Source organism: Urocitellus parryii, chromosome X (assembly GCF_045843805.1).
Source record: "Urocitellus parryii isolate mUroPar1 chromosome X, mUroPar1.hap1, whole genome shotgun sequence".
NCBI lineage: Eukaryota > Metazoa > Chordata > Mammalia > Rodentia > Sciuridae > Urocitellus > Urocitellus parryii.
In genome coordinates this window covers 475,750-619,928 of record NC_135547.1, presented here as the reverse complement: position 1 = coordinate 619,928, position 144,179 = coordinate 475,750, and the positions used below count along the sequence as shown (strand labels likewise).

At 38.6% G+C, this 144,179-nt stretch overlaps 4 protein-coding genes and 1 long non-coding RNA gene across 6 annotated transcripts; 2 read left to right on the top strand and 3 right to left on the bottom strand.

Moving 5' to 3' along the window:
* Positions 1-23,259: 23,259 nt before the first annotated feature.
* LOC113178449 (40-kDa huntingtin-associated protein) lies at positions 23,260-24,830 on the bottom strand. Its single transcript, XM_026382759.2, has 2 exons — positions 23,561-24,830; positions 23,260-23,452 (listed from the first exon to the last, which is right to left on the bottom strand). The coding sequence occupies exon 1, from the start codon at positions 24,741-24,743 to the stop codon at positions 23,592-23,594; it is 1,152 nt and encodes a 383-aa protein (XP_026238544.1). The 5' UTR covers positions 24,744-24,830; the 3' UTR covers positions 23,260-23,452; positions 23,561-23,591.
* A 1,430-nt stretch (positions 24,831-26,260) lies between these two features.
* H2ab2 (H2A.B variant histone 2) lies at positions 26,261-33,058 on the bottom strand. Its single transcript, XM_077794000.1, has 2 exons — positions 33,000-33,058; positions 26,261-26,558 (listed from the first exon to the last, which is right to left on the bottom strand). Exons 1-2 carry the CDS (start codon positions 33,056-33,058, stop codon positions 26,261-26,263), a joined length of 357 nt encoding a protein of 118 aa, XP_077650126.1.
* On the top strand, positions 30,705-92,344 carry Clic2 (chloride intracellular channel 2). Of its 2 annotated transcripts, XM_077793821.1 has the most exons (7): positions 30,705-30,727; positions 33,022-33,097; positions 67,177-67,286; positions 67,409-67,534; positions 89,092-89,198; positions 89,815-89,996; positions 91,032-92,344. In XM_077793821.1, exons 3-7 carry the CDS (start codon positions 67,231-67,233, stop codon positions 91,191-91,193), a joined length of 633 nt encoding a protein of 210 aa, XP_077649947.1. In that variant the 5' UTR covers positions 30,705-30,727; positions 33,022-33,097; positions 67,177-67,230; the 3' UTR covers positions 91,194-92,344. The 2 variants fall into 2 exon arrangements, with proteins under 2 accessions (XP_077649947.1, XP_026270841.1); XM_026415056.2 differs by lacking the exons at positions 30,705-30,727; positions 33,022-33,097 and adding an exon at positions 57,324-57,599.
* Positions 43,151-45,091, bottom strand: LOC144250767 (uncharacterized). Its single transcript, XR_013342545.1, has 2 exons — positions 44,957-45,091; positions 43,151-43,934 (listed from the first exon to the last, which is right to left on the bottom strand). It is a non-coding gene; the product is annotated as an uncharacterized LOC144250767 (long non-coding RNA).
* A 21,806-nt stretch (positions 92,345-114,150) lies between the features above and the next one.
* Positions 114,151-117,267, top strand: Rab39b (RAB39B, member RAS oncogene family). Its single transcript, XM_026415069.2, has 2 exons — positions 114,151-114,365; positions 116,841-117,267. Exons 1-2 carry the CDS (start codon positions 114,151-114,153, stop codon positions 117,265-117,267), a joined length of 642 nt encoding a protein of 213 aa, XP_026270854.1.
* Positions 117,268-144,179: the final 26,912 nt, after the last annotated feature.

The following is a 144,179-nucleotide window of genomic DNA, read 5'->3' as shown; positions in this document are numbered from 1 at the left end:
ACAATTAAAAAAATATATATAATGATAGTAAATATTATGGCAAAAATATTATTGCATGTAATTACCAAAACCAAACAATTCTTGACATAGAAAAGTCTCAGATAAATCCCAATTTGATAACTCAATACACCTATCTCACCAATATACAGGTCATCCAGACATATAATCAATAAAGGAAATTTAGGCCTAAAAAATAATATAAACCAAGTGGAATTAAGAGACATCCAATAACAACTGAATATACCTTCTTCTCAGCTACTCATGGAAATGTCTCCAAAATGGAACAAATTTTAGTTCACAAAGTAACTCTTAGCACATAAAAAAAAAAAAAGTAAGCCAGGCGCAGTGGCACATGCCTGTAATCCTAGTGGCTGGGGAGGCTGAGACTGGAGGATCATGAGGTCAAAACCAGCCTCAGCAAAAAGCAAGGTGCTAAGCAACTCAGAGACCCTGTCTCTAAATAAAATACAAAATAGGCTGGGGATGTGTCTCAGTGGTCAAGTGCCCCTGAGTTTAATCCCTGGTACCAAAAAAAAAAAAAAAAAGGCGATATAATTCCTTGCATCATATCAGATCATAATGCAATTTTTATAATCAAATGAGACTAGTGATACAGTGTATAAAAATCTCAGAAAAAATATGAAGGAGATTTTAAGAGGAAAGTTTATAGCTATGAGTTCCTACATTTAAAAAGAAAAAAAAAAAAAGAAGGATCCCAAATAAACAACCCAATTATATATCTTAAGGTCTTAGAGAAAATAAGAATAAAACAATTCCAGAAACAGTAGAAGAAAGAAGTTGTTAATATCAGAGATGAAATTAATGAAACAAAAGAAATCGATATGAAGGATCAAGTTAACAAAGAGTTGGTTCTTTGAAAACATAAGGAATATTGATGTTATAGTTTAGATGTTAGGGTTATGAGACCCTTAACTCAATCAGTGAATTTCTCCCCTGATAGAGATTGAGAGGGGTAACTATAGGCATATGGGTTTGGGCTAGAGGAGGTGGGTCATAGGGGATGTGCCTTTGAGGTTTATAATTTGTATTATTGAGTAGGACTCTGCTTCTTGGGTGCCATGCACCCAGCTGCTTTACTCCACCACACACTTCTGCCATGATGTTCTGCCCTACCTGGAGTGAACTGAGACCTCTGAAACTGTGAGTCTCCAAATAAACTTTTCATCTCTAATTCTTTTTGCCAAGTCCTTTGATCACAGCTACAAAAAAACTGAGTAAGACAATTGATAAACCCTTAGCCAAAGTAACTAAAAGAGAGAAGACCCAGATTAATAAAATTAGAGATGAAAAAGGAGAAATCATGATACATTCCAGAAAGCCAGAGGATCATTAGGACTACTTTGAAAACATATATTTTTGATAAATTGGAAAACCTAGAAGAAATGGCCAAAATTTAATCAAGAGGACATAAAAAACCTAAACAGATCAATATTTAGCTATGAGATAGAAGCAGTCATAAAAAGCCTCCCAAGAAAGAAAAGCCCAGAACCAGACGGATTATTAGTTGAATTCTTCCAGACCTTTAAAGAAGAATTATTGCCAATGCTCCTTAAATTATTCCTGAAGTTGAAATGGAGGAAACACTCCCAAATACATTCTATGAAGCCAGTATCACAAGCCAGTATCACCCTATACCAAAACCAAATAAGGACACTCAAGGAAAGAAACCTACTGATCAATATCCCTGATGAACTTACACAAAAATCCTTAATAAAATATTGGAAAATAGTATTCAACAACATATTAAGAAGACTGTACATCATGACCAAGATGGCTTTATACTAGGGATGCAAGGATGGTTTAACATACACATATCAATAAGTGTTTTTCATCACATAAGTAGAACTAAGGACAAAATTCACATAATCATCTCAACAGATGCATAAAAAAAAAAACCTTGTTGGGGATCACATATCAAGTCAAGATGGCGCCTGGCAGTTTGCCAAGAGGAGTGGTTTGGGAGGCAACACCACAGAGCCATTAAGATGGTGGAGATTCCTTATTGGCTGATTGCTGTATCTGGATGATGCTAATTGAGTCAAGCTGTGTGTAATCAGTTAGGTATATATACCGCTGTTGTTCTGTAATAAAGCAGTTTCTGTTTCAACCTTCAAGTTACTTGTCACCTCCCGGTGATTTGCCCAGCCGGACTGTGGCAAAACCTTACTCAAAATCCAGTACCAATTCTGATAAAAACGCTGAAGAAACTAGGATAGAAGGAACTTACATCAACATCATAAAGGTTACATATGACAAGGCCAAAGTCAACATCAATACCAAATTGAGAAAAACTGAAAGCATTTCCTCTAAAATCAGGAACAATACAAGAATGTCTACTCTCTACTCCTATTCAATATAATATTGAAATTTTATTCAGAAAACTTTGGCAAGAGAAGGAACAAAAGGCATACAAATAAGAAGGCAAGAGGTCAAATAATCACTGTTTTCAGATAATAAGATCCTATATTTAGAAGATCTCCAAAACTCCAGAAGAGCACTTTTAGAGGTGACAAGCAAATTCCAGAAAGTAGCAGGATGCAAAATCAATAATGTTTCTATACATCAATAATGAATCTTTTCAAAAAGAAATCAGAAAACAATTACATTTGCAATATCCTCAAAACAACAACATAGGAATAAATCTAAAGGTAAAAGTCCTCCACAACAAAATTCGAGAACACTGAAAGAAGAAATTGAGAAAACACCAGGAGATGGAAATACCTTTCCTGTTATCAAATAGACAGAATTAATATTGTCAACATGGTCATATTACTAAAATCAAGTGATCGACCCAATGCAATTCCCATTATATCTATGACATTATTCACAGAACTAGAAAAACATCCAAAAATTACGAAAGACCCAGAACATGCAAAAATATCCTGAGCAAAATGAGCCATGCTGGAGGCATCACAATACCTGACTTCAAGTTATACTATAGAGCTATATAACAAAAACAGCATGGTACTGGCATAAAACTAGACACATAGACCAGTGGTACAGAATAGAAGACACAGAGATAAACCCACACATCTATAATCATCTGAATCTTGAAAAAGTTGCCAAAATATAACATTGGAGAAAAGACAGCATTTTAAATAAATAGTGATGGGAAAACTGGATATCTACATGTAGAAGAATGAAACTAGTTGCCTATATCTTACCCTGCACCTAAGTCAACTTAAAGTGGATCAAAAACCTAGAAATTAAACCAGAAATTTTGCAACTCATGGGAAAATATATAGGGTCAATACTCCAACATTAGGCACATGCAACAACTTCTTCAGTAGTACCCCTGAAGCTCAGGAAATAATACCAAGAATTAATAAATGGGATGGCATTAAAAAAATGGAAAAGTTTCTGTACAGCAATGGAAACAAACAAGAGAGAGCCTACAGAATGGGAGAAAATATTTGTCAGCTACTTTTCTGACAGAGGATTAATATCTAGAATATATATAGAACCCATAAAACTCATTGTAAAAAAACATAAATGGCCAAATCAATAAATGGGCAAATGAACTAAATGGTCAATTTTCAAAAGAAGAAATACAAATGACCAACAAATATATACAATGGCCAGCAAATATATGCAAAAAAATTCATCTTTAGGAGTCAGAGAAATGCAATCGAAATTACACTGAGATTTCTTCTCATTTCAGTTAGAATGTCAATCATCAAGAATACAAATGATAATAAATTCAGACAAGGATGTGGGGATAAAGAAACATACATTATTAGTGATATTGAAAACTGGTACAACCAGTGTGGAAATCAGTGTGGCACTTCTTCAGAAGAGTAGGAATGAAACAACCATATGACCCAGCTATATACCAACTCCTTGAAAAACCAGCCTCTACCTCAGAGCAAAGCCTGTCCAAGGAAGGGACATGACCTTTGTCCTTGGAAAGACCCACAGAGCACTCCTAGGCACATTCCCACCCTGCTAAGTTGTTTATCTACAAATAACAGGAGATATCTGCTGCCCCAGGTGTCCCTGACTCAGTCAGGCTAGGTGGGGACCCATAGCAACCCCCTAGCAGCCACCAATCAGCATGAAACAGGGAAAATACCTGGGATGCTAGATGACCCTCCCAGTAGTTTATGGTGGTCGATAATGTGTTGGGAAACTGTGTAGTTCAGCATGAACACCCCTCTTGGCTTAACCCAATCAGTTCAAATGAATCCCCCTCTTGTAGTAACCAATCACCCCTACCCAACTTGTTCCCGCCAGTGAATGTGCTAATCATGTTTTAGAGTTGTTTGATTTTCCCGTGGTGTGTGATGATTTGCTAAGAGATGCTATGATGTATGTGAAGTCCCTGCCTTCCCCAAAGAGTGTGTAAAACTTCTGCAAACCCTGGGCTCAGGGCCTCTCAGCGTCACCAGTTGCTGTGTGTGTGCGCGGAGGACCCAGCTAGCTCACAATAAACACCTCTTTGCTGCTTACATTGATCTTGGTCTCTGGTGGTCTTTTGGGGGTCCTGAATTAGAGCATAACATCCTCAGTATTTAACCAAAAGAATTAAAGTCAGCAAACTATAGTAATACTTGCATACTCATGTTTATAGCAGTACAGTTCACAAGAGCCAAGTTATGGAATTAGGCTAGGTGTCTGGTTTAGTCAGCTTTTTCACTGCTGGGACTAAAGTATCTGACTAGGACAACTATAGAGGAGGAAGTTTACTTGGGGGCTCACAATTTCAGAGGTCTCAGTCCATTGACAACTGGCTCCATTCCTCAGGGCTCAAGGTGAGGCTAAACATCATGGCAGGAGAGTGTGGCAGAGGGAGGCAGCTCACATCACAGTGATCACAGAGCAGAGAGACACCACTCACCAGATACAAATATATACCCAAACCCATGCCCCAATTCCCACTTCCTCCAGCCACACCCTACCACTTAAGTTACCACTTAGTTAATCCCTATCAGAGGATTAAATCACTAATTGGGTTAAGACTTTCACAACTGAATCACTTCTTCTTTGAACATGTGAGCTTTTGTGGATAACTCGCATCCAAACCATAATATTATACTCCTGGACCCCAAAAGCTGACAACCATCTTACAATGCAAAATACATTTTGTCCACTTCCAAGAGTTCCCATAGTCTCAACAGTTACAAGATTTTACAAAGTTCAAGTCCAGAGTCTTCTCTGAGGCTCAAGACAACCTCATATTGTGAGCTCCTGTAAAAATAAAAACAATTTACAAGTATCCAATATATAATTGTACACAGTGAACATTTCAATTCACAAAATTAGGGGCATAGAAATAAGGGATAGAGAAGGGATAGGACCAAAGTAAGACCAAAATCCAGCTGGGCAAATGAGTCCTGTAGTTCCACCTCCAGAATCGTGGGCACATGACATCTTAATGTTCTCTCCAAAGGGCTTGTGTAGCTCCACCCCTGTGGCCTTGTTGGTTGCAGCCCAAGTGGCCTTTTGGCTTGTCTTGCTCAATTCCTGCAGATTTCCTGATTACTGGCATTTCTTAATCTCAGGGGTCTCCACTGCAGCTTTGGCTTCCTCCTCAAATCTCCACACCTTGCCTTCTCAGGGAGTGCTCACAAAGACTCTGACCCTGTTGCACTTTGCCTGGCCTTCCTGGCATTCTTTGAAATCTTGGTGAAAGCGTTCATGAACCCCTAACTCAAGCATCCTGCATTCCTGCAGAACCAGCACCATGTGGTTGATACCAGGGTCTGTTGCCATCTTAAGCAGAGGCCCAGCCCCCAGGGACCCTGGCTGCAGCAGGCTCTGAGTGTCTGGGTGGCTGAGCATATTGAAAAACTTCCTAGGCCTCCTTGTGCAAGAAGAAAGCCTCACTCTTCACTTCTCAATGGAATTTTCACCTTTGCTCCCTTGAGCTTGAGATGGGTGTGGTCTTGCCAGCTCCTGAGGTGACCTCAAGCCATCTTTCTTATTGTGTCTGGGCAAAGTCTTTAGCATTTCTTTAGTGGGGTAATGTCTTTCATAACTGCAACTTTCTTAACTCTAGTTTTACTGCTGCCTGTCAAGTTCACTTTTTCCAAATCTTTATGCTCTGCTTTCTGCTCCTGATTATCAGAATAAATTTGGTAAAAAACCACCAGCAATATCCACGCCACCACCTGAATGCTATGCTGCCTAGACATTTCATCTACCAGATTAAGAAGTCCATTGCTTCTAAAATCAACCTGACAGAAAATCTCTGGACATGGACAAAATGAAGACAACTTCTCAGCCAGCACATAACAGGAATGGCCACTACTCCAAATTCCAATAGAGTCCTCCTTTTCTAAACCCTCTTGAGCCCTGTCTTCACTGTCCAGAGTCCTGTTGGCATTCTGGTCTTCTGAGCTCCCACCAGAATCAGCCATTAAGCTCCACTTAAACAGCCTAAAGCACTTCCAACTTGCACTGTTAAACATCTTAATATTCCTCCAACAAATTCCAAAAAGCTCAAAAAGCTTCTGAACCACATGGTCAGATTAGGCATAGCAATGACACCACTCCTTGGTACCAGTTTCTGTTTTAGTCAGCTTTTTTTGCTGCTGGGACTAAAAGGTCTGACCAGAACAACTATAGAGGAGGAAGAGTTTATTTGAGGACTCATGGTTTCAGAGGTCTTAGTCCATAGAAGGCCAGCTACATTCTTCAGGGCTCAAGGTGAGGCTGAACATCATGGCTAGAGAGGCTTGCAGAGGGAAGCAGCTCACGTTATAGTGATCCAAAATCAGATACAAAATATATACCCCATAGCCATGCCCCAATTCTCACCTCCTCCAACAACCCTACCACTTCAGTTACCACTCAGTTAATCCCTATCAGGGGATTAATTCACTGGTTGGGTTAAAACTTTTACAACCTAATAATTTCTCCTTGGAACCTTCTTGTGTTGTTTCAGATGTGAGCTTTTGGGAGACACCTCATTTCCAAACATCCATCAACAGATGAATGGATAAAAGGAAATGTCCACATACACTAGATTTTTTTTCAGTCATAAAGAATAACAAAATTATATCATTTGCAGGAAAATCAATGGAACTGGAGATCATCATGTTAACTTAAATATAAGCCAGACCTGAGGTGGGAAGATGGCGGCGAATAGAGTGCATCACCCCTGTGTACTGCATCACTGTGCAGGTGAATAACGAGTTAGAACGGCCAAAAGCTATCTTGTTAGGAATTTCCAGCAAAATTGGGGAGCACCGAAACCTAGAGGAAGGATTTCCATCACCCAAGGATCAGTTACTGGGGCTCAACAGCGAGTGAACCATGCGCATGGAGATTCAGGCTGTTTGTTTGGTGGCCCGCCCCACTGCTAGAGACTGCAGCGCGCCGGGAAATGGCAGGCCAGCAACACAGAGGAATGGTGCTGCAGACTCTGTGGGCTCCTGCTGGCTGTGCCCTCACTGTGCTCCGGGCTGAGTTCTGGGTTTGAGACGGGGGAAGGAAGTGGTCCAGTTCTGTCCTCCACACTGGACAGCCCACCGAGGAAGACACCAGCAACCATCTTGGAGAGCTGACGTCACCATCGCCAGTTTTCGACAGATTGCAGCAGCGATACAACCGGAGAGATATTGGAACTATAAAAACCAAAACAAATTTAAAGAAGAAAACAGAAACACAGCAGTCAAACAGAGTTGGAAAGTAACGTAAGCACTATGAAAAAACAAGGGAAAAAAGGATTACAAACAATGCAGGACAACTTAAATTCACAGGAGAACCTAGAGGCATCAGAAAAATGGACAGAGAAAGAACTCAAGGCACACCTAACTCAGATGGAACGGAATCTTATAGAAGACTTTAGAGAGCAAGTCCAAACAATGAAAGTATACTTTGAAAACGAGTTACATAAGCAAATTCAAATGGCAAAGAATGAGCTCTACCAGGAGATAGAGAGTTTTTAAAAAAATCAATCAGTAATCCTAGAAATGCAGGAAACCATAAACCAAATTAAAAACTCAAATGAGAATATTACATGGCTGGGGATGTGGCTCAAGCGGTAGCGCGCTTGCCTGGCATGCGTGCAGCCCGGGTTCGATCCTCAGCACCACATACCAACAAAGATGTTGTGTCCGCCAACTAAAAAAAAAATAAATATTAAAAATTCTCTCTCCTCTCTCTCCTCTTTCACTGTCTTTTAAAAAAAATAAAAAAACGAGAATATTACAAATAGACTAGATCAAATAGAAGTCAGACATCAGATAATGAAGACAAAGTTTATCAACTTGAAAAGAATATAGTCAACACAGAAAGGATCCTAAGAAATCACGAGCAATCCATCCAAGAGATATGGGATGTCATAAAAAAACCAAACTTGATAGTCATTGGGATAGAAGAAGGTGTAGAGGTTCAAACCAAAGGAATGAACAATCTATTGAATGAAATAATCTTAGAAAACTTCCCAGATACGAAAGATGGAATGGATTGCCAAATCCTGGAAGCCCACAGGACCCCATACATACAAAACCGTAATAGACCAACTCCAAGACACATAATTATGAAGATATCCAACATACAGAACAAGGAGAGAATATTAAAAGCTACGAGGGAAAGGAGACAGATTACATTCAGGGGTAAACCAATTAGGTTAACGGCTAATTTTTCATCACAGACGTTGAAAGCGAGAAGATCCAGAACAACGTATTTCAAACGCTGAGAAATAATGGATTCTAACCAAGAATACTGTATCCAGCAAAATTAAGCTTCAGATTTGACAATGAAATTAAAATATTTCACGATAAACAAAAGTTAAAAGAATTCGCAGCCAGAAAACCAGCACTGCAAGGCATTTTGAGCGAAACACTACAATAAGAGGAATGAAAAAGAGCACCCAAAACTAACAATGGGAGGTAACTCAGTAAAGGGAAAAAAATAACCAAAAAGGAAAAACTAGTCAAACTAAAATAAATAAATAAATAAACATGACTGGAAGTACAAACCATATTTCAATTGTAACCTTAAATGTTAATGGCTTAAATTCACCAATCAAGAGACATAGGCTAGTAACCTGGATTAAAAAAACAAATCCAACAATATGCTGCCTTCAGGAGACTCATATGATAGGAAAAGACATACACAGGCTGAAGGTGAAAGGTTGGGAAAAATCATACCACTCACATGGTCCTCAGAAGCAAGCAGGAGTGGCCATACTCATATCGAATAAAATCAACTTCAAACCTAAGTTAGTCAAAAGGGATAAAGAAGGACACTATATACTCTTAAAAGGAACCATCCACCAACAAGACATAACAATTATCAATATGTATGCACCAATCAATGGTGCTGCAACGTTCATAAAACAAACTCTCCTCAAGTTCAAGAGTCAAATAGACCACAACACAATAATTATGGGTGACTTCAACACACCGCTCTCTCCATTGGACAGATCCTCCAGACAACAGCTGAATAAAGAAACTATAGAAGTCAATAATGCAATCAATAACCTAGACTTAACTGACATATATAGAATATATCAACCATCATCAAGTGGATACATGTTCTTCACAGCAGCACACGGATCCTTCTCAAAGATAGACCATATATTATGCTATAGGGCAACCCTCAGTAAATATAAAGATGTGGAGATAATACCATGCATCTTATCTGATCATAATGGAATGAAACTGGAAATCAATGATAAAAGAAGGAAGGAAAAATGCTGCATCACCTGGAAAATGAACAATATGTTACTAAATGTTCAATGGGTTACAGAAGACATAAAGGAGGAAATCAAAAAATTCTTAGAGATAAATGAAAATACAGACACAACATATCGGAATCTATGGGACACAATGAAAGCAGTTTTAAGAGGGAAATTCATTGCCTGGAGTTCATTCCTCAAAAAAAAGAAAAAACCAACAAATAAATGAGCTCACACTTCATCTGAAAACCCTAGAAGAGAAAGAGCAAAACAACAGCAAAGGTAGTAGAAGGCAAGGAATAATTAAAATCAGAGTGGAGATCAACAAAATCGAAACAAAAAAAAAACCATTGAAAAACTGGATAAAACTAAAAGTTGGTTCTTGGAAAAAATGAATAAGATCGACAGACACCATGATAACAAAGAGAAGAAGAGAGAGAACTCAAATTACTAACATATGGGATGAAAAAGGCAATATCACAATGGACACTACAGAAATACAGAAGATAATTAGGAATTATTTTGAAACCCTATATTCCAAGATGATATATTTTGTCTTCATTATCTGACGTTCTGGCTTCTACTTGATCCACTCTGTTAGTGATACTCTCAATTGAGTTTTTAATTTGGTTTATCGTTTCCTTCATTTCTAGAATTATTGTTTGATTATTTTTTATAATCTCTATCTCCTGATAAAGATGCTTAACTTCTTCTTTTATCTGTTTATGTAATTCTTTCTCAATGTGTTCTTTCGCTGCTTGAATTTGCTGTCTCGTATCCTCTTTATGGTTCCATTCCATCTGTCTAAGGTGTTCCATGAATTCTTTATATGACCATTTTTCTGATGACTCTAGGTCCTCCTGAATATTTAGGCTGTCCTGCATTGTTTGTACTCCTTGTTGCAGTAATTCACTTGCAGGTCAGCATGGGAAAACAAAGAAGAAGAAGAAGCAGAGCAAGCAAAGCAGCAGCAGAAAAAAAGTCCTTTATTGTGTACAAGCAATCTTTTTATAGTATTGTGAACAAAAAAGGCAGCCTTCCAACTTCAATAAATCAGGTCTTTCAGCTAATTAAACATAGCACACAGAAGTTTTACTTTCTAATCAGAAGTGACCCGCTTCTCATGGCTAATCTACTCTCGGCCTGGAGTATGCTGAGCTCTGCTCTTTGTTTAGAACAGATAAAAATTTTTTCTCAGTGCCCTCCTAGCCCACTTGGCAGAACATCCCGTTTGCAGGCAAGTTCTCCCAAGGTCAGCAGACACCTCGCTTTCAAGCATGTCTGTTGTTACCTATCTAAACCTTGAAGAAGCCTCTCATTTGCGAGCAGACTCTCCCAGGGACAGCAAACATCTCGTTTTCAAGCATGTCCGCTGTTGCCTTTCTATATCTCGACAGAATATCCTGTTTGCAGGCAAACTCCATCAAGGACAGTAATAGTAACGCAGTCACATCTGATTCTCTACACTCCTTTTCTTCCTTGTATATTCCTGGTAAAAAAAATCATGAGAAAAACATCCAAGAGTTATGGGATAACATAAAAAAAACCAAACTTACGAGTCATCAGGATAGAAGAAGGTACAGAGATTCAAACCAAGGGAATGAGAAACCTGCTGAATGAAATAATTACAGAATACTTTCCAGAAATAAAAAAGGAAACAGATATACAAATTGAAGATGCATACAGGACACCGAGCACACAAAATCACAGTAGACCAATGCCAAGACACATTGTTATGAAGATATCCAATATACAGAACAAAGAGAAAATATTACAAGCTACAAGAGAAAGGAGACAGATTACATTCAGGGATAAACCAATAAGGTTAAAAACGGATTTTTCATCACAGACACTGAAAGCAAGAAGGTCATGGAACAATGTATTTCAAACACTGAAAGACAAAGGATGCCAAACAAGAATTCTGTATCCAGCAAAATTAAGCTTCAGGTATGACAACGAAATAAAAATCTTTCATGATAAACAAAAGTTAAAAGAATATGCAGCCAGAAAACCAGCATTGCAAAGCATTTTGAGCAAAACACTACACGAGGAAGAAATGAAAAACAATAACCAAAACCATCAGAGCGAAGTGCCTCGGTAAAGACAGAGGGCGAGGGGAAAGATAATCATGGAGAAACAAACTAAATTTTTTTAAAAAAAGAATAAATAATCAAACATGGATGGAAGTACAAACCATATATCAATAGTAACTCTGAATGTTAATGGCTTAAACTCTCCAATAAAGAGACATAGGCAGGTATCATGGATTAAAAAAACAAATCCAACAATATGCTGCCTCCAGGAGACACATCTGATTGGAAAAGACATACACAGGCTGAAGGTGAAAGGATGGGAAAAAATATACCACGCACACGGTCCTCGTAAGCAAGCAGGGGTGGCCATCCTCATATCGAATAAAATCGACTTCAAGACTAAGTTAATCAAAAGGGATAAAGAAAAACATTATATACTGTTAAAAGGAACCATTCACCCACAAGACATAACAATTTTCAATATTTATGCACCAAATAATGGCGCTGCAACGTTCATAAAACAAACTCTCCTCAAGTTCAAGAATCAAATAGAGCTTCAAAGTAGAAAGATGGCGGCGGGGAGTGAGTGAGCTGCTCTGTGCTCCGCGCCACCGTGACCGCAGCGTATGTTGCTGCTTCTTAAAAGAAGAAGTAAAGATCATTAAAGGAGATCTGTCGACAAGGATTCAGCACCGTGTCAAGAAAAGGGCCTAGATGGAGTGAATCCGCCACGACTTCAGCGCGAGCAGTAAGGCTGCAGCCCCCAAGCTGCCCGGCTCCCTGGGCCCCTTCTCATTCCCCTCTCCGCCTCTCCGCTTCGCTTCTCCCCCGCCATCTCTCCTCCCACGCTCACTCCCTAAATCTAGATCTCAATCTCTTTCCCCCACCCCACCCGCTCTCTCGCGTGCCCAGTACCCGGCCCGCGCGGGCCCCGAGGCTCTGCCTCCCCTCCCCCAGCCTGCACCCCCTCCACGGGGATCCCGAAGGCCACAGCTTGGCCGCTGCCGCCGCCGCCGCCGCCGCTGCAGCCACCGCCGCTGCCGCCACCGCTTTCCGCGGAGCACCTTAGAACAGACTCTTAACCGCGAGAGTGAGCTGCCGAGTAAAATGGAACAGCTGATAAGATGAGTGACAATTTAAAATCTAAATGATCCAACATGGCGGCGGACGCGGAGAGATCAAGTCTCTAACCCCTTCAGCTGCACAGGCATAGGGAGAAGTAAACTGTCAAAATACTGTTTGCTCAGGACCACTAGGCAAGGTTGAGCTGAAGTGGACCCCAGGCGAACGGTCTAGCCTTCTCAGAACACACCGAGCCCGAATTGGCTGCATTCTAGCTCCGGTTCGCCTGCTTCATGTGACTCAGCACTAATGATCCCACTGAAATAACTAGTCGGCCCACCTGAACTCAAAGAGGTAAAAGCCAACTGAGCACCACAGCCAGACCCAGGGAATCAGGAGTGACGCAGGACTAGCGGTGCAGAACTCCCAGCTATCGCTATCACCAGTGCTGACAACAGGTCCCTTGCACCAGCTATCAGGGGAGTTGCTGCTACCTGAGGGCAAACAAATTCGCTGGGGGCCCTCAGCCCCAAGCCCTACAAACTTAGCGTCTGAGGGAGGCAAACAGAAAGGGTGTGCCCAGGCACCCATGAAAACAGGGCTCCCAGGAGCAGCAGACCTGGCGTGTAGTCAGTATTGTGGTGAGTGTCACAGGTGAACGGGGCCTGGCTTGAGGAACCACAAGAGAAGGCCCTAGGCACTCAGGATTGGAGACCCGCACAGTCTGGGAAGAAGAGCTGAGGCACAGTGATTGGTTCCCACCTATCAAGAAGAGAAGCCTGGCCCAGTGGGCATAGCTCCACCAACTGGAAGAGAAGTTAATCGAGCTATATGACTGCATTTATTATTATTATTATTTTTTAATGATTATTATTAGTATTTTTTTTAATTTTTTTATTTTATTTTCACTTTTTGTTGTTGATGTAGTTGTTGTTCTTTAACTTTCTTATTAATGGTTTCAAATTTTTTTAAATTCTTTTTATTTTATTAGTATTACTATTATTTTTTAAACATTAATTTCCATTTTTTACTATCATTATAAAATTTTTTCTTTTTTTGTTTTAAATTTTTATTTTTTTCGTTTCTTCTTTCTTTCTTTTCACTTTTTTTTCTTTTGTCTTCTCACTTCTTTTCAATTTTCCTATTCCCCCTTCCTTGAATTCTACCTGCCTACACTCATTCTCTCTAGTGACTTCTTCCCTCCCCTTCTAATATCTCTCCTCCCCAGTGCCTGCAAGCTAGGCAAACCTGCAACCCACGGGCGGGTCAGGTCCAGCAACCTGCCGAGTGACAGAACAGCTACACGTGTCTGCAGGGAACGCGGACAGGACCCACAAGTAGGACAGGGCCGGTGGCTTGCTGAGGGGCGGAACCGACCCCTCCCCCAGTGCCTGCAAGGTAGGCGAAACTTCGACCCATCGGGAGGTTAGGCCCAGCAACCTGCGGAGTGACAGAGGTGCCCCTCGTGCCTGCTGGGTAGGCGGACCTTTGACCGACCAGCAGAGCAGACCTAGGGCCTGCCAGCGTAACAGACGGATCACACCAATTGGAGGAGGATCTCAGCCACTACCTGCCCTGCAAGGGTGATTTTTCAACTATACAAGAGCAATATAAATAAATAGAGAGAAAATTTCAAAACACAACAGTTTCACCAAGCAGAAAGAAACGCCAGCAGTATGAAAAGACAAGGAAAGAAAGGATCACAGGCAATGCAGGTCAACTCAACTTTAGAAGAGGTAATAGGTGCAACAGATGGAATGTCAGATAGAGAGGTCAGGATATACATGCTTCAGATGATCTGGAGTCTCAAGGAAGACATGAGACAGCAAAATCAGACAATGAAAGATCACTTTGACAATGAATTACATAAACAAATCCAAGAAGCAAAAGATCAATTACACAGGGAGATAGAGGTAGTAAAAAACAAACAAATAGAAATCCTAGAAATGCAGGAAACAATAAACCAACTCAAAAACTCAATTGAGAATACTACCAGCAGAGTAGATCACTTAGAAGATAGAACATCAGACAATGAAGACAGAGTATTTCAACTTGAAAAGAACATAGACAGCTCAGCAAGTCTACTAAGAAACCATGAGCAGAACATTCAAGAACTATGGGATAATATCAAAAGACCAAACTTAAGAGTCATTGGGATACAGGAAGGCACAGAGCTCCATACCAAAGGAATAAACAGTCTATTCAGTGAAATAATACTAGAAAACTTCCCAGACTTGAAGAATGAGACAGAATCCCAAATCCTAGAAGCCTACAGGACGCCGAATGTGCAAAATCATAAGAGATCCACACCTAAGACACATTATAATGAAGATGTCCAACATACAGAATAAGGAGAGAATTTTAAAAGCTGCAAGAGAAAGGAAGCAGATTACATTTAGGGGTAAACCAATCAGGATAACAGCTGATCTCTCAACACAGACTCTGAAAGCTAGAAGATCCTGGAATAACATATTTCAAACACTGAAAGAAAATGGGTTCCAACCAAGAATCGTGTATCCGGTGAAATTAAGCTTCAGGATAAACAAAAGTTAATAGAATTCGCAGCTAGAAAACCATCTCTTCAAAAAATCCTTGGCAAAACATTACAGGAAGAGGAAATGGAAAATAACATTGAAAACCAACTATGGGAGGTAGGACAGTAAAGGGGGGAAAGTAGTCAAAGAGGATAACAAATCAGGTTTAGTAACATTAGTAAACAAATATGGCTAGAAGAACAAACCATATCTCAATAATAACCCTAAATGTTAATGGCTTAAACTCACCAATTAAGAGACACAGGCTAGTAGAATGGATCACAAAACAAGACCCAACAATATGCTGCCTACAAGAGAGGCATCTGATAGGAAAAGATATTCATAGACTGAAGGTGAAAGGTTGGGAAAAATCATACAACTCATATGGACTGAGGAAACAAGCAGGAGTGTCCATACTCATATCTAATAAAATAGATTGCAAGCCAAAGTTAATCAAAAGGGATAAAGAAGGACACGTCATACTGCTCAAGGGAACCATACACCAACAAGACATAACAATCATAAATATATATGCCCCAAATAATGGTGCAGCTGTGTTCATCAAGCAAACTCTTCTCAAGTTCAAGAGTCTAATAGACCACCATACAATAATCATGGGAGACTTCAACTCACCTCTCTCACCACTCGACAGATCTACCAAACAAAAGTTAAATAAGGAAACCATAGAACTCAACAACACAATCAACAACCTAGACTTAATTGACATATATAGACTATACCACCCAACATCAAGTAGTTACACTTTTTTCTCAGCAGCACATGGAACCTTCTCAAAAATAGACCATATATTATGTCACAGGGCAACTCTTAGACAATATAAAGGGGTAGAGATAATACCATGCATCTTATCTGATCATAATGGAATGAAACTGAAAATCAATGATAAAAGAAGGAAGGAAAAATCAAGCATCACTTGGAGAATGGACAATAGGTCGCTGAATGATCAATGGGTTTTAGAAGACATCAAGGAGGAAATTAAAAACTTCCTAGAGTTAAATGAAAACACAGACACAACATATCGGAATCTATGGGACACATTGAAAACAGTTCTAAGAGGAAAATTCATTGCTTGGAGTTCATTCCTCAAAAAAAGAAAAAACCAACAAATAAATGATCTCATACTTCACCTCAAAATCCTAGAAAAAGAAGAGCAAAACAACAGCAAAAGAAGTAGAAGGCAAGAAATAATTAAAATCAGAGCTGAAATTAATGAAATTGAAACAAAAGAAACAATTGAAAAAATTGACAAAACTAAAAGTTGGTTCTTTGAAAAAAGATTGGCTGGGTCGCGTGGGCGGAGCCAAAGAAGTCCCCCAATGAGCAGTTCCGTAGTCTGAAGGGCAGGGAAACAGCCCAATGAACATCACCGCAGAGGAGCCAATCAGGTAGATGTTGCTGGGGCCGCTGTGAGCCAATCATCAGCTGGCAGTCTGAAGGGCAGGGAAACAGCCCAATGAACATCACCGCAGAGGAGCCAATCAGCTAGATGTTGCTGGGGCCACTGTGAGCCAATCATCAGCTGGCAGTCTGAAGGGCAGGGCAGCTAGATGTTGCTGGGGCCGCTGTGAGCCAATCATCAGCTGGCAGTCTGAAGGGCAGGGAAACAGCCCAATGAACATCACCGCAGAGGAGCCAATCAGCTAGATGTTGCTGGGGCCACTGTGAGCCAATCATCAGCCGGCAGCTGGAAGTTTGCTGGCAGCTGGAAGTTTGCTGGGGCCCCTTTGGCTGTGGCTCTCAACACCAAGTCCCATCCCACACTTTCTGGATAAATAAGAGAGAAAAGTGTTAAAAATTTTTTTTCACTTTGCCCAGGTGATGCTGAAGCTGCTAGTCCAGGGACCATACTTTGAGAATTGTGGTCAGACAGAGGACTTCCCCCACCTCCACCCCATCACACTACAGGGAGAACAAATGGATTGCATCATTCACGTTTGAAAGTGGCCCTGATAACTCATGTTAGATCCCGCCAAGCAAAGATGAAGAGACAGAACTGAAAAAAAAATAAATATGTCAAGAGCTTTGTAATGTTTTGAACAACCAACAATAAAAATATAAGCCAGACTTAAGTAAGGGTTGTGTGTTTTTCTCTTATATGAGGAAGATAGAGAGAAAAGGGAGGGAAAAAAGCAAGCTCATGAGAACAGGAGACCAATAGAGTAGAGGAAGGAGGTAAAGTGGAGGGAGGAGGTGAGGGAAGGGGAAATTTCTGGGGAATGGAATTGATAAAATTGTGTTAAGCACATATACAATTATGTCACTATGAATCTCAATATTTTGTATAATTTTAGTGCACCAATAAATTTATTTTACAAAAAAAGAAAACAATGAACTCATTCACATAAAAATTCTTAAGGGAAATAAACCTTGGAATTTATGATATATAGGAAAATGAATTGCATTTTAAACCTAGTAGACTACCTACACAAATGGGTTTGTGTAATAAGATATTTTCAAGAATATACTTAAGGTTTTACAGATACTCAACAATGAAGTAGAATAAGAAATTGACAGAGGGGCTGGGGTTGTGGCTCAGTGGTAGAGTTCTTGCCTAGCATGTGTGAGGCACTGAGTTTCATTCTCAGCACCACATACAAATAAATAAAAATAAAGATCCATTGACAACTAAAAAACATATTTTAAAAAGAAGAAGTTGACAAAGAGGAGGAAGCCATGGAGTGTAGTAACAGCATGTATGCCCTTGAAGAAATTATTCAGTTTCTCCATTTCATGAAATATAAAGGATAATTTAAATTTTTTAGAGAACATGTGTTATTATTATATGTAAATGTGTTATGTAAAATAAGTTAGGTCTATAGAAATTCTATGTTGCAATTGTTGATACTTCAGAACCTATTCATGTTCCATAATCAACTAACAAAAGTGCCAATTTTATGTGGCATAGTGGATAGTCTTAGTATGTTCATCAGGTGCTCAATACTGTCTCATAGGTATCCTAGTTAAATAATTCTTTCAACATTTCCAAATATTGGGTACTGGGGACATAGAAATAAGTAAGATGTAGCCTCTGCCCTTGGGGAGCTCACAGATTAATCAGGGGAAACATAAGGTGCCAAAGGAGAACAGAGGAAAAGGCATTTAAACTTATACTAGTTTGCAAAAGTCTGAGGTCATGGAAACACAAAATAAAGAATATAAATAACTAAAACATTCAGGGTGAAAAGAGGTGAGGTTCAGAAAATGGATGGTTGTCATAGTCTGATTTTGAGTCTCTAAGGTTTTAAATATTAAGGAATTGGTCACCAGCCTGTGGCACTATTGGGAAATGAAGGAACTTTTAAGAGGTGGGGCCTAGTGGAAGGAAACTAGGTTACTGGGGTTGTGCCCTTGAAAGGGATATTGAGACTCAGCCCTCCCCCTCTGTCTCCCCTGATGTCATGATATAAACACATTTCCTTCACCACACACCCCACCATGATGCGTTGACTAGCCACAGGCTCAAAGAGATGGGGCCAATAAGCCATGGATTTAGACCTCTGAAACTGGGAACCAAAATAAAAATTTCCTTTTTGTAAGTTGATTATCTCAGGTAGGTTGTCACAGTGATGTAAACCTGACTAACAATGATTAAGGTGGGGAATAGGCATTCAAAGAAGAGGAAAAAGTATGAAAACGTCAAAAGTTTCAGAAATGTTTTGCTGAAAGTTAGATACATATTCTTTTTTGAGAGAGAGAGAGAGAGAGAGAGAGAGAGAGAGAGAGAGAGAGAGAGAGAGAGAATTTTTTTCGGTGGACACAACATCTTTATTTTATTTTTATGTGGTGCTGAGGATGGAACACAGCGCCCTGTACATGCCAGGCGGGCACGCTACCACTTGAACCACATGCCCAGCCCAAATACATATTCTTTATGTCTGTATCTAGGGATGTTCCAATTTAAACTTGCACTGAAATTCATAAAAGGCCAACTAAATTTATTCCCACAGGATAAACATACCAGAGAGTGTATCAGTGTTCACTTATCCACATCCTAACAATGGATATTAAGATTCCAAGGGAGGAGCTAGTGGTGTGGCTTAATGGTAAAGTATTTGCCTATCTTGCACAAGGTCTGAGATTCACAAACATGTTCCTTGATTTGCCTTTATAAACCTCCAATTCCGTATCTTTATTCATTACCTCTTTTACTCCTATCTGAAGGGATTAAATGCAACTTCTTTTAAAACCATCTCACAAACTTTGCCAGAGGTGTGTGTTTATTGACAAATGCTTTCTTTTTTTTTGAGAGAGAGAGAGAGAGAGAGAGAGAGAGAGAGAGAGAGAGAGAGAGAGAGAGAAAGATTTAAATATATATATATATGCCAGGTGAGCGCGCTACCTCTTGAGCCACATCCCCAGCCCCACCAAATGCTTTCTTTTTCAAATTAAATATGACACATTTAAAACAACAATCTACTTGCCACCATTTTTTATCCTTAAAGGATCTCATTATGGTTGGAAGCCCCTGTAGCCCTTTTTTTAATCCCATTGCCCATCCTCCCTCCATTCCCTAATTTCTCAGAGATATTTATTACCCCCAATTTGATATTTCCCATCCCAATACATATTTTATTCTATTTTATATTCATGCATTTTACTTAAAATATCAGCATATTGAGAGTGGTGCAGTGGCACATGCCTGTAATCCCAGCAACTCAGGAGGCTGAGGCAGGAGGATCTCAGGTTTGAGACCAGCCTCAACATCTTAGTGAAACCCTGTCTCAAAATAAAAGGGGCTGGGGATATAACTCAGCGATAAAGTACCCCTGGCTTCAATCCCCAGTAACCCCACCCCAATCAGAGTATTGGTCTACCTGTTTTTAAACTTTACATAATTTCTAATAGAGTGTACATAAAAGTATGAAGCTTTAAATATCCACTCAGTTTTTTATTGGGGGGATATGTTCACTTGGATAAATCCCAGCATGGAACAGCATCATGATCATGCAAATCATTGCAGTAGTAGCAGGATGGTGCTCATCTGGACATCAAGACTTTGTGATGTCAAAACTGTGCCATTTAGTGGCTTTGTACTTATTTGAAAGATTGTGGACCCATTGGGCTTCTTGTGGGTATAGAATTGTATTATCCATTATCCATTATGGTATCCACTGAGAACTTGTGGCTTGTTATATTTAAATGCTAAACAAATATAATTAAAAATTGAATTCCTCAGTTTCACTAGTCACATTTCAAGTGTTAAAAAGCCATAGGTAGCTGGCGTCTCCCATATCGGCGCAAAGGTATAAAGTTATCAAAATAAGTTCCTGGGAATGAGGTTGTGGCTCAGCAGTAGAGCGCTCACCTAGCACATGTGAGGCCCTGGGTTCGATCCTCAGCACCACATAAAAATAAGAAATGAGTGAATGAATGAATAAATAAATAAATAAAGGTGTTGTGTCCAACTACAACTAAAAAAATAATTATTAAAAAATAAGTTTTTATTATATTCCAAGTAGTGAAACTCCTATTATATCTCAACTTAACCCCACTGTTTTGGTCACTTACAAAAGACAGATAGGTCATGGAAAATGACTGCTGCAACCAGCATGGCCAAACTAGTGGGTTCTGGTGAAGGGCACAAAGTAAAGAGAAAGCAGCTTATTAAAAAGTCCCTCACATAACCATAGAGAGAAAATCACCACACAGATGTGTCAGGAGCTGTCCATGGGTTGTATGTGGGTCACTGCACATGGAAGCCTAGTGGATAGAGACATCTGGTGTCTGGGAATGACCAGTGGACATTTTCTCTGGTCAATTTCCCAGGGACAATGTGAATTTCTATCCCTCTCTGCCATGGACCACACAGCACGTGAGTGACCTACCAAGATGTACATCCACCTGCTAACTGCAAGACATCACAAAGCAAGAGTTTGCCCTCCGTATCTATGGATTCAACCAACTGAAGATCAAAAATATTTAAAAAATCATGTCTCTACATTTAAAACTATTTTTCTGACTCTGTGTCTTATGTCTTCACTAATTATTTCTGACTTATCTTCTCCCATGGCTTATACCATCTTGGGCAGGAAAGGCAAGGTGCTAGCCACCTCGCAATAATCAACAAAGTAATTGTGGTGGCAGGGATGGAAGTTATGCACAAGCTCAACAAAACCCATGTATCATAGGCTGATGTGACTATTCTTAACATACATTTGCCTAACTTGCCAACAGTAGAGGCTAACACCTCTTACTTTACTTATTCACATATTTCACTCAGCATGATGTTCTCCTTTTCAATTCATTTACCAGCAAATACCATAATTCAATCCTTCTTTATGACTGACTAAAACTCCACTGGGCATATGCACCTCATTTTCTTAATCCATTTGTCTATTGATTGTCATCTGGGCTAGTTCCATAATTTGGTATTGTGAATTGTACTGCTTTTATAGCAGTACAATTTTTATAGCAGTATTATAGTGTGCTGATTTTAGTTCTTTTGGATAAATACTAAGGTGTGGGATAGCTGGGTCATATGGTGGTTCCATTCCTAGTTTTTCGAGGAATCTCCATACTGCTTTCAAGTGGTTGTACTAATTTGCAGTCCCACCAACAATGTATGAGTATACCTTTCCCCCCACATTCTCACCAGCATTTATTATTATTTTAATTATTTGTATTCCTGATAATTGCCATTCTGACTGGAGTGAGATGAATTCTCAGTGTAGTTTTGTTTTGCATTTCCCAGATATTGAACATTTTTTCATGTATTTGTTGCTCAATTGTATTTCTTGTTTTGAGAAGTATCTGTTCTTTCAGCACCATTATTTGATTTTTTTTCCCCTGTACTGGGGATTGAACTCAGGGGCACTCAACCACTGAGCCACATCCCCAGGAGACAGGGTCTCACTGAGTTGCTTAGGGCCTTGCAGTTGCTGAGGCTGGCTTTGAACTCACAATTCTCCTGTCTCAGCCTCCCAAGCCACTGGGATGACAGGTGTGCACCACCACACCCGGTCAGCACCATTATTTGCAACAGGATACTTTATCCTTCACAATGGCACATGATATTGCTTCTGAACATGCATGTTAATTGGCTTTTTATTACTGACACAATACCTGATAAAAGTCAACTCACAATTCTCCTGTCTCAGCCTAAGACAGCAAGGAATTTACTAATTGCACCATATTCCCCATCAATAATTAGCAGCTGGCTTTACAGAATGGTGGAGTGACTTGTTGAAGGCTTGATTAGGATAACAACTTGGAGAAAAGACAGGTAGATATGCTGTGCTACAGGATATAATTTAAACTAATGGCTAATGTTACACTATCTCCCTACAGCAAGGATGCATGATTCCAAGAACCAAAACAAATGACTGGCCCTTCTCACCATTTCATCTAATAAATTGGAAGCATTTTTTGCTACTTGCTTCCTGTATATTTGGTTTAATAGGTTTAGTGGTTCTAGTCCCCAGAGAATGCTTCTCCAGGGAATGCAATCATAGTTCTGGTGAATCAGACTTATGCCACTGAAAGGGGCTCCTGGTGCTGGTCAGGAAGATCATAATTACCAAGGGGAAATTTGGTTACTGTTTACAGAGGGAGCAAGCAGGACAACTCTTTGGAAACTAGAAGATCCATTATTAAACCTCTGAGTACTCTCTTGTCCAACAGTTCTGGAGAATGGAAACTTGTAGCAACTCAACAGGATCACCAAGAATTTGATTACGAACATAGGTCTCATGCCCAGATACACAGGGAGATTATCACAACCGTTTTCTTCTTCACCTCTTTACCTGATACTTTACATAAAAAGCACCAGGGCTACTGTTAGGTGTAGAGCAGGTTTATCTCCAAATTGCAATATTCCCATAGTGCTGGAAACACAAATATTTCATTTCTTTCAAAATGATTATTGATGAAATAAACCACTACTGTGAAAAGAAAATCACTATGAGAAACAGGCATCTGTTTTACCAAGTTTATTGAAGCATTATTTACAATTGCCATGAAAATGAACCAACTAACTATGCATCAACTGATGATTGGATAAACAAACTGCAATATATATATATATATATATATATATATATATATATATACACACACACACACACACAATGAAATACCGTCCATCCTTTAAAAAATGAAACTGTCATTTGTGGCAATATGGGTGAATCTTGGGACATTACGTTAAGTGAAATAACCTAGGCAAAGAAAGACAAACACCATTATGAGTAACAGGAGATGCAGAACCTGGATCAAAGCCTTTTAATTCCCCCTAAATGCAAAAGTGGATGAATGAGGTTGACTACCAGGCAAAAAGGTCTTTGGTTAAAGTGATTATCAGACCCCCTGTCCTGAGGGGAAGATGGTTTCTTGCAGAACGAGGTGAAGGAGGTGGTTCTGCTCAGCAGTCAACAGAGGCCACATCTCCACCTGCAGTGACTTGACGGCTTCTATGTCCTTTTCGTGGGTAGCCATGACCAAGGACTGCAGCAGCAGAAAGAGCTCCTCAGGAAGCTGGCCGCTGCTCTCCTGCCCGTGGCTGTCAAAAGCTTCCCAGGAGTACTTCTCCAGAGTCTGGGCGTGCTCGGGCAGAAGCTTGGCCGGAGGTGGCTGTAGGAGCAGCAGCAGCAGCACACGGGACACCTCGCAGCGCACCAGCACCTCCGAGAAGGCGCCCAGGGCGACAGGAGAGGGCAAGGCAGAGCCAGGGTTTGGGGGGAGCGGTGCGGCGGGCACCAAGGGGGTCGCGCCAGGTCCGGGTTGGGGCCCCGGCGGCTGGGGCTGAGACTGCGCCGGGGCCAGCAGGGTCTGCGGTGGTGGAGGCTGGAGCTGCTGCACGGGATGGCTGCCATGCTCCTGCGCTAGGAGCTGCATGCGCGTGAACACCGCCAGGGCGCCATTGTAGTCGCGCGCCAGAAGCTGGCAGGAGGCGGCGTCGCCCAGCGCCTGCAGAGCGGCCAAGGGCAGAAGGGGCAGCTGCAGCTGGGCGGCGCGCTGGAAGTGGCCGGCGGCGGCGGCCGGCTGGCCCAAGTCGCGCAAGGCGGCGGCCAGCTCCAGACACAGGGCGGCGGCGGCGGCCGGCTGCCCCAGCTCCAGGTGCAGGCGCACAGCGGCGCCCAAGGCGCTGGCAGCCGCTTGCAGCGGCTCGCCATAGGCGGCGGGGCAGACCAGGCGCTGACGAGCGTCGCACTCCTGCCGCAGAAAGAGGCGTGCGGCCTCCGTGAGGGCCAGCGCCTCCCCAGGCCCATGGAAGAGCGCCTGCTGGCACCGCGCCACTGCCAGCTGGCACCAGGCTGCGTAAGGCAAGCACTCCTGGGCGCGCAGTTCGCGGCCCAACTGACCGAACTGCTCGCCGGCTTCCGCAACGTTCGGCTTCCGCAGGAACCGCTTCTTCAGCTTGTTGGACACCAGCCGGTACCGGGCCAGGAAGTCCCCGGCTTCGGGACCAGGGACGACGCCACCGCCGAGGCCGGACGTGGAAGCCGCCATGTTGCCAGGTCCGGGAACTTCCGGACACGCCTACGTGGGCAAAGGTCCCGGCCACGCCGCCGCGGGCCGCGACGTGCCGTGCGTCACGCTGCAGCGGCCCGCAGCGGCCTACCGCGACCGCGCGCCTCGAAGCACACGTCTGGCTGCGGCGCCCCCGCAGTCCCCCGTCGCCCTGGTGATGTGCAAAGGTGAGAGGCAGGGCCTGGCTGGGAGGCGCGTATGCCAATCAGGGACGCGGGCGGGTCCCGGGCTGGTTTCAGTAACCGGCGCGACCCGAGAGGCGTGAAGCCAGCTGCCTTTGCGAAGCGCGGGTCAGGAGGCGGGGTTTGGCCTGGCGCCGGGTTCCTACGCAAATCGAGGGTCCCGCGCAGGCGTGGCCTGGCCATCCGGGGAACTGCTCCTGCAAATCGAGGGCGAGGGGGCGGGGCCTGGCCTCCCGTAGCCGCCCCCCCCCCCCGCCCCAGGCAAATGCAGAGTCCCGGGTCCGGGGCATATGCAGATAGTGGCTGCGGGGCGGGGCGGGGCCGGCCGGCTGCCCGCGATGTACTTACACCAATGACGGATTATGGGGCGGTCCAGACGAGGGCCTCTGCACCGAGGCGGGGTCCTGGGCTTGCGGGGCCTCTGCAGGCGCCAGCTGTTGCTAGGTTGCAGCTAGTGGCCCTCGGTTGCTAAGGGCGCCTAGCAGCTTCTCCATCTGAACGTGACCAAAGCTCAATCCCTGACCCTGCTTGACCCGAGTTCCCTGTTTGTTGTTTTTCCTCCCTGGATCGTTCCCCCCTCACGTCTCCATCTTGCCGTCGAAGCTCCTTGCCCCGTGGGCGCCCAGCCCCGCCACTGTGGCCACCTGTCCATCCCACCGCGGCCGGTCGCCTTCAGACATGGGTCCTGTCACGACCCACGGCCCTAGTGTCGTGGCCACCCCCTTTCTGGCGACTTGGGTGGGTGGGCGGGCAGGCAGTCAGGCAGGCACGCAAGCAGGCAGGCCCTGAGTCATTCAGGGCCATGGGGAAGCATCTTCTGTACCTCGACGCCCACCCCACAATGCCCACGCTGGCCTGCCCTTGCCACCCAGGGTCACCCCCTGCACTGCCCCTCCCACCCCCAGGAAGAAGGCCTCCGCCGCCGCTGCCGCCTGCTCCTCCTCCTCCTCCTCCTCCTCCTCCTCCTTCTTCTTCTTCTCCCTCTCTCTCCCTCTCTCTCCTCTTCCTCCCTTTACTCCTCCTGCCATCCCAGGTACCTAACACCACAGGCCTGAAGCCCACCCCGCAGCACTCCCAGGGCCTGGCCTGGCTGTCTCCCCAACTCCAGAGGCCTGGAGACCCCCCCCCCCCCAAGCCCCCAACACAAAGTGACTGAGGCAGGCGGAGGGTTTCTTGAAACGCTTTAATGAAAGGGCTGGCTGAAGGTACAAGCCTGGCCGGGCGAGGCTGGCCCGAGAGCGAGGGGGCCTGGGGCCTGGTGGACAGGTGGGCAGGTGCTTGGGCGAGGGCCCCCTGAGCCAGCAGCAGCAGCAGCTAGCGCCGGGGCTGGGCGACCTGGGAGATGGTCGTAGTCCCGAAGAGACCGCTGAGCAGTGCATTGTTGTGGACGGCCATGTCCAGGAGCTCTGGGGTGATGCGCCTCCTGGCGCTGTGGCGGGCCTCGTTGCCCGCCAGCTCCAGCACCTTGGCCGTCAGGCACTCGAGGGTGGCGGCAAGGAACACGGACGCAGACCAACTCAGGCGCTGGGCATAGCGGCCCTCCCGCAGACGGCGCTCCACCTGGCTCACGGAGAAGGTCAGCTCGGCTCGGGCGGTGCGGGAGCGGGCCTGCCTCCGGGGACGGGATGACCCCGACGACGACCCTCCTCCTCCTCCTCCTGTTGCTGCTGCTGCTGCTGCTCCTCCTCCTCCTCCTGCTGTTGCTGCTCCTCCTCCTCCTCTTCCTCCTCCTCCTGTTGCTGCTGCTCCTCCTCCTCCTGCTGTTGCTGCTCCTCCTCCTCCTCTTCCTCCTCCTCCTGTTGCTGCTGCTCCTCCTCCTCCTGCTGTTGCTGCTCCTCCTCCTCCTCTTCCTCCTCCTCCTGTTGCTGCTGCTCCTCCTCCTCCTGCTGTTGCTGCTCCTCCTCCTCCTCTTCCTCCTCCTCCTCCTCCAGGGCTCCTCTGCCTTGGCATGCTGGGCTCAGCTCAGGTGGACTGGGCTCCCTCTGCTCAGCTCTGCTCAGCTCTGCTCTGCTCAGCTTGACTCGGCTGGACTGGGCTCCCTCTGCTCAGCTCAGCTGGACTGGGCTTTGCCTGGCTCGATGTGATGCCGGTTTAGACGCCAACGGTGGGTGCTCAGTGGGTGCGGCAGGTAGTCTGGGTCCAGTGCTCCAGGGCCCCCGTATCCTAGCGACCCTCGGCTGCCCCCTCATTGGTCGGCGATGACGCGCTCTGGTGATGTCAGCACTCCCCGGCTGGTCCGCAGTGCGTGGGCCTGGGCCTGGGCCTGGGCCTGGGCCTGGGCCTGGGCCTGGGCCTAGACGGGGCGGCCAGATGGCCTCCAGGCCTCCTGGCCTCCTAGCCTCCTCACTGGCCAGGGCCCTCCCATCTTGGCACAGGAGCTCTCACTTTCTGCTGGAGGGGAGCAGTCTAGGGAAGAAGAGGAGGACTGGGGGGTGCGAGTCAGAGGCGTCAAGTATGTCCCATCACAGTGCTGTACCACTGCCAGGACCATCTACTTCCAAGAAACTTACACCGCCCCCCAGAAACACCCGGTACCCCTTAAGCTGTCTTCCCCTCCCCCCCACCCCCCCTCGCTCTTGCGTGTGCACACCTGCGCGGGCGCGCACACACACACACACACATTGCTCCTGAGGGCCCCTGGCAGCCACTAACGTGCTTTCTTACCATAGAGAATTGCCTATGCTGGACGGAAACTATACGTGCAATCAGAGTTAAATGTGTGGCCTTTCGTGTCCGACTGCATTTGCTTAGCATGAGGGTTCATCCACGTTGCAGCACGAATCAGCACTTTGTACCTTTTCACACCTGAATAATACTCCATTGTATGCATACACCACATTTTGTGTATCCACTCATCAGTTGATGGACAGGTGATGACATACACCTTTTGGCGATTGTGAATAGTACTTCCGTGAGCATTCCTGTTTGGGTTTTTGTTTGAACACCTGTTTAGAATTCTTTGGTGTCTATATCTAGGAGTGGGATTCCTGGGCCATATGGTAATTCAATGCTGAACTTATTGACTAACTGCCAAACTGATTTCCACAGCAGCATTCCCAACATCAGTGTGTCAGCATCCTAATTTCTGAACATCCTCTATTTGAAAACTTGCTGTTTTCTCTTTGCTTTGTTTTCTGTATAATAACCATCCAAGCGGGTGTGAAGTGCTTCTTCATGGTCCTTTTGATTTGCATTTCCCAAATGGCTAATGATGTTGCGCATTTTTCCCTGAGCTTCTTGGCCCTTTGTGCATTTGCTTTGTAGGAATGTCCATTTAAGCTCTTTGCCCATTTTTAGAAATTGGGTTGAATGCCATTTTGCTATAGAGTTCTTTGTATATTGTGGAAACCCGACCCTTTTCAGATATGTTATGTGATTTGTAAATATTTTCCCCATTCGGCAGGTTGTCCTTTCACTCTCTACATAAGAGTCCTTTGGTGTCCAAAAGATTTCCATTTGGATGAAGTCCAATTTGCAAAAAGAAAATGCTTTTGTGGTTGTGCTTTTGGTGTCATGGTGAAGGAACTGTTGCCTAATCCAAGGTTCACAGAGATTTACATCTATGGTTTTTGTTTTTGTTTTTCCCTAAGAGTTTAAAAAAGATGGGCCAGGGTTGTGGCTCAGTGGCAGAGTGCTTGCCTTGCCCGTGTAGGGCACTGGGTTCGGTCCTCAGCACCACATAAAAATGAATAAACAAAGATATTTTTAAAAGCACCATTCTTATCAAGGATGGGAACTGAGGCCAAGGGTATTCTGTACAAATAAATCTTGTTAAACTAACTCAAGAGAGAGAGAGTTTAAAAAAGTTTTAGTCCTTACATTTAGATCTGTGATCCATCCATTTTGAGTTAGTTTTTTATATGGTGTGACACAGGGGTCCATGTTCATTCTTTTTCACGTGTCTGTACAATCACCCCAGAATCATTTGTTGAAGGGATTATTCTTTTTCCCTTACTTAAAATCAACTATACATAAATATGTGGGTTTGTTTCTGACTTTTAAGTTCTATAACATGAACATATATGTCTATTATGATGCTAATACCACGATTTTTGTATTACTGTAACTCTCTGGTAAGTTTTGAAGTTGAGAAGTGTGAGTGCTCCGAATTTGTTCTTCTGTTTTGAGCATGTTTGAGGCATCCAGGTCCTCAGTATTTCCACATGAATTTTAGGATCAGCTTGTCAGTTTTTTACAAAGAAGGCAGGTTGGATTCCACCAGGCTTCACCCTGAATCTGTATGTTGCCTTGGAGATTATGGCCACCTTATCAACACTAAGTGTCCCAACCCATCACCATGGAATACTTTACATTTATCTAGGTCTTCTTAATAACTTTCAGCAATGTCTTTTCAATGTTTTCAGAGTACACATCTTACACGTGTTTGTTAAACTTATTCCTCAGAATTTTATTCTTTCTGATGCTATCATAAAAGGAATTCTTTTCTTTTTTTTAGAGGGGGGGGGAGGGAGGGAGGAGAGAGAATTTTAATATTTATTTATTTTTAGTTTTCAGCGGACACAACATCTTTGTTTGTATGTGGTACTGAGGATCGAACCCGGGTCACACGCATGCCAGGCGAGCATGCTACCGCTTGAGCCACATCCCCAGCCCAGGAATTATTTTCTTAACCTCCTTTTCAGTTTGTTAGCTGCCAGTGTATAGAAATGCAACTGATTTTTGCATGTTGATCTTGGATCCTGTAACTTTGCTGAGCCCATTTATTGGATATTCAAATAGGGTTCAGTTTAGTCCCTTCCCCAACACACATTTTGGTGGATGCTTTAGTGTTTCTATATATCTGAGTTTTTCATAGATGCACTGTACCAGGATGAGGAAGTTTCCTTGTACTTCTACTTTATTGAATTTATTTTTGTGAAAGTGCATTGGATTTTTGTCAGATGATCCTTTTTCTGTGTGATTAAGATGATGGTTGAACCCCTCCCTGCCTCCGCCCCCCCCCCCAGTTCTGTTAATATGCCATCCTACATAAATTGATTTTTTTATATGTTGAGCCAACCTTATATTTGTGGGTTAGATGGTACTTGGTCATGATGTATAATAAATAGTCAATGAACATTTTGTTGAAAGAATAGGAGTGAATCAGGTAAGCTACTTGGAGACAAAGTGTGTGTGTGAAGGAATTTGTAGCATGATGAGAAGCCAAGGCATTTGGCGGGATTGGGGGGAGCAGCAATTAGTTCCTTAAGGCTGGAGAGTAAGTGCTGGTGGGCCAGTGGTGGTTGATGTAGCTGGAGAAGAGGTTGATAGGAGCCAGGTCATGGAGGCTCTGTTTTGCCATGCTCAGGTCTTGGAATGTCCTATAGGTTATAGTGAACCAACTAATCTAATCTTGGTAGTGACATGAACTGATTTGCTTCTAGAAAGATCATTGTGGTAGCTGTGTGCAGAACAGAGCAAAGAGGATTGAGATTGAAGCTGCTGTAGTATCCCAGTCAGGAAATAATATATATCTCAACTAGGATGATGGCATTGGTAGATAAGACCAGGGGACAGATTCAGTTTTTTAAAGAAAAGTTTAGGTAGTAAAATGCACATAATAGGTACTTTACTACATATTTCTCATAATGGTGAACCTAGCTGGAGACATGATGATTCATTTCTCATTCCTTCAACAGATATGCACTGAGTACCTGCTGTATGCCTGGGACTGTGTTAGGAATTGAGGAAATTCCAATGAGCAAATATGGATCACATTCCTTCTTGCAGACTAGCAGAAGATATAGACTTGGAACTTGACAATTACAACACTATACTGCGGTGAGTGCTATGTGAAGGTAAGTTCAAATGCTGTGGGAACACATGGAAGGAGTACCTCATACAGACTTGTGGGGTTGGGAAATGTTCCTGGAGAAATTAAAGAATGAGTAGAAATTAGCCTAGTAGAAAAGTAGGGCATGGGTTGGCAGGGAAAGGGGTTGGGGGGGTGGTGGTGTTGGTGGAGGAGGAGGAGGAGGAGGAGGCGGCGGTGGTGGTGGCGGCTGCAGCGGCGGGGGCAGCTGCAGCAGCGGTGGCATCGGCGTGGCACCGGCAGCGGCTGCCATGGCTGAGGCTCTGGAATGACTGCCTGAGGGTAGAGTGTGGTGATTGTGGACTTTGGAGCCATTATTGGAGATACGGGGTGAAGGAGAACTTGCAGGTATTGGTTGGAAGGTGAGTATGGTTTGGAATATATGAAATTGGAGACACCTGTGGGATAACCAGGTGGAGATGAAGGAGTGAGATCAGGACTGGAAATACAGATTTGGGAGTCATCAGGGTAGTTCTTGAGGCCATGGATGCAGTTCAGATCATGTAGGGAGTGATAAAGGACACATAAGGGAATCAAGGACAACTTCCTTTAAGGGACAGGCAAAAGAAGAAACTAGTTGGAAGGAGACTGGAGGAGTGTCTTCACAGGAAAAGAGGAGAGAGTGAGATCAAGAGTGAGAATGAGAGACAGATCTGGGAGAGAATTGAACCGAAAGGAGAAGGGAGCAAATGTTCAGAAGGAGAACTGAGCAAGAAGTGACAAACTCAGGAACATTTGCTGAGTTTGTGAATGACAAACATTAAGACATAGTCACTGTGAGTCACTGTGTAAGGGCTGCTAGGGGCCTTGGGCAAGAGCAATTTTGGCGGAGGGATTGGGGGTAAAAAAATGATCTGGATTTGTACTAGAAGCTCATGGGGAATTCTTAGACATATTCCTCCCAGTATTGACCAGCATGGTACATTGCCTGTGGTAGAGGAGATTGAAGAACACATCATGCCCAGCTAAGGCTTTCTGCTCAGATACATCCACGACCAAAAATATCATCTTCTCTCCAAGTTCTGTCATCTTCTAATATTCCCTGTTTAAGCACGTTGTGCCCAGTTTTTCACATCAGTAACCCAGGAGTCACTTTGACATCTTCCTCTCCTTCAACCCCTCTCTCACAGTTAAGCAGGCACCAAGTCCCTTCGACTCAACCTGCAAAATGCCTCTCAAATCTACCCATTTCTTGATATTGCTGCTGAAGAGATCTCACCTCTTGGGCACCTTCCCCTGAGCTTGAGCATCTATCTTGTCTGGAGGAAATTCTCCTTCCCTTTGTATTTCATTTTTTTCGTTTTTGTTTTTTTTTTTTCATTTTTTATATATATTTTTTAGTTGTTAGTGGTGCTTTATTTTATTTATTTATATGTGGTGCTGAAAATCAAACCCAGTGCCTCACACATGCTAGGCAAGTGCTCTACCACTGAGCTACAGCTCCAGCCCCCTTCCCTTCGTATTTCTATAGAGGGCCATGTAAAGCTTTAGATTCTGTTCAGACTCCAGGTTTTAAGAGTTCAACACAGAAAGAATTTCAGGTCATTTGTTTCCCTCCAGAATGAAATTCTAATCTTGAGGGAGGTGGGAAGGATAGGCGAATGCATTATTGCAAACCTTCTCCAGTGATTCTGAGGTACAGCTCTGGTTAAGAGCCCCTGCCCAACACCCTGAGATATTTGAGTGTAAGGACCATGCCCTTCAACTTTGTATTCATTAAATACAACCAATGCCTGATATACAGTCAGTGCTCAGTAAAGGGTCAAGTGAACCAGTGGATACAAGAGCTGAAGAATGATAGGGTCCAAAGAAATGGATGGAGGATAGCTTAGGAGTAAGTATGGTCCCTTCATTTTTTTCAGTTGCCTTAGTGTTGAAATGGAAGGAGGCTCCCAGATATTCATGGGATGTCACTTTTGGCAACAATGGACCATCAGTTATCTGGGTTTTCCAGGTGTTTTGTAGCAAGGAGGGATTTCAGACTATGTAGTCTGCAATATTTCCAGAAATAGAAATCATTCCTTTTTCCTCTAATGACCCACACAACACCTGGGAATTCCCATAAAATTCCCAGAAGAGGAGTATGGTGAAGGAAAACCACTTTCCCTTTGTATACTTTGTATGGAACTGCCAGTGAAGCAGTAGATATGGGCAGAAGACACCACTCTCCTGGTGTCTCCTGAGATCTCTGCTCTGACTGGTTTTCATCTGTCGTCTTCTGCCAGTTTTGTTGGGACTCACCTTCCATTTTCTCTCCACACAGGCTTGTTGAAAATGTAGGAGCCAATGTTTCCAACCATCCCTGCTCCAAACTCTGATGCATACGCACCTGTGTACAGGTGAGCATGTGCACACGTGCGCACACACACACACACACACACACGAAGCACACTCCTGGGTTCTTGAGGAACTTTCAACAGGAACTTATATTGTGAAAACTTTCATTACTTTTTTTAAAAAAAAATTTTAGTTGTAGATGGACACAATACATTTACTTTGTTTATTTAGTTTTTTTATGTGGTGCTGGGATGGAACCCAGTGCCTCACAAGCATTCTACCACTGAGCCACAACCCCAGCCCATTACTTTTTAAAAAGATGTCTGAAATACAACATTTTGGACACATGGAGGTGCTCCAGCCCCCAGTTTCCTATCCATCTCTTGGAAAGGAGTGAGCAGTCTAGGACGTGCAGGGACACACAAAAGAACATTATCTTCTGCCATTGCATTAGGCCTAAACATACTTACAAAGCAAAACAGGCAGCTGTGGTGAGGAAGAAAAAGCCCTGGACCAAGAGTTCAAAGGCCCAGGTTAAAGTACTGCCTCTGCCACTTGTTCTCTGGAGTCTGTTTCCTCACCTGTAAAGCCAGAGGAATGGTATTACTTCATATTTATATAAACTCAGCTGCAAAACACTGGTTTAGGTACCCTTGTTCTGAGTTATCACGGACCCCTTGTGCTTACCTGCTATTGACACTGACTGTTAATATGCCTGCCTCCCATGGCAGAAGGAGATCTGCTTGAAGGCAGAAATTGTATGTCTCTCCCCTACTGTGCCCTGCCTTCAGTACTCAGCAGAGTGGTCAGTGAATTTTGATTGTGCAAACGAAGAACAACTGGAAACTTGTCCATTTTTGTCTTTCCTGTTAAGCTGTTATGTTTCTAAAAGAATAGCTACTGCTTTATGGTCCTCATAGGTGGGCTACCAGATAGGGCAAATATACTTTCATTCTGTGTAAATTTGATGTATGGATGATCCAAATGATCAGGAGTTGAGTCACTCACCATGTTACCTTACAACTACATTTGTCTTGTGTGTGTGTGTGTGTGTGTGTGTGTGTGTGTGTGTGTGTGTGTGTGGTACTGGGGATTAGAACCCAGGGCTTTGTGGTGCATGCAAAGCAAGCACTCTACCAGCTGAGCTATATCCCCAGCCCTAACAACTACATTCAAAAGCCTGTTAAAATTCCCACTGGCACCAAGGCTAAATTTGGGGGCCAACAGAGGTGAGGCAAGAACCTCACCCCCCCACTGGTGCATAGGCCTATCCACAAGCATGGCTGAATGCTGGACCCGTAGTCAGTGACGGGTTGATCTGGTTGCAGTGGATTCAACCTAAGACAGGAAACTGACGCCTAAAGGTCAGTTCTCCCATGACGGGTAAGAACCATATGTTGAATTGGACAACCTACCAGGCACGGTCCTTAAGCCACATTGCTTGTTGTTTAATTAATCAGAAGGGGGGAGATGCTGAGGGCCATTGCCAAGTAGGAATGATGCATCGATATTTCCTTGCCAGCGTACCCCATGTTAAATGGACTTGTCTTGGAAATTTGCTGCGACCTTGCATGTGTGTTTGAGAAAGATGACCCTGCTCAAGGTGATCGAGGGTGGATCCAGGTTTGAGGAAGTATCCTGCAGGTTTGAGGAAGTATCCCGGTCCTTGGGTTTAGGGTGTTCCCGGTTTAAGGCATTCCCGGTTTAAGACAATAGGTGTTTTGGGGAAGTTGGAGGTTGAAGATTATTGCCGCTGGGATTAGGGTGTTCCTGTTGCTTGTTCCCGTTGAGTTCTCGTGAGATTCAAATGGGATTTGGAAAAAGCCTCTGTGGAGTAGGTGATTTGGGGGCAGCGGCATATTGGAGATTTCCCCTGAACCTGTGTGGAGGCCGCTGTGAGTTCGGGAATAAAGAATTGCTGTTTGAATCTACAAGGTGTGTGGTGGCTCGTGATTTCTGTGCCAAGCCCAGACATCGGCATATTTCAGTAGGCTCGCCCCCGCACCCTGGTTATTCAGTTGCCAAAGTGTCCCCAGCACATTGCATTTCCTCAATAATAACCCTTTACATGTGTGTACCACTGCTTTAAAGATTTGTTAAAAGGTCCGTTTTCATGTTCACTGACTCATAGACTCTTAATAACACCATGAAATAGGCAGGGAAGGTGTTCTTACTACCAGTTGACAGATGAAGAAACAAAGGTTCAGACTTACTTGTGTTGCCACGTACCATACCTAGGGCAATTTTGTGACAGAGCTGGGCCTAGAATGTAAGCAGGTTTCTAATACCAGTCTGGTGTTCTTTATACCACTCATTAGTTCAACACTGTTGCATTTTGTGATGTTGCCTCAATGACATTTTTGCATCTCACCCTATTCCTGCTTCTCAACTGCACCACCCAGTATTTGCCATGGCATTCTCTGTGCTCAACCAGGGCCTCTCCCTCTTTTCCAAACACATCCTCTTGCGATTTCCTGTCTCTGGATCTTTGCATGTGTTTCCACATCTTGGAGGACACCCTAAGCCCAATATCACTGCAAGTTGAGAGAAACCCAAGGCATCCTCTTAATTTCACCTCAAAGGCCACCTAGCCTATGGTACCTTTGCAGATTAGCCCTGCTGGATGAGATCTCTCTACCCTTGAACTCACAGAGCAATCTGTCTTGTTTTGAAGGGATTTCCATACCTGTTTAATTCCCTGTAGTCTCTCACATCCCTTGTCTGTGTCCCCACAGCCCCTATTACTCAGTTTTCAAAGCACTTATCTCCCAATGTTGTGAGTCTGCTTTTGCCCTATGACTGTAACCTCCATGAGGCCTGGAACTTTGATTCTTCTTGGTATCTCCAGCACTGTGCACAGTGCTTGGAACACAGTAGTTGCTCCAAAAAGAAAAAAAAAGAAAAGAAATACATCGTGTGAATGAGTGGATGGATGAATGAATACTACCTAGCACGATGCCATGGATATTTGAGTTGCAAAATAATAATGGATTAAACTCAGTTTTCAACCAAATCTCACTATTTTCATCCTATCCTAGTGGGGGATAAAGGTTCTTTGTCCTGTCTCAGGCTGTCTCTTCCACTCCCGCTCTGGATTCTAGCGCACCCTGCCTCCCCAGGTACCTCATTCACTCATTCAATGACCTCCTCTCGCCAGGGTATCTACTCGCTTCCTCTTCTCTGTCTGACTCCCTTCCTTGCAGTAACTAACATGCTCTGGTCTAAAAGTAAGTGCCCTCAACTGGATGGGTGTCTTCCTTCGCCTGTCCCTCACATTATAAACCATGCATCTCATGATAGAGTAACCTGGCTGGACCTTTTACTGGGGAATCTTCAGTGTCACTGTCCTTAGATATTTTCTATTGGGTTGGTCAGATGGCCCACAGAAGACTCTTTCAGATGCCAGATTTTAGGGGCAGAGTCAGGGAAGAAGACTGGAGGTTCACAGCTTTCAAGATGCATGCATTCACTTAAGCCCCCTGTTTTCAATATGAGAACCCAGCCCTCAACCAGGTTTAGGAATTTCTAGTCCAGAGGCTCTTTCCTTTACACTCTCTAGGGAACGGCACTCCAGATTTCTCTCTGGGAAGGGAGAGGCCAGCTCCTCACTGGCTTTGGCTGCTGGAGGGGATTTGGGAATGAATTTACGTCTTAAACCAGTTTACAGACACACTCATTATTTTGGTGCCTAGCCACCTTCACCTCCACTTCCAACGTTACCTGTGGCAATTTTTGAAGATTCTTGGGGGCAGGTGATGATACACGTTGGCTTTTGGCTTTTCCCACTAAGGTCTCAGGATTCCTACTTTGTGGTCTTCTTGGATCTGCTACGTCAACTGCTAGTCATCCATGTGCTTTTCAGCATTCCAACTTTAGTTGCTGCTTCCTTTCCTGTTCTCCCCATCATATCCTCCAAATCCTGTTCCTCTAATCCTTTCAAAAATCATTTTATAGTAGTTTCAGTGGGGGTTCTGAGAGTCAATGAAGCCTCTCAAATGAAGAGGGTTCTGAGGGGCAATTAAGCTATATGTAGAACTATGGGTCCCACCTATACATCACCATGGACATGGGTGTCCACCTGCCTATTTCATTCATTTTCCACACCTGTTTCCCAAGCCACTCTTCCTAAAACTCTGCAGACCTAATTTGTCTCATCAGGCTCTCTGACCATTCTTCTGTTTCATCTCTGAATCCCCAGATCACCCAAGCCCCCAAACAACTTCCTATCCATAAACCCTCAGGCCTTAAAGGTCAGATACCTTGTCAGTAGACCTGCACTTCATGACCCCTAGCATTTTCCTGCACCTTTCCAGTTCTGAGTCTCCTAACTTTGCTGCTTCTAAGAAGGCTGTTGATTTCATAGGCTAGCCCCAATCTCTCCTCTTTTCCCAAGTAATGATATTGGCAACAGTGATAAACAGCTAGTGTGTACTGACTGTAAATTATGAGCTGCTCACTCTGGTGGATGCTTTCTACCCAAGATCTCAGTTCATTCTGCATCACGGCTTTTAATTTTTTTGTACCCATCCCCTTTTTAGGTAGTTGACATTGCATATGAAGAAACAGTGCCTCAAGGAAGGAAAGCTGATTTCCCAAAATTCGTCAGGCTAATAAGATGAAATTTAAGCCCAGGTCATTCTAAAGTCTGTGTTCTTCTTATAACACTATCCTGCCTGAGTCAAGGCATCAGAGAGGGAGCTAGAAAGCATAATCCAAATGTATACTAAATACCTGAATTGGAGAGAGTGCCCACCACCCAATGGGTAAACTGTGGATAAAGATGGATCTAGCAGAGAAAACCTTTACTAACTTCACAAGTTTACACAGCATCCACACTTGTGATCCTCTGTTGTGCACAGGATAAATGACCGTGTTTATCTACCCACACAGAAAGTAAGTTAGAACACTACTACAAATCTGTATGCTATACACCAACATGGCTTAAGATGATTTATCACAATTGCAAAAGATGCCCGATTTTTTTTTTTTTCCAGAAAGGAAGGTTGGATTCCATTAATCAAGCTAAGACTTTATACTGCATTATTGCCTGGCACAAAAACAGATAGTGCACTCTGTAGTTTGCGAACTCGACTCAGGAAATCGGGGAAGAGTAAAATCCACATGGGAAAGATTTCCATTGACTTCTCATCCAAGATGGTACAGTTAGTTCATGCTATGGAACACTTGGCAGTGATATACTGAATTTAACAAAGTAAATTCAAAAAGGCATGGCCAAGACAAAAACACACGAATGTGATCAGATGCTTGTCTCCATATTGAAGTGTCAGGCTTGCTTGTCTGGAAGCAAAGCATGGTGGACAGAAGTTAAGCTCCTACAAGGAATAGTGGTCCAAAAGTACTCTGAGCAAGATGGAGGGCAAAAGCCACATTCAGTGTGTAAAGCCAAGGACTAGAATGTGGCTACCCACAAACTTGCCAACCCCTGGCTATAAGTCTGAATAACAATGACAACAACAAAAAAGAACATCTACCAAACTCTGCCAGGGTCTTTGGCACTGACGAGCTAAAGGTGTGTGGGGATGAGGACACAGACAATGTTTCTAGAAAATGTTTTTGAGGTCTTTTTTTTTTTTTTTTCAAACTACTTGCAAAACTAATCTATATATGCTCATGGTTCTTTCAAGATCTTGCTGGAAGAACTGTGAAAGTGGGAATGATGATTATTGTCTACGAATGGTTGGTTAGACTGTAAGCATGGAAAGGGTGAGGGAGTTAACAAAATCTATTGAGCAATATGGCAGATTAGTTAAAAGAACTGTCGCTGGAGCCACTGTCTTCAGGTTTCTAATTTAAAGTCTGACACTTATTTTAGCCTTGTGACCTTGGGTAAGCCACTTAATCTCTCTTTGCCTCTATTTTTTTTGTTTGTTTGTTTCCATCTGTAAAATGGCGACAGGGTTGTTGTGGAGATTAAGTGCACTTAGAACAGTGTCCAGCACATAGACAGCACTATGTAAGAGTTAGCTATTATTGTTGGGCAACAATGTGTGCTGTGAACATCTTAGTTTAATAACCACAAAGTTGTTTAAAAAACTCTATGAGGTAGGTATTTTATGTTCTGTACCTGTATGAGAGAACTTAAGCAATGAAAAGCCAGACAAAATGACCGAAGTCGCATAACTACAGAATGGCAGAACCTTTAGATGCTGCCTAATCCAAGGCTTTCACTTCACAGAAGAACAAACTGAAGTTCAAAATAGAAGAGCATGCCTCAAGTCATTTAGTGCCAGAACTGGGCTTAGAAATTCAGCAACAGGCCTCTTCCCTTCAAGTAGTTCTCAAACTTTGGTGTGCATCAGAATCCCCTGGAGGGCTTGCTCAAACAAACTGGTGGTCTCCACTCCCAGAGTTCCTGATTTAGTAGGTCAGGGTGGGACGTGAACAGTTGCATTTCTAAAGAAATTGTTAAATGATGCTGATGCTGCTGGTCTGGGGAACCACACGTTGGGAACCTCCACAGCACACCATAGTTCATACATTCTTTTTTCCTTCTCACCACGGACTCCACAGTCTGTGATCTATAAACACTTACAAAGAAAGGGAAACCGGTGATGAAAACTAAAGAAAAATAAATGGCTCCCAGCAAGAAGGCAAGGTGACTGACCAAGAGTCCTGGGTTTGTGTGGGACTTTTCCAATTTTAAGATGGGGAAAGTCGTACAGTACAGGAAACTCCTCAGTCCCAGGCACTCTGAGAGGGTTGGCCATTGTAGACAAAGGCAAACAAAATTTGGTGCCAGTCAGCTGCCAAACAGAAAAGGACATACAGAGAATGAGGTCATTTCTGATGAGTTTGTCTGAAAAGGACTCATTCATTTCTTCCTCTCCCAACAAATCTGTATTATGAAACTACTCTTTGTAAGGCATCATGTTAGGTGCTGTGCTCCTGACACTATTGATCCCATCCCACCAGAGAAGAAAGGTAAAAGTGAGTCTACAGTGAGCTTGGTAGACACAGACCCAGGCTTATATACTCAGAAACACCTGGAATAGGAGTGGGAAGGGAACACCCCACATGGAAACTTTTCAACCATGTTTCAATACATGATCAGCAGTCCAATAATTCCCTTCCTCCCTTTCTTCCTCTGAAGGGAGCACATCATTGAGAAGGATTGATTAAACATTTAGGAAAAGGAGGGTGTGGTAGTGAACTATTTCATTAATAATTCAGGAGAGTCAAGGTAAGGGGAGTCCTTTAGTAAGGGCGGTAAGTTGAAATTTTTGTCCTTATCTTTACAGACCCATGAGTATGTCCTTCACTTGTCATAAATCAATGCTAACCTCAGTTATGGTGTAATCTGCAAGGCTAATTTATACAAAACTTCAAAAAAGGCAAATGTCCTGGGGAAGACTAATGGTGACGTATTTTAGAGGAGTGCATAATAGCAAAGAGAACTCTTTAAGACCCCAAATTAATTCTCAATCCTTTGACCTGACAGGAATAAAGATTTCAGGGAAGACTCCTAAAGATTCATGGTAAAAATAAAATGCAGAAATATTTTGAGAACACATGTTGGAGCACTGGATGGATCAATAAAATAATGCATAGACTACCAAGTGTTTCCTGGGAACTCACTGAAAAATTCAGATTAGGCTCTATTCTCTGTAAGTTTTCTTTCCTTTATGACTCCTATATTTCTTAATAATATATATTTTTTTCTGTAGGGTGCACCCTGGCCTACATGTTCTTTCATCATTCTGCAGTGCTCAATGTGGTTATTGTACAGCTTCATTTTCAGTGAAAGCCACGGGAACAGAAGCCTCATACATTCCCCACCCATCCCACTTTCACACATCAGTCATTCAAGAAATAAAGGAAAGAAAGCATTAAATATGACCCAGTCACATCTTGGCCATTAACATAATATTTTAAGAGAAGGAAAAATATCATAAATGGAGGAAAACACATTACCTCCTAAAATGCCACCAAATTGCCAAAATACAAGTTTGTTAGTGATGGTGGTGGAGGGGGGGTGGCGGGGGAGGGAGGGAATATTATCATGTGGAACCTCAGCAGTCTCTGAAAACCCTACAAATTTCCCCCATATAACTACCAAAGTGACGGGTTTGCTCCACAAGAACTGTTGTGACTTGGGAGTTTAAGTTCTTCAGAGGTGAGTTAGATAGAGATGACTCTTCGAAGAAATTATTATTTTTTTTTTAAAGAGAGAGTGAGAGGGGGGTGGAGAGAGAGAGAGAGAGAGAGAGAGAGAATTTTTAATATTTATTTTTTTTTTAATTTTCTCGGCGGACACAACATCTTTGTTGGTATGTGGTGCTGAGGATCGAACCCGGGCCACACGCATGCCAGGCAAGCGTGCTACCGCTTGAGCCACATCCCCAGCCCTCTTCGAAGAAATTAAAACACTATATTTGAATTCAGTTCCCAGGTTATCACTGAGCTTGGGTTACCAAACAATTCCTACAATGTCTACAGTTCTAGGACACTACAAAGCAAAATCTAGGGTTTCAGCCAAACCCTTCAATCCATAGGCCTATGTAAAGGGCTGTCCCAAGGAACCAATCATCTAGCCCATTGGTTCTCAAAGTATGGTCTAAAGAGTCTTGGGGGGCTGGGTAATCCCAGTGACTTGGGGGCTGAAGCAGGAGGATCGATAGTTCAAAGCAAGCCTCAGCAACTTAGTGAGGCCCTAAGCAACCCTGACCTTGTTTCAAAATAAAAAAAGGCTGGGGATGTGGTTCCGTGGTTAAGCACCCCTGGGTTCAATCTCTAGTATGCTCCCTCCCTGCCAGCAAAGATTCTTGGGAGTTTCTGAAGCCCTTTTAGTGGGTCTGTGGGATAAAACTGTTTTTCCACATTTTTACTGGTACATTATATATAATGGTAGGATTCATTACATATTCATACATGGACACAATACAACAATATAATTTGGCCAGTATTGTTGCCCAGTATTGTCCTTTCCCTCCCCTCCTCCTCTCCTTCTGGTACCTTTCCTCTTCTCTACTGTCTCCCTTTAACTTTCATGAGATATCTCCGCCACCATTCCTTTTCCTTTTCTCCTTTCTAGCTTTGACATGAGAGAAAACATATGAACCTTGACTTTCTGAGTTTGGAGGAATGGCATCCAGCTAATCCGCGCTCCTCAGTATTTACCCTAAAGAATTGTATTTGTCATACTGTAGCAATACAGGGATGAAACTATTTTACAATAACAGTAAGGTGATACTTTCTTTTTTCACTCCCATCATCTCATCTTTTCCAGAGGTGACATGACATGTGATGTTGTCTCTGATAGCTGAGGGATGTGTGCTTCTGTGTTCTTGAATTTTAAATATTTCTGACTCTCAATATCTAAGATAATTATTATCAGTAGATACAACCTAAACTCCAAGACTCTTTGGGATCCTCAATAGTTTTTCAGGGTGTTAAGGTGCTTCTTTCTGAAGAGCAGAGTAAACCCTCTTGAGTAAAGAGACAACCTACTGAGTGGGAGAAGTGATTATTTCCAAACAATACACGTGGCATGGGGTTGATATCCAGCATATATAAAGAACCCCAATAACTCGGTTGCCCCAAAACAAATAACCTGATTAAAAATGGGCAATAGGGCTGGCGATGTGGCTCAAGCGGTAGCGCGCTCGCCTGTCATGCGTGTGGCCCAGGTTCGATCCTCAGCACCACATACAAACAAAGATGTTGTGTCCGCCGAAAACTAAAATAAATAAATATATAAATATTTTTTAAAAAATTCTCTCTCTCTCTCTTTAAAAAAAAAAAAAAGGGCAATAGACCTAGGTCAATGTGACTCAAAGGAAGACATTCAGATGGCCAACAGGGACGTGAAAATATGCTGAGCAACACCAATCATATCAGAAATGCCAGGCAGCGCTACGCCTGACCCCTCTAAGAGGTCAGTTGTCAAAGAAAAAGAAAAAAAACAAATGTTGGTGAGGATGTGGAGGAAAAGGAACTCTCATACATTGCTGATGGAAATGTAAGTTGGTACAGTGATTATGAAAGACGGTATGGAGGATCTTGATGCAATTAAAGGTAGATCTCCCATATGATGCAGCTACCTCACTTCTGGGCATGTATCCAAAGGAAATGATTATGAGCACACCAAAGAGATCCTAGCATGGTCTTGTTTATTGCTGCATTATTCACAATAGCCAAGATATGGAATCAACCTAGATGCCCATGAACAGATGAATGGATAAAGGAAATGTCATACATATGTGCAATGGAATACTATCCAGTTGTAAAAGAATCCTATCATTCGTATAAAAATAGATGGGATTAGAGGACATTATGTTAAGGGAAGTGGATCAGATAGAAAAACAAGTACCACATGTTCTCCCTTGTGGATATTAAGACCAAAATTTAGGTGAATTGTTGATTTATCAGTGTTATTTCTAGAATGGATTTCATTCTAACTGTCCTAGTCAGAAGGAAAATTTACCTACTCAGTATTGCTTTGATTTCAATATGGAGAATCAAAGGAATTCTCTATGTTTCTGAAGTATAGTTACCAAAATTATCTAAAAAGGTTTAGAAAATGTGAGCTCATGTTATAGCTTGGGGGAAAGATCTACCCCACTAGATGGTTGACAGAAGCCCCCCTCTCTGTAACATGTTCCCATGCTAGAGAAAGGGGCCGCTTCTGTTTCATGGGATGGGATAGAGAGACAATATGAAGTAGATTTTCACACAATATCATTCTGCTGATATGAAATTCTGGTAGCCAAGGTGGCAGGTATGTTCTTAATCCCAATGCTGTCAAATTTAAGCCTGGAGCCCCAAGAGACGAGCAGTATTTAAGACATCATCTCTTGTTAAGTAGCAGCCACACAGTTGGCGGTAGCCAGTGAAGGATTCCCTGCCATGTAGGACTCTCCAGTTGTCTATAAATAGGACCTGTGAATGAATAAAAAGAGAAAACGTCATCAGAACAAGCGCAAACCCAAAGAACCCTAAATCAGAAGAGATCATCTAAAAAGCAAAGCGTTAGGTGGTTCTATGGTTATATTCTGTGCGATATTTTTATTTTTAAATTAAGCAGACTTTTGGAAGCCCAGACGGGTGTAACCCTGTAGCAGGATAAATGGAAGTTGCAAAGGCAATAGTAGGTAATAAATGGGGCCTGCACTTGAGGGGTTTGTGTTTCTTGAATAATTGTCCTCCTTTCAAAGCAAATCATGTAATTCGATTCTTTCGTTTTCTTTTCTACTTCTCACTCTATACTTTCTCAAAGGGTTAAGCTATTTTATTATGTTTTATGAGGATATTCTCCATCCAGAGGAAATAAAGATGAAAAAAAAAAATGGAATCATGAAGGTGGAGGGACTCTTAGGGATCATGCAGTTAAAACCCCTCGTCATTCACATAGAGTCACAGATGTCAGAGATGGGGTGGGGCCTGCTCCCAGGTCATTCAGTGAGTGAGTGGCAGGACCACAGCCAGCACCTAGGACTTTTTTTCCCCCCTCTGTTTCCTTTGCAACAACACGACACATACTAAACAAGTACCATTATTGATTGATTTGTTTATTTTTAATTTCCAATTTTTACATTTTTTTGGTACTAGGGATTGAACCCGGGCTGCTTTACCACGGAGCTCCATCCCCAGCCCTTTTCATTTTTTTAAAGGATTTTTTTTTGACCTTTGTTTTACTTATTTTTATGTGGTGCTGAGGATTGAATTCAGTGCCTCACACATGCTAGGCAAGCGCTCTACCACTGTGCTACAACCCTAGCCCACCAGTTTTTAAATTTTTGAGACAGGGTCTCACTAACTTCCTGAGGCTGGCCTTGAATTTACAGTCCTCCTGCCTCAGCCTCCAGAGTCACTGGGATTACAGGTTTGTGCCACCATGCCTGGCTTTCTTCACTGCTTCTGTATAACAAGCTTATTTGATATCTTTAGAGTTTAGGACATACCCTCCCAGGCTTTAGTTTGACCCAAAGCTCATTCTCAGGTCTCCTCAACTCAATTGTTAGAGTCCGGTGTGCTGTATACCAACGATGAACGACATCATAAGGCACAGTATTGATGACAGCTCGGTCATAGTTGTTGTACCTAACGTGGAATTGTGAGAAAGAAAGATCTCAAACACACAATAAAGACATCTGTTGTTTATTGAACTACTTTATATAATGGTTTTCTCTGCATTCACTACTTGTTCTGCAGATGAGCTGACAATATGTCAACATTCTCTTAGGTGCACAGGATTGGAGAGAGAAGCTCTTCTGCCTGCTGATCATATTTTGTTTCTCTCTGGAGAACCTGGGGATAGGGGATAGAAGTTAAGTTCCAGTTGGTTTTTCCCCATCTTAAGATATGATGTTTTATCTAAAGCATATTTCATAGAGTACATCCTTATTGGTCAAAGCTCATGGAAGCATTGGGGAAAGATTTGAGCTTGCCCCTCGTCAAGCTGAGATAGGCATGGTAGGCTGTATTAACAAAGCTTTCTTTTCAATGACTTATAACTTCTCATGTGTCTCCCTTTGTGAGAGAGATGCCAGCTATAGTAGCTACTGGACAGTTCACCCAAAGATCTTAATTAATTTATTAAATACTAACATTTATATGAGCATGTGCTACAAGCTAGAAAGTGTGTTAGGCACTAAACACACAATGATGAACATGGCAGACATGATCCCCTTATGTTCTCTCGAGGAAGATAAACGATAAACTAGAAATAAATATATAAATAATTTCAGCTAGTTGCAGATGGTAGGAAGAAAAATTGGTGTTATATGTTTAAGCATGCCTCGGAAATCTATTTCAGATGGAGTGCTGAGTGAAGGATTTTTTGAAGTGACATGGAGCTGGTACCTGTATGATGAGAGACCAGCAATTCAACCAGCTAAGGGAAGAACATTCCAGGCAGAGGGAATAGCAAGTACAAAGCCTTGGGGTGGAAAGGCATTTTATTGTGTTTGCAGATCAGCAAGAAGGTCACATGGCTGGTGGTGAGTAAGCAAGGGGAATAACAGTGGAGGAAGTGATACAAAGGAAATCGCCAGGGGTCAGATGATGTGTAACCATGCAGGCCACAGTAAGGACTTTGGATTTTTTGTGAGCACCATGGGAAGCCAGTGGAAAACCCTAGCTGAGATAATGGATTTCTGTTTTTGGCTAAGGCAAATTAACTTTTTATTGAAGTATAATACACACACATACACACACACACACACACACATACACACAAACACACAAAAGCAGACAAATAATGATGAATTTCATGATGGGATCATATCTCTATCGCTACCATCCATATAAATAAGTAATTAACTAGAAGCCCATAACCTTTCCTCATGGCCCTCTCCAGTCACACTCTTTCTCCTACTCAAGGGTAACTACTATCCCAACTTCTGTTGCCAAAGATAAGTATTTGCTGTTGATGAAAAACAAAACCTTATATAAATGGAATCATCATATCTACTACACACACATTGACATCTATATGTTTCTACATGCATCTTCATACATTTCTACATATCTAGTCTTTTGTGTCTTGTTTCTTTCATTTAATATTAAAGGACAGCATTGTTCAGCAGTCGTTTATTCATCCTTGGTGCTGTATAGCATTTGATTTTGTGAGCACAGCACAATTTATTTATCCATTGTACTGTTGGTGAATATTTGAGTAATTTCCAGTTTGGAAGCACTACAAATATGACTGCTTTGAACATTCTATTCCATTGTCTTTTGGTGAACATCTATATTCACTTCTGTTTGGTATAATCTTAAGAATGGAATTTCTGGGTCATAAGTATGGGTATGCTCAGCTTTAGCAGACACTGCCAAAGATGTTCTTTGCAAAGAGAAATAAACATCCAATGGTTCTCTTCTTGGGTATCAGACAGTGTTTATTGGTTTTAGTACATGGCACAATCAAAGCCAGTATTCTTAGTTTTCTCATATGTAAAATGAGCATAGTAACACCTGCTTAGTGGATCCCATAGGGATACTATGAAAATCAAATGAAAGAATGTAACAGTGCTTCCTCCCAGGCTTGGAAGAGCTATGCCCAGAGGGAGAATAGGGTGTGGAAGCATAGTCTCCACCAGAGTCTTGATCCCCCATTTTTACTTCCAGAAACTTCCAGTGCTGTGCTAGGTACTTCCACAAATATTTCATTTGCTCCTTTTGACACTTCAGAAGGGAAGGTGTCATTAACTTCCTTTTACATGCAAGGAAACTTGAAAGTTAAATTAAATGTGCCACAGGGCTCATAAGTAGCAGAGAGGTTTTAAAATCCGGTTTCCCTAATAGTTTGACTCATTGTTTGTACCTGAGAACAGAAATCCAATGTAATTTCTGTGTACATTTTTTCCTAAAGATAACTTTTTTAATGGATCACAACTGCAATCTCTTGGCTTCAAATGGAGATATATAGTTTATGAACATTTTCATATGTAATATCTTATTGACCCTCTATGTTATAATCCTGTGAGGCAAGTAGTACAGCTATTATTATCTTACTTTATAAATAAGAAAAAATAATGGCAAAGCCCTGTGATTTGCCCAAGGCCACATGGAATCTAGTATTAAACTTTTTATATTAGATGATGTTGTTTTCTAAGGCCACTAGCAGGAAGCATCCAGTAAAGTCTATTACAAACTAGCAAATAGCTGTGTAATGTTCTTTTGATTAAAATAAGACTATTCCTGGGCTTTTGCACAAAGTGATGCCATCATATTATTGTGTAACTTTTCTTTTTTCTTTTTTTCTTTTTCCTGCTTTGATGTGAGGCAATAGAGGCCTGGGAGTGAGGGAAAGAAAACAAAGCAATAATTTATTTGATACAAAAAGCCATCCCTCTTATTAGTTGATCTATTTTCCAAGTAAAGAGAGCTCAGTAATTGAATAGAAGATGTATTTGATGGATTAGAACAAAAAGATGGCTATTTGAAGTGACCAACCAAATTGAAAAATTCTTAGTCTGAACAGGAAAAAGAAAAACATAGAGTGAGATTTACCAATATAAAGAATCTGGCATTACTAAAGAATCTATAGCTGTGAAAATAATAAGAAAATATCATGAATGAATTTATGACTACAAATTTGAAAACTTAGATAAAATGTACACATTTCTGGAAAGAGCCACCAACTAAAGGTAAAACAAAAATCTTACTAGCTCTCTATAGATGAAGAAAGGTTAAATTTAATATCCAAAACTCTCCCCAGAAGTAAACTCCATTTTTAGAGAATTTCCCTGGTAAACTCTAACAAATATTTGAGAATTATGGTATAAACAAAAGATGATGGGCACTGTAATCAGATGGAGCACCCTTACAATTTAAGAATGTAGCATTATTGCACAAACTCTTTGGGAAACTGAATTTTGCCAGGCCAGGATGATACCAAAATGTGACAAAACTCATTATAAGAAAACTGGAGACCAATATCCCCTGGAATCTGGATGTGAAGTTATCACTTATTAAACTCAAACCAGCTATGTATACGTCAAGTTACCAATTCATTGCCTCTCAGTTCCCAATGTACCTTTCTGTATGCTCTTGATATATAAGAATCCCCCTTCCTTTATAGTAAGCACAATGTTAAGCTTTCTCTGAAGAGAGTGCTGCAAGGATGCTGAAAGAGGAAGACCTTTTCCTGCTGTTTCTGGCCCTGGCTGGGATTCTGTACTGTGAGTGTGAAGACATCTGGTAGAGGCAACTTCAGCCTCTCAGTCAGAATTTGGTCCCTCTGCCACTTTGAAGCTTCAGTGTGGTGATAACCTTTCCATAGGCCTCTTGACATGATAAACCAGAGCCCACATCATATCCTGCATGCAGCTGCCTATCTACAACTGCTGCGTGTAACCTTACCTGCTCAGACTCTCTGGGCAAGCCCCTTCTTGACCTGCACACTAGCCTCCTACATCTGCAGTGATACACACTGAGAAGACATTCTTTCTGCAAGTTCTCACTCCTCACACCCACCCCGTGCAACCCATGTGCTCTGAAGTCTTCCTGCTCTCATGGACACCCGGACTTCCATGACGCACTCAGGCTATCAGTTGCTAATTGCCTACCTCCCTCCCTCCCTCCGTTCCAGAGGGTGGTCTGTTGTTTGCTCAGAAACTCCAGGTCAGATTCAGCCTGGCCAAACAAGGAAACGGCTCTGCTACCAGGTGGCTGAAGCACGCCACTCATTCTTGAAGGTCTGAACCCCTTCCAAGTTTATCCAGGTTTATCCTTCCTTACCTATTTGGCCTCAGCCCTAGGGCACTATACTGATTTTCCTTTTGTGCTCACTATTTCTATTTTGCCACAGTTCCCAATTCTTTTTTTTTTTTAATATTTATTGTTTTAGTTTTAGGTGGAAACAATATCTTTATTTTTTTAATTTTTATGTGGTGCTAAGAATTGAACTCAGTGCCTCACGCATGCTAGGTGAGCGTGCTACCACTTGAGCCACATCCCCAGCACCCCCCACCCCCCACCCCCCGTTTTTTAAAGAGAGGGAGGGAGAGAGAGAGAAGAGAGACGGGGCTGGGATTGTGGCTCAGTGGTAGAGCGCTCCCCTAGCACAGGCAGGACCCGGGTTCGATCCTCAGCACCACATAAAAATAAAGGCAATGTGTTGTGTCCATCTACACCTAAAAATAAATAAATAAATAAAAAGAAGAGAGAGAGAATTTTATTTTAATATTTATTTTTCAGTTTTCATTGGACACAACATCTTGATTTTATTTTTATGTGGTGCTGAGGATCGAACCCAGCGCCCCGCGTATGCCAGGCGAGCGCGTTACCGCTTGAGCCACATCCCCAGCCCCCTTTTAAAAAATATTTATTTTTTAGTTGTAGTTTGACATAATGCGTGTATTTATTTATTTATTTATTTTTATGTGGTGCTGAGGATCGAACCCAGGGCCTCGCAAGTGCTAGGCGAGCACTCTACCGCTGAGCCACAACCTCAGCACCCCCAATTCTTTATATTAATATTCCCTGTTTAAGTTACCGTGTAGTACGTATCTCCTAACTGGACTGACACCATCAATATACAACGTGTGTGTGCGAGCACATGTTGTGTGCGTGTGCGCATGTTAATATATGCAAGTAGGGCTTATGCCAGGAGTGCAAGGTTGGTAGCTGAGTAAGATGTCCAGTGATCATCTCCCTAAAGGAGCCACAAATTTAAACAGCTGTTTATGCACCAAACTACCTTCACAAGAGCTAAGGAAGCCAGGTGAGACACCATAATACCATAGTGCTAGGTTTAGTTATAAGAAGATGTGTCAAAGAAGGCAGGAAGGAAAGAGTTGCCTGCATCACTCCTACCCCAACTTCAAACAGTGCAACATAGGGAGAGAAGCCTCCCACTTGGAGGAGGGAGAGGGACTTAAGTCCAGATCTTAGACTTGAAACCTACTACTAGTGCTGCCAAGGTGAAACCCAGTGCCTGGCAGAGCCCCATGATTCCTGTCCCAAGGCTAGCAGTCCCCATAAACTGAGTTGCTGGAATTGGGTTAGCCAAAGAGGCCAAGGGATTGTTTCCACTACCGCTCCTCCAGCCTTAGGCAGCAGAAAAAGTACCAAGACTCCACCTCCTGGAGAACAGGACAGAGCAACTAGCCCAAGACTTTGAACTCAGTGGCTGGTCCACAGCCATGAGACCCAGCACCAGGGAGAAAACAGAGGCCTCCTATACCCAGGCCAGAGCTCTCAGATGGAGCTCTAGACCGGAACCCTGGCATCTGCGGGACAAACTCGTTTCAGCCCGCATCACTGTCAGCTGTGGCATGATAGTTGTTGCACCCCTTAAACAGTGCAGATCCCTGCATCTGAAAGACCCATGTTTTGGTTTGGAAGTGAGGTGTCTCCCAAAAGCTCAGGTGTGAGACAGTGCACGAAGGTTCAGAGGAGAAATGGTTGGGTTGTGAGAACCTTAACCCAACCAGTGAATACATCCCCTGATCGGGATTAACTGAGTGGTAAGTGAAGTGGTAGGGTGAGGCTGGAGGAGGCGGTAATTGAGGCATAGCTGTGGGGTATATATTTTGTATCTGGAGAGTGGAGTCTCTCTCTCTCTCCGCTTCCTGATCACCATGTGAGCAGCTTCCCTCTCCCACTCGCTTCTGCCATGATGCCTTACCTCACCTTGAGCCCCAAGGATTGGAGCCGGCCTTCTGTCAACTAAGACCTCTGAAACCGTGAGCCCCCAAATAAACTTTTCCTCTTCTACAGTTGTTCTTGTTGGGCCCTTTAGTCACAGCAGTGAAAAAGCTGACTAAAATAACCCAAGTGTGGTCCAGCTTAGGATCAGCTTGGACATCCAAGGGACTGCCCACCAACACTACCCCAACCTTGGGCAGCAGAGTGAGAAGCAAAAACCACTCCCTCTGAAAGACAGGGCAGGAAAGGGAGCACAGGACCATGTCTTGGAACTCAGTGCCAGGCTTGTGAAACCGACACTGAGAAGATCCTAAGAGCATCCACCCCCAGGCCACTGCCTGAAAACAGAGCCTCTGGACCCACCCCAATGCCAGTGTAGACTCAGCCCCTACTAATCAGACCTCTATTTTGGCCAACATCACCTGTGACCTGTTGTAGTGGTCTTGGGCCATGAGTATGCCACAGCAGTAGAAAGCGCATAGCAGAGTGAGTCTTGGTCCTACCCCAATGTTGGGTTGGTCTCAGCAGGTTGTGGGCTCCAGATGTTATCCAGCATTGTAGCGTTGGTGAGCATGGGACTGTCCACCCTTTCCTCCCTCAACCCCAGGAAGCACAACATGGAGAGAGTAATTGTCTGCTGGGGGAAAGAAAAGGGAGGTAGGTGCCAAGTTTTGGCATAGGAGCCTGGGGTTATTGACTTCACAGTGAGGCCCAAATCCTGGCAGAATCACATGGTACTTTAACAAAGTACAGTGAATATGAATGAGGTATGTGAGCCTAACTTGGTCACAGGTGGATGCTAGCAAGTTCAGATTATTCTTCTCAGACACTCTGCAAGTTCATGACAGACAACAAACCAACTGTGGATTTGGGACAAACCTGGACATGGGGCACCCTGTACTGCTGAAACATTGATATCATATCAAGCATCTTTTCTGATTACAGGGCAACAAAATTAGAAACCAATAACAAGGAAGACTTTGGAAACTATGCAAACATAGAAATTAAACGACTCACTCCTGAACAACCAATGGGTCAAGGAAGGAATTAAGAAGGAAATTTTAAAATTTCTTGAAAGAAATAAAAATGGAAACACAAATACCAAAACCTATGGGATATGACAAAAGCACTACTAAGAGAGAAGTGTATTGCAGTTGACACCTACATCAAAAAAGCAGAAAGGTGGTCTGGGGCTGGGGCTCAGTGGTGAAGCAGCCCCTTAGCACATGTGAGGCACTGGGTTCGATTCTCAGCACCACGTAAAAAATAAGTGGATAAAATAAAGGTATTGTGTCCATCTACAACTAATTTTTTTTTTAGAAAAGCAGAAAAGACCTCATACAAATGACCTATCACACACCTCAAAGAACTAGAAAAACAAGACAAACCCAAAATTAGTAAAAGGATAGAAATAATAAAGATCAGAGCAGGAATAAATGAAATAGAGATAAAATTACAAAAGATCAACAAAATGAAGAGCTGATTCTCTGACAAGGTAAACAAAATTGACAAACTCTCAGCTGGACTAACTAGGGAAAAAGAAGACTCAAATAGTTAGAGATGAAACAGGAGAAATTAGAACTGACACCAAAGAAATACAAAGGATTTATATTAGCAAGTATTATGAACAATTATATGCCAGAAATTTGATAATCTGGAACCAATTGGTAAATTCCTGGACACACACCTTACCAAGATTTGATCATGAATAAATAAAAAACATGAAGAGATCAATAATGAGCATTGAGACTGAATCAATAATTTTAAAAAATCATGTATCGAAGAAAAGCCCAGGCAGCAAGGGAAACAATCAACAGAGTAAAGAGACAACCTACAGAATGGAGAAAAAAATATCTGCAAACTATATACCTGACAAAGGGTTAATACCCATAATATATAAGGAACTCAAACAACTCATTAGCAAAACAGCAAGTAATGAATTAAAGAATGGGTAATAGACCTGCATGGACATTCCTCAAAGGAAGATACACAAATGGCCAACAGGTATAGGAAAGGCTTAACACCACTAATCATCAGGGAAATGAAAATCAAAACCACAGTGAGATACCATCTTGCTCCAGTTAGAATGGCTATTAGCAAAAAGACAAAAGGGGACAAATGCTGGTGAGGACATGCAGAGAAAGGGACTCCTGGGCTGGGGTTGTGGCTCCATGATAGAGCGCTTGTCTAGCATGTGCAAGGCCCTGGGTTCAATCCTCAGCACCACAGGGGGAAAATAAAAGGAACCTCTATATTACTGTTGGCTGGTGTAAATTATGTACAGCAATTATGTAGAACAATATGGAGATTCCTCTAAAAATTAAAAACAAATCTACCCTATGATCCAGCTATCCCACTTCTGGTTATATTTCCAAAGGAGATGATATTAGCATACCAAAGAGATACCTGTATGCTCTTGTCTATTGTTGAATTGCTCACAGTAGCTTAGATATGGAGTCAAGCTGGATACCAATGAATGGATGAATGGATAAAGAAAACATGGTACATATCCACAATGGAATGCTATTCAGACACACACACACACACACACACACACACACACACACACACAAATGAAATTCTACACTTGACACAACATGGATGGAACTGCTGTAGAACATTATGTGAAATAAGCCAGCACAGAAAGTCAAATACCACATGATCTCACTTATACATGGAATCTAAAAATGTTTTAACTCATAAAAGTAGGTGGGGGATGGCAATAGAAGCTTAGGGGCAGGGTTTGGAGAGACGTTGATCAAAGAATGAAAAAGCTGATTGAGACTGGAAGACGCTGAGGAGTTCTATTGTGTAACATGGGAAGTGTAGCTAATACCAATGTATTACATATTTGAAAATTGCTATGAGTGTAGATTTTACATATTCTCACCACAGGAAAATGATAACTATGGGAGGTAATGCATCCGTTAGTGAGCTCAATCTAGCCATTGTACAATGTAAACACATTTCAAAACAACACATTGTACATGACCAATATTTACAATTTCTATTTGTCAATTTAAAAATAAAGAATTGGGAAAAAAAGATGTTTGAGTGGCCAATAAGTACATGAAAAGATGCTCAACGTCATTAGTCACCAAGAGAAATTCAAATCAATACCCCAAGACGGTACCCCTCATAAGGGCTGAAATTGAAAGGCTGAGAACATCAAGTATTGGCAAGGACATGGAGCAGATACAATTCTCATACATTGTTGGGGACAGTGGTAACACGGTAAAGCTGCTTTGGAAAAACTTGTTGCAATTGCTTATGAAATGAAACACTCGTAGGTTCTGTAACCCACCAGTTCCACTCCCAGGTAATTAATTATCTTGAGTGAACTGAAAATATATATTCACAAAATCAGTTTTTCATGATGTTTGTTTATAGCAGTTTTTATTCATAATATCACCAGACTGGAAACAGATCAGGCTTGTTCAAATATAATTTCACTGTATATCTGATAGCAGTCTAATATCCAAAAGAGAAATTTACAACACACCAAAAAGCACTTACAACACAAAAAAAAAACACTACATTTCAATAAAAATGGTGGGGTTGTGGCTCAGTGGTCGAGTTCTTCCCTATCATGTTTGAGGCACTGGGTTCGATCTTTAGCACCACATAAAAATAAATAAATAAATATAAATGTCCATCAACAACTAAAATCACATTCAAAAAGTCAGCTTTTAAAAAAAATGGGTAAAGTATTTTAATAGATATTTCTCCAAATCACAAATACAAGTATCCAAGAAGTACATGAAATGATGTTCAATTTCATTATGGAAAATAAAATATAAACATCAGTGGTACCACTTCATACTGATAAAGATGGGTATTATAAAATAAAACAAAACCAGTCAATAATGAGTTTTATTGAGAATATGGAGACCTTTGGATCCTTGTATTCTGCTGTTGAGAATGCAAAAGTGTAGAACTGTATGGCAGTTTCCAATAAGGTCAATATATATTTACTATTTGGCTCAGGCTTTCTATTTCTAAAAATATGTTCACCCAAATACTTATACTCAAATATACATAATAGCCTTATTCACAGCTGTGAAAAGATGGAAACAATCAAAATGTCTGTCTATTGATGAGTAGTTTTTAAAAATGTGGAATATGATTCAGTCATGAAAATGAATTAAGTACTGATTCATGTTACAATAAGGATGAGCCCTGGAAACATTATGAGAAGAATAAGAACATAGACACAAAAGGCCACTCATTCTATGATTCCTGTCATGTGAAATGATTGTAATAGGTAAATCCATAGAGACAAAGTAGCTTAGGGGTTGCCTGGTTCTGCTGGTAGTCACAGGATGGCTTACAAGTACGAAAATGAGATATCATTCAGTTGATGGAAATGTCTAAAGTCAGATTTTAATGATGGCTACACCTCTTGATAAGTTTGCTAAGAATCCTTGAAGTGTACAGTCAAAACAGGCCAATTTTATGGTATGTAAAAGATATCGCAGAAAAAATTGAGCCGGGGGCGGTGGCGTACGCCTCTAATCCCAGTGGCTTGGGAGGCTGAGGCAGGAGGATCATGAGTTCAAAGCCAGCCTCAGCAAAGATGAGGCCCTAAGCAACTCAGTGAGACCCTGTCTCTAAATAAAATACAAAATAGAGCTGGGGATGTGGCTCAGTGGTTCAGTGTCCTTGAGTTCAATCCCCAGTACCAAAAGGGAAAAAAATAAAGGAAAAAATAAAAAAAACAACTAAGAACATCCTAGGAAGCAAAGAAAAAAACAGGTCATCTCTTTGATGATTTGTGAGAGACCATGCAGCGCTCCTTAGGCTACCGTCTGTTGTGGCACTGCTGACTGTGATTGGGTAAGTGGTTTTCTTCTGAGGTCTGAGAGTGAAGCAGTAATTTTGTATTTTAAAATTTAAAACTTTAAAAATAATATTGCTGGTTTGAAATTTGGAGTAGTGGGGTGGGGAAACAGATAGATTTGAAAAATATTCAGCATGTGGAAGTGACAAGATTTTATACTGATTACATATAGACAGTGGAGGTGCATGAAGATGCCTAATACTGAGTATGCTTGAAGTTGCATTCCTGGCACAGAGCAGACATTTGTTGATTGTCTTTGGAGTAAACAAATAGGGTATGATGAATAGGGTAAAAATAGATGAGCAGAATAAAAAATATGGCTAAACAAAGCAGTCACCCGTTCTTGCCAAATGGCCAGTGCTAAACTCACCCTGAAGGCTGGTCAACAGATGTCCTGCACGATTTCCATCAGACCGTTTGAGAAATTATCAGGCCTCTCCCTCACCCAGAAAAAACATTCACTATATATCAGGTCCTCCTTGCTAGAACCTGCAGGTGTGGCACAGGCTGGGCTTCCCCAAGAGTCTTATCCTACAAATTTATGTGTGGTGCAATGGCAGGTTCATGCCCAGACCATATGAGCATGAGGCACATTTGGCCTTGTAGACAGAGGGTCACAGTGGTAGCCAGTCAGTTGATCTGTTTGGTTAGACTCCAAGCATCCACCAAAGAGTTTATTAACTCACCACCCCCCAGCTTTGGCATATAGAAAATACAGCTGTCTGAAACATCTTAAACATGGAGTGATTGGTTTGGATATTTTACTGCCTTCTCAGAGTTGACAAGCACAAATGCAGAAATACTCATCATTCTTGGTACATACACCAAAACAAGGAAGTGATTGGTGTCAGTTCACACTGCCAAGAAATGAAGAAATGGGAGGGGCATACTAAAGAAGCCCCCAGACTCTACCACTCCAGTGTGCATTCCCAGGTTACAGAAGAGAAGTGAAATTTGCAAGCCAGAACTGAAATCTGGCTGTGTGGCCGAAGAATTATGGGTGTATACATTTGATGAAGTACAGTTTTTTTAAAACCCTGTTTTAGTTGGTATCATTGGATAAACATCCTTTTCAATGATAAAAATTCAAGTCATTTCTGGCCCTTTTCCTGGAAAAGCTGTGAGGTTACAGGAACAGCCATAAGAGGCCCTTTTCTGGGCATGGAGCCCAGAACTCTAAAGAACATCTGGCTGGCTTGATACATAGAAGCCAGCTCTGCATGCATGTATTTGTGTGTATGTGTTTCTCTTGTGCTGACTCATGGCATTGAAGCCTTTCTGGAAACACCCCCAGACTTCTGGCCATCCACCCCTTGAGCTCCTCCTTGATTCAAATGTTAGATCAAGAGGAAGAAGGAAAACAAATTGAAGAGCTGCTCTTAGAAATTTCTGTGTTCCACCTCTTTAAGAGGAGAGACTAGTCCCAAGTCTGACTCAGTTCACTGAAAGTAACTCTCTTCTTAAAGCAACTACATTCTTCTAGCCTTTGGATAAAACTGGAAGAAGAGTACACTCAAATTTTTGGTTCTGAAAACTGGAACTAAAACAGAAAGATGGCAAGCCTGAGGACCAACACTCAAACAGACCCTGAAATTGAGCTTTTTGTGAAGGTAAGTTTTTTAGCTATAATAACAGCATACAGAATGTATTATTGACATAGTGCCTAAGCTTCTAAAAACAAGCTCAATATTTGGGCTAGAGATGGAAAAGAACTTTGTAATTTTTTCCTACTCTTAGTTTTAGAAGAATGCCTGGATATTTGGCTATTCTTGGATGACAACCAAAAATAGATTTTATCTTAAAAACAGAAGATGATATGGTGGAAAGAGCACTAGACTAGTTGGTAGTCAGAGTAACTAAATTCTATTTTCAGCAGCTTCCTATGTAATCTTCAGAAAAATATCTCTTCCTGAAGACCTTTTTTTCCTACATCTATATGATGAAGGAACCTGACAAAATGATCCTGAAGGGCTTTCCAGCTCTCAGAATCTGGATTTTATGAGATAGGTTTTGGAAGGTTCAAATGAGTGGAAGAAAGGACCAAGAATGACTTGAGAATTCAATTTCCACACAACCCAGATAAAACTTTCTAAAATTCTTTCACAATGGGAAAACATCATAGCAGAGTCACATAGACACTGTGGAAGAAAAAAGACAGTAGTCTGTGTGCCTGTTATGTGAAGAGCATGAGGAGGGTTCATTTTAGAATCCTGTACTTCCTCTTTTTGGTCAGCCTTGGAGGTTTTGAAAAAAAAGTTAAGACTTTTCTTAAAATTACTTTGGAAAACCCCTAAAGCAGGAAAAAGAAACATGCATTTCCAAATTATTCATCAAGCAAAAACATTTTTATATGGGTTATTCCAAGTAGAAATGAAATATTTTCCTAAATATTTGAGTACATTAACTGTTTAGTTTTACAATTTGTTTTTATTGAGTATTGGAAGTATTCAGAGTAATAATAATATAATAATAACAACAACTTGGTCCTTTTCTAAATACTTCCAAATATTTTATGTATTAACATACATACATTTATCCTAAAATCAAGTTAGGAGGTAGGTTGCTATTAATAGTAGTAATTATACAGTACCATCAGTAAGTAGTAATAATAGTAGTTACTACTTTATTAAAAGTTTTTTTATTACAATGTTGTGATAATATTGTACCTCCCATTGTAAGTATAGTAAAACATTAAATTTTAAGTAACTTGTTTCTAAAACTATACACCCTGTTTATGACTTTACAAAGACATAAAATAAGGTATACTTATCAGATGTTAAGTTAAACACCTGTTGGCCAAAGTAGTTTTTTTAAAAGTATTTGAGGTTATTTCTCAATTGATCACATATATACAATAAGGACATTATCAACCTGTCTTTTCAAAGACCAGTGAATTCCTACACAGCAAAATCATATAAATAAGTTTTTGCTGGGCTATGGGGCATAAGAGTTACTTTTTGTATCTCTGGATTGTAGCAAAACATGTGACTATTCAGGCAGTTAGGATAAAAATTAGCCTTGGTTTTCCAACTAGCCTTTTTACATCTACCAATTCCAAACAAGAGGTAATGTTTCTTCATAGGGCAACTAAATTGTTCCTTTAGTCTAACCTGTTTATTCATTCAATTAAGTCATATTTCTCAAATCAGCTGTTGGCATTGATCTGCATTTAATCCTCATAGACTTCCTATATTTGAGTGATAATCTGGAGGGAGAGGTTAGCAAATCATATACTGGATGTGTAAATGTTGCATTAAATAACAACGACTTACATTTAAACTAACCTATCATTTATTGAGTACTTTTTGTATGGGAAGCAATATGCTAAGTGCTTTATTACTAACCCCATTTTATGGATACATAAATGTACAGAAAGTCAAGCAATATATAGTAACTTTGTCCAAGGTCACCTAACTAGTGAATAAAAGAGTTAGAATTCTAACCCTTTAAAATAGTATGTATGATCTTATTCAGTTATTTTCAATTATGTGAATACTTTAGTTAAAAACTTCCAGAATTTCATCAAATGGAATTCTTTAGGTGTCATTTATCTAGTGGCATTGAAACATATTACAGATTTTCTGGAAGAAATTTGAGTTATATGTGGTCCAGGTTTTTTGTTTTGCTTTGCTTGAAGATGTGGTCCTCAGATCTTGTACATATAAGAATATACCACAGTGAATCTAAATATTGGATCCTAATTAGATTTGGATCCTAATTAGAATAAGATATGCATACTCATGTTTGTATAAATATGTTGGAATAGTCTCTGTTGTCATGTATAAATAAAATGAACAAATAAAAAATGTTTAAAAGATCTCTAGAAATTTCATGGAAAATGCTGAGAGGGGACATAAGAATCAAGAAAGGAAAAATGCTAAATTTAAAAAATATTGTTCAATATTTATCAATGGTAAAAATTAAATGAATCTATGATTTCCAACGCAGCTACCTCTGGCTATGGTTTTAAAAACTCTACCATGACTTCTTCCCCATACTGCTGATGGGATTCTTAGAAGAGATTAAGACTTTCCTGTCACAATTAAGAATCTATATCATACAATGTTTATATTCCATGTAGTCAATGAAAACTTTGTCCTTCAACTCTGAATGATATGTACAAGCTTTATATCCAGGAACTAAGAACAGTGAATTTTATAATCCATATTTTATTTTCTCTAAATGCATAGCCCATCATGTTGGTTTGTTGTCCATTGTTAAATGAATGTTTGCACTCTCTACCAAACACTCTAAAATTAGGGTTTTGTGATCTGTACAGAAAATTGTGGAATGAAATCTTTGGGTAAAGATTGTGAATGTAATTCTTTTGTCAAAAGCATTGTTTAATGTGTTTAAAAAACAAAGAAGAGATTATACTCTTCCCTGAATATTCAGACCATTTTCAAACTCTCTTAAAACTATTATAAAAATTGATTGAATTAAAAATCCAAGAAAACTATTAGGAGAAAGCAGTGTTTAATAGTGTGGGTTCTAGTGGTGACAGTCCTGGGTTTGCTTAGTGAGAAGAATATGTTATCAACTCTTGACTAGATAAGAGCCTCACCATCCTCACTGCTAAAAGAAGAGTAATGACACAATCCACCTTGAAGGATCATCCTCATGAAAATTAAATACAACAATGATGAAAATCACAGTAGTCAGTTACATAGTAAATGCCAATAAATGTTGGCTATTGTTGCTATTATTATTTTTCAAGTTTAGAAACTTAGATCACAAACACAGATAAATAGTTGTTTTATAAAAGTTCACATGCTGTCTTTGAGCTAAAGACATTTAAAGAGGTAAGTACTTGGTCAGTTAAACTAGGGAATTTTTATCTTCAAATTTTATGTGATGGCACTTTAAATCAGGATAACATAAACAACAACAACAACAACAAAAACTTGAGTTTTCCTGTGAAACTTTGTTGCATTTCCCCCCACACATCAGTGTTTTGACTGTCCTTTTGCTAAAGGAGAGCCACCCTTCCTGCCATATCTATTATCAGACTTTATTCCTCTTCCTGCCTCCCACCCTTAATCATGTTTCCACTCACTAAGCCAAATTCTGATTGTATCCTTTCTCTAACTTTTGTTAAAAAAGAAATGCAGTTGGCAAGGTTGGTTGCCTCTTCCCATATCTGTTCACTCCCTAACATCAGAAGTGAATCACAATAAATATCATTTCCTCAGTCATGCCTGCTGCTAAGGAAAAGGAAAATTTGCCAAAACCCCGAAATTATCCCCAGGGTTCCTGGGACCTTAATATTTCTACAAATAACAGATCAAAGAATCTTTAAGACAAAGTGACTTTTATATTCTTCTATAGGCTACACACTAGTAGCTAAGCAAGACAAAACAGAAAAGAAAAATGGGTCTAACAGATAAGAGATTCTGATAACCAGAAGTTCAAGATCAGGGTACAAACATGATCAGCTTTAGGTGAAGGCTATCTTTCTGGTTTGTAAATGGTCATCTTCAAAGTGTGTCCTCACATGATAGAGAGTAACTTTCATCTCTTCTTAATAAGGACACTAATCCCAACATTAAGTCCCAACCCTCAGAACTCAACTAACTATAATCACCCCCATCTCCAAATAATGATCACATAAGGGGTTAAGGCTTCAACATATTGATTTGAAGGCAGGACACAGTACAATCCATAGCAGATGGCAGTGCCATTCAAAGAATTAGAAGCCCTAAAGAAAGAGTAGGTTTTGGTATGGAGTAAAGAAAATTGATTGAAATTCAGTTTGAGATATGTTGAAACAGGAGTGTCTCAAAAACCTAGGTCTCTCATGAGAAGACTACATCAGCTGTAGCCCTCTGAAATGGCTTACATTTGTTCCTCATTCCTCTTACTTTTGCCCTTGAGGTATCCCCGTTTCTGTTTCCAGATAATATACAGAGAAATCTCTAGAGTCTCAAAACATCAAACTAACCACCCACTGTCCCTCATAATTTGTAGTTTTTCAATCTCCAGATTACTCTCCCTTATTTCCTGAACATCATTGTCACTCTTTCCAATACTACTTCTATCATAATTCTTGGTGATTTTGATATCTGTCTAGATAAAACAACACTGACTTCTCAGATCCTTGACTTCATCATCTCTCAGTCCTTTCCCATGGTCATACCATTACCTTTGTCATTGCAATGTGTGCAATCCCCAAATAACATCATTATTTGAATTTTTGTTCTGTTCCTTTTCAGCTTTGCTATTTTAACATAGTTTATCAAATTGTAATTTACATAAGATAAAATGCACTCATTTTAAGTATACAATTCAATGAATTTAACATATATGTACATATATACATGTAACCACTATTCCAATCAAAATATAGAACATTGTCATCACCTCAAAAAGTTCTTTTTAAGCTTTTTGCAGTCAGTCCTTCTCACCCCACTCCATAACGCCACCCACCTACAATCAACCACTGATCTGCTTTCTATCAAGATAGATTGGCTTGCCATGTTTTACAATTTTTCTATAGGTAGAATCATATAGTAGTATGTATTCTTCCTGCATGGCTTCTTTGACTTAGCATAATAATTTTGTGATTCTCCCATGTTTTGTGCATCAGTAGCTCATTCCATTTTATTGCTAAAGTATTCTATTGTATGTATTTGCCATCATTTGTTCATCCATTCACACATCGAAGAACATTTGTATTATTGCCAGGTTTTGGATATTGTGAATAAAGTTGCTATAAACATTCATGTACTAGTCATTCTATACATATATGCTTTTATTTCTATTCAGTTAGTACCCAGAATTGGAATTGCTGGGTCATGCAATAGACGTGTTTAACTTTGACAAATGTTTATAAAGCAGTTAGACCATTTTATACTCCAAACAGCAGTATATGAGAATTCTGGTTGCTCTGTATCCCTGCCAAAACTTGGTATGATCAATCTTTTCCATTTTAGTTATTCTAAGGTGTTCATAGTGGTGATTTTAATTTACATTTCCCTCATGAACTAGTGATGTTAAAAATCTTTTTGTGTCTTTATTTATTATCCTTGTATATTCCTTTGTAAAGTGTCTAAATTTCTTGCCCATTTTTAAAGTCAGGTAGTTTGTTATTGAGTGTTATGAGTTTTTCATTCATATTTTATTTCAATGCAAAATGTTTTTCATTGTTAGGAAAATGTTCATTTTCCTAACAATTCTTTTGAAGATTTTATCTTTGATGTATTATTAAATTTTGTCTTCTCTAACTCACTCGCTGAATCACAGTCACATTGACCTTCTTTCAGTTCCTTATACATGTCATATGCAAGACTACTGCAAGACCTTTGCATATGCTATTCCCTCTGTTTAAAATGCCTTCTCCATGACTATTTACATAGTTAATTCATTTTTAAAAATTATTTTTAGTTGTGGATGGACACAATACCTTTATTTTATTTATTTTTATGTGGTGCTGAGAATTGAACCCAGTGCCTCACATGTGCTAGGCAAGTGCTCTACCACTGAGCCACAACCCCAGCCCCTATGTAGTTAATTCTTATTCCTCCTTTTTAAAATTTATTTTTTAGTTTTAGGTGGATACAATATCTTCATTTTATTTTTATGTGGCTACCCAGGGCCTCACACATGCTAGGTGAGTGTTCTACCACTTGAGCCACAACCCCAGCCCTCTTATTCCTCCTTTTAACTCAATTTAAATGCCACTTCCTCAATAATGACCTTCCTTAATGGATTTCACATAGTTTTCTCTGGGTTACTCTGTTACACACTCATAAAATGCACTTCCTTATTTCACAGAACTTATCTCTATTTAAAACTGAGAGTTAATTTGGGGGAATATTTTCATTTTAATATCTAGTTCATATATATATATATATATATATATATATATACACACACACACACACACACACACATTATATATACACATAGTCTAGTATATGTTAAATATACTTATTTGTTAAGTGAGTACATATTGGGTAAGTAAATGAATAGTCGAATGAATGAGAGTGAATAAAAGTTCTACAGATTTAACTCAATATGTACAAAATTTTAAAGCAGAAAAATGATTGCTATTTCAATCCATTGGATAAAATGGTGGGTTTTTTAATTGAATGGTATGAGGAAACTATTAACTATTTGTAAAAAAAAAATTAAAAATACTAAAGTAGGATTCCCAATACACCTCTCAATCCAAAATACATTACAAGGGGCTGGGGATGTGGCTCAAGCGGTAGCGCGCTCGCCTGGCATGCGTGCGGCCCGGGTTCAATCCTCAGCACCACAAACAAACAAAGATGTTGTGTCCGCCAAGAACTAAAAATAAATAAATATTTAAAAAAAAAAACAAAAAAAACAAAATACATTACAAATAGATGAAACAAATGCAAAAAAATGAAACCATAAAAATACTAGAAGAAAACATGACAGAAGCTCTTTTTTGTTGTTGTTTGTTTGTACCAGGGATTGAATTAAGGAGCACTGAACCACATCCCCCGCCCTATTTTGTATTTTATTTAGAGACAGGGTCTCACTGAGTTGCTTAGCATCTCACTTTTGCTGAGGCTGGCTTTGAACTTGTGATCCTCCCGTCTCAGGTTTCTGAGCCACTGGGATCACAAGCATACACCACTGTGCCCGTGACAGAAGCTCTTTATAGTAAAATACAATAAGAAATAAATAGGTGAGTTTTTGTTTTGTTTTTAAGAGTGGAAAGTAGAGGCTTTATTAAAGGACAGTAGAAAAGACTTCTCCCAGAGGAAGAAGAGGACCCAAGAGGTGGAATCCATGGAAGATCGGTTGTTTCCCCTTTTTATAGTTCTTTCAGTGATGGAATGTAGGTGGGAAGGCCCGAAGGGTGGGGCACAGGTGGGGCAAAGAAGTAATCTTCATTAACATTTCTTTGGGATGGACTCTGGGCCTTGGGCTTTTCCCAGACTTCATTAACATTCCAAGAGTTGTTCTGCTTTTCCCGGAATTCATTCTTAACATGGCCTCCATTTTAGATCTCACTCTACATTAGACCCGATTGACCTAACTACACTGACTACCTAACTTTAAATCTGGCTTCACTAGGACCACACTTGGATAAGCAAAGTGTTGTCTGAAGTCGTCCTGGGGGAAAAAGGTATGTAACACTCATATGAAACCTGTCCTCAGTATCAGATGGATACAGGCTTCCTAGCCAAGAGATATCATGGAGCTAGTTTCCCACATAAACTGTGTACACAGAGAATAAATGTTTTCAAACACATTCTTATAAAAACAATAACAACTATGAATCATCGAAATTCAACTTAAGGATGTCTCACTTGAAAAAAATTATAAGTAGACCTACAAACTTTCAGAAATAGGACAAAGAAACAAAAATAACCCATATTTCATAAATTCTGCTTGTGTTGTCTGAACAACTTAACCTCCAACACATTAACTGCCCGCCATGTGCGCTCCATGGAAAAGCACCAAGAAGTTTGTTTCCCTCAAACCCTTTTCAAAAAAATTGTACTCATATTTGTGAACACTGGTCTTCCATTTGTTTTACATGAGGAGAAAGATCTCTGCAGGAATCTTCTGAATAAAGAATTCTAGTTTAGCAGAGCACAGCCCGCACGCCTGGATGGTGGGCAGCCTCAGAGCAGCGTAGGCAGCAGCTTCAACCCAAGCTCCCCCAAGCCCTCCTAGAGCCCCTGAGCTGCCTGGAACCCCTGCCCCAGCCCGATCACGCTAGGCCAGCCGGGCCCCAACCCTGTTGCCAGGCCCGGCAATGGCCGCTCCTTCCTGGAGCCCCCCCCTCCCGCGGCCCGAGCCTTCCTCTTCCCAGGGCGACCCCCCTGCTTCTGCATGCCGCCTGCCACCAACCCCATAAATAGGTGTTTGTAATCTTGATATATATACAGACTCTATAGAGGAGAAGAATGATATATATTATGTAAATTTTTTTAACCAGGGATTGAACCCATGGGCATTTAACCAGTGAGCCACATCTTCAGCTCTTTTTATTTTTTGAGACGGGGACTCGCTAAGTTGCTTGGAGCCATGCAAAGTTATTGAGGCTGGCTTTGAATTTGTGATCCAACTTAGCTTCCTGAGCCACTTGGATTATAAATTTAATTTTTAAATAACATGTTTTTAAAATTACATGTAACATGCATCACAAAGAGTTAATGTCTTTAATATACAAATAATTTTCCAACTCAGGGAAAATTTATCCCCTTTGTAAAGGTACGGCAAAACGTCAAGGGAGAGACCACCCAAGAGACTGACTCCATGCAATTGGCAAAAGGGGATATTTATTGGGGATCCATTCCAGCGCGCTGGGACTCTGTGCTCACTCAAGAAGGGAGAGCAGCCCAGAGCCCCGAGCAGAGGTTCAAACCCAGCTTAAGTACACTTTTGGGGGAGGGCGGGAAGCTTTGCATACATCAGAACAAATCATCATGAGGCGCGGGAAAATTGAACAACAACTCTGAAACGTGATTGGCATAATCATTGGCGGGAACAGGTGGGGCGGGGGTGATTGGTCATTCCTAAGCGGGTCACACATTCAAACTGATTGGTTTGGGCCCTGTGAGGAACTGCACAGGGCCCTAGGCTAAATGGCAAGTAGGGTGTTGTCTTAACTATCTCAGGAATCTGGGTGTAACAGAGGAACTTAATAATACCTAATCTTTTACATTCAAGCTTTCCAGCTTAGAAACTTTACCCTTTCACCTTGATAGAAAAATGGAAAACTGTCATGAACAATTAATCCACAAAAAAGTCAAATGGCCAATGTACAAATGGAAAGATACTTTTCAGGAAGAAAATTTGGCAGGGTATATCAAAATATAAAATGTGTGTACTTCTACCCAGCATTCTTATTTTAAAGATTAACCCTAAAGACACAATCTCAGATGTAGGACAAGTTATATGTTCAAGAATGTATGTTGCTAAAGTCTATAGGAAAATTTTTGTAATATTCTAAATGTCTATCAACAAAATATGGTTATATAAATTCTTGTAATATAAAAAGTTTATCATTTATTCATCACACAATTTTATATATAATGAGATTATTTGATTCATTATCTCTCTTAGCTCACAGATAGTAGAATCCATGATGTTAAAGAATTCTTTTTTTCAGCAACTAGTTCATTTACCAGTAACCACTCAATACATACTTGTTGAACAAACAAATGAATGAACTGAGGCTTTTTTTTTTAATCTTAATAGGCTGGAAGTGATGGGGAGAGTATTGGAAACTGTCCATTTTGCCAACGCCTCTTCATGATTCTCTGGCTTAAAGGAGTTAAATTTAATGTGACTACTGTTGATATGACCAGGTAAGAGAAATCAGGACATGTTAAATTCTGGAGATTGAAATTGGTAGACACTTGTGTAATTGTGTTTTTATAATGTGTACTTTATATACAGACCTAACTCTACTTATTTTAAATAATCACAGAAAGCCTGAAGAGTTGAAGGACTTAGCCCCAGGTACCAATCCTCCCTTCTTGATATATAACAAGGAGTTGAAAACGGACTTTATTAAAATCGAAGAGTTTCTAGAGCAAACATTGGCTCCTCCAAGGTACAACATTTTATAGGATATTGTTATATTATTATATAATCCATAATCTATTCAATTGGCATATCTATTATGAGGATTATTGCTAATTTAAAAGTGCTTTGGGATTTCTGGGCCTACATGTCAAATAAGACACACTTATAAACCTCCCTCTAACTTCAAATACATGAAGATGAGAAATACATTATTTTAAATTATTTTTAAATGTGTAACATACTTTAAAACAAGAAAGTAAATTTTCTCTGGTCTTAAGATAGAGAAGACATATGTGAGTAGAAATTAGGGGGTAAAATATTATCTGATGTCTTAAAATAACATTTATTATCTTACAGTTTTCCTTGGTCAGCAGGCTGGGCATGACCCACAGGGTTCTCTGCTCAGGGTCTCACAAAACTGCAATTAAGTTATTGGTCAGGGATACAGTTACCATCTGGGGCCCAGGGTCCCCTTCCATGTTCCTCCATTTTTTGGTCAAATTTAATTTCTTACAGCTAATATATGGCAGGTCTTGGATTACTAGTTCACTGTTGGTTGGAGTAAGCTTTCAGTTCCTAGAGGCTACCCGGTTGCATTGGCAGTTCACAACATGACTGTTTACTCTCTTCCTCTGAAATCAGCAAAATAAATATTTTTCTAATATTTCTCCCTTTTAAAGGCTTACATGGTTAAGTCATGCCCACCCAAGATAATCTCCCATTTGATTAACACCAAGTCAGCTGATTATCTACCTGATTATAAACATGATATCCTATCATGTTCAAAGTGCTCATCCATGATGAAGGGTAGGGCGTTTTGCAAGGCATGTATATATACCAGGATATGGGAATCTTTGAGGCCATTTTAGAATTCTGTCTACTGTAGCTGTCTAGAACCAGGAACCAAGTAAGACACAATTTCCATTTTTGCTTTTTTTTTTTTTTTTTGCTACATGAATTATCTTACTTATTTTATATTCATGAAGTTTTTCATTGTCTTTTTTTTATTCCAGATGCCTGTGGGGATGTCTATATCTTTGGATTTGATTTCTGATTCTCTAAAGTAAATTAGATAACCCTATTTTTACTAAACTTATACTACTATAATATTTTTTTACTTAGAGTTTGCTTAGTATATAATATTCTGGACTTTTATTTTCAGTCTTCCTAAAACACCTTTTAAAATCTTTGTCTTTCATGCCTAGAATATAGCAACATAGAATTGTGGTGGGGGAAGAAGACCAGATATAAACCCTAGGGCCCTAACACAACCTTGACTCACTATCTGTGATTCAGTTAGCATTATCAGCCACCACTCTTCCTGGAAAATGACTAGGTACACCCCCTCTAGAAAAGGATAATTTTGAGCCATTAAAATTTTATGCACATCTATCAGTCAATAAAAATTACTGGAAATAACAAGTGAGTCTTTTAAAGAATAGAGTTCTTAAATTTTTTACAAAGTCTAGTTCTTTTTATGATTTATGCTTTTTATGTCTTATCTAACAAAGTTTTGTTTACTTCCAGATCACAAAGACTTTCTCCTATGTTTTCTAGAAGTTTTATGTTTGTCTATTATATTTAAGTCCATGATCCATTTTGGACTTAATTCTTATATAAGGTGTAAGATTTACATTGAGGTTATTTTTTTTTCCTATGGAGGTGCAATATATGCAGCCCCATTAGCTGAAAAGATTATTTATCCTATTAAATTACCTTAACAATTTTGGTCAATAACACACTGTTTTGGTAAACTATAACTTTATAGTAAGACTAAGATATGTAGTACAATTCTTTCAACTTTCTTCATTTGCAAGAATGATGCTTATTCTATGTCTTTCCATTCCCATATGAACTTTTAGATTCAGATTGTTAATTTCTACCAAATTTCAAAATTTTAATTTGTATTTTATTAAATCTATAGATCAATGTATGAATAATTTATTTTAATAATACTGAGTGCTTTGATTCATGAATATAGTATATATCAATTTAAACCTTCTTTAATATGTGTCAGCATTGTTTATAGTTTCAGAGTGCAAATCTTTCACATTAGTCTAGTTAATTAAGTTTCATCACTTGGATTGCTTTTTAATTTTTTTTTAGTTATTGATGGACCTTTATTTATTTATTTGTTTATATGTGGTGCTGAGAATTGAACCCAGTGCCTCACACATGCTAGGCAAACTCTCTACCACTGAGCCACAACCCCAGCCCATAAATTTATTTTTCAATATCAGGGATTGATCCCAAAGCCTTGTACATGGTAGGCAAGTGCTCTACCACTGAGCTACAACTCCAGACCCCTGTTTGGTAGTTTAAAAGAAATCATTTGAAATTTTCCATCTGTTCTTTATTAGAATATTGGAATAATATTTTTAATTTCATTTTTATCTTTATTGGTAGATAATAATTGTATATATTTATGGGATACAAAGTGATACTTCAGTGAATTTTACATTCTGGAATAATTGAACCAGAGTAATTAGCACATACATCACTTCAAGTATTTATCATTTCTTTATAGTGAGGACATTTAAAATCCTCACTTAGCTATTTTGAAATATACAATATATTATTAGGTATTATAGTCACCTCACCACACAATAGCACACCCAAATTTAATCCTCTTATCCACTAGAACCCATTGACTAATGTCTCCCTTTTCCCTATCCACCCAACAGCCTCTGTTAACCACCATTCTATTTTCTGCTTCTGAGTTTGACTTTGTTAGATTCCACATATAAGTGAAACCCTATGGGATGTGTAACTCTGCCCAACTTATTTCACTTAACACAGTGTCCTCTAGCTTTGTCAATATTGTCACAAATGACAGAATTTCTCATTTTTTAAAGGCTGAATAAGTCCACTATGTGTGTATGCCATATATTTTATAGTTTTAAAAGAATTTATTAATGGGCTGGGGATGTGGCTCAAGTGGTAGTGTGCTCGCCTGTCATGCGTGCGGCCCGGGTTTGAACCTCAGTACCACATACAAACAAAGATGTTGTGTCTGCCGAGAACTAAAAAATAAAAATTTTAAAAAAAGAATTTATTAAACTGTTATAGCAGGATACATTTTTAAAATAAAAGTACAAAATATTTCTGGAAAGGATTGTCACCAGAAATGTTATCAACCAGTTTATTTTCCCTCTCAGTCCTCTGATTTTCTTATAACATGCATGTTTTTAAAACTTAAGCAAATTCTATTTGCATTCCCCTTTCCACTAATTTTACCAAACAGTCTATCAGTTAGAATCTTGAGCAACTGCTGACAGTAATCTAATTTCCTGGGTTCTATTTCATACTATCCCAAGCTTCTACTACAGTAGAAGTAATTACTTTTTGTTAAATTTCTAACAAAAATATTCTTGTTAAATGTTAGTAAAGGTTGGCAATTTTCATTAAAGGAATTTCCTATTAACCATGGTTAAAATGGGACCTTACATAAACCTGATTTTAGATGAAAACTATGAAAAAAAAAACAACTTACAATTAGGTCTTTATGTAAGAAATACTCTATGCAGCATGAGACAAACCATAGCTCTTACCTTTCAATTTCCTGGCTTAACAAGAAATAGCAAATTTATTTTGGGGAGGGATGGGTACCAGGGATTGAACTCAGGGACACTCAACCACTGAGCCATATCCCAACCCTATTTTCTATTTTATTTAGAGACATGGTTTCACTGAATTGCTTAGTACCTCATGGTTGCTGAGGCTGGATTTGAACTCACAATCCTCCTGCCTCAGCCTCCTGGGCCACTGGGATTACAGGCATGTGCCACCACACCCAGTGCAAATTCATTTTTAAAAGGGTATACATATACATTTTTAGTTTGATGATTCCATTTGCAATAAGAATCAATTCAGATTTTAATTACCATGGAACTCTGACAATTCTAGCAATTGCAAAGCTGAATTTTATCTAACTAAAAGCAAATAACATTCTAAGATTTCATATGTTTAACCTGTTAAAAATTCAATTAAGGGTTTGTGGCTTAGTGGTAGAGTGTTCGCCTAGTACATGCAAAGCCCTGGGTTCAATCCTCAGCACCACATAAAAATAAATAAAATGAAGGTATTGTATTCAACTACAACTAAAAAATAATTTTTAAAAATTTTAATTAAATATTTCAATCAAGGGCATACTATCTAAAACTAGTATTATTATCTAGTCATGAGTTTCTCATTACATTTTGCAGCCCCTAAATGTTCAGAATAAATGTACCATTCACATAATACTACAGTCCATAAAAAGAGTATGTTCTTTTCCTGGGTTTGCCATATTTTTTATATCCATGCAAATGTTGATGGACATTTTGGTTGTTTCCATAGCTGGATATTGTGAACAATGCTACAATGAAGATGGAAGTGCAGATATATCTTTAGCAAAATGATTTCATTTCTTTGGGTATATATCTAATAGTGTGATTGCTTTAATCCATGGGTTGTTTATAAGCATGGTTTTGATAGCAGCCAAAAACCTAAAAGGTGTGGTTTTAATTTTCATTTCTCCAATGATTAATGATAGTGAAGTATTAGAGTTCCCTACTATTATTATGTTGCAGTCTATATCTCCCACCAGATAATATTTGATTTATATATTTAGACACTCTTAACATTCTATGCATGCTATAGTTTGAATATAGATTTTCCCCCAAAGATTCATGTGCTAGATCCTTGGTCCCCAATTTGGTATTGTTCAAATGGTGGAACTTTTAAGAGGTGGTGCCTAGTGGAAGGTAATTAGATCACAGGGGCACCACCCTTGGAAGGAATCAATACAGGTCTCATGGAACTGGATTACTTCCCCCAGAGTGGGTTGTCATAAGGAAACCTGAACTATCCAAATTTCTCTTCTGTATGTGGTGATTTTCTCTCCCATATGCACTCCTACTATTGTGATACCTTCTTTCATGAGGTCTTCTCCAGAGCTGAGCAGATGCCAGTGCCGAGCAGATTCCAGTGCCATGGAACCTCTATAAGTGTAAGCTAAATAAACGATTTTTTCTTTATAAAATACCTAGATTTGGGTATTTTGCTATAGCAACACAAAATGGACTAAGGCAATGCATATATATTTATAATTGTTAAATATTCTTGATGAATATTTGACATCTCTATGTAATCACCATCTTTGTTTCCTTTAACAGTTTTGCCTTAAATTCTATTTTACCTTATGTGAGTATAACTATGGCTATTCTCTTTTGTTTCCATTTGCATGAAATATCATTTTCTTTTTTTCTTTATTTTTTTGAGAGAGAGAGAATTTTTTTTAAAGAGAGAGTGAGAGGAGAGAGTGAGAGAGAGAATTTTTAATATTTATTTTTTAGTTCTCAGCGGACACAACATCTTTGTTGGTATGTGGTGCTGAGGATCGAACCCGGGCTGCATGCATGCCAGGCAAGCACGCTACCGCTTGAGCCACATCCCCAAGAGAGAGAGAATTTTAATATTTATTTTTTTAGTTTTCGGCAGACACAACATCTTTGTTTGTATGTGGTGCTGAGGATCAAACCCGGGCCGCATGCATGCCAGGCAAGCACGCTACTGCTTGAGCCACATCCTCAGCCTGAAATATCTTTTTCTATCTCTTTGTTTTCAGTCTATGCATGCTAAAGGTAAAGTGAGCTTCTTGTAAGGAGCATATATGTGGTTCTTGTTTTTAAGTCCACTCACCACTCTATGCTTTTTGATTGCAGAATTTAATCAATAGACATTTTGGTTGTTTAGTTTGAATTTAATCAATTTGCATTCAAGGTATTTATTGATATGTAGGGATTTACAACTGCCATTTTGTTAATTGTTTTCTGGTTGTTTTGTAACTCCTTTGATCCTCTCTGTCTTGCTGTCTTCCTTTGTGATTAGATAATTTTATCTAGTGGTATGCTTTCTTTACTTTTTTAAAAATATCTACCATAGGTTTTCACTTTGTGGTTTTCTTGAAGCTTACATAAAACATATTACAGTTATTAGCAGACTATTTAAGCTCTTAACAACTTAACTTCAATCTCATACAAAAATTTAAAATTTTTGTCCTTGCCTCGTGCATTTTGTGTTTGATATTAAAATTTATATGTTGTATATTGGCTATCCCTCAATGAACTATTACAGCTATAATTAATTGAATAATTTTTTTCTTTACCTTCATACTAACTATATAAATAACTTATATAACACCTTTACAGTGTTAGAGTTCTATGGATTTGATTATGTACTAGCTTTTCTACTTTATAAACAACAGAGGTTTCCTTAGCTTATAGTTCTAGAGGATAAAAAGTCCAAGTGGCACCATTATCTGATCAGCAGCTGGTGAAGACCTTATTGCTGGGAGACCAGGGAGAAGGTATGAAATAGCAAGACAAAGTAGATACTCAGGTATCTTCTTATCTTCTAATAAAACCATAGTCCTGTTGGACTAGGGTCCTACCTTATGACCCAATTTAACATTAATTGCCTCCCAAAAGTCCCACCTCCAAATGCCATGGTTGGATCAAGTTTCTACCCATGTAATACCTCATAATGGGATTAAATTTCAACATGAGTTTAGTGGGAATATTGAAACCATAGCAAACTCCCTCAACATTTATTTTTCTGGGAAAGTCATGATCTCTTCTTCATTTCTGAAGGGTACATTTTCTGACTATTTTTCATTGGTAGGGTTTTTTGTTTGTATTTTATTTTTGTTTGTTTGTTTTTGTTTTGCTTTCAGCACTTTGGATGTATCATTCTGTTCTCTCTGGTTTGCTGAGAATCCTGTTTACAGTTACATTTGAGTTCCCTTGTATGTGGCATGTTACTTTTCTCTTGCTGCTTTCAGAATCCTCTCTTCATCTTTGATTTTTGACAGTTTCATTATATGTCTTGATGTAATCTTCTTTGGATTTAATCTAATTGGACATTTTTAATAATCTTATACCTGGATATTTATCTTCCCCTGGATTCAGTCATTATATCGTTTTTTTAACATTTTTTTTTGTTGGACATGTTATCTTTGTTTTATTTACTGCTTTTCAGAGTGGTTGTGCTAATTTGCAGTCCCACTGACAATGTATCAGTGTATCTTTCCCTCTCAATTTCTGCCAGCATTTATTATTCTTTTTTAATATCTTTATTTTGTTTATTTATTTATTTTTTTATGTGGTGCTAAGGATCAAACCCAGAGTCTCACATGTGTGAGGCAAGCACTCTACCGCTGAGCCACACCCCAGCCCCAACATTTATTATTCTTGTTCTTGCTAACAGCCATTCAAACTGGAGTGAGATGGAATCTTAGTGTAGTTTTGATTTGCATTTTCCTGGTTGCTAGAGATGTTGAACATTTTTTTTCATATATTTTTTACCATTTGTTTCTTTTGAAATGTCTGTTTAGTTCTTTAGCTTACTTATTGATTTGGGTTATTTGTGGATTTGTGTTGAGTTTTCTGAGTTCTTTTTATATCCTGGATATTGGTCCCCTGTTAGAGGAGGAGCTGGCAAAGATTTTCTCCCATTCTATAGGCTCTTTCTCCACTCTCTTAATCCTTTCTTTTGATGTACAGAGGCTTTTTAATTTTATGGCATCCAACTTATTGACTGTTGGTTTTATTTAGGGTCTTGTTAAGGAAATTGGTGCCTGCACCTATATGATGGAGTGTGAACGCTATGTTTTCTTCAAGCACTTGTAAGGTTTCTGGTATAATTCCAAGTCTGATCCAATTTGATTTGAAATTTGTGCAGAGTGAGAGATAGGAATCTATTTTCATTTTTCTACATATGCATACCCAGTTTTCCCAGCACCATTTGTGTAAAAGGCTCTTTTCTCCAACATATATTTTTGGTACTTTTGTCAAGTATCAGTTGACTCTATCTCTGTGGGTTTGTTTCTATGTCTTCTATTCTATTTCACTGTACTTCATGTCTGTTATTGTGCCAGTACCATGCTGTTTTTGTTACTATACCTCTGCAGTATAATTTGAGATCAGGTATTGTGATGCTTCCTGCTTCATTCTTCTTACTCACTATTACTTTGGTTATTCTGTGTCTCTTATTTTTCCAAATGAATTTAGACCTGTATTTTCTATTTCTGTGAAGAATGCCATTGGTGTTTTGAAGGGGATTGCATTGAATCCGTACATTGCTTTTGGTAGTATGACCATTTTGACAATATTAATTCTCTCTGTCCAAGAACATGAGAGGTATTTCCAACTTCTAACATCCTCAGTTTCTTTATCCAGTGTTCTATAGTTGTTATTGTATAGATCTTTTGCCCCATAGTTAGATTGATTACCAGGGTTTTTTTTTAGGTTATTTGAAATGGATGGTTTTCCTGATTACTTTCTCAGTAGAATTACTATTGGAGTATAAAGTATACAAAAGATATTGATTTGAGTGTTGATCTTGTATCCTGCTACTTTGCTTAATTCATTGATCAGCTTTATAAGCCTTCTTCTGAAATTCTTTTGAGTTTTCTAGATATAGAATTATGTCTCAGCAAATAAAGCTAATTTGACTTCTTATTTTTGTATTCCTTTAATTTTCTTCTCTTGCCTGATTGCTCTGGGTAGAGTTTTGAGAACTATATTGAATATAAGTGATGACAGTGGACCTCCTTGTCTTGTTCCTGATTTTATTTTTTTAATCACATGATTAGAAACTTTATTTTCTTTTTTTATTATTTTTTTTATTATTGTTGGTCGTTCAAAACATTACATCTTTCTTGATATATCATATTTCACAGTTTGATTCAAAAGGGTTATGAACTCCCACCTTTACCCCGTATACAGATTGCTGAATCACATCAGTTACATCAGTTACACCTCCATTGATTTACATATTGCCATTCTAGTGTCTGATGAATTCTGCTCTCTATCCTATCCTCTACTATCCCCCCTCCTCTCCCCTCCCCTCCCCTCTTCTCTCTCGACCCCCTCTACTGCAAAACATTTCTTCCACTTGTATTATTCTTCCCTTACCCCTCACTTCCTCTTGTATGTAATTTTGGATAACCCTGAGGATCACCTTCCCTTTCCATGCAATTTCCCTTCTCCCTCCCTTTCCCTCCCACCTCTCATCCCTATTTAATGTTTATCTTCTTCTCGTGCTCTTCATCCCTACTCTGTCCTTAGTTACTCCCCTTATATCAAAGAAGTCATTTGGCATTTGTTTTTTAAGGATTGGCTAGCTTCACTTAGCATAATCTGCTCTAATGCCATCCATTTCCCTCCAAATTCTATGATTTTGTCATTTCTTAATGCAGAGTAATACTCCATTGTGTATAAATGCCACATTTTCTTTATCCATTCATCTATTGAAGGGCATCTAGGTTGGTTCCACAATCTTGCTATCGTGATGTGCAGCTATGAACATTGATGTAGCAGTGTCCCTGTAGCATGCTCTTATTAGGTCTTTGGGGAATAGACCGAGAAGGGGAATAGCTGGGTCAAATGGTGGTTCCATTCCCAGCTTTCCAAGAAATCTCCATATTGCTTTCCAAATTGGCTGCACCAATTTGCAGTCCCTCCAACAATGAACCAGTGTACCCTTTTCCCCACATCCTCGCCAGCACTTGTTGTTGTTTGACTTCCTAATGGCTGCCAATCTTACTGGAGTGAGATGGTATCTTAGGGTGGTTTTGATTTGCATTTCTCTGACTGCTAGAGAAGGTGAGCATTTTTTCATGTACTTATTGATTAATTGTATGTCCTCCTCTGAGAAGTGTCTGTTCAGGTCCTTGGCCCATTTGTTGATTGGGTTATTTGTTATCTTATTGTCTAATTTTTTGAGTTCTTTGTATACTCTGGATATTAGGGCTCTATCTGAAGTGTGAGGAGTAAAAATTTGTTCCCAGGATGTAGGCTTCCTATTTACCTCTCTTATTGTTTCTTTTGCTGAGAAAAAACTTTTTAGTTTGAGTAAGTCCCATTTGTTGATTCTAGTTGTTAACTCTTGCGCTATGGGTGTCCTATTGAGGAATTTGGAGCCCGACCCCACAGTATGTAGATCATAGCCAACTTTTTCTTCTATCAGATGCCACATCTCTGATTTAATATCAAGCTCCTTGATCCATTTTGAGTTAACTTTTGTGCATGGTGAGAGAAAGGGATTCAATTTCATTTTGTTGCATATGGATTTCCAGTTTTCTCAGCACCATTTGTTGAAGATGCTATCCTTCCTCCATTGCATGCTTTTAGCCCCTTTATCAAATATAAGATAGTTGTAATTTTGTGGATTGGTTTCTGTGTCCTCTATTCTGTACCATTGGTCCACCCTCCTGTTTTTGTACCAGTACCATGCTGTTTTTGTTACTATTGATCTATAGTATAGTTTGAAGTCTGGTATCGCTATCCCGCCTAATTCACACTTCCTGCTTAGCATTGTTTTTGCTATTCTGGGTCTTTTATTTTTCCATATGAATTTCATGATTGTTTTATCTATTTCTACAAGAAATGCTGTTGGGATTTTGATTGGCATTGCATTGAACTTATAGAGAACTTTTGGTAATATCGCCATTTTGATGATGTTAGTTCGGCCTATCCATGAACAGGGTATATTTTTCCATCTTCTAAGGTCTTCTTCTATATCTCTCTTTAGGGTTCTGTAGTTTTCATTGAATAAGTCTTTCACCTCTTTTGTTAGGTTGATTCCCAAGTATTTTATTTTGGGGGGGGATATTGTGAATGGAGTGGTTGTCCTCATTTCCATTTCAGAGGATTTGTCGCTGATATACAGGAATGCCTTTGATTTATGCGTGTTGATTTTATATCCTGCCACTTTGCTGAATTCATTTATTAGGTCTAGTAGTTTCTTTGTAGACCCTTTTGGTTCTGCTAGGTATAGAATCATGTCATCTGCAAATAGTGATAATTTAAGTTCTTCTTTTCCTATTTTTATGCCTTTAATTTCTTTCGTCTGTCTAATTGCTCTGGCCAGTGTTTTGAGAACTATGTTGAACAGAAGTGGTGAGAGAGGGCATCCCTGTCTTGTTCCAGATTTTAGAGGGAATGCCTTCAATTTTTCTCCATTCAGAATGATGCTAGCCTGAGGCTTAGCATAGATTGCTTTTACAATGTTGAGGTATGCTCCTGTTATCCCTAGTTTTTCGAGAGTTTTGAACATAAAGGGATGCTGTACTTTGTCGAATGCTTTTTCCGCATCTATCGAGATGATCATATGGTTCTTATTTTTAAGTCTATTGATGTGGTGAATAACATTTATTGATTTCCATATATTGAACCAGCCTTGCATACCAGGGATGAATCCTACTTGATCATGGTGCACAATTTTTTTGATACGTTTTTGTATCCGATTCACCAGAATTTTATTTGCATCTAGGTTCATTAGAGATATTGGTCTGTAGTTTTCTTTCTTTGAAGTGTCTTTGTCTGGTTTCGGAATCAGGGTGATGTTGGCCTCGTAGAATGAATTTGGAAGTTCTCCCTCTTTTTCTATTTCCTGAAATAGCTTGAAAAGTATTGGTATTAGTTCCTCTTTAAAGGTTTTGTAAAACTCTGCTGTATACCCATCCGGTCCTGGGCTTTTCTTAGTTGGTAGTCTTTTGATGGTTTCTTCTATTTCCTCAATTGATATTGGTCTGTTTAGGTTGTCTATATCCTCCTGACTCAATCTGGGCAGATCGTATGACTTAAAAAATTTATCGATGCCTTCACTATCTTCTATTTTGTTGGAGTATAAGGATTCAAAATAATTTCTGATTATCTTCTGTATTTCTGAAGTGTCTGTTATGATATTGCCTTTTTCATCCCTTATGCTAGTAATTTGAGTTCTCTCTCTTCTTCTCTTCGTTAGCATGGCTAAGGGTCTGTCGATTTTATTTATTTTTTCAAAGAACCAACTTTTAGTTTTATCAATTTTTTCAATTGTTTCTTTTGTTTCGATTTCATTAATTTCAGCTCTGATTTTAATTATTTCTTGCCTTCTACTTCTTTTGCTGTAGTTTTGCTCTTCTTTTTCTAGGATTTTGAGATGAAGTATGAGATCATTTATTTGTTGGATTTTCCTTTTTTTAAGGAATGAACTCCAAGCAATGAATTTTCCTCTTAGAACTGCTTTCAATGTGTCCCATAGATTCCGATATGTTGTGTCTGAGTTTTCATTTAACTCTAAGAAGTTTTTAATTTCCCCCTTGATGTCTTCAAAAACCCATTGATCATTCAGTAACCTATTGTTCATTCTCCAAGTGGTGCATGATTTTTCCTTCCTTCTTTTATCGTTGAATTTCAGTTTCATTCCATTATGATCAGATAAGATGCATGGTATTATCTCTACTCCTTTATATTGTCTAAGAGTTGCCCTGTGACATAATATATGATCTATCTTTGAGAAGGATCCATGTGCTGCTGAGAAAAAAGTGTAACTGCTTGATGTTGGGTGGTATATTCTATATATGTCAATTAAGTCTAGGTTGTTAATTGTGTTATTGAGTTCTATAGTTTCCTTATTTAACTTTTGTTTGGAAGATCTGTCCAGTGGTGAGAGAGGTGTGTTGAAGTCTCCCATGATTATTGTATGGTGGTCTATTAGACTCTTGAACTTGAGAAGGGTTTGCTTGATGAACATAGCTGCACCGTTGTTTGGGGCATATATATTTATGTTTGTTATGTCTTGTTGGTGTATGGTTCCCTTGAGCAGTATGTAGTGTCCCTCTTTATCCCTTTTGATTAACTTTGGCTTGAAATCTACTTTATTTGATATGAGTATGGACACTCTTGCTTGTTTCCGCAGTCCATATGAGTGATATGATTTTTCCCAACCTTTCACCTTCAGTCTATGTATATCTTTTCCTATCAAATGAGTCTCCTGTAGGCAGCATATTGTTGGGTCTTGTTTTCTGATCCATTCAACAAGCCTGTGTCTCTTAATTGGTGAGTTTAAGCCATTGACATTTAGGGTTATTATTGAGATATGGTTTGTTCTTCCAGCCATATTTGTTTATTAGTGTTACTAAACCTGATTTGTTTTCCTCTTTGATTACTTTTCCCCATTTACTGTCCTACCTCCCACTGTTGCTTTTCATTGTTGTTTTCCATTTCCTCTTCCTGTAATGTTTTGCCAAGGATTTTTTGAAGAGATGGTTTTCTAGCTGCAAATTCTTTTAACTTTTGTTTATCGTGGAAGGTTTTAAATTCATCTTCCATCCTGAAGCTTAATTTCGTCGGATACACGATTCTTGCTTGGAACCCATTTTCTTTCAGTGTTTGAAATATGTTATTCCAGGATCTTCTAGCTTTCAGAGTCTGTGTTGAAAGATCAGCTGTTATCCTGATTGGTTTACCCCTAAATGTAATCTGCTTCCTTTCTCTTATAGCTTTTAAAATTCTCTCCTTATTCTGTATGTTGGGCATCTTCATTATAATGTGTCTTAGGTGTGGATCTCTTGTGATTTTGCACATTCGGTGTCCTGTAGGCTTCTAGGATTTGGAATTCTGTCTCATTCTTCAAGTCTGGGAAGTTTTCTCGTATTATTTCATTGAATAGATTGTTTATTCCTTTGGTTTGTAGCTCTATGCCTTCCTGTATCCCAATGACTCTTAAGTTTGGTCTTTTTATGTTATCCCATAATTCTTGGATGTTCTGCTCATGGTTTCTTAGCAGTCTAGCTGAGCTGTCTATGTTCTTTTCAAGTTGAAATACTTTGTCTTCATTGTCTGATGTTCTATCTTCTAAGTGATCTACTCTGCTGGTAGTATTCTCAATTGAGTTTTTAAGTTGGTTTATTGCTTCCTGCATTTCTAGGATTTCTATTTGTTTGTTTTTTATTACCTCTATCTCCCTGTGTAATTGATCTTTTGCTTCCTGTATTTGTTTATGTAGTTCCTTGTCAATGTGATCTTTCATTGTCTGATTTTGCTGTTTCATGTCTTCCTTGAGACTCCAGATCATCTGAAGCATGTATATCCTGAACTCTTTATCTGACATACCATCTGTTGCAGCTATTACCTCTTCTAAAGTTGAGTTGACCTGCATTGCTTGTGGTCCTTTCTTTCCTTGTCTTTTCATACTGCTCGTGTTTCTTTCTGCTTGGTGAAACTGTTGTGTTTTTGAAATTTTCCCCCTAATTATTTATATTGCTCGTGTACAGTTGAAATATCTCCTTGCAGGGCGGGTAGTGGCTGTGCTCCTCCTCTAATTGGGGTGATCTGTTTACTGTGCTGGCGGGCCGCTAGGCCTGCTCTGCCGGTCAGTCGCAGGTCGGCCCACCCTGCGGGCGCGGGTGACAGCTCTGCTCTGCTCCCACTCCAATTGTGGTAACGTGACTACCACGCCCTTGGGTCGTTGGGCCTGATCTGGATGCGGGCAGCTGCTCTGCTCTGCCCCTACTCCAATTGGTGTGACGTGTCTACCATGCTGGCAGGCCTCTAGGCCTGTTCCGCTGGTGGGTCACAGGTCTGCCTGTCTCTGGCAGTAGGGGGAGTTGGGGGTCGAGAGTCCTTTGGCCCTTACGGTCACACCCATGGAGAGATTTTGAAGTTTGTTTGTATCTGATGTGGGTGCAAGTCACACACCTGCTAAAGTAGATTCCGCTGGGAAGGAATCTCTTTGGCCGAGCTTTGGTGACTTCCCCTCTCTACTATGGCGGGCCCCTGGCTCCTTGCCGGAGTGTCCGAAGGGAGGGGTGTAACTGGTTTGTCTCTAGTCTGACACGATCTTTGGTTTTAGTTCTCAGTTCGCTATTTCATAAAGGCTTTGTTATATTCCCTTCAAATGGTCTCAGGGAGGGAGCCGTTCGCCAGGTGGGCGGGGCTGTTAGCAGAGCCCGGAGGGCATGGCCATGTGCTGGGCCATGCGGGGACCCTTCTAGCTGAGTCGGGCTGCCGGTGGCCACCTGAAGAGCGGGGCAGCTGCGGCTGCGTGGCTAAGATCCGGGCGGGCGGTATGGCTGTTTGCAGAGCGAGAGCAGGGCCTCCCGGGAGAGCCGGGATGGCGGGGGCTTCTGCCGGTTCGGGCAGCCACTCCACTCCGGGCGGCCACCGCTTGTAGAAGCTGCTGGTGGCCGCGGGATTGGACCTCTGCACCGCGTGGTTAAGAGCCGGGCGGGTGAGGCGGCCACTCGCAGGGCGGGTGTGGTGGTCGTTCGCAGAGCAAAAACCGGGCCTCCCGTGAGAGCCCGAATGGCGGAGGCCGTCTGCTGGTTTGGGTGGGGCGGGCCGCGCCGCTCCGGGTGCCGGCCGCTTACAGAAGTGGCTGCTGGCTGCAGGACTAGACTCCTGCACCCGCCGTGGGGCCGCCTGTAGAGCCGGGTAGCTGCAGCCGCGTGGTTAAGAGCCAGGCGGGTGGGGCAGCCGCTCGCAGATCAAGAGCTGGGCCTCCCGGGAGAGCCGCCTGCAGGAGCGGCTGATGGCTGCGGGGCTAGACCTCTGTGCCCGCGTGGCCGGCCAAGATCCACTTCTCTGGGACAAACTGTCACTTCCAATACACCTACCAGTTCTCGGCAGCTCTCCTCTTAAGGGAATTTTGCTAGAAGTTCCTCCGCAGGTAGGTTGCAGCTGTTCCAATGGGTCTTTCTGATCCCGTTAAAGTGGAGACATTGAAATTGCTGCTTCCTCGCTGGCCGCCATGTTGGATCCCCCTTGTTCCTGATTTTAGAGGAAATGATTTCAGTTTTTCTCCATTCAGTATGATGTTGGCTTTGGGTTTGTCATGCATAGCCTTTATAATATTGAAGTAAGTTCTTTCTGTCCCTGGGTCCTTCAGCATTTTTATAATGAATGGGTGAGATGATCATATGTTTCTTGTCCTTAACTATATGTGGTGAATAACATTTATTGGTTTGCACATGTCAAACCAATCTTGCATCCCTGGGATGAAGCCCTCTTTGTCATGGTGTACTATTTTCTTGATGTGTTTTTAATGTAGTTTGCTAATATTTTATTAAAGGTTTTTGCATCTGTGTTCATCAGAGATATTGTTCTGTAGCTTTCTTTCCTTGATATATCTATCTATTTTGTTATCAAGGTTATACTGACTTCATAGAATGTATTTGGGAGTGTTCCCCCTTTCAGTTTCATAGAATAATTTAAGACTGGTGGTAGTTCTTTTTTATAGGTCTGGAAGAACTTAACTGAGAATCTATCTGGTCCTGGGCTTTCTTTGTTTGTAGGCTTTTACTTGCTGTTTCAATTTCATTACTTGAAATTGATCTGTTTAGGTTTCCTATAACTTCCTAGTTTAATTTGGGCAGGTCATATGTGTCTGGAAATTTGTCAAGTCTTCTAGATTTTTAAGTTTATTGGAATATAAATTTTCAAAATACTTTATGATCCCTTGAATTTCATAAGAGTCTGTGGTATTACCTCCTTTTTCATCTCTAATTTTGTTAATTTGGGTCTTCTCTCTCTTTCCTTTGGTTAGTTTGGCTAAGGGTTTATCAATCTTATTTGTCTTTTCAAAGAACTAACTCTTTGTTGCATTGATCCTGGGTATTTTTTTATTTTCAATGTCATTAATTTCAATTCTGATCTTAATTATTTCCTGTCTTCTACTGATTTTTGGATTAGTTATTACTTTTATAAGGCCTTGAGGCAGAATATATTTATTTGGAATCTATTTTTGGAGGGAGTACTGGAGATTGAACCACTGAGCCACATCCCAGCCTTTTTTTTTTTTTTGAGAGAGAGAGAGGGGGGAGAGAGAGAGAGAGAGAGAGAGAGAGAGAGAGAGAGAGAGAGAATTTTTTAATATTTATTTTTAGTTATTGGCAGGCAGACACAACATCTTTGTTTGTATGTGGTGCTGAGGATCGAACCCGGGCAACATGCATGCCAGGTGAGCATGCTACCACTTAAGCCACATCCCCAGCCCCCTTCTTTAAAAAAAAAATTAGATGTTGATGGACCTTTATTTTATTCATTTATTTATATATGGTGCTGAACCAAGTGCCTCACACATACTAGGTAAAAGCACTCTACCACTGAGCCACAACCCCAGCCCCCCTAGCCCTTCTTTTTTATTTTGAGACAGGGTCTCTCTAAGTTGCTTAAAACCTTGCAAACTCACTGAGCCTGGCTTTGAACTTGTGATTCCCCTTCCTCAGCCTCCTGAGTTGCTGGTATTACAAATGTGTGCCATCACACCCAACTCTATTTTTTTTTTTGGTGGGGGAGGGTACTGGGGATTGAACTCAGGGGCACTTGACCACTGAGTCCCATCCCCAGCCCTATTTTGTATTTTATTTAGAGACAGGGTCTCACTGAGTTGCTTAGCTCCTTGCAGTTGCTGAGGCTGGCTTTGAACTCATAATCCTTCTGTCTCAGCCTCCCAAACTGCTGGGATTATAGGCATGTACCACTACGCCAGGCTTTCTTTCTTTGTAATGTAGACACTCAGTATTATAAAATTTCCTCTTAGAACTGCTTTCATACTGATATATTGTAGATCTGTTCTCAGTTTTTTCCAAGAATTAATTTCTTTCTTTCTTTCTTTTTTCTTTTTTTTTTTTTTTTTTTGTACCAGGGATTGAACTCAGGGGGCATTCAACCACTGAGCCACATCCCCAATCCCATTTTGTATTTTATTTAGAGACAGGGTCTCACTGAGTTGCTTAGCACCTCACTATTGCTGAGGCTGGCTTTGAACTGGCAATCCTCTACCTCAGTCTCCCAAGCCACTGGGATTACAGGTGTGCTGCACCTCGCCCAGCTTCCAAGAATTTCTTTTCCCATTTCTTCTTTGATCCATTCTTCATTTAAAAGATTATTGCTCGATCTCCATGTGTTTGTGGTTTCTATTATATTTCTTGCTGTTCATTTTTAGCTTCATTCCATTATGATCTGATAGAATACACAGAATTATATAGATTATGCTCTATTTTGAAAAAGATTCCATGAGGTGACAAGGTAAATTCTGCTGTTTGTGGGCAAAATATTCTGTAGATGTTTTTAGGTCTATTTTATTTATAGTATTTAGGTCAGAAATATCTTTATTGATTTAATGCTTTGATGACATGTCTTTGGTAATAAGAGTGGGTTGAAATCACCCAGTAATATTGTATTGGATCTAACTGAGATTTAATGTTAAGGAGCTTTTTATGTAATTGGGTGCTCTGACATTTGGGCCATATATATTTACTATGATCATATCTTCTTCTTGGATTGTTCACTTTATCAGGATTTATCTGTCTTTCCTGATTCATTTTTGCTTGAAATTTAATTTGACAGATATGAGAATAACTATTCCTGCTTGTTTTTTTTTTTAAGAGAGAGTGAGAGAGGAGAGAGAGAGAGAGAGAGAGAGAGAGAGAGAGAGAGAGAATTTTTATTTATTTTTTAGTTCTCGGCAGACACAACATCTTTGTTGGTATGTGGTGCTGAGGATTGAACCCGGGCCGCACGCACGCCAGGCGAGCGCGCTACCGCTTGAGCCACATCCCCAGCCCTCCTGCTTGTTTTTTAACTCTTTTTGAATTGGAATATTCTTTCCATCCTTCTACCTTCAGACTGTGAGTGTCTTTGCCTATGAGTCTTGCAAACAGCATAGAGTTGGATCTTGTTTTTTGATTCTTTGTGCTAATTTGTGTCTTTTAATTGGAGAACAAAGACCACTTACATTCAGTGTTGTTATGGATAGGTGTTTATTTCTTGTCATTTTAGTTTCTTTGCTTATTTAATTCTATCTTGATTTTTATTTAGTTATTTTTTCTTCTAGTGAGCTTCATCTATTTGAGAGCTTTTGTTTCTGAATTCTTCTGTTTGCCTTTAAATATTCTTTGTATTTCTGGATTAGTGGTGAATTCTTCTTAGTGAATTATTTTAGTTTATCCTTATCCTGCAAAGTTTTTATTTTTACATCAATTTGAAAGATAGCTTTGCTAGATATAGTAAGCTTGCCTGACAATTTTTTTTAAATATTTGTTAGTTGTTGATAGATCTTTATTTTATTTATTTATATGCAGCGCTGAGAATCAAACCCAGTGCCTCACACATGCCAGTCAAGTGCACTACCACTGAGCCACAACCACAGCCCCCTGGCAATATTTTTAGAACTTGTAATACCTCATTCCAGGTCCTCTTTAATTTTAGAGTCTAAGTTGAGAAATCAGAAGTGAGCCTTATTGATTTGCCTCTAAATGTAACCTGGTGTTTCTCTCTTACAGCTTTTGATATTCTATGTTAGGTATAATGGTCAATCTAAATTGTCAACTTGATTGGATTAAGAGATGCCAAGGATTAAGAGGCTTATGGTGTATTGATGAGGGTGTGTGGAGGAATGACTGGCATGTGGGATAGCCAACTGAAATGGAGACTCTCCCTAAGAATGGGCAGAACCATCCAATAGGATGATGGCTTGGATGGAATAAAGGTTGGAAGAATAAGGACACAGCAGCAAATGCAAGCTTGATTGCTGCTGAGACCCTCTGAAGATATCAGACACTCGTTCCTTTACTCTTCCAAAGCAGACTCTGCCAGTGATTCCCCAGAAGCCTTTGTTCTTGGACTAGGGTAGCCCCATTAATCCCTCTTGTTCTGAGGCTTCAGCCTCGTGGACTGTGCAGCTAGCGACTGGTTCCTCCAGCTCTCCAGCCTGCAGATGGCCATGGTAGACTATCCAGCTTCTGGTCGCTTGAGCCAACCTAATAAGTCCCCTTTTTGTAATTGTACTTCCTGTCGATTCTGTTCCTCTAGAGAACCCTGACTAATATATTAGGCATTTTGATTATGGTGTGTTTTGGAAAGATTTATTTCCTGATCTGGCCTATTTTGGTTTTGTATTCATCTTATATGTGGATGTCTATCTCATTTCTATTATGCGGATTTTTTTCTGATAACATCTCATTGTAAATATTCTTAATGACTTTGACCTGTATCTCTATATTCTCTTTTTTCCCAGTGAGTCTTAGGTATGGTTTCTTGATGTTGTCCGAGAGTTCTTTTATATTCTGATCATATTGTATCTTTTTCCTTTGTTGCATATTATATACTCAAGTTTATATATGTTGTCTTCAAGGACTGAAGTTCTGTTTTCTAAAGAATATAATCTGTTAGTGATGCTTTTAAATTGATTTTTAATTTCATCTATTGTTTCTTTCATTTCCAAAAATATGTTAGAGATCTTTTCCTCTGAGCTGCCACCACTGCTGCTACTGGTAGCCAAGCTGGCACATCTCTAACATGTTATTTCTTATATTATGTTCAAGTTTCTGACTTTCTGTGTCTGTTTTCTTTTACAGTTCAGTATTAAGTTTCAGTGAGTTCCCTTAGTACACACCTTGCTGAGAAGCAGTTTTACTGCTTTGCAAATTGGGTGCTAAGGAACTGCAAGGAAGTTTATCCTTCTTCTAATCTGTCATCTTCTATCTCCAATATGTAAACTGTTTTAGATGATGATAAATACCAAAGACAAAAATAAAGCAAAGGAAGGAAGTAGTGGGTGTTAGGAACAGAAGAAGGATTTCAGCATTACAAGGAATGTCCATAGAAAGCCTTCAATTAGAAGGAGATATCAGATAAAATGACCCAACAGAAGAATAGGAGCAAGGCAAACAACAGAAAAGGTCCTGGAGTAGGAGTTTGTAAGGCCTATTTGAAGAAGGTCAGTGTCACAGGTGTGTGAGTGATAGAGATAAGAACAGATAAGTACAATGGAATCCAATCACTGTAAGGAACTGGGCTGTGAATCTGAGTGAGATGAGGTTACTGCAGAGTAATGAATATAGAAGAGACATGATATGGTTTACATTTTATTTTAACATGATTGCTCTGGCTACAGTTGGAGGATATTCCAGAGGTATGGCAGACAAGCATGGGAATAGGATAAGAATGGTCATGTAGCTATTACAGTAACACAGGGTTACTAGACAGGGACAATGGAGTTGATGAGAAGTGAACAGATTCTGGGTAAATTTTGAAAGGTGAGCTGACTGCAGTTGCTGATAGGTTAAATATAATCTTGAAGGGAAATAGATAATCAAGGAAGATACCTAAGTTTCATCCTGACCATTTCTAGTTGCCAATAAGAGTTTTTACTTTTTTTAAAAAAACAGGAGTTGATTTTTTTAAACTTTATTTTTTATTGTGTACATTTAAGTTGTGCAACATGATGTTTTTTGGTTTTTGTGTTTTTAGGGGAGCGGGGTACCGGGGATTGAACTCAGGGGCACTCAACCATTGAGCCACATCCCCAAGCCCTATTTTGTATTTTATTTAGAGACAGGGTCTCAATGAGTTGCTTAGCAGCTCACTAACTTGCTGAGGCTGGCTTTGAACTCATAATCCTTCTACCTCAGCTTCTCAAGTGCCTTGGATTACAGGTGTGCACAACTGGGCTCAGACAACATGTTTTCATATACATAATGAAGTGATTACTACTGTAAAATTTAACATATCCACCACCTCACATAGTTACATTTTTTTTTTTTTTTGGTACCAGGGATTAAACCAGAGACACTATATTTTCTACTACTTATCTTTGGAAACATGTTGTTTCTTTTCTATATCTTGTAACAAATGAGCTTTTAGGAACATGTATGGGAAATTAAGACCATTTTTAACATTGTTGCTACAGGTAAATAAAATTATAGTCACCAATTTCCTAATAAACTTTAATGAACATAAAGTGAATTATAATTCACTTGTGTTTCTTTTTAAGGTATCCTCACCTGAGTCCCAAGTACAAGGAATCCTTTGATGTGGGCTGCAATCTCTTTGCCAAGTTCTCTGCATACATTAAGAATACACAAAAGGAGGCAAATAAGAGTAAGATTTCTTTCTTGAAGTCTCTATTTTTCTCCTTCTCACTTCTCACTCAGCTAAAATAGGATTTTCCTGAATATATAGTATATATATTGGGTAACAGTTTATTCTTCCGCTCAGTTTTATTCTCTCCTCTGATATTCCCTTGCATTGTTGTATTAGATTTAAAATCTGAGATTTAATATCGCAATTACCAAAAGATCTCAATTAAATCATTTATATGTCAAATATGAACTAGCTACATCTTTAAGAATCCATAAACTGTAGCATCTACCATTTCCCACAAGCATTTTTTAATAAATTTACTATCCTCTGAGTCAGGAAAACTATATCTCTTTCTTCCACTTCCTGATTCATCTGTTGGATAACATATATTGCTTTTCTTTGTTTGACTCTCCTACCACTTCTCTTCCACAAAGAAAATCCAATCTATTGCTACTCACCATTTGATCTATGTCTCACCAGTGAACAGTTGAGCATTCTGTATAATTAAGTAGATGTCAAGAGCCAGTATAAGCTATGTATATAAACAGAAATGTCAAAATTGTGAAAAGCATATTTAGAATGTATATATGAGGATAATATATTTATAAATAACGTAATGACTTAATTGCCTCAGATTTTGAAAAATCTCTGCTCAGAGAGTTTAAGCGTCTGGATGACTACTTAAACACCCCACTTATGGATGAATTTGATCCAGACAATGCTGAGGAACTCAGAGTTTCCAGAAGATTGTTCTTGGATGGGGATCAGCTAACACTGGCTGACTGCAGCTTGTTACCCAAACTGAACATTATTAAAGTAAGTCTTTATACAACAGGTTGCTATACTATGGGAGGGGTTTGTAAGTTGCCAGCATGAAGCATCCTTTCTCTCTTCAGATAAAAGTTCTTCTTTCTTCCTAAATCAAAAGTATTTTTCACTATCTTGTCTACAGAATAAGAATAATAATACCATTCTTTTCACAGAATGATCAAGAGAAAATTCAATAAATTAAAGTATAAAAATGCTTGGAATGGTGCTCTAGATAATACCAAGTGGAAGAAGATGGTCATCATTATACAAAATTCATGTATTTGTATATGAAGATGTGAATTTGGTGTCAACATACCTTATACACAAACAGAGATTTGATAAATTTGTGGTATAAATGTGTATTAAGAATTGTAATAAAAAAGAGAGCTCATATATAATGGCATAATTTGGTGTGAACATACTTTATAAACAGAGTTACGAAAAATCATGCTGTGAGTGGTTAATTATGAATGTAATTCATTCCACTATTGTCATGTATGTAAGAAGTAAAAAAAAACCCGACAAATAAGTGATTATTGCAGGATGCAAAGTTAATCAACAATTGGGATGAACCAAACTACTAGGTATAATTAAAGCTGTAATTCAAAAAAAGTTAATCAATAAAAGTTAATCACTTTCATGTAAAAAAAATATTATAATATGATGATTTAATTATTAATTTATTAAATATTTATTGAACAGAAATTTCACAGAATTTACTGTGTTCTATTCCTGACAAAGAGAGTTCATGAAAATGACATAATAAGGACCCTACTAAACTCTCAGTCCAGTGAGGGTAAAATGCTCTCCTTTTCTGTGTTCCCTTCTTGTAAATGTATTCATAATTAAATATAGCCTCAAAATAAACATGATCCGATCATTCAGTGTTGCCTACATTTATAGATAAAATGTTAAAATAGTAAATTCATGATTCTTTAAGTTTATAATACTTGATTTTTGAAATATCTTTCTACATAATAGTCATATTACTGATGCCTTTTACTATTATCTTCTTTTTCCACTTTTTTTCTAAAATTGTAGGTTGCTGCCAAGAAATACCGTGACTTTGACATTCCAGCAGAATTCTCAGGAGTCTGGCGCTATCTCCACAATGCCTATGCACGTGAAGAATTTACCCACACATGCCCTGAAGACAAAGAAATTGAAAACACCTATGCAAGTGTGGCTAAACAGAAGAGTTAGAATAGTTCTTTCAGGAGAAAAAGCTATATTTGTTATTACATTTCACTTTCTGCTTTATTAGGAAAATTTTTTGAAATAAGAATATGAAAAACAATATTTGCTCTATCCAGCCAACTTATGAAAAATAACTGTATTTTCTGTATATGAGTAACCATAAAAAATCTGTTCATTCTATATCTTACAGATCTTCACATTTTCAGTTCATTTTTATTTATTCCCATGATAAACCACTGCAATATTGAATGACATGGAAAGTATCAAGATAATTTTACATTTTTATTAGTTTATTGTGCACATAAGTTTATTTCTGACATGGATAATGAAATCAGAGAGTTAACGTATCAAAGAAGCAAATTTTAAAAGAATTATTTTTTTAAATTACTAAAAAGACCAAGACCAATTGGTCTTAGAACAGATTCAAAACCTAAAAATATGACCACCTCAGAGATCAGACTGTTTATATTATTGTTAAATGAGCAAGTATTTATTTGATAAAACATAATTTTAAAAAACAAGATCAGAAGCAAATAAATAGCAAATCTGCAAAGTCAACTGGATCTTTTAGTCATAGAAATAAGGAAACTAAAAGAGTTGGATGACCAAAAAGTCTTGTTGCTATTTGTGAAAAGACAAAATACTCAGTCCTTAAAGGATGATCACAAAATTTTCTATAGAATTTTAAATGTATTGTTATTTAGATTCATGTTCTATATATCACATATTAAAGTACTCTCAAGTCTGGAAACAAAAGCTGAACTTAACTCTTTCTCCTTTAAAGGAGTAACACAAGCAAAAGTATATCTCCCAAAAAGGAAACCACAGGTTGGGAACAATGATACACATGTGAAACCCTAGAGACTTGGGAAGCTGAGGCAGGATGATAACAAGTTTGAGGGCAGTCTCAACAATTTAGCAAGACATGTCTCTAAATAAAAAATGAAAAGGGCTGGGGATGTAGCTCAGTGGTAGAGTACCCCAGGTTTGATCTCTGGTAAGAAAGGACAGGGGGACACAGTGTTATATTCTAGGTTTTGAGTAAAGAATAGAGTTTAGACAAAATTTACATGAAGTAGTATTTTAATAGGTTTCAAGAAAAATAAGACAATGAGTGAAGAGTTAACACCAGGCATAGGGTTAGAAATGACCCAAAATGCTGTCCTTGAAAAATAGAGTCAAGATAAATGTGTGCCATATGACCTCTTTGCTGAAAGACTTCTGATCTGACAGATTGTACCTCGTCTGGATGTGGGGTTGTAGCTTTTCTGAACAGTTCACATCTTTCTATTTTCATTAACATAATTTTTAAAAGTAAAGTTTAAGATCTATGATCCTAAAGAACAAAGCCTCTCAGTACCACACCCTGAAATTTATTAATCAAAGCCATGAGCACATATTTAAAGTATGCCACAACTAAGCTCCAGCATATAACAAGGTAAATATTTGTGACAAGTGGTTACTCAATTCCATAAGTACTAATATATCTCAGAATTACCCTCTTAGACAAAGGGATTATTATCTTTTTTGAAGGCTGAATGGGGCTGACAGGACCAGAGGAAATGGACCTCACTTCCTATTATCTTCTTAGATGACATCAATAAAATTTAATTCAGTAATTATTAGTTGAATGGTGTTATTAATTATTATTTTGTTTTTATTGCAACAACTCTATTAACTTTGTAAAATCACAATTCTCAAACAATGTCATTTACTAAGGACAGAACCAGTAGGAAGAAATTCTCTATTGGGTTATAAAATCACAAGAACATATTCTTTCTGCATATTTACATTTCTAACCTTATATGTCTCTAAATCATCTGTAATTTTATCTGTTTTGGATTTTTAGTCAAAAACACTGGGAAAGCAAAGTTCCATTCTCTAATGATAGTCTGATAAGTTCAGTCAAGCTTATTAGAAAATACTCTAGTATGACTTCAAAATGACAAGCACACATTAATTTGTATTTTTCTAAATCCAGGATAACTGTTTTTATTACAAACATAGTTTCAAAAATTATTCCAAGTTTAGATATAAGAAAACACAGACCCAGAGTGGTTCAGTCATTATTTTTATTTTTGCTAGTGAAAAAACTAGACTTTAAAGAATTCACATATACATCCTAATTTCACTCATTTAGTTAACAGTAGAGTTATAATTATTATAATTATTCCATGACTTTTAGTCACATAGAATATTCTGCCTTATAAAATAACCAGTTTGATAATGGAGACAGGCAGTTACAATATATGTATTATGAAAAGTGTTAGTACATCCTTATGTGTTCATTTCTGTTCTCTCACCCCCCCCCCGCCTTCATACATTGAGATCTCCACACTCTCCCTTCTCTTTTTTTCACTGCTATTCTTTCTTTGGACTTATCCTATGCTTCAGACTCCTCTTCACTACTTTCTTTTGTACAGTCTTCAGTGATAGCTCTCACCCTCATCCCTCCTTAACAACATTATATCCCTAGGACTCTAAAAGGCTTTCTCTTCTTATGGCATGGGGGTCATTTCTTCTTCCAAATTTTAAAACCCTCCCTTCAAACTCTCCAAGCTGTCTAATTTCCTGACATTTTGTTGAATCTGCTACTTGAACATGTCCAGGGTCAAAAAGGTGTTACTTGTGTGCCACAGGGATAGGAGACCATATTCAATGCTTGCCTTGTCTTTTCATCTTTTCTGTCAGTTGCCTCAGGACCCTATTCATCAGTCTAAGCAAGTCGACTAACTATTACTCTGATCATTTATAATGGATTCTAAATTTTTTAAATGGTGGAGAAAAATCAGGCACTCTCAGGGTAAGGCCCCCCACAGCTTCCATTGTTTGGCAGCATTCTGTCCTTAATTGCATTGAGGGTTTAAGACTATCATGAGGAAAGTAATCATGCTTTGGGGAAAATGTTAAAGACCTCCTCTGGCATGTGGAAGCCCAACAGGTTACAGTGCTCACAGAGGTACATTAAGACAATAGGGTAAGGAATCTCCAGGTGGAGACCCAATGGAAGATAGAGTGCCAATAACAATGCTTAAGGCCAGAACACCACCAGGTCACATGCTGAGAGGGATAGAGGGACACCTCACCCTCTAATATACTCTGGACTTGTCTTCCAGATGGGTAACTAGATAGATGTCCATACCACAAGATTCAGCCCTCCGCTACATCTTTAGAAATTGGGATAAGTTTAACCCCAAACCCATAAAAAAGACATTCTTTGTCTCATTTCCTTTGTCTTCCTTGTGAAATACTTTCTTTTCTGCTTCTTGTGACTTTGGTTTCTTTCTTCAGTGTTATATAGTTTTCATTGTAGAGGTCTTTCACCTCCTTGGTTAGATTTAGTCCTAGGAATTTTTTGAAAGTATTGTAAATGGGATGGTTTTCCTAATTTCTTCCTCAGCAGATTTATTGTTGGTATATAGAAAAGTATTGATTTTTGTATGCTGATTTTGTAATGTGCTACTTTTCTGAATTGATTAGCTCTAGCAGTCTTTTGGTGGAGTTTTTTTAATCTAGGTATAGGATCATATCATCTGCAAAAGTGATAATTTGATTTCTTCTTTCCTATTTTTATCCCTTTATTTCCTTCTCTTTCCTAATTGTTCTGGCTAGAACTTCTAACACTGTAGGTGTGGTGAGAGTGGACATCCTTGTCTTGTCCCAAATTTTAAGGAAAAAGCTTTCAGTTTTTCCCCATTCACTATGTTGTTGGCTTTGAGTTTGTCATATATAGCCATTTTTATGTTTAAGTAGATTCCTTCTATCCCCTGTTTCTTCAGTGCTTTTATCATGAGTGGGTGCTAAATTATGTCTTCTTAATATGTTGTTGAATGTGATTTACTAATATTTGATTAAGGTTTTTTAAGTATTTATTTTTTAGGTTTTTTTTAGGTGGAAATAATATCTTTATTTTATTTTTATGTGGTGCTGAGGATCGAAATCAGTGCCTCACACATGCCAGGCAAGCGCTACCACTTGAGTCACATCCCCAACCCAAGGATTTTTGTTTCTAAGTTCATCAGGGATATTGGTCTGTACTTTTCTTTCCTTAATGTGTCCTTATCTGATTTTGGTATAACATGATACTGGCTTTGTAGCAATAATTTATTTATTTAATTTGTTTCCATTTCATACAATAATTCAAGGACCATTGGGATTAGTTCTTTAAAGGTCTGGTAGAATTCCATCTATAATCCATCTGGTCCTGGACTTTTCTTTGTTGGAAGGCTTTTAATTGGTGTTTCAATTTCATTACTTGATATTATTCTATTTAGGTTTTCTGTATTTTCCTGATTGAATTTGGGCTGGTTCGATATGTCTAAAATTGTGTCCATTTATTCTAGGCTTTCCAACTTGTTGGAGTATAAATTTTCAAAATATTCTCTAATGATCCTCTGGATTTCTGTGATGTCTATGATTATTTTTCCTTTGTTATCTCTCATTTTATTAATTTGGGCCTTATCTTTTTCTTTTGGTTAGTTATGCCAAGGGTTTATCAATATTGATTATCTTTTCATAGACCCATCTTATTTCAGTGATCCTTTTTATTGCTTTTTTATTCTCCATTTCATTGATTTAAGTTCTGATCTTATTTACTTCTACTAGTTTTGGTTCATTTTTTTTCTTATTTTTCAAGGATGTTGAGATACATCATTAGGTTGTTTAATTGGGATCTTTCTAATTTCCTTATGTAGGCACTCAAAAGCTTTCCTCTTAGAACCACCATTATAGTGTCCAAGAGGTTCTCTTATGTTGCATTGCTATTATCATCTAATTCTAAGAACTTCTAAAATTTCTACTGGGATTTCCTCTAGCATCAACTCATCATTCAAAAATGTATTGTTCAATCTCCATCAGTTTACACAGTTTCTGTAGTTTTTGCGTGTATGTGTTGATTTCTAATTTCATTTATTATGATCAGATAATATGCAAGAAATTATATCCTTTTTTGTATTTGCTAAGAGTTGTTTTGTGGCCTTAAATATTGTATAGTTCAGAGAAAGTTCCATGAAATTCTATAGATATCTGTTAAGTCTATTTTATTTATAACATTTTTAAGACTGAACAGTCTGTATTGAGTTATGTCTGGATGAGCTATCTGTTGGTGAGACAGTTGTATGAAATCACCCAATATTGTAGTACTGGAGTCTGAGTCTGATTGGAGGAGTTTCTGTTTTATGTATTCATGTGCACCAATGTTTGAGGCATAAATATTTACTATAGCTGTATCTTCTTGTTTGGTTGTTCCCTTTGCCAGTGTGACATGACCTTCTTTGTCTCTTCTGATTAATTTTGGCTTGAAGTTGACTTTGTTGAATATGATAGTCACTACTTCTGCTGGTTTTCTGGCTCCATTTGCCAGGGATATCCATTTTTATCCTTTCGCTTTCAGCCTGTGGCTGTCTTTGCCTGTAAGGTGAGCCTCTTCAAATAACATATAGTTTGGTCTTATATTTTAGTCCATTCTTTCAGCCTGTATCTTTTAATTGGAAAGTTGAGAACATTTGCATTCAATGTTATTATAGAGAGATGTTTATCAATTCCTGCCCTCTTGATTTACTTATCATGTTTAATTTGGTACTCTATTCATTTGATTAGATACTCTTCAAATGAAATTTGTCCATTTGCAAGCTAAGGGTTTGTTTTTTATGTCTTCTTTGTTTTATTTCTTTAAGTATTTTTTGTGGTACCTGCTTAGTAGTCATGACTTTTTTTAGTTTCTGCTTATCTTGAAAGGTTTTTATTTCATCTTTAATTCTTTGTTTGTGGGGGTGGGGTACCAGGGATTGAAATCAGGGACACTTGGCCACTGAGCCACATCCCCAGACCAAAGTCTCACTGAGTTGCTTAGTGCCTCACTTTTGCTAAGGCTGGCTTTGAACTTGTGATCCTTCTGCCTCAGCCTCCAAAGCCACTGGGATTACAGGTGTGCACCACCACACCTGGCTCATGTTTAATTCTGAAGGATAGATTTGCTTGATATATCAATCTTGATAGTTATTTTCTGAAAGGACTTAGAACACATCACCCAAGACTGCCTGGATTTTAAAAGTTTTGCTAAGAAATCAGAAGTAATTCTAATTGGCTTCTCTCCAAATGTGACCTGGTATTTTCTTTTGAAGCTTTCAAAATCCTATCATTGATTCAGTTTGGGTTGATCATATGCCTCTAGAAATTTGTTGGTGTCTTCAAGGTTTTCTATTTTACTAGAGTATGCATTTTCAAAATAGTTTCTAATTATCTTCTGTATTTCTTTTTTTATTTTTTAGTTTCAGTCGGACACAATATCTTCATTTTATCTACTTTTTTTAAAAGAGAGAATTTTTAATATTTATTTTTTAGTTTTCAGTGGACACAACATCTTCTTTATTTTATTTTTATGTGGTGCTGAGGATCGAACCCAGGGCCTTGCACGTGCTAGGTGAGTGCTCCACTACTGAGCCACAACCCCAGCCCTGTCTTCTGTATTTCAATAGTGTCTGTCATGATATTTCTTTTTCATCATGAATTTTAGTAATTTGAGGTTTATCTCTCCTTCTTTTCATTAGGGTGGCTTATCACTTATCAAAATCTTATAATCTATGTTTTTAATCTATAACCTATAAATTACTCTCTTATGTGTCTTTAACATGCACCTCAGAGCACTAATCTAAAGGATATATAAAGTTTTACCGGGAGATGACTCAGAAAGCACTCTAATTCCAAGTTCAAATGAAAAGAGAGCTTTATTTACCTGGCCAGGGACTGTCACCCACCGCAGAGAGTCAAGCTCTGTGGAAGGACAGCAGCTTTTTGGTTCATCCAAAGAGAATATAAGCACTAAAACCACAACTCAGTGTCTTGCTTATCATCATGTAAGCTAGCCAATCATAGAAATTAAAACATTAATAAGAGGGACCTGTGGGCTCTAGGAAGGACTGGAATTTTCCAGTTAGCAAGCAAGGAGTAAACAGAAGCAAAAAAAAAAAAAAAAAGCATCCTGAATTGGGGCAGGGGTCAGTGGGGCAAGAATCTATTTCATTGTGAGCTACATCCCAGGTTTGACAACGCTACATCATGAGTAGGGTACAATTTGTGGGGTACAAAGTACAGAAAGACAATTTTTATAGGAAAACAGCTTTCATTTCAGTTTCTCAGAAACAGCTCTTGTAACATTTTTTTTATAGAAGGCAGCAAAATGGAGTCTTAGACCTGTGACAGTTCTTGCTTTATAATTGTCTTATCTCACTTATCAAAATCTTTTTTTATATTTTTTAAATTGTAGATGGACACAATGTCTTTATTTTTATGTGGTGCTGAGGATTGAACCCAGTGCCTCACATGTGTAAGGCGGGCACTCTACCACTGAGCTACAGCCTCAGCCCCTCACTTTTCAAAATCTTATAATCTATGTTTTTAACTAATCTATAACCTATAAATTACTCTCTTATTGATTGTATTTATCAGTTCACACCACAACAAAAGAACTAAACAAACAAACAAACAAACAATCCAATCAATAAATGGGCCAAGCCAGTTAGAATGGGGCAATTATCAAGAATACAAAGAATAATAAGTGTTGGTGAAGGGGTGGGAAAAAAGGCACACTCACAGATTGCTGTGGAAATGCAAATTGGTACAACCACTCTGGAAAGCAGTATGAAGATTCCTCAGAAAACTTGGAGTGGAACCACTATTTGACTCAGCTAATCTACTCCTTGGTCTATACCCAAAGGACTTAAAATTAGCATACCATGGTGACACAGCCACATCAATGTACATAGCAGATTAATTCACAATAGCTAAAGTATGGAACCAACCTAGATGCCCCTCAGTAGATGAATGATAAAGAAACTGTGGTATATATACGTAATGGAATATTGCTCAGCATTAAAAGAAAATAAAATCATGGCATTTGCAGGTAAATAGATGGAGTTGGAGAATATCATGCCAAGCAAAGTAAACCAATCCCCAAAAACCAAAGGCCAAATGTTCTCTCTAATAAGTGGATGCTGATCCATAATGGGGGGTCATGGGAAGAATGGAGGAACTTTGGGCAAAGGGGAGGGAGGGAAGGGGAGGGGGCTTTGGGGTAGGAAAGATGGTGGAATGAGATGGACATTGTTACCCTAGGTAAGTGTATGATTGCACATATGGTGTGACACTACATCATGTACAACCAGAGAAATGAAAAGTTGTGCTGCAATTGTGTACAATGAATCAAAATGCATTCTGCTGTCTTATATACCTAATTACAATAAATATATCATTTTTTTAAAATCCTATCATTATTCTTTGTTAGGCATTTTAGTTAAAATGTGTAGTAGAGAGGGTCTTTTTATCTTGTGTATTTGGGGTTTTGAATGCATACTGAATATGGATGTCCATCTCATTCTCAGGATCTGGAAATTTTCTGTTATTATTTCCTTGAAGAGGTTATTCATGTCTTCAGTCTGCTTGTGGCATCCCTTGAAATTCCAATGATTTTTAAATTTGTTTTCTTAAGGTCATCCCAAATTCATGTATATTCTGGTCATGATTATTTGTTTTCTTTTCTTTAATACTATCTGAATGTTCAACTCTGCCACTTGTCTTTCAACTCTGAGATTCTTTCTTCAGTATGGTGTACTCTATTAGAGACACTTTCAATTGAACATTTTATTTGATTTACTGTATCTTTAATTTCTGAAATTTTTGCTTGGTTCTTTTTCAATATGTCTATCTCCTATTATATTTGTCATTCATAGCCTGCATTGACTTCCTTAATTCATTCAGTTGTTTTTCTGTGCACTTGTGGAATGCATTGATCATTTTTATAATCATTCTTTTTAATTGTTTATCTGGTATTTCATTCACTTCAATATCTTTGTAGTCAGTTGTTGGTGAACTGTGAACTTTAGTAGGTGTCATATAGCCTTGTATTTTTATATTGGGTTGGGTTTTATGCATGTGTTGGGATGTATTGGTTTTCCTGTCTTATTTGTGGGCCTTTTAGGCACAGCCTTTTCTTGCCAATGTGTTCTGGGATATCCAGTAGTTGTGAATTTTTCAATATATTTCTGAATGGGTTTTGCAGTATAATTTCCTTGCTAGTTTTTGGTGATGATTAGTGCCTTTTGATACAGTGCATATTGTGTCAGAGTTTGAGGATTCAACTTTTTCTATATATCTCAAAAGAGTGGGGTCCTTCTTGTGGATCTGGCAATTGTATTTTATACTGCATGGTATGTGGGGGTATGTGCTCTGTGATTGCTCTTCTTCACTAAACAACTCAGTATATTCTAAAGGCACATGAGAATGATGTATATTGAAATCCCTCATAGGTATGACATCTACAGCCTTTGTATTTATTCTCTGTGTTTTTGCTGTAGGATTGGATACCTGTGAGTAGGACTTGAGGGTCCCCCTAGATGTTATTACTTGGAGTCTGGTCATTAGTTTGGGGATTTTCTTGCCTCTTTTTTGTGTTAAAGTGTGAAGTTTGTGGTAAATTTGTGTGTGGAGCAAGGTGCACTGTCTCTTGGCTGGATTTAGCTCAGCAGCAGAGTCTCTGCCCTATGAGTGGTAATTCCCCAGTGGATTCCCAGCACTTCATGGAAAAGACAATAGCAACAACAAAAGCAAACCATATCCAGAATTAAAATAAGTACCTGGTGCCTACTGTGACATCTACAACACAAATTACCCAAAAAAGGGGGGGGGGAAATAGTGGGGTCAGCAATTGTCAACAGCAAAAATAATAAAAATCTGTGAATTAGATCTGGCATTAAAGTAAACAGCAGGTCTCTCTCTCTTTCTCTCTCTCTCTCTAAAGAAATTTTGTTCAACTACAAGACTGGAATCCTAATTAAAATAAGTTATACTCCATGCATGTATAATATGTCAAAGTACACTCTACTGTCATGTGTATCTAAATAAATAAAAAATGAACAAGCTAAAAAATTGTGGTCATTGTTTTATTCTTTTATATGAATTTACATAATCTCAATTTAGCCTCTTAATCCATCAAATTTAAAATACTTACTCTCTAGTTCTTTTAAGAAGATTGTCAACTCCTGGAGAATTGCCAACCGTTAGGGAGTTGGTGATAAAATAACATTTAAAAAAAAATATATATATATATATATATATTAGTTATACTTGGACACAATACCTTTATTTTATTTATTTTATGTGGTGCTGATGATTGAACCCAGCACTTCTCTAGGCAAGTGCTCTACCACTGAGCCACAACCCCAGCCCCGATAAAACAACATTTTTAAAAACGCTTTTCTGAGAGTTTACTTGGAGTACTTCTCTGAATGGTAACTACCTGCCTTCTTTTTCCAGTCCTTGGGAAGACAAGGAACTCAGTTGATGGACCTTTCTAACTGGGTGAGCTCTATTTCAATGTCATTTGTGCCTATGGCTGGTTGGTCAATTTCCATAACAGTTTAGATATTAACAGCTTTTTTAAAAAATTTTTTTAGATGATGATGGACCTTTATTTAATTTATTTATTTTTATGTGGTGCTGAGGATTGAACCCAGTGCTCACACATACTAGGCAAGCGCTCTACCACTGAGCCACAACCCCAGCCCATATTAACAGCTTTTTGATGGCAAAAGCACTTATGTATTCAGAGTTCACATTCTACAAATAATTCTCTAAGATCCATAATAGTAAATGTAAAAGATTCATTTGGGCTAAGAGCATTGGCGCAGGCCTGTAATCCCAGCACCTCAGGAGGCTGAGGCAGGAGGATCACGAGTTCAAAGCCAGTCTCAGCAATGGTGAGGCCCTAAGCAACTCAGTGAGACCCTGTCTCTAAATAAAATACAAAATAGGGCTGGGGTGTGGCTCAGTGGTTGAGTGCCCCTGAGTTCAATCCCCAGTATCAACTTACAAAAAAGATTCATTTTGGATCATTATATTCGGATAAAGAATATTAGCATTCATCTTTCCATTAGTAGGCTGAACCAAATAGGAAATTCCTCCCTTGTGGGCACTCCTGAGATTTTATTTGGAAAATTTTTAAAAAAATAACATTTTTTTTAGTTGTTGGTGGACCTTTATTTATTTATATATAGTGCAGAGAATTGAACCCAGTGCCTCACACATGCTAGGCAAGTGCTCTACCACTGAGCTATAGCTACAGTCCTGAAAAAAATTTTTTTACCATGTCAAAAAAATAGAATAAAATCACTATATAGAAATCGATACCCTTTTTATCTTTAAAGAATAACCAGTTAGAGCACATGATAATAGAGAAAACACAATTTACAATGGTAGTAAAGGAGATGAAATATTTAGGAATGAACAACAGGAAAGCTTAAACACTACTACTGAAAGACAAAAGTGAAGAGTTCAATATATGGAAAGGTTTCCTTTTTCCTTAGATAAGATGAATTCATAAAGATATCATTTCTCTCTAATTGAGAATGTAAATGTGCTACAGATTAAGGGTTGATATTTCTAATAGAAAAAAACCTCTTAAAATGAGAGACAAAGGATCAAAAATCCAAATCAAAATTATATATCTTTCTATTTTCAGTATCTTTAAAAAAAAAATTTTTTAGTTGTAGATGGACACAATATCTTTATGTTATTTATTTTTTTTATGTGGTGCTAAGGATCAAACCCAGTGCCTCGCATGTGCCACACAAGCGCTCTACCACTGAGCCACAACCCCAGCCCAATTTTTCAGTATCTTTTTTTTTTTTTAGTACTAGGGATTGAACTCAAAGGTGCTTAGCCACTGAGCCACATCCTCAGCCCTTTTTTATATTTTATTTAGAGACAGGGTCTCACTGAGTTGCTGAGACTGGGTTTGAACTCAGGATCCTCCTGCCTCAGCCTCCCAAGCCATGGGGATTACAGGAGTGCACCACCATGCTCAACTCAGTATAACTTTATTAAGTCAAAAAACATAACTCAGAAGAGTTCATACCACACTACCTTCTTGTAAAAAAATAAAGGAAAACAAGTGAACATAAGCATGGTTATTTGTACAGAAAGAAACACAGAAGAGATAAACAAAACAATGTGCTTACCTACAAGAGATGAATGAAAGGAATGGAGAAGAGAATGAGTTTTAGCCTCTTAATATACACCTTTTAGTAGTATTGACTTTTATAATCATGTTAATATTATACATATCAAAAAGCTAACATAAAATCAAGAAGGGTACGAGAAAAATTATCCTAAAACTACATGCAAATGAATAAGTCTAACTGTATTTCAAATGATTACCAATCATACTCAAAGGGGAAAAACTAATCCCAGTATTTTTATTTTATTTCCTTCCAGGTTTATTTGTTTGTTTGGTATTGGAGATTTAACCCAGGGGGCTTACTCCCTTAACCACATCCTTTTTACTTTTTTACTTAGAGACAAGTTCTCCCTAAGTTACTTAGGGCCTCACTAAGTTCCTGAAACTGGCTTTGAACTTGTGACCCTCCTGCCTCAGCCTCCCAAGCTGCTGGGATTACAGTGTGCACCACCACACCCACCACTTCACCACTCCCAGTGTTTTTTAAATACAGTCCAGTTGTCTGTCTAGTTTCAATGTAAAGAATAAAGCAACAGCAAAATGCTTTGAATTCTTATAACTAGGCTTGGATTTTAAAAAGATATAAGACTATCAATTCTGAAATTATTTTGTGAGACTTTTTTTAATTGTTAAGAATAAAGACTACTTGTACTGATGAACATGTTTGAAACTGGTCACAGTATTTGCCAAAGAAAAATAACAAAAATCTATAAAGCGTCACAGTATATTAACCAAGGGAATAAAACATTCAATATTTCTTTGTTCAGATTCTTGAGTTTTAGAATATTTGACATGAAGATCTATTGATTATGGAAGGGAAGTTTCCTCAATAACTACTGATTATAGAGTGGATAATTTCCTCATTAAAAGACACACATAGAATTCTAGGCCCATAAAGGCAGAGAACATACCAGACACAGAGTGGGTGCTCCAGGAATACTTGTTAGATGAGTGAATGAATAATACAAAATAATACTTGAGTAAATGGAAGTCGCTAATGTAATAAAATGAAGACAGTATAATTGGCTATTCACCTGAAAAAACATAAAACTAAAATCCCTCCTCAAATGCAAAAATAAAATACATTTCCAAATGGATGAAAGATTTTAACTGTAAAAATATATTTATAAATAAAGATAAAAGAGGAAAATACTTTTATTAAGATAAAATGGGGTTAAGGCCAGTGGTATAGCTCACTGTAAGAGTGCTTGCTTAGCTTGTGGAAGACCTTAGGTTCCATCTTCAGAACCACAAAAAAAAAAGGTTTTAATTGAGTTTAGGAAGTTCTTCCTCAACAAGATAAAAAATAGTAATGATAAGCAGAGCATAAATTTCACATTTAAGCAAAATTTGAAGAATCTTTAATATTTAAACAACTACTATTATTTAAAATTCAAAATATAATTCATGGACTTGGAGAAAATATTTTCAGCCCATGGAACAGACAAATAGACAATATTCCTTCCATACAAACAGCTACTACAAATGAGAAAGGCAGGATGGACTTCTAGCATGAGAGCTTTGCTGATCCAATTCCATTTAAACTCATGAAAGTTAATTTTTACACAATCATTGAAGGGCTGGGAATGTAGCTAAGTGGTAGAGTACTGCCTAGCATGTGCAGGGCCCTGGGTTCAATCATCAGCCTTATAAATAAATAAACAAACAAACCATTTAAAACCTTTGGAAATGGTACTAAGAAAAAAAAAGGAAATAAAGAAATACCCAGGCAGGAGTTGTGACTCAGTGGTAGAGCACTTGCCTAGCACATGTGAGTCATTGGATTTGATCCTCGGCACCAAATAAAAATAAATATATAAAATAAAGTTATGAAAAATTAAATACCCATTCAAAAAATCTTGGAAAAAAAAGAAAACAAGAAAAATCTGCAGTATTTGAAGCAAGACTATTCTCATAGTTTTCCATTCAGCAAGATGAAGATGAAATTTAAGACATTATATATATATAATGTGTGTGTGTATAGTAGAGCACTTGCCTAGCATGTGCCAGTCCCAGAGTTCAATCCCTAGTACCACAAAATGAACAAACAAAATTCAATGAATGTAATGCATCATATTGATATGATGAAAAACAAAAATCATATGATAAGCTCATGTGCACAAAAGCACTTGACGGAATCATAAGTAACACACTAAAAATAATCATTAAGGGTGGAAGATATAAAGATATAAAATCAATATAAAAAAACAATAGTATTTTATACACTTGCAATAAGCAACCTAAAAGTGAAATTAAGAAGACGATTTCATTCATAATAACATCAAAAGTAAAATACGTAGGAATAACTTAGCCAAAGAAATACAAGTTTTATATATCTAAACTACAAAAACATTGTCAAAAGACTTAAATAAATGTAAAGATATACCATGTTCATGGATTGGAAGATTTAATTTGGGGAAAGACAGCAATAATCCCCAAATTAGTGTGAAGAGTTAATGCAATTTCTATCAACATTCTAGCTGCCTTAATTGTGGAATTTGACAAGCTGTTCTTAAAATTCATGTGGAATTGCAATGGGGCTCCAAATAGCCAAAACAACCTTGTAAAGGAAGAACACAGTAGGAGGTCTTACACTTTCAATTTCAAAATTAATATAAGGTACAATGGTCAAGATCGTGTTGTACTGGCATCAGGGTAGACATCTAGATGAATGGAATAAATTAAGAATCCAGAAATAAACTTTCAATAAGAGTGTCAAAATCACTCAATGGAGAAGAATTGTCCCTCCAAGAAAGGGTGCTGGGACAACTGGATATCCACATGCTAAAGAATGAAGCTGGAACACTATCTCACACCATATATATATAAAAAAAAAGTGATTCGGCCCCTTCCTACCAGCAGACCACCACAGGAGGTCAAGCCCAGCGGCACAGATCCACATACTCCAACTTATGCAGGTCCCAGATCCAGGATGCAGTAGCATAAATTGAGGGACACCATCAGGGTCTGGAAGCCCAACATCAAGGTGAGATACAGACAATCTGCATGGGAACTACAAGAATATAGGGAAGAAACTGTAATACTGCAGATCCACAGTGCAAGAAAGGAAGACACATAGACCACATGAAAAAACAAGGGAGGACAGTGCCCCAAACAAACCAGGACACTATAACAACAGGACCCATGGACAGTGAAGTTGATGAAATGTCAGAGAAAGAGTTCAGAAGGTTCATAGTTAAGATGATCTGTGAAATAAAGATGACTTAAATGAGCAAATACAGGCAAAAATTGATCACTCCAACAAAGAGATAAGAGAGCAGATACAGGTAACAAAAGATTACTCCAAGAGAGAGATAGATACTCTGTAAAAAACCCAGAAATCCTTGAAATGAAGGATACAATAAACCAAATAAAAAAACTCAATAGAAAGCATAACCAACAGACAAAATCACTTGGAAGAAAGAATGTCAGATAATGAAGACAAAGTATATAATCTGGAAAATAAAGTTAACCACACAGTGAAGATAGTAAGAAACCATGAACAGAGCATCCAAGAATTATGGGATAGCATCAAAAAACCAAATCTAAGAGTTATTGGGATAGAGGAATGCACAGAGTTTCAACCAAAGGAATGCACAATCTCTTCAATGAGATAATATCTGAAAATTTCCCAAGCATGAAGAACAAATTGGAAAACCAAATACAAGAGGCTTACAGGACACCAAATGTACAAAATTACAACAGATCTATACCAAGGCACATTATAATGAAAATGTCTAGCATACAGAATAAGGGTAAAATCTTAAAGGCTGCAAGTGAGAGGAATCAGATCACATATAGGGGGAGACCAATTCGTATCTCAGCAGATTTTTCAACCCAGACCCTCAAAGCCAGGAGATCCTGGAACAACATACACCAAGCTCTGAAAGAAAATGGGTGCCAACCAAGAATCTTATATCCAGCAAAACTAAGCTTTAGATTTGATGATGAAATAAAAACCTTCCATGATAAACAAAAGTTAAAAGAATTTACAACTAGAAAGTCTTCACTACAGAACACCCTCAGAAAAATATTCTAAGAAGAGGAAATAAAAAACAATGATGAAAATCAGCAGAGGGAGGGATTACACTAAAGGAAATTCTAATCAGAGGAGAAACCAAGTCACGTTAAATAACAAAAATGGCTGGGAATACAAATCATGTCTCAATAATAACCCTGAATGTTAATGACCTAAACTCACCAATCAAAAGGCATAGACTAGCAGATTGGATAAACAACAACAACAATATGCTGCCTCCAAGACTCATCTCATAGGAAAAAACATTCACAGACTGAAGGTGAAAGGTTGGGAAAAATCATACCATTCACATGGACTGCGGAAACAATCAGGGGTTTCCATTCTCATATCAAATAAAGTAGACTTCAAGCTAAAGTTAATCAAAAAGGATAAAGAGGGACACTACATACTGCTCAAGGGAACCATACACCAACAAGACATAACAATCATAAATATATATGCCCCAAACAATGGAACATCTATGTTCAACAAACAAACTCTTCTCAAGTTCAAGACTCAAATAGACCACAAAACAAAAATTTGAGGTGACTATAACAACCTCTCTCACCACTGGATAGATCTTCCAAACAAAAGTTGAATAAAGAAACTATAGAGCTCAATAATACAATTAATAACTTACACTTAACTGACATATATAGAATATACCACCCAACATCAAGCGGATACACTTTCTTCTCAGCAGTACATGGATCCTTCACTAAAATAGACCATATACTATGCCACAAAGCAACTCTTACAAAAATGTAGAGATACTACCATGCATTTTATCAGATCATAATGGAATGAAATTGGAAATCAACAACAAAATAAAGAATAAAAAATTCTACATCACATGGAGACTAAACAATATGCTACTGAATGAATAATGGGTTGCAGAAGACATCAAGGAGGAGATTAAAAGTTCTTAGAGGTAAATGAAAACTCAGACACAACATATCAAAACCTCTGGGACACTATGAAAGCAGTTCTAAGAGGAAAGTTCATTGCATGGAGATCATTCCTTAAAAGAAGAAAAAGTCAACAAATAAATGACCTCACACTACATCTCAAAGCCCTAGAAGAAGAAGAACAAATCAACAGCAAAAGCAGGAGAAGAAAAGAATTAAAATTAGAGCTGAAATCAATGAAATCGAAACAAAAGAAACAATTGAAAAAGTAGACAAAACAAAAAATAAATAAATAAAATTGACAGACCCTTAGCTACGCTAATGAAGAGAAGGAGAAAGAGAACTCAAATTATCAGCATCCGTGATGAAAAAGGCAATATCACAACAGACACTACAGAAATACAGAGGATAATCAGAAGTTATTTTGAAACCTTATACTCTAATAAATAGAAGACAGTGAAGGCATTGATAAATTCCTTAGTTATACGATCTCCCCAGATTGAGTCAGGAAGATATACACAATTTAAACAGACCAATATCAGAAGAAGCCAACAAAAGACTATCAACTAAAAAAAGCCCAGGACCAGATGGATACACAGTCCAGTTCTACAAGACCTTTAAAGATGAACTAATACCAATACTTTCCAATTTATTTCAGGAAATAGAAAAAGAGGCAGCACTTCCAAGCTCATTCTATGAAGCCAATATCACCCTGATTCCTAAACTAGACAAGATACTTCAAAGAAAGAAAACTTCAGACCAATATCTCTAATGAACATAGATGTAAAAATCCTTATTAAAATTCTGGCAAATCAAATACAAAAACATATCAAAAAGATTGTGCACCACAATCAAGTGGGATTCATCCTAGGGTTTCAAGGTTGGTTCAACATACAGAAATCAATAAATGTAATTCATCACATCAATAGACTTAAAGATAAGAATCATATGATCATCTCGATAGACAAAGAAAAACCATTTGACAAAACACAGCACCCCTTTATGTTCAAAACACTAGAAAAAGTAGGAATAACAGGAACTTATCTCAACATTATAAAGGCTATCTACACTAAGCCTCAGGCCAACATCATTGTAAATGGAGAAAAATTGAAGGCGTTCCCTCTAAAATCTGGAGCAAGACAGGCATGCCCTCTCTCACCACTTCTATTCAACATAGTTCTTGAAACACTGGCCAGAGCAATTAGACAGATGAAAGAAATTAAAGGGATACACATAGGAAAAGAAGAACTCAAATTAGCACTATTTGCTGATGATTCTATACCTAGAAGACCCTAAAAGTTCCACCAGAAAACTCCTAAAACTAGTAAATGAATTCATCAAAGTAGCAGGATATAAAATCAACACCCATAAATCAAAGGCATTTCTGTATATCAGTGACAAATCCTCAGAAAGGGAAATGAGGAAAACTACCTCCATTCTCAATAGCCTCAAAAAGCAAATACTTGGGAATCAACTTAACAAAAGAGGTGAAAGATCTATACAATAAAAGACCTTAGAAGATGGAAAGATCTATCTTGATCTTGGATAGGCAGAATTAATATTATCAAAATAACCATACTTCCAAAAGCACTATACAGATTTAATGCAATTCTAATCAAAATCCCAATGGAATTCCTCATAGAAATAGAAAAGGCAATCATGAAATTCATCTGGAAAAATAAGAGACCCAGAACAGCTAAATCAATCCTTAGCAGGAAGGGTGAAGCAGGTAGCATCATTATACCAGATCTTAAACTATACTACAGAACAATAGTAACAAAAACAGCATGGTATTGGCACCAAACAGAATGGTAGACCAATCGTACAGAATAGAGGACACAGACTAACCCACAAAACTATAAACTAATATAAAATTATCTTATATTAGACAAAGGTGCCAAAAACGTGCAGAAAAGATGGCCTCTTCAACAAATGGTGCTAGGAAAACTATAAATCCATATGCAACAAAATGAAATTGAACCCCTATCTCTCACCATGCACAAAACTCAACTCAAAGTGGATCGAGGACCTAGGAATTAAACCATAGACCCTGCACCTAATAGAATGAAAAGTAGGCCCTAGTCTTCATCATGTGGGATTAGGCCCCAACTTCTTCAATAACACTCCTGTGTTCACAAGAATTAAAACCAAGAATCAATAAATGGGATGGACTCAAACTAAAAAGTTTCTTCTCAGCAAAAGAAACAATCTGTGAGGTGAATAGAGAGCCTATAGCTTGGGAGCAAATTTTTACCCCCCACACATCAGATAGAGCTCTAATCTCTAGGGTATATAAAGAACACAAAAAGCTAAGCACCAAAATAACAAATAACCCAACCAATAAATGGACCAAGGCCATGAACACAGTTCTCAGAAGATGATGTACAATCAATCAACAAATACATGAAAAAGTGTTCATCATCTCTAGCAATCAGAGAAATGCAAATCAAAATTACTCTAAGATTTTATCTCACTCCTGTCAGAATGGCAGCTATCAAGAATACAAACAACAATAAGTGCTGGTGACGATGTGGGGAAAAAGGCACACTCATACACTGCTGGTGGGACTGCAAATTGGTGCAGCCAATATGGAAAGCAGGTTGGAGATTCCTTGAAAAACTTAGAATAGGACCACCATTTGACCCAGCTATCCCTCTCCTCGGTCTATACCCAACGGACTTAAAAACAGCCTACTACATGGACACAGCCACATCAACGTTTATAGCAGCACAATTCCCAATAGCTAAACTGTGGAGCCAACCTAGATGACCTTCAGTAGATGAATGGATTAAAAATGTGCCATATATATATATATATATATATACATATATATATATATATATATATATATATATATATATATATATATTAGAATATTACTCAGTAATAAAAGAGAGTAAGATCATGGCATCTGCAGGTAAATGGATGGAGTTGGAGAAGATAATGCTAAGTGAAGTCAGCCAATCCCCCTCCCCCCAAAAAAATGCCAAATGTTTTCTCTGATATAAGGGGGGTGACTCATAGTGGGGTGGGGAGAGGGAGCATGGGAGGAAAAGATGAACTCTAGATAGGGCAGAGGGGTGGGAGGGGAAGGGAGGGGGCAGGAGATTAGTAATGATGGTGGAATGTGATGGACATCATTATCCAAAGTACATGTATGAAGAGAAGAATTGGTGTGAATACACTTTGTATACAACTGGAGATATGAAAAATTGTGCTCTATAAATGTAATAAGAATTGTAATGCATTCTGCTGTCATATATAAATAAAAAAGTAACTCAAAATAGACCATACACCTAAATGTATGAGCTAAAATGAAAGACTTCTTAAAACAAAGCATTGGAGTAAATTTTCATGACATAGGACAAATACTTAGATATAACCCAAGAAGCAAAAGCAACAAAAGGAAAATGACAGGTGGTCCTCAAGTTACAATGGGGTTATGTCCGAATAGGCCCGTCATAAATTGAAAGTAACCTGTCAAAAATGCACCTATCAAGTGAATGTCATAGATTAGTAACACAGAAGACTGTAGAGAATCACTGTTTCCTCTCATGATCACATGGTTTACTGGAATCTATGGCTCACTGTCCCTGCCCAGCATTGAAGATACTCTCTTGAATATCTATATTACATTTTTCTAGCTCATGAAAATATCAAAATACAAAATTTGAAGTATAGTTTGTACTTCTGAAGAAAATCTGGTCATTTTTGCACCATCATAAATTTTTAAAAAAATATAAGTTGGGGACCAAATGTAAAGAAATTGTTCTTCAGCAAAATTTAAAGCTTTGTGTTTCAAGACACAACATCAAGAAAGTGAAAAAAAATACTCAATGGAAGAAAATATTTGCAATAATATATCTGACAAGGGAGTTTTATTGAAAGTACCTAAAGAATACTTACAACTCAGTAATAGAAAGACTAACACTCCAGTTTAAAATGGTTATGATTTCTAAATCAACATTTTTCCAAGAAATAATATAATGACCAATAAGAATGTAAAAATATGCTTGACATCATCAGTCATTAGGAAAATGCAAATTAAACAAGAATGAGATAGCATTTCATACACTGTAGAATGGTTAGACTGAAAAAGTCAGGTAATAACAAGTGTTGAAAAGGATACTATTGCAAATGGAAATGTAAAATGGTGCATTTACTGTATACAACAAAGAATTGAAAGAAATTGAAAACAGGTGTTCAAAGTATAATTTGTTCATGAATGTTCAGAACAGACTAATTCACAAAAGGTGGAAAAATTCCAAATGTGTACTGATAGATGAGTGGATAAACAAAATGTGGTCTGTCTTGTGCATGGTTTGTCTGTACAATGGAATATCATTGAGGCCTAAATAGTAATGAAATATAGTTGTATGTCTGTATCCTCAACGGGATTTTTTCCAGGATTCCCTTCAGATATCAAAATCAGTGATGTTCAAATCTCTTATATAAAATGACATAGTATTTGCATATAATGTATATTCATTGTCCCATAGAGGTGAAATCATTTCTAGATTATTTATAATACTGAATAAAATGTAAATGGTATGTAAATTGTGTGGTATAATATATTGTTTAGGGAATAATGACTGTACTAATATTTAAGTTGTTCATTTTAAGTGGTAAATTGTTGACCTACACATTAGTAAAAGTGATCTGAGAAAAAAAGTAAGTGATAAAGCATTACACATAAAAAATATAAAGGAAAGGAAGAGACAATTTCCAGAAAAGAAATGCAAAAGACATGATATTGACCTAATGGTAGTCAAGGAAATGTAAAATAACTACTGATGTAGCATATTGACAAGAATTAAGAAGGGAAAGGATTGGGGATATAGGTCAGTTAGAGTGCATGCACATACACTCTGGGTTCAATCCCCAGCAGCACAAAAATAAAAAATACAATAGAATATATAATGTTTGATATATTGCAGAAAAATGGTCTATTCGTGCATCACTGGTAAAAATTTATATTACTAAGTATTTTTGGAAAGTGTGATGGTCATATTCATTAAGGTTAAAAAAAAATCGCAGTCTTTGAGTTCCTGATCTCTCTTTTAAGACTTTAGCTCAAATGAAAAACGTGTGAGTGATTGTATTTAAAAGAATCTTTATAATCAGCTGTAGTGTTGGAGTCCTGTAATTCCAGCAACTCGGGAGACTGAGGTAGAAGGATATCAAGTTCGAGATTAGTCTTGGAAACGTAACAAGACCCCACGCAAGTTAGCGACATCCTGTCTCGAAATTGAACAAAAATTAAAGGGGCCGGGGGTGTGGCTCAGTGTAAAACACTGCTAGATTGGATCCCAGTACCCCTGTCCTCCCCCCCACCCCCCGCGCGCGCACACACAGAGAAAAGAATCTTTATTGCAGCATTGTTATGGCAAAAAGAAAATGAGTTGGAAAGACATGTCTATAAGCTTTATTAATTGCAAAAATCGAGTTTTAGAATAAAAAATCAGTTGTCCCAATATTTTAAAAAACAAACAGCAATCAATGTGCATGTGTGTGTTAGCATGTTTATGTGAGCATGGAAACATGTGTAAACAAATCTATAATCCTAGACCTTTGCGTCCCTTTTTGTAATGTTTCATGAGTTTCAATAAAAGGGAATTACATTTGCAATCGGAACGGTAGACGAATTTATAAATTAAGAAGAGAGTGAATGAGGCAATTAGAAAGGAAGTAAACACGCTATTCTCCAGTCTGTTTTGTGTGCGCTCCTCTTACAGACAGTACGGTGACCGAAGCGTCGCGTTTACGTGGGGTATTACAGTAACCGGTTGTCAGTGATGAGTCAGAGTGCGTGGTGCTGATGCTGCTGCCATTTCATCACCTTTGCGAGCGCAGCATCCATCCTCCACTCTCCTGGCTCCTGGGCCTACCTCTCATCGGGCTCCCAGGCCAGCGATGAGCTCGTGGCCAAGCTAGATCCGGACCAAGCCCTCCTCTCCGAGGCCTCGGCGGGACACCACGTCCCGCCGACCCCAGGCCTGGACCAAGGAGATTTGCCAAGTCGCGGCCATGGAAGCCATCTGGCTGTACCAGTTCCGGCTCATTGTCATCGGGGATTCCACAGTGGGCAAGTCCTGTCTAATCCGCCGCTTCACCGAGGGCCGCTTTGCCCAAGTTTCAGACCCCACCGTGGGGGTGGATTTTTTCTCCCGCTTGGTGGAGATCGAGCCAGGAAAACGCATCAAGCTCCAGATCTGGGATACCGCGGGTCAAGAGAGGTTCAGGTGGGAGCTCAGTCTGGGCCCGTGAGCAGTGGGAGGGTCTTCGGAGCTTGCAAAGCCCCTGGGGAGAGAGGACTTCCTGATTCTAATCGCGGTGCAGGGGGTAACAAACAAGGGATAGGGGAATTCTGCTGAAATCCACTTATGGCTAGTCAGGAATTCAGTGCAGGGAAGCCCAGTCAATAATACATATTGCTTGCACCACAACTCCATCAACCTGCCCTATGTAACAGACTTTCAAAATTGTTCTACATCAAGCTAACATAACTAACAGCCATAGATAGAAGACAGACAACAGATAGATGATACATACAGATATAGATGGATGCATATTACCTTATTTCTCTATTTCTGTGTACATATGTATGTGTTTGTGTATATGTATGCTGACATATGTCCTAACATAAAGGAAATAGGAGACACTTACTGATGATTGATTCTTGCAACCAGCATACAGTGATCATCAACTATGTACCAGTTACTGAGCTTGCTTCTGAAGAACAGTGTGAAGACACTCCATGTAATCAAGAGAATATCATGTAATCAAATCACACAGAGCCCCTTCCCTCTTAGAATATCAGTGCTAGCATTGTCGGGAGAAAATCACCAATCACACAAAAGAATGTCTTGTTTGTATTTGTATGCCACTCCCCATGTAACGCTTGACACTTAATGAGTAATCAATGAACGTGTTTGATTTTCTCTCACAACTCTTTGCTTTCCCTTGTATGTATTATTTATAATAATATGTATGACTACACAGAAAGTGTAGTCGAAAACACAAAGTCCAAGCAAAAACAGAAAATGCCCAAGGATAGGAAGCAGAATGAATAGAGAGAGGTGAGAGAACACAAAAATGTACACAGAGAACTTTGCAGAAGATAGTATGAACTAAAGTCACATATAGCAACAAAAACCAAATCAAAAGGACTCAATAGCCCCTGTTTGTGATCATTTATTCATTCTCTATTGAACACTAATTGAGCACAGAAGATCGTGGTTTAATAATTAAAAAGGGTTAGAGAAAAGAATCACAAACTTATCTCTAACTCCTCACTCCTACAAACAACACTGCAACAAATATTGCATTCAAGTTCACTTTAAACTTGCAATCGCATTTCTCCTAAGTGAAGAGATTATTTCTGTATATTGTTTTGGAATTTCTGTATAAACAGCCTGTTAATATTGCCTGCTTCTTCTTTATTGGGCAATACTGATTTGTAAGAGTTCATTACAGATTAAGAATATTAATCTGTCATGCATGTTGAAAGATATTTCCCAGTTTGTCATTTATCTTTTCACTTTAAGGTTTTTAAGGGAAGATTTTAAGTTTTATGTAGCCTTATGTTGTGCTTAGAAAGGGCTTCATAATTTTCTTTGCTAAATATTCAAAAACCACAAATAATACATTGTAGAGTTTGACAGGCATCTACAGCTTGCTTGTTGATTTCTTGAATCAATATTTTTACAAATCGGAATCTTCATGTATGCCTAATTTCCTGGTATACCTACCATGCTTCATGAATCTTCAAACATAAGGGAGTTAAAAATGTTTTCATTCCCTAGGGCTGATTTGCCAATTATAGACACTTGAAGTTGTTTGTAAGCTCTGCCCTTACCACCATCTAGCTTGGGTGATGTTTGCTCTATTAGCTTTGGGCCATTTCCCCTAAGCTATTAAGTCTTTCATTGTTTATCTTCTTCATCCAAGAAGACAGAAAACCTACAAATACACATAGATCAAAGATCAAAGTATTCTAAAGCAAAGTACTATAATATACATTTATAATGAGGTTCATCAAATCTAGAAGTTAAAATATGGAAACTTTCTTCTGTTTAAGAAGTATAGCAAATGAATAATAGATTTTAGAAATATTCTGATTACAATGATTTAAACTAATATGATTTTAGGGTAATTTTTGACTATTTATTTAGGCAGTTTTTCTCATCCATACAATATACCCATATAGTTATAATAACTTCTGTTAACTGTCCTAATTTTTTTATTCTTAGAAAAATCCTCTTTCAACTACTAGCATGTATAATGAATTTTCCATATTACAGATCACTCTAACACTCACTATTTCATTTTGCTTCAAGATAACCCTGTGATTTAGGTATCATATTTTGCAGAACAGCAAGTCTCTGTCACTTATTCATATTTGGAAGTGGAAGAGTTAGTTGTATATCTGCCTAAAGGTAGGACACAGATCCGTCATCCCCAGGGTCACTTTCCAATACTGAACCAAGAGAAATGTCTGAAAGTCATTTCTAGAAAATACTATCAAAACTTCACCCAATTAAAGGTCCCATATCATTATTATTATGGAATGGCACTTGTATTCTGTTGTTTAAAAAAAGAGTACACTTATACTAAAGTACTGTATCAGTTAACAAAAACACTAGAAAACACTGAATTCAATGGAGTGCAGACAATTGGGCACAACCTTTATTCTTTACTTCTTTCTTGTGTTTTAGATCCATCACTCGAGCCTACTACAGGAACTCAGTAGGTGGTCTTCTCTTATTTGACATTACCAACCGCAGGTCCTTCCAGAATGTCCATGAGTGGTTAGAAGAGACCAAAGTACACGTTCAGCCCTACCAAATTGTATTTGTTCTGGTGGGTCACAAGTGTGACCTGGATACACAGAGGCAAGTGACTCGCCACGAGGCCGAGAAACTGGCTGCTGCATACGGCATGAAGTACATTGAGACGTCAGCCCGAGATGCCATTAATGTGGAGAAAGCCTTCACAGACCTGACCAGAGACATATATGAGCTGGTTAAAAGGGGAGAGATTACAATCCAGGAGGGTTGGGAAGGGGTGAAGAGTGGATTTGTACCAAATGTGGTCCACTCTTCAGAAGAAGTTGTCAAATCAGAAAGGAGATGTTTGTGCTAGTCAGCCCTTTTACTTCCAAAACATGCTCTCCCACTGGAACTTAAAAGTGATTGAAACAAATAGAATTCTTATGTGACTGAAGAGAACTGAACCTTTCGATACCAACTGAGCCTCCTTCCTGAGAGTTGGGAGGGTGACAACAGGCCCACATGTGGATAGATGGGGGAGCTTGGGTACTGTGAATGAGATTAAATTGCTGACATGAGTTGGGCCAGACAATGTCTTGTAGCCAATACTTGGTAATGGCTACTGGTGTGCCCTTTGTGGACCACATGTTAAGGGCCTGGAGTTTGGGAAGCTAGGTCCTAGGAAAACATACCTTCAGACAGGCAACTGTTCCTTGGTATTTAAGCTTATTCTTAGGTCCTGAACAAAGAAATATATAAAGGGGAAAAAAAGTATCACATTGGGAATAATTAACATAACTAAAAAAGAGTAAGAGATAAAGTTACTCAATGAGAATATCTTATGCCAAATGTGTGTGCTGGATTTGATTAAATATTACCAATTAGCTTCTAGAAGCTCACTTGCAAAATCAGGGACAGGGGACCAGCTATTTGCCAAGGCCCTTTGAAGATATGATATCCTAGTACAAATGATGTGAATATGAAAAAGGAGACCATTTGAAAAAATGTACACCCTTATGATAGAGTTACCAGCTGTGTCAAAGAAGTTGTCCTATGCAAGTAGAAAAGAAAACACCATAATCCAATTGCCCTTTCACCTCTGACCACACATGGGGTTTCATTGCATTGGCAACTGCAGTCTGGAAGTAAACAGCATGCCTGCTTCTTCAGTTATCAGAAAGTGACAATATAGGGATTGTCTATGAAAAGAACCTGAGGCAAACCCTAGCTCATCAATCCTATTTAATAGGAGGCACTGTTAACCCTTACAAACACATCATAATCACTTACATAATTTATTTGATCATCACAACAGGTCTGTGAGGTTTTGGTCCCCATTTTATGGAATAATAATCTAATAGCCAGGATACTCACTTGGCCAAAGTTAAGGACTCCTGATTCATAGTTCATCTGTCTGATGATTAAATTATTAATTTGTTTACTTTGGAAGACATAATGACTGTAAATAAACGTTCTTTACGTGTTAGGATATATTTTCCTTATTAATTACAACACAGCTAGAATCATGAGGGAACCTGGGAATGAATGAAAGGTAAAGTCCATTCAGGTATTATTGACAAGAGGGCTTTAAACGAGTGATTAATTGCACAATGAAAATACATTATAACTGTGTGGACTATACCACTGAAACACAATGGACATTTTATTGAAAGGAACCAAATACAGCAATGGGAAGTGGGATGGGGAGAAAAAATACTCACCCCACAATGACCTTGGCCACCTGTCTGCCATATACCTACACTGGGTTCCTATCTATCCTAGAGAGTCAACTCTTAATTCTCAGGTGAACAGACAGCTAAGTGCAAATTGGAATGGCTGGCTTGAAGGTTCCATTATCTTCTTGAAGACAGGTGATGCTTTAAATTACTTTTGGGATTGTAGCCAGTTCAGCCAGGCAAAAAGCCATACTTTTAACATTAAGAACACTATTCTGATTAGAGTTAGGATTCTTATAATCATTGTGGTACGAAAGCCTAAGGATGGCAAATTGCTTTCAGTTATCATAATGAACGTCAGTATCAATGTGAATAAATCTGAGAGTTTGGGAATTTGCTTCATCCAGAATAAAGAAGCCAAATAATGAAAATTATAAAACACTATTCTGCTATCTATATCCCAACTTGGATGAGCAAACCACTTTGACCAATTCACAGTGAACCGAACATTTTCGCTGTATTCATTTCACACAACCAGGCTTGGGTAGAGTAGATTGTCAATTTCTATTTTAGAAGGCAAATAAAAGACAGTTAGTTGGTTCAATACAAATTTCAACTACTAATGTCTACAAGATTCTGAAAGCAAGATCATCCAATGGATAGATAAGAGTTGATTAGGTTCTTGACAGTTCAATAAAAAGGATAGAAACAAAATTTCTCTGCAGTTTTCCTGATTAAAATACATTAACTATACACTTTTCAATTCCTGGTATTTTATAAGCATATTTTAAAAAATACTCAGCATAGATCCAGCAGAAGTGGCTGAACTTAATTGCTTAAATGAGTTCTAGAAATTTTAAAATCATTTTAGTAGAATTCAGTGCTGTTGTCACTGCAATAAGTGGGTTTTAGAAAATAAGTGTGAAAAATCAGGTGTTACTATAATACTAAGGATAAAGCTTTAGGAGCTATTTTACTACATAGGTAAAGAAAAGATTAACTTGTAACAAAGACCACAACTGCATGTTGGATTAGATTGTCTTATATTCCAAAATAAAATGTACTGTATACTTTTATTCACTTTGTTGTGCACTGTAATGAAATGTGAAAAAATCTTTATTTAGTTGTATGTGAATGAAAACATGCCTGTATTTAGTAAAATTATTGATTATGTGACTCTGAGATTCTAAGTGTGTGTTGTAATTTCCAGAATTTTGTCATTTCAGTGCAGCAACCACTACCAAGGATATCAGTAAGGTATGACACGTATTTTGCACAATAGTATTCACCAGTATCTCAAAGCCAGAAAGAGAATATGATTTTTGGAAGTTTTATTATGATGATATCAAGTCATATAAACTTCATGGTCAGCCCTTGCCAATATGGGAAAAAAGTTGATTCTGTTAAGCCTAAATCTTCATTATCACAATTTTTAATCAAGAAGCTTGATTATGTCACCAGGTAATTGATGACCACTATGTTCTTCCCTGGAAAGTGTTTTCAATTGCTAAATTGCTTTGGATTTTTCAAATCCTACTATGGCACACATTTCATGTCAGGATCACTTGGAGTATAGGTCCGAGATTGAAACACAATCATTTAGGGCATTTCCTATACTGGGTTGATAGTATATATGTTGGGGAGGATATAAAAGGGAAAGATGTTTGACTCTTCAATAAATGGCAAGTTTTTCCTGCCATTTATTCCAAAAACCTTGTAGTCATTCATCCTTAACTCCTTTTTTTTTTTCATAGCCTACATCTAATCTATCTGGAAATTATGCTATCTTTACCTTAAAAGTATAACCAGAATCTTTTCATCCATTGTCATTGCTAACCCACTTGTTACTGAGTTATTGTGATAGCTGGTGTCCCTGCAGCCACTCTTGTCCCCTCAACTCACTACCAGTTTATTCTCTACACAGCAGCCAGATGGAACCTGATGAAACATTAGTTATAAGAAACAATCTGGGGCTGGGGTTGTGGCTCAGTGGTAGAGCACTTGCCTCACACGTGTGAGGCACTGGGTTCAATCCTCAGCACCACATATAAATAAATAAATAAACAAACAAAATAAAGATTTTTTTTAAAAAAGAAACAATCTACTCATAATTCTCCTATGGCTATCCATTTTACTCAGCTTAAAATGCAAATGGTCTACAGAAGGACCAACCCTTAAAAATGAATTCCATCTTCATCCCACCACCTCTGTAATCTCATTTCTTACTGCTTATCCCTTATTCATTTTTACTCCAGCTACATAGTTTCCTTTCCTGTCCTTCAAACACACTAACCACATTACCCACCTTAAGGCTTTTATACTTGCTCTTTCCTGGAATGTCTGCATGAATTGCTCCCTCATACCTATCAAGTTCTAGAACTAGCAGCTTCCAGATCCTAGGGAAGATGTGGCTCCAGAAGTCATTACTGACAGCTCAACCCAGAGTCTTACTCTTTAGACTTTCCTGGAGAACAACAAATTTAGTGTATACAAAAAAGGGAAAGGCAAATTTAGAAAATAATGGAGATCTTAGACATCACAGTTTCACAGGAAGGAGTGAACAGTAGCATCATAATATAGCAGTGAATTCAGGAGGATAAAAACTACAATGTACCCATAGGATTTGAAGGAGCAGGAAGTCATGATCATATTATTGTTGGTGGAATGATTTATTGCCTTAACCAAACCTCTCAGGAATTTGTTCTTATTTGTGTCAGAGGCCAGTTGTGTTTTTTTTTCTCTCCATCCTTTCTTCAATTACTGCTTTTGCATTCTCAAATGAAGGACTTTAGCCCACAGTTTGAACATTATACCAATACAGTCAATGTGCTTACTATACACGAGCCACAAATTTCTCAAAAGGCAAAATATCCAATGCTAAAATCAACATCTATCAAAATGTGCTCCATCTACATGTCATCCTCATCTCTATTCCTTTCTTTCACTATTCACAACCATGCTTAACACAGAAACTTAGAAGTTATCCTTAATTCTTTTTTTTTAAATTTTTTTAGTTGTAGATGGACACAACACAATGCCTTTATTTTCATGTGGTGCTGAGGATCAAACCCAGGTCCTGCCCATGCTAGATGAGCACTCTACCACTGAGCCACAATCCCAGCCCATCCTTAATTCTTTACTTCCACTCACCTCTTATCAAATTAATCATCATATTCTATGTACATATATGATACACCACAATGAATATCACCACCATGATCTCTCCACAAGACACTAATTAAAAAGGAAAACTATGGGTGAATGGCACAAAGATCAATAGAGGGAAGGGAGCAGGGGGTGGGGAGGGGAGGGGCAGGAGAGGTACTGGGGTCTGAATTAGAACAAGATATATTCCATGCTCTTATAATTATGTCAAAATGGATTCTACTGTCATGTGTAACTAAAAAGAACCAATTTTTTAAAAAGAACTGTTAAGTCTATCTTCAAAATACACCTATCAAAAAAAATCCATCCACCATTTTTCTCCGTACTCATTGCTATCACCTTTGTCCAAGCCACCATCTTTTTTTTTTTTAAGAGAGAGTGATAGAGGGAGAGAGAATCTTTTTTAATATTTATTTTTTTTTAGTTCTCGGCGGACACAACATCTTTGTTTGTATGTGGTGCTGAGGATCGAACCCGGGCAGCACGTATGCCAGGCGAGCGCGCTACCGCTTGAGCCACATCCCCAGTCCCACCATCAACTCTTATCCAATATCATAATTGCTCGTCTCCCTACTTCTGATCTTGTTCCCACACCCATGATACTCTCCCAGCATAACAGCCAGAGTGATCTTTTCACAATGTAAGGTAGATGAAGTCTACTGATGTTTTCTCACCAATTTTTTAAGCATAAGTTTGCATACCCTTTAAATATTAAACATAGCTACAGGACTCTGCATTATTTTGCCTCAACAGCTATGAGTTCTATAAGGGTAAAAATCTCACTCATTTTGTTCAACAGTATTTATCCAACCTGTAGCATAGATATGTGCTTGAATAATCAATAAATACATGAATGAATAATTTTATTGCCCTCCAATGACCTTGAGACTTTATTTCAATAAAGGACACTTATTGCTCTGTCCCAAAGTATTGTTAAATTGTATATAGCCTCTGGAATTCTTCCATAATTCTAAATTCTTCTATGATTTCAAGCTCTTTTTGTCCACTGTCTTCCATAAGCCCAGTTTTAAACTTCTTTAGAACCTTCAGGTAATGAACCACTGCTCATTGTCAGTGTACCAAGGTAGCCCTTGACTTTGTTTCCCTCTATCCTTCTCTTGGCCTCTGTAATCAACTGCATTCAAAGGAAATGATTATTAAAATTCAGTCTATTTTCTAGATCTTTATACTTCATTTTTCAAAAGTTTGCTTAACAGAGTGAATAAGAGTATAGATTTAGTAAAACATGGGTTCACATTCTGACTCTCCTAGTAATTATACTAGTAGATGGTTCAAAATTTCTGAGTACCAGTTTATGTACACACACACACACACACACACACACACACATACATAATTGGATAATGATGGTATTTAACTTATAGATTTGTTGTAAGGATAAACTTACATAATCCATATAAATGCACTTAATAAACATCATATAATACTCACAAAATGTTAGGCATTATAATATGATTGCACCCAGAAAAAGAGAAAACAAAAAAGAAACAAATAATACATTTGCATCTAAAAATATTTTTCATAAATGAATTATTAGATAGTTAGTCACTAATGGGTGAACAGGGAAAAGAAAATGGATAGCCACAGGGAGCATTATCTGACAGAAAAGCACCTGGACAATGAAGGTTTGGTATGTTAAAACCTCTCCAGCCTTAACATTTGGTGTTTCTGCCAGGTTATAATCAGTTACCCCAATTCTTTTCTGGTTACTTTCATCACCTCAGATTTTGGTGACTAGAGAAAAGATCTTTAGATAATAGATGGATTTTTGGCTAGAGTACACTCTGGTAAAGACCCAAATATCTCTTGATTGGAACTCAGATGCCACAGCCTTTAGAGAACATCTTAGGACTTCACTCAAGGCTCAAATCAGTGGGAACTCTAATTCGTGTCTAAGTAAAGATATACCCTCCATCTCTGGGTCAGGGTGCCTTATTTAATGCTCTTTGCCTCTCATGTTCAAAATGGCAGGTTTCCTTGCTGCTTAGCTACCTATCTCATATATATATTCCAGATGCCACAGATATATATATCTGTGGTATCTGGAATGTAAGCTATGTAAGCAACTGTCCAAAATTGGTTTGATATCAGGAAAAAACAAGTGCCACTTTAAAATCCAAGTCACTGTGGAACACAAATGGCTGTTTTCTCTTTTCTTGTACTCTGGGTTCTGCTTGCACAGTAAATTGCTCCCTGAATGCTAGAGAAATGGAGTGACAGAGGGTAAGAGATCTAGAAAGGCTGACTGCACCAGGTCCCAGACATTTTGAGGATGTTTAAGAAGTCTACATTTTCCTTTAGGGACAATAAAGGCATTTTCCCAAAACAAGCCCAGGAATGTCAGGGATACTGTACTACCTGTTAGATTTTCTCTTCTCTCCCAATGGGCATAGGGAAGGAGAATGGAAAGATCCTATATGTACAAGTTTTGTTTTTCTTGGAAACTTTTCCTGAGTTCCATCTTCTCCCTAGACCTTATGTGCTCCCACATTCTTTAAATATCTGGGCTTACTCCAATCTGATCCAAAAGTGCACCCCTGAGCCACAACCCCAGCCTCCTCTGTCTTTTTTGAGCTCAAGGTTTTCCCTGCGAATTCACCTTTGGTTGTACACATCTAAATTAGTGTATTTTTATCATTGGTCTTGTTTTTATTTTTTTCCAAACTGGAGTTTTTTAGCCCTGTTTTTTATTGCCATTTTGATTCAGAAGTCAATTATTCAAGAGTTTACTCTCAAATACACTGGAAAGAGATTGTCCCCTGTAGAAGGTCCTAAAAAGGAAAGAGATGTCCCCTGTAGAAGGTCCTAAAAAGGAGAATAAACAGTGATGATCACTGACATGTATCTACCTTATAGATGGACAAGTGGCCACCTGAACAATTATTCAGTGTCCACACCTGATTGGTAGACTCTGCCTCAGCCATCCCCAACTGCACAGGCCTCACCCAGGTCTATGTCATCTATTCTATAAGCTATTGCTCACTGTGTCACACAAGACAAATTGTGACAGGCTATTTTAATCAAAAGAGTTAATCTGATAGAGATGTTTGTAATAAACATCTGTAGCTCTTTTTCATCCTACCTTTGGGAATCTAATATCTGATAAAAAGCTGTAAAATTTTTGTTCCTTTTTTGTATATATATATATATATATATATATATATATAATATAATATTTGTAGATACCTGTGTATAATATGTTGTATCTCCACATATTTTATTTACATAGCACCAAAATTGGCTTATAGATGAATGAGTGATCATATTTTATTTTAGAAAAGAAAGGAAGAATGGATCCAAATGCCTTTTAGTTCACATGACTTAAACCTTTAACAAAAAGGTCAATTTAAATTGGTTAAATAGATAATAGTAAAGATATCTTTAAAATTATTAACTCACATGGTTTTCTAGGTGGTTAGTCAATTAAGAAAGTGTTGGTTTCTATAAAATGTTTAAAGTTTAATGTCCACTGCTTTTAGGATTTTTCATTGGCAGGATAAAGATGGCTTAACATGTTAACTAGGCTTGTCTGATCTTGGTTTTCATGAGTAACATAAAATTCACAGTTAAAACTGGGTAAAATAGATTTTACATAATTGAATTTGTTATGGGAGACATCTGATTAATTTGCAAAGTTAATTACTCTCTTAGCCTAAGTTAATTTGCAAAATTAATCACTCTCTTAGCCTCTCTATTTGATTCATGTTTCCGTTGTAATGTTGTATTATGTTAACTGATATTCACATAGACTCAGGAAACAATACACAAGAACTCTGTAGGTTGATATTTAAAAGGGGGCAAAAGTGAACTTCAGAAATAAAACACTTTACTTAATATTTGTCAAGAGGCCAGACTTACCTGAGATAAGACTCTGGCCCTCACCCTCCATGTCAAGATGGCTCCAAAGTGCGCTAGAATTAAAGTTACTTAAAGTTGTGTTCAAAAGATAGATCTTTTTTGTTGTAAAGATTACTATAATCTCAAAATAAACAGGGGGTATGAAACAAAAGTTAAGTAAAGGTTTTGGCAAATTGTAAAAGGTATGTAGGTTTCTTAAGAGTTTTAAAAGAAAATAAACTTATAAAGGGTTTCATATGTGATTGGGTACCTTAGTGTTATTATAGAAATTGTTTTTTAGTTTGAAGCTATTATACAAATGATGTTTTTACTCTGGTTAATTTCATTTTGAATTTTCTAAAATATTTATTTTTTAGTTTTAGGTGGACACAATATCTTTATTTTATTTTTATGCAGTGCTGAGGATTGAATCCAGTGCCTTATGTATTCTGGGCAAGCAGTCTACCACTGAACAACAACCTCAGCCCTCATTTTGTATTTTCTTTTTTTTTTAAAGAGAGAGAGACAGAGAGAGAGAGAGAGAGAGAGAGAGAGAGAGAGAGAGAGAATTTTTAATATTTATTTTTTAGTTTTCGGCGGACACAACATCTTTGTTTGTATGTGGTGCTGAGGATTGAACCCAGGCCACACGCATGCCAGGCGAGCGCACTACCGTTTGAGCCACATCCCCAGCCCTCATTTTGTATTTTCTTTGTAAAACTTTTTAAACATTTCCTGTTAGAGTCTGGCAGAAGTACTACTTCTAATAGGACAACCTGAGTTTATTTGAGACAATTAGCCATCTCCCACAGGACAAATGAGATTACAGGAACAGTACTAATGGTGACCCCAATTAAATGGAAGGGGTAATTATAAAATTATAGCTATTGAGGTTAAAACCCAGTATCCCTACTTCAAGACTGGTGATACTGACCTGCTGGATATATTTAAAACCAAAACTTGGTGACCAAAGTTAAGGAAGTAAAAGAGCCAAGGAAAAAGCAGGCAATATTTTGCCCCTGTACCTCTAAGATCAGCCAGAATCCAGAGGAGGACAGCACCCTTCTCAGGGCCGTGAAACTCCAGTGAGTCATCTGACCTCCCGAACAGGGGGATTGAGATGACCCTAGAGAACAGGAAACCAACCAGGACACATTCTGCAAGGGGGGGCCATTGGAAAGAGAAATATCCCTGATGCTTCAAAAGGAAGCCACACGTGGTCAGCAAGACCCTGATCCATCCTGGCAGATGACACAACAGGTAGAGGAAATGGTAAAGGAGCCAAGAGGCTTTTCACAAGTTCCCAAGAGTGATCCCTGACAAATCTCAGCTGACTCTAACAGTGGATGGAAAGAAGTCAATTTTGACCAACTTGATCTTAAACACCTGGCAGGAGAGTATAACCAAAGCACAGCCTTACATGGACATTTAAAAGATAAAATAATGGTTCTTATAAACTTGAAATGTACACTTGTGTCAGTCCTACCAAAAGTAAGTAAAGACAGGAGGAGCCTAAAAAGGAAAGATTCTTATAGAGGAGTGCCTGAAAATGACTATCACAAAAGACACTACCAGTGTCACAAGTTTGTCCTGCATTAATTTTAAGTCCAATTTACAGACCACAACTCTTCCTCACATCCTACCCGGGTACACTTGATCTGTTTTTCACTGGTATCATTATATAGCCCCAATATTTACACCTCATATTGGCCTAAAAGATGTAATGTGGCAATATATAAGCCCTAATTTACTTTACCAAGAGAGCCCTAAGTGACACACTAAAGGGATCCCTCTATTAAACACAGAGGTAACACTAATAAGAAATCTGTTTTACAAAATTAGATAGCATTAGATATCTTAACTATAACTTAAAAGGACACCTGTACCATTATAAAAACTAAATGTATGTTTCTAAAAACTCTGCTCATGTTTCTAAAGCCTTATATGGCTTCCACTAACAAATCATTGGCATGTTGGACCCCACCTTAAGCTTTAATGAGTTGCTGTCTTCATGGTTTTCAGAGATGGACTGGTAATACTAATTGCTTTTATGCTAATAGTTTACAAAAACAGTAATGCTTTGCTGTCTTTATTGTTGTCTTAACATGATCCCTTCTCTATGTATGCCTTGTCCAGTCACCTGCCATCTGCCACTGTGGACCTCTGGACTGCTCTGAAGCTGAATGCCCTTAACTGTCCACGTCCCACCTGATATAGAACAAGGACTTTGGGTGACTTCCCTCAACTTTACCCTCTCTTAGCAGGAAGCAGCCAGATCCAGTCAATGTCCAAATATCCTAAAATAATTGAGGGACACAAGTTGTTAGGAGAGGAATGTTAGGTAACTAGTCATGAATGGGTAAGCAGGGAAAAGACAATAAATTGTGACTGAAATTTACAGGAAGCCTTATCTAACAGAAAGAGCACCTAGAAGATTGGAGCTTGGTATGTTAAAAACTATCCCAGCCCTGTAACCATATCATGTAACACACTGTGCTGTTACTTTTTTCACATACAGTATATTTTTGTAAATATACAAGGACAGGGGCTATATCTGTTTTTGCTAATCATTATATAACCAAAGTCAATCAGTATCTTACAAATTTATTGGACATCTTCAGGAGGACAGTTAGTTGACATACTGAAGATGAAGATGGCAGCACAGAGATGAAAGAAAATTTGATCCTTGGTGATATCATTAAGCAACAGATTTAACTACACTGAAGGCACCTTATATAACACTCCTGTTTTTGTTTCTGCATCTTGAGTCTGTTGCCTCAGGTCTGGTGTCATGAAGTCTCTCTGGAATCTAGCTATAGTTTATCTCCTGTTGCTGTGACTTTGGGTACAATGCACAAATAGGCCATAAAGTCTACCATATTCTCACTTATTTCAAGTCAACTGAAAAGTGCTGACAATTGGTGATAGGTATTTGCTTCCCAATGAGATATTTCTGGGATATGGATGTCCTATAACCAACATGGGACAGTGTGTGTGTGTGTGTGTGTGTGTGTGTGAGAGAGAGAGAGAGAGAGAGAGAGAGAGAGAGAGAGAGAGAGAGAGAGAGAGAGTGTTTGTACTCCACAACTGACTATGGCATCTAAATTCAGGTTTCATAAGGGAAGATTATTTTTAAAACTTCACTAATATTTATCCTGCAAACATCCCCAAGACAAGGAATAGTGCCTATCTCATGCACTGTTGAACAAAGTAAGCCATCACAGCCTGCAGCTTTATTTATCTATCCAAGGAAGATCAAAGTATTGGCTTCTACTATTTACTAAGAATACTACCTATGCCACTTCAAATACTTACAGTTGTGTCTTTATACTCCAATACTTAGATACTTCTCTATCCATCAAGATCAATGAAGTCAAGAAACGTGTAACATTCCCCATGCCTCATTTTATTTTTAATGGAAAATGGAAATGGGCTATTTAATGATATACAGAGCAACGGCAGCTACTTGCAGACAGAGAAGCAATAGCAACTCTTTCTGAACATGTCAAAGCTCTTACTGATACCAATTTAAATGTTTTTATTAATCTGCAATTTTAATAAAATAGACATTTCTCTTATGACTCTTCTTGAGAAAGGAGGTTTTCAAATTGTACTAGAATCAAATTCAATATTTTTTTCTAATGGGAAAAAAGACTCCTCATAATATGACTTAATAAATGCCATTAGTTTGTGATATTTTTCCACCTGTAGCTAAAAGTCTCCTAATACAATAGCATTCCAGTGTATGTATATTCAATGTTATTTAATCAATCCTCATTAGGTTGTATGCAATATTTTTGCTGTTATAAATTGCTTTAGCAATTTTATTATAGATATATTTTTGTGTAATTGACTAATTATGTACTCAAGTCAAAAATCTTAATTCAAATTGAAAACTAGGCATTTAAATTTTGATATAATTGATTAGATTCCTCTTCAGAAAACTTTTACTGAATATCCATGAGTACTGTATGACAATGTCCACACTAGGTATTATTACCAATTTTTAACTCTTGGCAAATCTGTGGGGTTTTTTGGTACCGGGGATTGAACTCAGGGGCACTTGACCACTGAGCCACATCCCCAGCCCTATTTTGTATTTTATTTAGAGACACGGTCTCACTGAGTTACTTAGGGCCTCACTTTGCTGAGGCTGACTTTGAACTCATGATCCTCCTGCCTCAGCCTCCCAAGCTACTGAGCTTACAGGTGTGTGCCACCATGCCTGGCTATCCTTTTTGCAAATCTGAGAGGTCAATATCAAAATTTCTTAAAGGTACATATCTTTGGTTGTTTTTCTGTTGCTTGAAGCTGAAAGTAGTCCTAATAAAAGGGTGCTGACCTTTTTCTTATTTATTAGTAAGATCTTATATGTGGAAATCAGTTATTTATCCATCACATATATTACAAATATTTTTTTCAGGTTTCCCTGACTTTCTAAACTTTCTGGTGTTTGATAATGAAGAAGCCTTTAATATTTAGTGATCAAATCTTATTGTCAACAAGAAACTGAAAAGAGTCTGTCTCATAATTGGGGAACTGAGTGACTGGAGGACACTGGGTGAAGAAGGCTGAATTTTCATTGGATAAAATTTTCTATCTTTTGATTTTTGTAGCATGTACCTTATCTTTCTTGTCCAGTATGTTGTCTTGATGTTTTGTGGCAATGATATTAGGCTTAGATAGGCCTTGTCTGCCCAAAATCTAGAAACCATTTTCCTATGATTTCCTACAATGGAATTGGGATTTATGTATAGGATGTAGTGATAGGAATAATAGCTATTTTTCCCAAATGGCAATTCCCCAATTTGTCAATGTCCATCTGTAAAATACCCCATTCTTTAATTATTGGAAATTACACCCTCTTCAAATATTAAATTGTCATATATTCATTAATATTTTGGGACTCAAGTTTTTTTAGTTCATTAATCTATTTTTTCTACTAGTACCACATTCTTTTACTTATGATAACTCTACAGTATGTTTCTATTTTTTTTCCTCTTCAAATGTGTCTTTACTATTCTCACACAGTATATTAGAACTTGAGAATAAATGTGTCAGGTTTCCCCTGAAGTAGGGTTGGCATTTTGATTGAAATTGCACTGATACACTGACAATAATACTAGGACATGAACAAGTATCTTTACAATATTCCCATAAGAATATGTCATCCCAATATTCTAATCCTTCATATCCATCATTCACTTTTTATGGGTTTTCTCACAAGTTTAGTCATTTTCTGTTTATTTCTGGGCATTTATATCTTCTGCTATTGTTTTAATGAGTTCTTTTTCTTATGACATATCATAATTGTTCATTTCTAATGTGTAGGAAATCTGAAGGTTTGATTATATTTATATTTTATAACCAAACATCTTAATAAACTCCCTTATTATTTCAAAGTTTTCCAATTGGTCTCTTCTGCTTTGCAGGAAGACATCAAAATCTACAAATAATGACAAACTTAAGTTACCTTTATTAAGCTATCAAATTTTTTACTGCCTTATGATTTTACTAAGTGGTTTTTAGAAAGAATATATGTTGAGTTTTTTCAAATATCCTTGTGGTACCCATTACAAAAATCAATTAGTTTTCTTCCTTTAATCTATTAATGTAACTAATTAATTAGTAAATCCACTTATGTTTAACCATGTTTCTTCACATTCTTAAACTCTACTTGTTCATGGTATTTTTTAAAATAGTACACAATTTTATTTATAATATTTTGTTTGGGATATTTGCATTTATATTCATTATCGTATTTCCAGAAATATATCCCATGGGCATTAAGAATAATCTGTGGGTGTGTGGCATCTATAGTCAAATAAATTTGGAAAATTGTGGACTTAACAAACAAAATAGTACTCTATACAACTGCTCTATTATATATTCAAGCACTCCATGGGGAGGCAATTTTATACATTTCCTCAATTTATGTAACAAAATAACCTATATTTTCCAGAGCATTTTAAAGGACCAACTTTCAGTGAGAAACACATTGAAAGTTGATCTTGTGTGTCTTTTGATCCAGTTTTGACACCATGGTTATGCTTGCCTCATGAAATCATGAATTATTTGGAATCAATCTTTTTGTATGTCTTAGAATAGTTTAAATAACACAAAAGTGGTGTGTTTCTTGAAAGTTTGATAAAATCCCCTCATAAGCTCTGTGGTCCGGCTTAAAATCAGCATACAATAGTGATGCGGCCACATCAATGTTCAAAGAAGCTCAATTCACAATAGCAAAGCTCTTGTGCTCTTCAACAGATGAATGGATAAAGAAAATGTGGTACATATACACAATGGAATATTACTCATCCATAAAGAAGAATGAAATTATAGCATTTTTCAGTAAATGGATGGAACTGGAGACTATCAGGCTAAACGAAAAAAAAAAAAAAACAGTCCCAAACAACCAAAGTCTGAATGTTCTCTCTGATATGTGGATGCTAATACACAATGGGGGGGTGGAAGTGGAGGTTCACACAATTGGACAGGGGAATGGCGGGGGGGAGGGAATATGAAAGACAATAGAAAGAATCAGACATTACTTTCTTATGCTCATATATGAATACATATACATTTGCTGGGAACCAAATTTATGAATTCAGCTTTCAACCATAAGATATGAACTGTTTTGTTATTTCACATTCATTGCCCTTCCCTGGAGTAGGATTATGTTTCCCTCTCATGATGTAGGCTTGAACATATAATGGACAATGTCCCAGCTAAAGACTTATTTTATTAACTTAAATTCCAGATTAATGTCAACATGGATCAGATCCACCCTTGATCTGCAGTGAATATGTGGCCACCAGGATAGAAAGTAACTAGCAGAGCATCACACGGTCTAGGTAAATTAACACATACATCCTCATGAGAAAATTTTGGTGATTTATATTTTCCTTGTAGATCTTCAAATGTATTGGCATATAGTTGCATTTGGTAGAGTTTTAACATCTCTGTATCAGTATAGAATATAGAATTTTAACATCTCTGTATCAGTATCTCATTTATCATGCTGTCCATTTACATTTTCTGTTCTTATTATTCAAAATTGTGACAAGTTTTTTTGTTTTAACCAGCTATTGGTTTTATCAATTTTACTTTTTCTGTATTCTAATTTGTTATATACATAAAGTTACATTTTGTTCTTTTTGTTTGAATGAATTAATATTTCCTTGGTTCTTTATATGCCAAGTAATATTTTTTTTTTTCAGAGTTGGGGATTGAACCCAGGGTTGTTCTACCACTGAGCTACATCCCCAACCCCCGTTTTGTTTTGACTGAGACAGGACCTTGCTGTCTCAGCTAAGTTGCTTAGGGTCTCATTAAGTTGCTGAGACTAGGCTCCAACTTGTGATCCTATTGTCTCATCCTCCCTAGTCACTAGGATTACAGGTTGTAACAGAATATTATATATATTCATGTTATAAGATTATAAGTCTTGATTAAATTCTATGGATAATGTATTGATATTTTCATTTTAGCAGGCAATCAGCCTGGGTAAATTCAAGTCACACGTTCTGACCAGCTCTCTGTGGGCTATGGTTCTAGTGTCAGTTCATCTTTGAAAGCTTTCCTGTGTTCGTGCACCAACCAGTGGCTAGTTTTGGAATTGAACCATGGTCTATCCTTTTGCACTTCTGAGAATCTAGGAACAACATATCCAAGGACATGCAACTTGGAGGGAGATATGGGCGTTCATAATCAACACTATTGAGTGGCTTTCTAGAAGTCTTTCCCCTACATGTTCCCTTCCCCCTGGTACTTTCCATTTTCTGGGGGGCTACCCTTTTGTGTTCCAGGAAGAAACCTGGGGGCTTTCATTATTCTGCTGTGCTGCACCTTAGGAGCCATGTGGCAAGATTAGATGGAAAACAATGTCAAGCTCACAGCATAACTTTGAATTCTGTTTTTTATTTTCTTTCCTGCTGGCCTACTGATATTTCCTTTCAGTGTGCAAAAATAATTGTTCCATGCATTCCATCTAGGTTTTATAGCTACATTCAGTGGGGGAGACAGGGGACTGTACTTCCTTCATGCTACCTACAAGTCAAATTTTAGCCAATTAATTTCATTTATCAGTTTATTCTTGACAAAGGTACCAAGTGATTTCATGGAGAAAGGATAACATTTTTAACAAGTTGTACTGAAAGAATTGGGCATGCATATGCAAATAAATGAACTTCAACTCTTGCCTTACACCATACACAAAAATTAAGTAAAAATAGAATGTAGAACTAAATGTGAGAGCTAAAACTAAAATTTCTAGAAGAAACCAAATAGAAATTTAGATAGGATAAAAACCAAGACAGGGGCTGGGGTTGTGGCTCAGTGGTAGAGTGCTTGCCTAGCATGTGTGAGGGACTGGGTTGGATTCTCAGCACCACATTAAAAAAAAAAATAAAGGTTCATCAACAACTAAAAAAAAAAAAAAAAACAGTTTTTTAAATGAAAAAAATTACCAAAATTGAAAACTTGTTTCTCAAATGACTGCTCAGAAAATGAAGTCAAACCACTGTCCTAGAAAAAAGGATTTGCAAAATCTAATAAAATTCTTATATCTAGAATATATAAAGAATTCTCAAACTCACTTCTGTAAACAACACAATCACTGTACATGATGAATATTAATATGATCACAGAAGAGACTGGTATACTTACTTCTTGCTAAAAGTGTAATTTTCTCTCACAGCTCGAGGCAATGTGTATCTACATATTTCTCTAAGCCATAAAATGCTTTTTCCTTTCTCAACTTTTAAGCAAATTTCTATTCAATACCTATTAATACCTGATCCAAATATCAATTTGTAGAAATTTTCTCACCTCATTAAGCAATATTCAGAGGTCTCTAGATTGGGGAGACTGGTGGAAGATAAAGATTTTTATATTAGAAGAGATATCACACTGTTTCATAACTGTATCTATTGTAAATTTGATTTTATTATGAAAACACAAGCTCTTCAAATTTAAAAAAACTTTTTTGGGGGGAGTGCTGGGGATTGAACTCAGGGGCACTTGACCACTGAACCACATCAGCAGCCCTGTTTTGTATTTTATTTATGGACACAGTCTCGGTGAGTTTTGCTGAGGCTGGCTTTGAACTCTCAATCCTCCTGGCTCAGCCTCCCAAGCTGCTGGGATTATAGGTGTATTAAAAATTTATTGAGGAAGAAAATAGAGCTGAAACCTGAAAATAAATTTTATGTCAAGAAGGCACTGACAGCAGGGCACAGTGGCACATGCCTGCAATCCTAGTGGCTCGGGAGGCTAAGGCAGGAGGATTTTGAGTTCAAAGCCAGCCTTAGCAACTGTGAGGCCCCAAGCAAGTTAGTTCAATCCTTGAGTTCAATCCCTGGTAACCGCCCCCCACCCGCACCAAATACGACACTGACAAACTAAACAGAAAAGAATTCATTTTGAATTTAAGAAATCTCAAATTTTTCTTGGGACATAATGAACTACAGGATGATGTTTTGGGCCAACTATTAAACTTCCACATTTTGTGTATATTCTAGCTTCCAACAGTTTCATAAATGTGTTTTGTTTTTCCACACCAACAGCAATTTCAAGGACATTTGTTCTCATAAATGCTTCTATAAAGAGGCCAAATTCAGACTTCTTTTTAGATATTTAAGCATATTTTATCATATAGAACCGGTTTTTAAACATTTCATTCATGCATGCAATATTTGAATTGTCACTATATGCCAAGCACTGTTAATAGATACTAGGGATAGGTGAAGAATAGAACATAAATCCTTACCATCAGAACTTACATTGTACAGCAAGAGAAACACAACAATTAAGATCAATGAAATATATAGCATGTCAGATTTGGTTAAGTAGGTTAACCACATAGCTTATCAATAGGGATGGGACACTACTCAAAGTAGAAAGGGGTGTCCCTGGTAAATGATGGTATAAAAATACCCTAGAGCTAAGTACTAAGGGGGAAGTAAAGCAAGGAAAATATACTAGCATGCATTCATATGGGGAAAGAAGTAATAATTGCAAATTTACATACGAAGCTTATATGTGAAATTTTATTTATGTAGAGACCAAACAGAGTTGAGGAGCACACCATATAGAGATATCTGTATGTTCCTGGAGAAGCACTTTCATGAAAGAGAATAAGTAGAAAAGTCCTGTAGTAGGAGGTATGTTCCAAAAACAGCCGAGACAAGTGTGTTGAAGTAGAATGAGCAAGACTAGCAGGGGGTAAATAAGACAGCAGGGGACTGGTTCATGTAGATGTATGTAGAGGAAATGGGAGGCCCAGATTGGGTATAAGGCTTTCTTTACAGAACATTGTAAGGACTCTGGTTTTGCTCTAAGATGGAAGGCATGGAAAAGTTTTGAGTGCATGTGACATCTGATCATAATTATACTGGACTGAATGGGGGCAAGAGTTGAAGTAGAGAGCCAAATTGGAAGGCTGTTGCAGTGATCCAATTAGAGATGTTGGTGACTTGGACCAGAATGGTGCCTGAGGAGGTAACAAGAGGCAGTCAAATTATGGATATGCTATAAAGTTAGAGTCAGAATTTGCTGATGGACTAAGAACAACATGTAAGAGCTTGGATGGGATTTAAGATGAAGAGAAGGAAGAAAAATCAGAAGTTTTTAACAAATTAAATTTGAGATATTAAGTTTTGCAGATGAAGATGTCAAGTAGGCAGTCAAATGTGAATCTGAAATTCTGAAATCAAGATGTCCATACTAGAGATAAAAATCTGGGCATTCTCGGGCTGGGGATGTGGCTCAAGCGGTAGCTCGCTCGCCTAGCATGCGTGCGGCCCGGGTTCGATCCTCAGCACCACATACCAACAAAGATGTTGTGTCCGCCGAGAACTAAAAAATAAATAAATATTAAAAATTCTCTCTCTCTCTCTCTCTCTCTCTCTCTCTCTCTCTCTCTCCTCTCTCACTCTCTCTTTAAAAAAAAATTTAAAAAAAAAATCTGGGCATTCTCAATGCAGAAATAATATTGACACAAGACTGGACGAGCTCCCCAAATACATGAGAAAGAGGTCCAAGGTGTACGTTTAAGGAACACCAGAATTTAAAGGTCAAGGAGATAAGTGAAATCACATACAAAACTGAGGAGCCGGTAGGGAGGTGGGAGGAAAACCAGGCTACTTAGGAATCAAGCAGCCAGTGTTAAAGAAAGAGAGCAATCAATTGATAGTGTCAGATCCTGCTGATCGATACAATAAGATTAAGACTGACCATTGGACTTCACAATGTGTAGGTCTGGAGACCTTGACTGGAGCAGTTTCTGTGGAGTATCACATAAAAAACATGGAGAAAAAAGGAATGGTGAGTACAGATAACAATTTCAAGGAAGTTTCTCTGAAGGGAAGAAGATACATAAAGATGACAGCCTCTGGAGATTTCAGAAGAGAAAATTTTTTAAAGATTAAGATGCAGTGGAGAAAGATTGAAGATCCACAAGAGAAACAAGTTGAAAGGGAGAATCTTTCTTCTCTACAAGATTTCAGGGATGGTTTATCCATAGTAACAGACGGGGAAGTAGGGTGCAGAGGGCTCTGCTATGCACTACAATGATATGTGTGTGGTTCTAAAACATGAACATTCTGAAAAATTACACCTACTTTTAGTGGTTGAATTGTGTTCCCCAAAAGTTATATTGAACTCCTAAGCCTAGGTACCTGTAAATGTGACCTTATTTGGAAACAGGATGATTACAGATGTAATTAGTTAAGATGAAGTCATAAGGAAATAGGACAGGGCCTCTAATCCAATATGACTAGTGTCTTTATAAAAAAGGGAAATATGGGGCTGGGGTTGTGGCTCAGGGGTGGAGCACTTGCCTAGCATGTGTGAGGCAATGGGTTCAATCCTCAGCACCACATAAAAATAAATGAACAAAATAAAGGTCCATCAACAACTAAAAAAATATTTTTTTAAAAAACGGGGGAAATATGGAGAGAGACATACACACAAGGGAGAACACCATATGAAGACTGGAGTTATGCAGCCCCAAGTCAAGGAATTCCTAGAAGCCCGGGGAGAGGCCTGGAACTGATGTCTCTAGCTCCTGAAAAGGAAAACACAGCATTGTCAACATTTGATCTTGGACTTCAGGCTTCCAGAAACATGAAGTAATAAATTTCTGCGTTTTGTTTAAGCCAACTGGTTTGCGTAAAAGCAGCACTAGCGAATTAAAACACAACAATAACAAGGCATAAGAGGAAAACAAGTTTAGGACATATCATTTAAAAATCAATACAATTGGGGCTGGGGATGTGGCTCAAGCGGTAGCATGCTCGCCTGGCATGCGTGCGGCCCGGGTTCGATCCTCAACACCACATACAAAATCAACGATGTTGTGTCCGCCAAAAACTGAAAAATAAATATTAAAAAAAAATCAATACAATTTTATAGCCAGAACACTCAATAAAAAAGGTCACATGCTGCCAGGCACGGTGGTGTACACCTGTAATCCCAGCCACTCAGAGGCTGAGGCAGGAAGATCGTGAGATCAAAGCCATCCTCAGCAATTTAGCAAGGCCCTGAGCAACTCAGCAAGACCCTGTCTCTACATAAAATATTAAAAGGGGCTGGGCAAGTAGCTGAGTAGTTAAGCACTTCTGGGTTCAATACCAAGTGCCAAAATTAATAAACAAATAAATACCTAAAATAAACCCTTAAAACATTCAAGGAAAAAAGGCCATTAGTACCTGGGAATAACAAGTACAGTACCCAGGCCAGAACTTAGCTGTCTGGAGGATTGTTAAAAATACACCATATAGGACTGGGGTTGTGGCTCAGGAGTACAGCACTTGCCTACCATGCATGAGGCCCTGGGTTCAATCCTCAGTACCACATAAAATAAATAAAATAAAGATACTGTGTCCAACTACAACTAAAAAAAAATACACCATACACTGCCCTGGAAATGCTTATAATGCTTCCTTTAGGGAAGGAATGGGGGGGCTGCTGAGATTAGGAGGATGGAGCAGAACCAGTGGGACAAAGCACAGAGTAGGTGCAGGGGCTTCTACTGCTAGCAAAGCAGTTGTACTGAGGGCTTCAGTTATAATTCTTGTGCTATTCTGACCCACCTTGCTGAAAAACTACTTTGGAACCAAATACAATTCCTATTATATTAATATTGGACCCTATTTTTCAGATGAACTTGAACATAGGCTTATAAATACAAGCAGATCAGAGTAGATGTGAGATGATAGAACGTGTGAAGATTCCTCCAGTTGCTTCCATCCTTTTGGCCAACAAAGAAGAAGGGACATCAGCTGATAGCAATAATGGATAGAGAATGTGTCAGGATTTGAGGCCAAGAAAAGAGGGTTCCTACCAGTACTAAGAAAAGGGGAGCAAGGAGATGACTACACAGTGTCAGTGGCCATTTGCAATCTGCAGTCATGACTTTTTAGCCACATTAAGCTATTCAGGAATTGGATTAAACCAAAACTGTGACCTAGCCAAGTCAGTACAACAAAACTGGATGGGGACACAGGTACTAACAACATGTGCAAGGAAGTGATCAGAATGTACCACAAAAGGAGAGACGTGGGTCTGGGGTTGTGGTTCAGTGGTAGAGCACTTGCCTAGTGTGCGTGAAGCACTGGGTTTGACCCTCAGCACCACATGAAAATAAATAAATAAAATAAAGGTATTTTATAATTAAAAAAAAGGAGAGAAGTGATCTCACATATAGAAATCCTAAAGAGTCCACCAAAAACTATTAGAACTGATAAGTTAAAAAAAAATTAAGTTACAAAAAACAAAGTACAAAATCAGTATCATTTCTATATGCTAGGAATTAATTTAACCAATGGAGTAAAAGATGCACATACATAATACTATTATAGAAATTGAAGAAAACACAATAGAAAGATATCCCATATTCATGGGTTGGAAGAATTAATAATGCTAATTCATACCCAAAGCAATACACAGATTCAAGATGATCACTACTAAAATTCCAATGCCATTTTTCACCGAAACAGAAAAAAAAATCTTAAAGTTTATAAAGAAGCACCAAAAATCCCTAATAGCCAAAGCAATCTTATGTATAAAGAACACAGCCAGGGGTCTGGTGTTGTAGCTCAGTAGTAGAGCACTTGCCTCACATGCATGAGGCTCTAGGTTCGATCCTCAGAACCACATAAAAAATAATAAATAAAGACACTGTGTCCAACTACAACTAAAAAAATTGAAAAAAAGAACACAGCCAGAAACATCATACTACCTGATTTAAAATAAATTATAAAGCCACAATATCAAAACAGACACAGACACATAGACCAATGAAACAGAATAGAGCACGGAAATAAATCCATCTACTTTCAGTCATTTTTTTTTTTACAAAGTTACCAAGAACATATAATGAGGAGAGGAAACTCTTTAATAAATGGTGCTGGAAAACTGGATATCCATATGCAGAAGAATCAAAATAGAACCTCATATCTTCCTATACACAAAATTTAGTTCAAAATGTATTAAAGATGTAAGATCAAAAACCATAAACATTACTAGAAGAAAGCACGGGGAAAAGTGTTATGGTTTGGACAATATTTTTGTTTTTTTTGGATAGAACTCCAAAAGCACAATACAGTAAAAGCAAAAATAACAAAATGGAATTACATCAAAGTAAAAATCTTCAGAGTGAAAGAAACAATTAACAGAATGAAGAATATGGAATAGAATATATTTTTGCAAAATATACATCTGATAGGAAGTTAATAACCAAAATACATAAGGAACAACTCAATAATAATAAAATCCATTTTAAAAATGGCAAAGAAGCCAGGCGTGATGGTGCACCCCTGTAATCCCAGCAGTTTGGGAGGCTGAGGCAGGAGGATCATGAGATCAAAGCCAGCCTCAGCAAAAGTGAGGTGCTAAGCAACTCAGTGAGACCCTGTCTCTAAATAAAATACAAAACAGGGCTGGGGATGTGGCTCAGTGGTTGAATTCCCCTGAGTTCAATCTCCAGTAGCCGCCCCAACCAACCGCCAAAAAAGAAAACAAAAAGGCAAAGAAGTCAGGTGCAGTGGCACGTACCTGCAATCCCTGCAGCTCAGGAGGCTGAGGTAAGAGGATTGCCAAGTTCAAAGTCAGTCTCAACAATTTAGCCAGACCTATCTCAAAATAAATAAATGAAATGAAAAGGGCTAGGGGTGTGGCTAAATGGTTAAGCACCCAAGTTCAATCCTTGGTACCAAAAAAAAAAAAAAATGGTAAAGAACCTGAACAGATATTTCTCAAAAGACAGATAAATGAGCAACAAGTATATGATAAAAGGCTCAACACCACTAATGAGGGAAACGTAACCCAAAACCACGACTTACCTCCTCACTTTTGTCAGAGTAGCTTTATAAAAAATATGAAACATAAATGTTGGTGAGGATATGGAGAAAACCTTGTATGTTGGTGGTGAGAATATAAATTAGTACAGCCATTATGGAAAACAGTATAGAGTTCCTTAAAAAAATAGAACTATTGTATAATCCAGCAATCTTGCTACTGGGTATATTATCCAAATGATACAGAATCAGTACATCAAAGATACCTACAGTCATATGTTCACTGCAGCATTATTCATATTAGCTAAGTAGGGGCTAGGGAGTGGGGTGATATTTGCCAAAGGACACAAACTTTCACTTAGGAGGAACAAGTTCAAGAAATCCATTTGTACATCATGGTGACTATAATTAATAAAGTAGTTTGTGTACTTGAAAACTGCCAAGAGTACATTTTAGTATTGTCACATTAAATAAATTAAGTATATGAATGTATTGGTGGGCTTGTGTTACCATAATGAAATACCTGAGACAAGTTATTTTTATAAATAAGTTTATTTAGCTTAGAGTTTTGGAGGCTGAAAGTTCAAATGGCATAATGCAGCCTTGGTAAAGGCCACCCTTCAGTTGTTATCACCTCCTGTAGCAGGCAGCAAAAGCAAGAACCAAGCAAATGATAACTTCTCAAATCAGATCAGAGAGAAGCCGGGTGGGGCCAGACTCACTCCTTTTATAAATTCTCCTGAGAACTACCTTCAGAAGGCATGGTCATGACATCATAGCAGAAGTACATGCAAGAGGGAGAAATCACATACCAAGACAAAAAAAAAAAAAAAAACCCAGATATTCAGGGACTAGGCTTATTCTTCTTATAACTCACATAAAACATCTAGGATTCCATAAGCAGTACATTAATCTTGTCTAAGGGCAGTACCTCTAATGACCTAATCATCTCACACTAGACTCCAGCTGTTAAAGGATCCACTACATGTCAACAATGTCACACTGATGATCAAGCTTCCCACATTAAATTTTGGAGGACACACTCAAACCATGGCACCCCACAGGCAAAAAAATTGCCACACAATCACCCAATACAAAATTGTTTGAAAACCATAGCCAAGAGGCATGATCTTAGGGGACTGGGGATGCAGCTCAATGGTAGAGTTCTTGTTGGGGTTAAAGCATGATTTTTTATAAACAAACTGCTCATATATACTGCGAACACCAGGTCCATCCTTTGGCTTAATGTGTCTATAACCATACCTGACATCAGACAAGTCAGAAGGACACAAATAAAAGTATGTTCTTTAACTGAATTTCAGTTTTCATATGCAGAAAAACCCTAGGCAATCTGCTAACACCCAAAATGAGCTCTATGCACATAACACATGAACCAATTTTTCTATCCTTTAAATATTTCTAATTTCAAACTGGCAGCATCTCACAACTGGTCCTGTAAGCAGCTCTCCCCAGGTACAGAAAAGAATATTAACATACAAAAATATGGTTAATTAGCAGGCCTATGTACTCTATGACACTGGTTGTACTGATCCTAACCTGGACAGAAATGCTCCCATCTGGTCTTTTAAAATACATAAACTATTACTACCTTTTCTGCAGAGGCAGTTATTAGCTAAGGGACCTTACAAAAGAAACCAAAAAATGTAAGCGGACCAATATAAAAAACAGGGCCATGATTATGCAATACATAACAGGTTAGGTGGGATGTTCCAATCTCCATTCTCCTACAAGGGATAGAACTGACCTTGGTTTAGCTTTCTAGCTCAGTTCCCTGAAAATCAGCTGTATGACTAAGCAAACCTGCTTCTGGTAGAATGCCCTGCATCAATGTGCAAAGAGCTGTAAATGATCATAAATATCTGCTAGGCTCCACAGCTTGGGCTCTTTGAATGCGTGTACTACTTGTTCCTACCCTTGTCCCTGGTCAGGACTCAAAGACACTATAAACACAGGACTGTTAAAAAGGGGAGTAGTCCCTTACGGACTCTACAGCTAGAGTTGACACATTTTGGGTGTTTATTTATATTTGCTGAATGATTAATTTTTGCCCTGCTTCTATGTAGTCTGTGGGAACTGTTGTGATATTTCCCATGGAGGCAATGTACACTTAAGTTGCCCCGGCATGTTCCCTGTCCTTCACAAAGGTACAAGATGTGGTCCTTCCAGGTCCTGGGAGTTTGTATAGTTGAACCCAACCAGCTATGATGGGTGTTGCACACACATCAGCAGTCTTTAGAGACAACCCCATCCCACATTAACACCAAGCATAGACATGGCTACCAAATGGATTTGGGATTAGAACAAAGGAAGACAGATCTTTGAAATATGGGTTACAACTTTAAAGATATCACAAAGGTTTGGGAATAAAGATGGCAAATATACAGAGAAAGGATAATATTTATCCATTAAGAGATTGCACTTAACATACTTAGGCATTAGCTGTTTCTAAAGGATGTGGGTTTTGTTCCAGTTGTGTATGTAATCACTACATGTCTTTATATGTAAGAAGAGAGGTAAGGGAAACAGGGAATGTCAGGAAACACAAATCAAGTGAGGGAAAAATGTGAATTTTAAAAAATGTTACATAAAAACAACAGCTAGAGGAAAGAAAACATTAGTTTCACTTGTGTCTGTTTTAAATTGTCAAATCTGCAAAAGAATTATCACGATACTAAGCTTTTAGAATGAGAATAAAAACAATTTTTTAAGCTTCTGCCTGTTGGTCTTAACAATATTTCAATCACTTATCAACATACTCATCAGCCTGAATACTCATCAGCCTCTATGTTAAAATTACTCTCTAGTTAAGTCAGTAACAAAATGCTAAAATCTCTGACTCCGTTAATTACATTTCTGGTAATCTACACTCAGGGAAAAATCCTAAATATAAGAAAAAGTGTTTATAAAAACATAAACTGCTAAATTATTTACTTATAATATAAAAATTTTATATACAACCCAAGTATCTAACTAGAAGAGAATGGCAATTTATTATGGCTCAGTCATGAGAATACTAATATAAAACTACTAAAATGATGTGAGTACAACAGCATTATATGATAAGTACATTTCATGTTAAGTGAAGAAACTATGAATAAAATTATAAAGACAATGGGCTGGGGTTGTGGCTCAGCGGTAGCACTGTGAGAGGTCCTGGGTTCAAATCTCAGTACCACATTAAAATAAAGGTATTGTGTCCGACTACAACTAAAAAATAAATGTTAAAAAAATTATAAAGACAAATCAATTCACCTGTTTTTAAAAAT

Coding starts and splice junctions, on each gene's coding strand:
- LOC113178449 (XM_026382759.2), bottom strand. CDS start 24,743: ATGGCGGCTTCCACGTCCGGCCTCGGCGGTGGCGTCGTCCCTGGTCCC.
- Clic2 (XM_026415056.2), top strand. CDS start 57,543: ATGGCAAGCCTGAGGACCAACACTCAAACAGACCCTGAAATTGAGCTT. Junction 67,535..89,091: donor CAAACATTGGCTCCTCCAAG/GTACAACATTTT, acceptor TTTCTTTTTAAG/GTATCCTCACCTGAGTCCCA. Junction 89,199..89,814: donor ACAAAAGGAGGCAAATAAGA/GTAAGATTTCTT, acceptor TAATTGCCTCAG/ATTTTGAAAAATCTCTGCTC.
- Rab39b (XM_026415069.2), top strand. CDS start 114,151: ATGGAAGCCATCTGGCTGTACCAGTTCCGGCTCATTGTCATCGGGGAT. Junction 114,366..116,840: donor GCGGGTCAAGAGAGGTTCAG/GTGGGAGCTCAG, acceptor CTTGTGTTTTAG/ATCCATCACTCGAGCCTACT.
- H2ab2 (XM_077794000.1), bottom strand. CDS start 33,058: ATGGTTGGAAACATTGGCTCCTACATTTTCAACAAGCCTGTGTGGAGA. Junction 26,559..32,999: donor GTGTGGAGAGAAAATGGAAG/GTGAGTCCCAAC, acceptor CCGTCCCCGGAG/GCAGGCCCGCTCCCGCACCG.